The 144,179-nt window shown below is 41.0% G+C and overlaps 2 protein-coding genes across 4 annotated transcripts; one reads left to right on the top strand and one right to left on the bottom strand.

Annotated features, from left to right (window-relative positions):
* Positions 1–1,987: 1,987 nt before the first annotated feature.
* On the top strand, positions 1,988–14,429 carry OTULIN (OTU deubiquitinase with linear linkage specificity). 3 transcript variants are annotated; one of them, XM_027451627.3, is made up of 8 exons: positions 1,988–2,093; positions 2,787–3,110; positions 5,718–5,794; positions 6,621–6,715; positions 7,908–8,051; positions 9,787–9,912; positions 11,218–11,487; positions 12,774–14,429. In XM_027451627.3, exons 2-8 carry the CDS (start codon positions 2,809–2,811, stop codon positions 12,966–12,968), a joined length of 1,209 nt encoding a protein of 402 aa, XP_027307428.1. In that variant the 5' UTR covers positions 1,988–2,093; positions 2,787–2,808; the 3' UTR covers positions 12,969–14,429. The 3 variants fall into 3 exon arrangements, with proteins under 3 accessions (XP_027307428.1, XP_038031576.2, XP_038031577.1); XM_038175648.2 differs by lacking the exon at positions 1,988–2,093 and adding an exon at positions 2,243–2,458; XM_038175649.2 differs by lacking the exon at positions 1,988–2,093 and adding an exon at positions 2,248–2,458 and having other exon boundaries at positions 2,791–3,110.
* Positions 14,430–29,738: 15,309 nt separating this feature from the next.
* Positions 29,739–129,258, bottom strand: ANKH (ANKH inorganic pyrophosphate transport regulator). Its single transcript, XM_027451625.3, has 12 exons — positions 128,624–129,258; positions 70,282–70,498; positions 62,701–62,819; positions 61,533–61,616; positions 58,906–59,076; positions 58,106–58,240; positions 55,384–55,476; positions 51,482–51,577; positions 33,387–33,516; positions 32,413–32,536; positions 31,683–31,782; positions 29,739–30,383 (listed from the first exon to the last, which is right to left on the bottom strand). The coding sequence occupies exons 1-12, from the start codon at positions 128,717–128,719 to the stop codon at positions 30,267–30,269; spliced, it is 1,482 nt and encodes a 493-aa protein (XP_027307426.1). The 5' UTR covers positions 128,720–129,258; the 3' UTR covers positions 29,739–30,266.
* Between the last annotated feature and the right edge of the window lie 14,921 nt (positions 129,259–144,179).

Below are 144,179 nucleotides of genomic sequence, written 5' to 3'. Positions count from 1 at the left end.
CAATAATGGATACTGAGTTTTCACCAAGTTAAAAAATAAATATACAATGTTAGAAAGTGTTTAGAGGATGCCTGCTTGGGCAGGCTGACAGAAATGATGGTGCCTGCAATGTAGAGGCTCTGCATCCTGAAAAAACAACAACAAAAAACACCACACACACACACAAAAGGGTCTCACATGGAAGAAAACTTCAGGACTTTGCACTCAAGCCCTTTTGGTGTTGAACTTGGTGGTACTTGTTTAAAAAAAAAAAGTGTGTTGCTGTGTTTAATATACTGTATTCTAGGCATATGCTATAGAAATTCCTACTGCAGGTTCATTATACCTGTTTTTATTTCCTTCAACTTTAAATGATTTTGTATTGTTCCACCCTCTTCAGCTGCCAATGTATTCAGCCCCTGAGAAAGGGGGGCTTTATGCAAGACAAAATTATTCTTTGAATCTCTAGATCTTGGAAACCAATGACTAATACACAGCTCTTTTGCCACATGTTTGTGAAATGTCATGGAAATTCCTGTTATTTCCAGATACTGTCTACCTATGATAAACCTAAAAATACCTTTGCTAAGACAACAAATTTTACTTATGCTTGTCATACGTTGTTGACAAGAGGCAGAAACCTTATGCTTAGTATTTTACATAAAGGCTGAATTGACAAATATTCTTTTGAATTACCTTTATCAATTAAACTACAGAACGTATCTAGTTTGAAGATTATTAACTTTTTCCAGTTGTTTTTGTGTTTTCCATTAGGTGGAGAGAGTGGACTTTTCTATTGAATTTATTTATTCAGCCAGTGATTACATTTGGATTATTTTTTTTTTCACCTAATGCAAACACGAAGTTTTATCAGGAACATGACTACTCTGGGGATTTAATTTTTGTCTTTTTGTGATGAAAAGAAAAGAAAAAGTTATGTGATTGACATAAACCACATCTGTAAGCAGATAAATACTAAATGCAAAATAAATTCAAGACATATAAGACAGCCAACTGTAATGACTCTTAAATGCTACTCAATATAGATTATTTTAATTAAAGGAACACAGGAAATGAGTACATTTCAAGTGGACTAGCTTTTGGAAGAGGAGTAATTCTCAAATGCCCAATGTGAAACAAGAATGCATTATGAGTCAAAGCAGTAGGTCAAACAGTTGTTCAAAGAAAAACATTTTTCAAAGGAGATACCATTGTCAAGAGCAATCCAGCACAGATTTAATCTGGGAAAAAAAGAGCAGTGATTCAAAAAAAAAAGGTAATGCTTTTTTTTTTCTCCTCTCAAACATTCATGATAGTTCTTTGTGTCTCAATAATAAAAGAAGCAGGATTATTTATTTATTTATTTACAGAAATGTCCATCAGTTTTACGTGACTTAAAAGTGCTTAACATTGCAAATTGCTTATTGTCATTTTGTCTTTCTATAGGTCTTAATTACTACCTAACCTCCTGTCAGAATGCTTGTGGTTATTTTTCCCCAGTCTTGGCATAGCTTAGCATTACACAGAGAATGCATATTCATGCAAGGAAAAATGAATTGCTGAAAGAAACGAACGAATGAATAAATAAATAAATATTTTTTTCCCTTGGCATTTCTGGTCCTCATTTCAAGGTGGAGTCCCTCCAAAATGCTCACTTAAATAGACTTTTTTCTACCAAAGGCGGTCCTTTTGGGACCCAGGAGTTGGACTCGATGATCCTTTCAGTTTCTTTCCAACTTGGGATATTCTATGAATCTATGATTTTTCTACCTTTTTATTGTTCTGAATATTTCTTGTTTTTAATAGTATTGGGTATACTTAACCGAGTAACAGGTATTGTAACTTTGATTGCCCCGCAGTGTGCTAAGGCCAAGGATTTCTGATACTGTACGGCTTTGTTTGAGATAGGGTCATTAAAAACACACCCTGACACCAAGGTTTAGGCTTGAATCAATGTTTATTTATTTATTTATTTATGCTCTGGAGGAGGTGCTTCCTGCCTCTGACAGACTCCACATGACGGCTGTTATCTGTGCACCACCTTTACAGTGCTGGCATTTCACAGGGGGCATCTGACAACTTGGAACGCAGCCCCCCCAGTGTATTTAAAAGCTGTAAGGGAAGGTTCACGCAAATCCTTTCACTTCGCGTGACAGCAAGCCTTTATTTGGCGCTTTTTTGGGAGGGGAGGAAGCCCTACTCGGCCCGTGAGGGACGGAATCCCAGCATGGCCCCCCTCCTCCCTCACGGGGCCGCGGCCATCTTGGCGGCCGGGCGCCCCGCATGACGCCGCTCCAGCGGCGCCGGCCCCGAAGATGGCGGCGGCCGGGGCGGGAGCGGCGGCGGAGGGGGGCAGGAGCCGGGGCAGGCGGCGGCGGCCGCTGTAGGCGGGCGGTGGGGTCGCGGCCGGCCCCGCGGCCATGAGCGGCGGGCGGGGGGCCGCCTCCGGCCCTCCGCGGGGCTCCGGGGCGCCGGGAAGGTGAGGGGGGGGCGGCCGATGGCGGCGGGGAGGGAGGGGCGTGAGGGCGCGGGGAAGGGGAGGCGGTGTGGGGGCTGCGAGCTGGGCGCGGAAGGAGTTAAATAAAGTATTTTATTTAAGGATAAAGGGCTTTTAAGTGAAGAGGGGAATTTGGAAATAGCTCGGGTGCTGTTACCAAGTTATTCTGGATTTTGTTCCCCTTTTGAGATAATATAAGCAATCTCTGAATGCTCAGAGCGTAAGTTAACTATTCAAATATCGCAACTTTCTTAAAACGCGTGTTTTTGTTCCACGGTGAGAAATTGACGTGTGTCTGCGTTCCCCAAAGCCAGGATAGCTCCCAGGGGTGGATGGCAGCGCCCCGCAGCCGTGCAGCCGGGGCGGAGCAGCCGCAGGTGGCCGGGCGCGGCGGGGGAGCTGCGGGGAGAGCCCTGGAGCCGCCTGGAGAGCCCGGCCCGGCAAACGCGGCTGCTGGGCAGAAAGGGCGGTCTGCGGGGGAAAGGAGAAGAGAGTCTGCACGCAGAGGCACCGGGGGACCTGAGGAGATAAGTAGGACTGCATCGCTTGCAACAGAGGAGGATGCTTCAAGAAATTGTGAAATGTATTTACCTGCCTATTGTCATCCTGCAGCAATGGAGATATCTCTGGACAGGTGAGGATTTTTTAATATGGAATCTTTTTCCCATAAAAAAAAAAAAAAAGGGAATTATGAAATTCTGCTAAGAAATGCACTTTCACGCATTCCAATGAGTTGGTGTAATCAGTCTAAATGTCAAATCTTGACATGGCTTTTTTAATCCTATTTCTTTAACTACTGCTTGTTTTCTGTAATAGCAAAGACTGTATCTTGGCCCTGTTGTTTCACTTAATATGTTTATAGCTTTATTCAGAAGTCAAACTGTTTTTCCAAGTCTCTTGCCTTACAAGAAATAAGGCTGAAGTCAAAGATGTATGTTTATTCCAAACTTATTTCATTCTAATTTTTTCATTTTTTTTTTCATTCAATAGTTCTTTTCCATCTGTTATTTTCACTATTGTCAAATATTGTGATGATTAATGGGAAAGGGTTTAGTTCCTGTGTTCTTGGTTCCACAGGTTTGCTTACCTGAATAATCACTAGGCTAGAACGATGCAAAGATGCGCGCCCTTCTCTGAAATGAAAGTGTCTGTGCAGATGGATTGCACCTCTTAGCTACCTTGATTTCACAACAGCTCAGATAAATTGCAGTGCTTTGTTTATGCTGGGTGTTAGCTGTCAAGTAAACTGCTAATGTTATTATGTTATCAACTCCCAGAAAGAAAACACTAACATCTGCAGGAGGAAATATCACACTGCTAATTTTACATCAAACTTCTTTGACCTCAGTTGACCGAGATGACCACTATTTTCTTTTAGTAATCTAAATTTCTATTCAAGACTGTATCCCAAAGCAATGCTCCCCCCAGTCCCATTGGATCCCTTCTAGAAGCAGGCTTGTGCTCAGAAGATGAGGCTGCTGTGTTATATTTTAAATATTTCATACTGCATTTAGCCTGTGTATAAGCTAGGCTAGGGATCACTCTTGTTGCTGGGTAACAAGTTCTTATTTTTTAATTTGTATTTACAAGGTTTATCAAATGTTCGTGAAACTCTTCACAAGCATTGTTGGCCCTGAATTTCTGGTTGGAAATGAGATCTGGTGTAGAAATTAAGGTTTGTCCAATACCACACTATTACAAGGATAAGGACTTTGGATATGCATCTCTGAGACTTCTCAGCAGATAGTGGTCTCTAATGGGGGACTACATCTATTGTTTCTGTTTTTAAGTTATAGTTTTTTAGTATTGTTACACATCAGATTTCAAGCAGCTATTTGAGCGTCCAGGAGACCCAGCTTGAAAGTTGAAGGTTGGAAATTTGAGTAAAAACTAAACTGCACCTTCACAGGACTGCACTGTAGGTGACAGTTTCCTGGTATCAACCTGTATTTGTCTTTATGTTGAACATTTGTCTTGTTCTCAAGGGAAATATATGCAAATGGGATAGGAATATTACTTTTTTTTTTCCCTTCATAAGAAAGCTAATTTGGAAATAAAGAAAATGAAATGCAGAGCCATGATTTACCAATGTATTATTTAAAATTTAATGAGAGTAACTTATCACCTGGCTACACACAGCCTGTCCTTGTGGTTTTCCTAACTGCTTGCCCTCCTTCCGTTGTGTAAAATGAGGCAGGGTCACTGCCTTTATTTCTTTTTTGTCTTTTGCAGGCAAACTGGGGTTTTGAGTAACATGTTAGAAATCACCAGTAGTAGTGGGCATCGAATAATAATCTTACACTTTTTTTGTACATGTACTTTCTCCAAAATACAAGCTTTCAATATAACCTTCTCCTGTTAGTGGTAAGTCTAAATGAATTAGTAATATGTTTGGTGATATACTTTTTTCCAAGTATTTTAGCTGTGAAGAAACTTATTTTCAAAAGCTTATTAGGTGTTATTATTATCCAATCAAGTTTAGAGGAGTGTGTGACTTACTGTCTTTTTTTCTTGAATGCTGCATGAGCCTCCATTCCTTACAGTGATGGTCACACCTCAGATTTGAGATCTCTTCTTGATAACACTGGATTGTGCACAGAAACCATGTGCTTTCAGGCCATCTTTTCCTCCTTTGTGGTTGTAACTTGAGTTCTGAATGTGTGCATATAGGTTCACATGGAGACTCTTAACTCTTAAGACAGCATACTTCGACCAAAAAGCAAAAGCTCATATTATGGCAGAAATGTTTGTCTGGTTGTGAATTTTGTTTCAAGTTGGCACCATTCAAACCAGCTGAAGATAGCCGGCTGCTGTTTATCGTGATGTTCTGATGCCTAATAACGAGCAGAATATGCAAGTTGTTCAGCCCCTGTGGAATAGAGATATAAAGCTCTTGTGGGTAATATGTTTTTAGTTGCATGCACAGGTTGCAGTATTTGTGTATACAGATTAATAGAGCATTTTGGCTTTTATTGTTTGCTAACTTATAAAAAGTACAATTATAAAGGGGCTTTAGCATTCTTGTTGTCTCCATAGAACCAGCAGAAGAGGAATTCCAATAGTTTCATTACTACTATTGGTGTCATAAATAAGAGTCTTATGCAAATGTGTAAGAAGGAAATCAAATGAAATTGATATAGTACTTGGAGAAAGACATAAGTGTTTGCCTGTGCTGATAAAAAGGGGTAAGTTACTACAAGATTTGTGCTGTTACGTGATGTATGTGTCAATTTTATTGTAGTGAGGAGGACATGTATCGCGATGCAGAAGAAATAGAGAGAGAGAAAATACTACTTGGTTGCAAGACAAGTTCTTCAGGTATGTTTGAACTTTGTGTGGTGTTTCAATTACAGCATTACAATTAACTAGCACTAATTTGTAACGATTCAAGACCTTCATTTCCAATGATTTTTGTGCATGAATGTCTCTGCAATAGAAGTTACTTATTGTGACTGATTACATTGTACACTTTTAATTCACAAAAATATCACTTTTACGCAAATCTAGTTGTTCTTTGCATATTTTTTCTTTGTTTCTATTGTTACTTTACGAGAGAATGTGAATCCATTGGAAAGTGCTGATACAGCCTATGTTATGACTGTTGTGTTTAAGAACTACTGATTTATAGACATTATAGAAGCATCTGTTGCTGGGCACCCCTGATAACCTTACTCCTATTTGTTTCGGAGCAAAGGCTGTTGGGATTCCAAGAAAACCATATTTTTTTCTTCCCAGTATGTTCAGAAAGACCTGTTGTCTTTCTGCCTTATAGCTTGGCTTCTGAAAGAAGAGAAACTTCGGCTGAACGTTTTTTCTCTGATTTCTCTGCAAAGATAATGAAGAGTACCTTATTAATTTATCTCTTTGTCAGTTAATATTTTTGGAAGACAGGAGCAGAGTGTTCTCTGTGTTGTTGAACTAAGTCCTTATTTTTGTTCACTTGTCATTCTCGGAGCAAATGGCTTTTCTGGCTACAATACTAATAGCTACATAGTAGTTATATGTTAGGCTGCCAGTCTCTTTGTGCACCAAGGTGACTTTAAGGGGATAGCATGTATTTAGAAGTGTAAGTCATATTGCTTTTTCTATGTTGTTCTGTTTCACAGATCTCCTCAGTGTAATCTTGCATATTCTATATTGACAGAATATAAACCAAGTGTTGCACCCGAAATGGATATCATGGAGTATTGCAGAAAAGAATGGAGAGGAAATACACCAGTAGCGAAAAGGATGAGAAAAGTATAAGTTATACGTTCTTATTTTTATTGGGCTTATTGTTTGTATTTCTATGTTCCATAGATTGTTTCCTCTCCGAAAGACATTTAAAACAGAAAATGCAATAGCAATATTTTTCAATGTCTAGTCATAGAAGTGGCTAACAACTGGAAGATGGTTCATACTTGTTCAAAATGTATTTTTGGCAAGGATACTCATGGTAATATTAAAATAAAAATCCTAGACTGTTCTCCATTACGGTTTTCAACTTAAATTTGGTTTATTGACATGAAATGGTAATCACAAGGACTATTGAGATGGCAGAGCAGCTGGCCAATTTTTTTTTTCAGAAGGAAAGTAACTGAAGTAGGTGAATGACTTCGTTTTTAAGATGGGGAGCTGATGAGGATCAGGCTTTTTCTTTTAATTTTTCCTTAATCTTTTTTTCTGTAAGTTTTGGACACCTGTAAATTTGAGCTAGGATGTTATAAAATAAAGAAGACCGGTTTCAGTGTTCTTTGCTTTGTTTGAAAGGGTGTTGGGTGAGGAACTTAGTGGTATGTATGAATTTACCTGAAATACTTTATGTAAATCAAAATATCCATGTGTCATCTTCAAGAGGTTAGTAAGAATAGAGATGTAGAGCTCTGGATCTTAAATGAGCTGTAGAGACACATTGAGCTTCAGAATTTGCATTTCAGTGTTGCGCCCTGTTACACATGTATGTCTGGGAACAGCAGGGAGGGGACAAATGTGCTGAGACACGTCAAGGTATTTCAGTATAAACACACATTTTCCCTAAGGCTAGAGCAAGCTACGTGTGACATGCATTGGGTAAAACGGCGTAAACTACTGCTGAAACGTCTTGTAAGCATGCTGTGTTTTTAGGTTTACATTCTCATGTGGATTTTATTTGAAACCTAAGTAGGCTAGCTGCCCACATCTCAAAGATGCTTCTGCAGTGTAGTCAAAGAAATGCCACAACCAATTATCTATTTCAGTTTCATTGGTTTCTTGTTTGTTATTCAGCAGAACTATGAAAGTATTTTTTCAAAGCATAGTTTGATATACAAGCATATGAACTTTCAAAGCATATCGTTTTCATTTGGATGTTACTACTCTAATACATTTTATGATACCAGTGCCTTGAAATATCCTGGTACCTTGAAATGTTTTATTGATGCTTTCATGTTATTTGGATTTTGTGTTTTCATAGGGATATGAAGCAGTTGCTCAGAAATTTGCGTCAATAAGGAGAGTACGTGGTGATAATTATTGTGCTCTCAGAGCAACTCTGTTCCAGGCACTAAGTCAAGCTACTCAGCTACCAACCTGGCTGCAGAGTGAGGATTTTACTAAGGTATGTGTCAAACAGATCAGACGGTAGGGATTGTTTGGTTTAGCCTGTTGGATAAATTTAACGTTTTATTTCCCTGTTACATGCTCACTCCTTAATATTGCTTAAACTAACAAGTGGTAGTGTTCAGTTGTGTTGTAGATTTATAGCAATAGCTTCAACCTGGAATTGAGTCCAGGTCAACGTAGTTTCCAAGGTATAATGAATGAATGTTATTATGCTGACTGTAATGTAACTTGTCTGTCTTTATTTTGATTTCTTCTTAGTGCATATAATATGGCAGTGAAAGGTTTCCCCTAAAACACCTGGCAATAAAAAAATTACAGAGAACTTATTCTAAGCACATCTGGAAAAACATCTTTTTAAAATTGCCATCTATTTTTGTATGCTGTAGATGTTTTCTCTAGAAATTGGATTAACAAATTGGATACTGCAGGCTTTTCAGAATGTGTGCAACCTGTGTCTTAAATGTTAGTTAATGTACGTATGTGAGCAACTCCAATCTGACATGAAGAATAGTCCTTCTGGAGCACTGATGGGTAAACACAGTGTGTTTTGTTAAGACTAGAAGAAAAATATTATAAAAATTGTCTTGTGTCAACAAAGTCTGTTGGTGCTAATTGAATATGGAAGAAATATGTAAGAAACTGCCTATATGAAAGCGGCCTGCTTCAGGGGAGTAAGTTGCCAGTTACCAGGTTGCTGCTAGAAATACAAATGATGAACCTCTGGCACACTCGGTTGTAGGCCAGTGTTCAAGATCAAATGGTAATATTCTTATCACCTTTCTGTATAACTCTGTGCCATTTTAAAATTTCTTACTCTGATCATTATCTTTACAAAAACGTCTGATGTTTAATTACTGACAAAAATATTTCTGTGAAATGTTTCATACTGCAGCAGTACATCGTAAAAAGTTTTCCACAGCCAGTGTATCCTTCAAGAGGAGCGTAAAAGCTCTTAGGTGAGCCGGTGTAGTATGTGAGCAGTACAAAAAATTGTTCTGAGGCTAAAGTATGATTTTATTCATCAACTAATCATAGAATATCTGAGTTGGAAGGGACCTACAAGGATCCTTAAGTCCAACTCCTGGGTCCCCAAAGGACCACCAAAAATAAATAAATAAATAAAAATCAGACCATGTGTTCAAGAGTGTTGTCCAAAAGCTTCTTGAACTCTGACAAGCTCAGTGCTGTGACCACGTCCCCGGGGAGCCATCTTCAGGTTGTTCTCTTCCTTACAAGAAACTTTGTGTTCTAATTATGTTCCCTGAAAAAAACAAAACAAAACACAGCTCTCATGTTCTGGACTACGTAGTTCACACTTCACAAAGAATTCTGGTTTATCTGGTGGATGTTACCATCTCTTTAACCTCTTCTGCTGTTGGTTCAGGGAAACTTTCAGACACAGTCACTGTTTTTTTGCAGTTGGAATTTAAAAACCAACAAACCTTGAGTAACTTCAGGTGATAGATTTTTTTTTCTGTTGCTTATGTATTGGTTAGATGAGGGAACAGTAAGCAGTTGACCAGTATTGTGACCATTAGCCAGCAAGTATTATCCAGCCAGTTGTGTTCAGTTGTGGTAATAGCATCACATCTATTCAGGAAAACATAAAACCGATCATTTTAAGCTGAAAAATATCTTCTATCATATCTACACCTATATATTCATGTGTAAGGTGGTATTTCTTTCAAGATTTTTTGACTTAAACTGCCTTTTCTTTTGTCTACTTCCAGCTTCCTGAGAACTTGTTGAGCAAATATGACTGGATCAAGCAGTGGCAGCTAAAACAGAAACTAGGCAGGAAGATGGGAGAAATAAGTGATGAAATAAAAGAATATTTAATGCTACTAAGGAAAAAGGTTGGAAAAGTATTTGTTTGTGGTCACTTGCAAATAAGAAAAATGATTGTGTTGATAGTAGTATATTACTTACCCACAGTTTGCCCCTTTCCCTGGCCTTCTGAAACTCTGGAATCTATGTAAAACTCTTCAGTTATTCATATTTGAGTGTTTATGCATATTCTCATTTTCAAATACTTTTAAAGAATATTTTGTAGGCTACATCCAAGCAGGTTGGAATTAAATGCAGTTTCGGATTAACAAGCACAGGTAGCCAAGAAATATACAGCCTCTCTCAGAACAGGGAGGAAAATATGATAAACCTTGTGGATTGAGATAAGAACAAGGAGATCTCTCGTCAGCTGCTGTCATGGGCAAAACAGACTCAGCATGGGGAAAATTAACTTCTTGCAATTAACAATTAAAAATGGACTAGAGCAATGAGAACTAAAACCACCTTATTCCTATCCACCTCTTCAACCTTCCAACCTGAGTGGCACAGGGGGAACAGGGAATGGGGGCTGTGGTCAGTCCCTGATGCTTTGTCACCTCCACAGTCCCTCCCTGCCCCTGCTCCCCGTGGGGTTCCTCCCATGGGATGCCGTCCTTCCACAACTGAGCCTGCAGGGGCTGCCCACAGGCAGCAGCTCTTCAAGCACTGCTCCCACACGGCTCCGTACCACGGGGTGTCCCTCCTGCACAGACCTAGAGATCTGCATGGCTTTTTCTCACTCTCTTCCAGCTGCTGTTGCCCAGCAGGATTTTTTCTTTTTTCAACCTGCGCTCCCAGAGGCCCACCCAGCATCGCTCAGTGGCTCAGTTCTGGTGAGCAGCAGGTCCCTTTTGGAGCTGGCTCTGATTTGACCTGGGGCAGCTGCTGGGCTCTGCCCACAGAGGCCACCCCTGTAGCTCCCCACGGCCAAAACCTTGCCACATAAACCCAACACGAAAATATGCATTCTGAATAACTGAAATGTAAAGAGTATGAAAAACTGTAGGATTTATGACAGGAAACAAAGACCCTGTTGCCTTTCTCTTTTGAAAATGTATTTTGCCACCTTGTAACAATTTCCAACCTCCCCATGTTTTGCTCTTGTGAAGGACTAACACAAAAACAGACTAACCCAGCTTGACCTTGACAGAGCTACACCTGTGGGAATACTCTAGGATGTTTTTTAAAAAGATACAGAGCCTTTTTCAAATTAAATTCTGAGTGCGTATGCTCAATATCTGACGATTCACAAGTGGCTTTTTGCAGCTCCTGCACAGTGATGGCTATTGATACATGTTGTGTTTGTGTGTTTGTTTGTTTGTTTGTTTTTACAGTGGAAGTATATAAGCGAAATCAAGGGTCCTATTGAGAAACAAGAAGCATGTGATAAATTGTTTAAAAATGAAGAGGAGGAGTACAGTCTGTATGAAGCTCTGAAATTTTTGATGCTTAACACAGCCATTGAGTTATACAATGATGATAAAAATGGAAGGAGAGTTCCTGTTTTCTCATGGTTACTGTTTGCACGGGATACATCCAGCAACCCTTGTCAGTTAATGCATAATCACTTGAACCAAATAGGTCACAGCGGAGGCCTCGAGCAAGTAAGGAGAGATTGTTTTTACAGTGTTATTTTTCTGCTTGGAATTTTCAGTGGTTTAAGAAATTGTCCAGCTTTTGTTAGTCTGATCTTTCATTAGAGAAAAAGTATAGTAGAACTTTTTGCTTGTACAAAAAGTCTGTAAAGGTCTTTTAAATGCTGATTCTTTTGTGCCCAATGATGCTTGGGTAACATCATTCTTTGGAAGTATGATATTCTATTCATAGTAGCAATTGTCTTAGTCTCTTAATTGTTAATTTAGCTTTTTAAAAATATGATAAAAGCTAATGCTCAAGTGATGAAGACTGTGTGCAGTACATAGACATGCTGGTTCTGATGAACTAATGGCACTAATGCCTCGTATGTTGCAGAAGTGATATGCATATCACAAAAGCACCCCAGAACAAAACCTAGCAGTTAATGAGATGAATAGTCTTTAAGACTGTAGAAACATCCATTTTAAAAATCTACGTGATACAGCAATTAAACTCAGTAGCTTAAAAACACTAAGAGCATGGGAGCATTATGTTTGGTTTATGTTTATTGGCTTAAAACTCTGGTAACCCTGTCATAGATGAGACAGGTTGCTACTACTGTTGAATTAGCTGATGACTTGCAAAGATGAAACTGCGGTGACTTTTTCAGCAGTGATGTTTTTGCTGTCCAGTTTGGTCTGTAAGTAATGTTGTGGAATTCCATGCTGACTAAGCTTAGATATTTTGGTAATATTTTTTGTTGTAAATTGTTATTTAGGACAGGGTATGCTTGTCACTGTAGTAGAGAAGATAGAGGAAGAAGCTGGAAAAGTCTTCTGAACTCCTCTTGATATCTACAGGCTTTGTAAGGACTTTCCATCTGCTGTTTATTGGCTAGAAATTCAGAGTACCCACAGAGAGGGAAAGGGTTGTTGCCTGAAGCCGGTCCTTGTCTGCTTTAGTGACTTAATGGGATGCGTATGCCTATGAGAGACTGTCTTTCCTTCCTGCTCACGGCAGCAGGGAAATGGGATTCTCTGTATAAACCAGTGTTTCCTAAGGATTTGTATCTTACTGTGACAATTTTGCATCTGAAGAGCTCTATGTTAAAGGCACTGTCATAGAGCTATCTATGCAGCAAGTTATGAATGGCTTTAACGATCAAGATACTGAACTCGAGGTGCTCACATACAGGCATTCACGTTTCTCATATTTTAAAATGATACCCAATCAGTATTAGTATTTTTTTATAAGGAATATCTTGTAAATCCATGTTTGGTTTGACACGCTGTGTTTCTGCTTTTTTCCAATGTAGGTGGAAATGTTTCTCCTCGCCTATGCTCTGCAGTACACCATCCAAGTGTATCGGCTGTATAAGTATGGTACGGATGAGTTCATCACACTTTATCCCAATGACCCAGAGGAGGACTGGCCTGTGGTGACTCTCATAACTGAAGATGACAGACACTATAATATTCCAGTCAGAATGTGCCAAGAAACTAAGTTATAAGGAAGAGATTTTTAGCAGACACACCTGTGCTTATTGAGGTTTCTAGTGCTGTTTTGAAACAGGATGGTGATGAAATCTGTGTTGTTAAATCTGCAACAACTTGAAACCCTTGTTTTAGAAGTTTACATCTGAACTAAAATATCAAACAGATTCCATTCTAAGAATAAATGAGTAAAAATTTTGGAAGCATGGCTTGCTACCAAAAAAAAAAAAGTAAAAATATGGAAACTTCAGCAATCTGTTTTTTTTTTTTTTTATTATATTTTTATTTTATTTTGAAGGGCTTACTCTGAATAGAAATGCAAAAGCTATAGACTTCTTTCTTTTAAGAAGATGCGTGAGGCTTTGTAGTAGGCGATGAGCTGACTTCTGCTCTCTGAAGTAATGAGGAACTTTTCTAGACGCTTAAATTCATCAATAAGCTGACAGTGTCCTGACTGATTTTTGTGGTGCTGCGCAGAAGCAATTTGTGTAAAACTTGGGTCTCAGGAAGCAGTGTAATTCTTTTGCAGTTTGAATTTTACATCTACCATGGTTTTCATGCCATAAGAGAGATGCTTATTTGAAGTTTCCTAATGCTTTGGAGTTTTTTCCAGATATGAATATTGCATTTAGAAGCCAGACATTTGTTGCACTGAAAATGAAGGGCTCTTCTGTTTTAGCCCCTAGAGAGGATCGTGGCAGTGGGACTTGATGATAAAGCAGTATAGACCCTGTTTGTTAACAGGTGATGAATTCAAAATCGACACAGAATTCTGTCCTCGGTTACAATAGCTGACAGGAGGTGACCACCACGTGCCCACTAACTTCCGTGTCTGTTAATGTTACTGTTTCTGTAATGTTAAGCTTTACTGGTAACTGCTGTGGAGGACATAAAGGTTTTAATTCACAAAGGCAGTGCTGTATGTGGAAGTAAATTTATGGTGTGACCTCTGCTTGCTGGAGGAGCAGGTAGGAGGTTCTGTGTTTCTGCTTTCTGTTCAGAATTCTTTCAGCTGAAAGAATACAGAATGTGTCGTGTGCTGCCGTACCTAAAAGTAAATAAATACAACTTTCGCCTTAAACTGGAAATATGCCCTACAGATGATTCTCGTACTACAAGCGTGAGGTTGATGAAATGCCAGTCGTACACAGATCACCTGGCTTCTTTTGGAAGGTCTTATATAAAAGGGATAAGTTTACAAAAGCTGCTTTTTATTCAACTATTCTGGAGGAACCGATATGCAAAACTTCAAAATCTTCTGGTTCTACTGAAAATTGATGTATTAATTTTTATTTATTGTGAAAGATAATGAGAATGTGTATTCACTGCATTCTCAAGTGTTATTTAGGTGCATCTTAATGTGGTCTGTCATGTACTTGGTGTTGGTTGTACTTCGCATTGCAAAGCAACTAGCCTGGTCTGTTCCAGAAAAGTTTCTGGGAGCTACAAGAAAAGCAAAATAAATTCATCTGGCAGTATCTTGCTTGTTTCTTTCATGCCCTGTTTTTGTCCTTAGCTTTTTATCTTTGAGTTTTTAATTTTGAAGTCCTCTTTCTGATTATTTACATTTTGAAAGCTGTAGAACGTAGTGATACATGTAATTACAAGCAATTATTGGCTTGCTGCTTGCTTATGGATAGACGAGGAAAAAAAACCCACAACCTGTTATCCAAGTAACACTGAAGGGGGAAATTAAAGTAGCTTTTCTAACTTAATAAACTGGTAAGATAGTTACATTTCTGATTTAAATAACGGAAATAATCTAAGTCTTGGTGTCTTTTAATTGTCACATTTTTAACATCAAAATTAATCAACTGCACCATTCTCTGCAAACACATCCTTGTCATACAGCTGGATCAGTATGATGCGCAAGGCTTTTTAAGAGCTGGATTTGCAGATGTTATGTACGTAAACAATTCACATAGCTGGCCTGAACATTGACCCAAGAACTGCAGGAGCGAGCACAAGGTATGTGTACACTGTATCTTATGCCGCTACTGCGGAAATTAGATAACAAACACTAGAAAAGCAGTTGCTTTATATTTTCCATGCATATTTTAGGAATAAATAATACATTTGTACCACAGTGCTATCAGCGTGCCACAGGAAGCAGTCCAGATGATCTTGAGGTTTGCTCTGCTTTGCGTTGTACCCGTGGGGACCCCTGGCTGTGGACAGAGCTGTACCGAAATGGAGCTGCAGTGTGCAGGACAGCGCAGCGGAGGCTTGGTGCAGCTCTGAGGAGCTGGTGCTGAAACCAGCCTGATGGTGCCCTGCAGGAGCTCACCCCAGAAGCTGGCTGCCTGGGGAGGTGCAGGCGTGCTTGGTTCAGGACTGTAGCTTCGTGCATGTTGCTGAGTCAGAACTGACAAAATCCTGGCCAGGACAGCAACAGCCCTACCACCAGGTGCTAGTGAAGGAGAGGGAGAGGAAGGGGTCGCTTGTCTCTTACCGGCATGGCAAATGTGATTAAATAACCCTTTGTAAGTGTTAAAGCAAGCAGGGAGAGGGAGCTCTTGCACTGTGTATGAAGCGCATAGCTCTCTGTTCGTGCTCCGCTGTCCCTAATAGTTGTGTCAGTTGTGCATGCTCTGCATTTTGTTGTCTCCTGTCCGCGATTGACATTTGTTCCCCCAGTGTGCCAGTTGGCAGGACGGGACTGAAAATGTTTTAAGATGACCAAATGTGCTTTATGAATGCTCCCTTTTTTGGTAGTGGTGGAAGTCCACAGGGAACACGTGTTGGAAGCTTGCCCCTAGATGAATAATTGTGCCATGACATCGAATAACAGGCTTTAAGTCAGACAGATGCAAAGAGCATTTCCATTTATAAATTTGTTGAGGAGGAGAATCAAGATAAGCGAAAAGAAAATGTTTTTAACCACAGAGCTAAAAGTGACATGGGGAATGTTTAGCATAGTAGAGGCCTCTTGGAGGAAGCTGATTGTCTAGCCTCTTTTCCCCATGTCCACATCAGTGCTGAAGACTTACCCTTATTTCTGTTCCTGACTTCTGTTCAAGCCAACAGGATGCTAAAAAAGCAACGAACCACGTAATGCTTTGAGCCACTGAGGATATAGGCAGTACTGCCTAAAAGCTGTTTTATCAGCGCAATCGAGTGAGTGTTGCAGCGTACTGACGGGGAGTGGAACATCGAATGTCACTGCCAGTCATCTCCTCCAGAGGATTGTTTCCCCAGCTTTGCAGCCTTTTTGGAAATTCCTTTTTTTTTTTTTTTTTCTTCTGTTTTCACACACCTGCCAAGGAGGTCTCTGAAGCAATGTATTTCATTCAGGCTGTTGTAGCGGGCAACAGCTGCAGTGGCTGCCTCTATCAGGCTATGCCAGGTAGCCCCTGCACACTCTCTTCAGCACCAAGCTTTTATTCTGACACCCTAGACCAGTATGCCCAACGCTCGGATGAAAATATGATACCTCATTTCACACAGAGGATGCTTTCACACAGGCTGTGCATGGTAGGTACTATTGTGTGTTTTTATGATCTCACCTTTCTAGAATTTGATGGTTCTGGAAGATTTTGTGACTTTCTGGGATGGGACAGAATTCAGGCATTTTCTTTGCTAGATACATTGTGAACCAACCTACCTTTTACTTAAAAAATAAAAAAGGAAAAGCTGCTCTAATAGTAACAAAACTAGCATCATCTCTCTCAATTTCCACAGTCTTTGTTTCACAGACCAGTCACCAAAAATACTCACTTTTTGGTCTACAGCTGACACTTGGGACTTATTTCTCTGTATATATGTGCCAGGCAGAAAGAAATATGATAACACTCTTCTATTATTACCTGCAGTGTCGTTCCTGAATTGCAGATACAAAAAAAAAAATCTAGCTGACAGTAGTAAATATAAAACACTGCTTTAGACTTAGGGTTGTAACTATACACGGCTATACCTTCAGAGGTGAAGCACTTGCCATCATAAGATTTATTTATTTATTTTAGCATGAAAGGTTACAAGAAATTATAAATTACATAGAGCAAGGAGGGTGTACAATCTGCAGACTTATGGGCCACGAGAGAACTGTGGTAGTTTCACTCAAGCTCTTGCTAAAAGCCCCTTCTTTGAGTGGATTTTTGTTGTTGTTGTTGTTATTTTTAAATAAAGTTTGAGTAACATTTTGGCTGTTGTTTTACTGCAAAAGGTCTGGGTGTTTTATTCAAGGAGCAGTGTACAGAGCTTAAAGAAAGCCTTTGGGTGAGAGCCTGCTTCTTGCCACTTCTGCAGCATGCTCACTTCACAAGCTTTTCTGCTTCTTGTCAAAGTTGAGTTGTGTTCAAAGTTGTGTTGGGGTGTAATTAACTGCATCAGGAGAGCACTTGTATTTTGGAGGAGCATGTTCCTTTCAGTAAGTTGGCAAGCGGGAGTTAACAGCAATTTCTGCTCTCCCACCTGAGCATGTCTTTTGAATTTAAATTGCTGAGGGAAAAGGGGGGCAGAAGGCACAATAAAAACATTGCTCATCTAAAGCCATTGCCGACCTGCTTAAACTAACAGGGCTGGTAGGAAAGTGGAAAAGAAATAACTAAAACAACAAGGAAAAAAATATCTGGGGGATTTAACAGTTAATTTCCCTTGCACAGTGACAGGCTGTACTCATACTGTCTCTTGCTGTGTGTCTAAGATTCACATTTTCCATCCAGCCCAGAAAACACCCAGGTGGAACATCACTTGGCCTCCTGCATATCCCAAGGTATTGCCACAGGACGCTGGCACATGGTGCCTGCATATTTGCTTTTAGTAGCTGGCTCATTTCTTTTAGACCGTCAAGTGCTTCCATGGTGTTTGCTTGATTTACTCCCTCAGTCAGGCATGCTGAGTTTTGTTTCATCAAATCATGCTGAAATGAAAAATCCTCTTCTAATTAACCCAAATGACTGAGTGCATTTTTAAAGGTACTAGGTAGCTAAAAACCTAATTTTGCAAAGGAAGGGCCGGTTAAGTTGGAGCATTGCTTAAGGCTGTTTTAAGCAAAACTCTGATGGCTTCTGAAATCATCTGATGATAAGACACCCAAATGAAAGGTCCAGGTGTTGCTACATCTCCCCATCCCATACGTGCCTTATTCCAGTGCATCTGCCTTTGCAAGGGGAAGATGGAGAATGGCAACAGCGGTCTATGTTCATGGGACATTCAAAGGGAAATTTTCTGTGAGGAGCCAGGATAAAAGGCATTAAGAGCAGTTGCTGTGAAGGTGGTTTTCTTTTACAGAAGGGACTGCATTGCTATTGGTGGAGCTTGGCACTGAAATTCATGGTTCTCCAAAGAAATGCTACTGTGGTTGATGTGTGAATAATAGTGGTAGGTGGGCTTGGCACAGAAGCATCTGTTTTGATTGTAGGCTTGTGATCACTGGTTCCAGCTGCTGGGAAAATGTTCTTCTGTGATAAGATATGGGAAGATGTCACCTCTTTTAAGTGACAGAGGAAGAAGGTTCACTTTTTCACAGCTACAGTACAGCCTATTTGGAGTTAATGACTGCCTGACTTTCTCCTAGGTACTACCTTCCTCTGTAGCCATTTCTAGGCTTTGCATTCCCTTCCTGCTGGTACCTCTGCCATGTCACAGGGACCAGGAGAGTGTTTGCCTTGGTTGTGTAGTACATCACTCAGCAGTTCTGTTTCATACAAACCCAGCCAAAAGATGACTGCAGTTGTTCTCTTTGTGTCAAACCTCTGTTCATTTCTGGGACTTTTTTGTCTGTGATAATGAGCCCTTTCCCATTCCTCTGTGCACAGCAGATCCTCTTTCAGCAGCACTTACATTACAGACCTTCTGCAGAGAAGCCTTCTCCTGACCTGTCTGCCCTCCTTTTATTATTGAGTATGAGACACAGAAGCAAATGCTGTATGGTACGGACTGTGACATGGAAGGGTTTTGGAGAGATGAATGCTTCGCCAGCCCCCAGCATGCTACCACTGCACTGCCAGGGGGTTGGTGGTGTTGCAGGGGGGTGCAGCAAGGCATGAGGAAGCTAAAGGGATGCAGCAAGAAGGTGGAAAATGGTCAGAGTCCATATTGCACCTGCCCATGGTTGAGGACCCTTGTCTGAGGTCTGTTTGTGCCCTTTGGGGAAATAACCTGGGTTAACCCTGGGTACAATTACCACACTGAGGGAACAGCAAATTGTCCTCATTATCAGTGCAGAAACAGTCAGGGAGCAGTGAGGGCAGAGACCAGCTCTCAGAAGGCAGAGAGGATGATCTACTGATAGGAGAGGAGATTTCCAAGACAGCAAGCAACGAAGGTGACTTAGTTACGCTGTTTGACACCATACTGTACATTTTACTTTTCACATGCTTACAGCCTGACCCTTTCTTGCTTAGAGAGAGAGAAATAAAGCCTAATTGTCTCGAAAACAGAAAGCTTAGCTGGAAAAAGTCAGACTCGCGGCATGTGACTGCCTGTTGCTTCACTTTTTGCTGAAACCTGAATCTCCAGAGCAAGCAGGGTGGCAGCGCCCCTGTACCTGTTTTGCAGCTAAGCCCTGTCCCTGCAAGCTGTGGGGTGCTGCCCTGGCCAGGAGGGCAGGCCGGTGCCGGTGGTGCGCCAGGGCCTGGAAGTGCTGTGGCCCTGCCTGAGGGTCCTCCGCCTTCTTTCTCCTCTCCTTAATTTTAATGTTTTGCTCCCCTCTTTAATTAATTACTGAATTAATTAATTTCTAGCACGGCCTCCTGCCAGGCCAGCCCTCTCTGCAGGGAGAGCCAGGCAAGGTCAGGCCATGCCCTCTGCAAGAGGCCATGGGAAGGCAGTGGTGGGTGCCAGCAGCTAATGAGTGCCTCAGGGAGTTATCTTTTGTTGATTTAGATGCCCTAATTATATTCTTGGCCCTGCTTAGCGTTCTTGGCCGTGGGCAGGAATGTGAACAGATACAAGCAGATCCTTCCTTCAGCCAGGGTGTCACCAGCCAGCTGCAGGAGAGCAGGAAGGGGCAGCCACGTTGTCCCCAGCCCATGCAGGGGCCTCTGAGGGCTCCCTGGACCACCTCACACTGAAGACCAGGTGAAACACAGCTGCTGCTCCCAACCGCACCGTGGATGAGACAGTGTACGCCCCACAGAGAGCTGCTGCCCAGAGCAGCCTAAAGTTGAAAACAAAACATAACTTGGGCGTTTTGTGGCCCAGCACGAGGACAACAGAGGCAGCAGAGTCCTTGGTGCTCAGCCACAGGTGTGAGCAAAGCCCCACCACCATGCCTGACTATGAAAATTCCATATTAGCAAGTCATGGAGGCTTTGTAGAAATAAAGAGCTTGTCCCGCATTGTTTTATGGATACCCTTGGATTTCATTAACTTCAAGTTAAAGCCTTACAGTTGGCAGCATCACACTCGTGATTCAAAAACATCTTGTGTGTTGAATTAATTTCTCACCAGGAGGTGTATTTTGCTTGTTCCACATGCGAAGAGTATTTTAGACCATGTTAGATTGCAAGAATTAATAACACAGAAGCAATCAGAATCATATGCAAACTGTTAGAACTTTACTTAAAGTAATTAGAATATGAAAGCTATTGGACAGTATTGGAGCACAGATCTCTCTCCCCCCGCCCCCCTCCAAAAAGAAAGCATAGGACATTCTTTTTAACAATGCAAAAACATACATCTCTGTTAAATACATAAACAGCACTCATTTTTAATGCAACACGTATTTTTATACCGTTGACCATAGCAGTCATTTAAAAATGTACAAAGTTTTTGCCTTCATTGGTTTCTTTAGAGTTTACAGAAAACCCACATGTTTAAAGCAAAGCAAAATGTTCGTTAAAAAAACAAACTGGTAGCTTTAGTAGGTGTACAACTTACAGAAAACAATGCTTATTTTGAAAGAAATCAGTTGGAATTCTGTAAGCATGACAGAAAATGATGCATGAGGTAACATTTCTTTTAAAATCTAGGATCCCTGTACTATAGTTCCAAATAGTGCTCTGACTTGACACATACAGTCCTTGGAAAATTGACTTGTTTAAATAGTCAAGGATTGCTATTAGGAACGCTGCTTTGTATACAGACTGCTTTATCCTGAAAGACACTGAAAGAATCTGAATCTGATGGTGAAAGATATTCAGAAAGAAATGAAAAGCAAGTGATACCTCTAAGGTGGAATATCCATCTGCCTAGTTCTCAGATTTACCTTCAAATTATAAAAACAAACTGAAAAAGAAAAAAAAGAGAGAGAGAGAGAGAGAGAGAAAAGAAAGAAGGAGAAAGAAAAAAAATAAAAAGAGAAAAAAGAAAAAGAAGATGAGAAAAAAAAAAGGAAAAGAAAAAGAAAAAAGAAAAAAAAAAAAGAAAGGAAAAGGTTTTGCTTTATGCAAAGTTGGCCTTAATCCCAGTGCAAACACAGCATTCCCTAAATGTGGCCAGCTAGTGCTCTTGCCTCTTTCTGCATTGCAAACCTGCCGAGAACAGAACAAAACTTTGTCCTGCAGAATAGGGGTCTAGGGTCTGGTGGGGAAAACACGAGGCCCCCAGACATCCTCCCCTTCTTTCCCAAGCAAAGATCTTCAGATGTTGTGCTGCCCTTTTTTAGGATGCTGCTTCAAGACACTGCTCCCCACTCCCAATTTCTGAAGTATTTCCATGAAACCAAAAACAAGTCAATTTTAGAGAACCCAAAGGCACAATTAGAACATGCAAGTATCAGTTTAATAGGCATTTATGTGGCTCTGTTCCCTGCAGTATCCAAGCATTTTTTCACAAGCATCAATAAATCCTATCCTTAGAGCATCTCTTGGAGATCGGAGAACCTGCTATCCTTGTTATTATTACTTTACAACTGATGCAGTCTTCAACCTCACACGATGTGGTCAAAGCCATCTTGAGCCTCTGTTCTGAAACTGCATCTCCTTTGAGATACTTTCTAGGGGGTACTTGTATTCAATCTGGCTCTCCTCCAAGATGATTCCCTGTTGTGAAGACAAAATAGTTCTCATCTTCTGCTCTGCCCTGTAGGTTTTGCTCAGCTTTAGAGTTTCTTTCTGGAGTGACCTTGTGGCTGGCCCTGCTCAAATACGTGACGATGAGGAGAGTAGGATGCATGAAGCTTTCTTCTTCCTCCACTGCAAAAGGTGTGACAAAGTCTTTTGTGTTCCTAGCACTATGAAGTTCAGTTCTATCTAGTGCCAGCAATGCTGCCTGGGAACCTTAAAGGTGAGTGAACTTTTCACTGAAGATGACAAATGAAGGAGTCACAGTTCTGGCTGCCCACTAGTATGGTCCTTGCAGGATAATGCCAAGTGTGTGATGCTTCAAAAAGACATCTCAGTCATTTGTTAGCAGCCATCTCTCCCCACTTACACAGGCTCTGTCACTCATTCCTCCATACTCACTCACTCACTAATGCTCCTCCTTGGGCACTTCCAGAAACTTCTTGTCCAATATAGATTCCGAAACAAGAGTTTCTCAAAGCTTGGGAGGCTGCTAGGCTGTGCTGCCCAAGCACTGTTAAAATGCATTTCCATCTATCCCACCAAACCGAATAAAGCCCTTGGTCCCCAGCGTGGATTTCTCCTGCTTGTAGTGTTAAGACGTGCTGCCAGTGTCACAGCACAAATAAAAGCAGCACTGGGGGATCAGACACTGGCTTCAGTCCCAGCTCCATGTCCGTCAGCAACAGGCAAGGTCTATTTTTTCCCCCTTGGAAGAGCCAGCTCTAGGGAGGATCGTTGCTGCCAGCTCACTGGTACTGGTGGAACGACAACCCATCCGACAGCATCTTTCTAAAGGAGCTTTGTGCCTCCTGCCTCGGGTCACCCTCACACTTGGCAGGCAAGCTCTGAGGTCCTCCAGCCATGCCTGTGCCTCCTACCAAAAACCCGCTGTAGGCTCTCGGCTTCAAGAAAAAAGGCAGAGGCAGCAACACCAAAACCTGATCTAAAACATTAGAGCAGTGAGGCCAATGCTCTGAATGACCAAACCTTGACACGGTCTAAGCTTGACCGCCTTTACGGTGGCGGTGGGAGATGCTGTTCGGTTTAAAAGCACAGGCTGAGCCCCCCCCTTGTGCGTTTGCTTTGTAATAGTATACAGAGTTATGCACGTAGATTTTTATTAAACCTAAAGTAGGTGAAGCTTGCTTCGAACTGTGTTATTTTAATAGTGATTAGGTTTATTTAGAAAAGCTTGTTCATGTCACCTACAAAAATGCATATGCACCTTCAGCTTTTTGGAGCTTTTGCGATTTTGAGGCATTTGCAAGATTTGTGAATAAAATCAGCTAATCTAAGTAATCAGCAAATTTATTGCCTCTAGCATACTAATTGTTTCATTACAACTTACAAAGGACTTTTCATTTATTGTAATAGGGCATAAAAGCAGAGTTACATTAGTGCTGTCTTGGAGAGCAAACTAAAAAGTTCATGCTCTGTTTTCTGTATGCATACACATACTCTGCTTTCCACCCAGGCAGTATACTCTTTAAAAGCTAATGCTTTTTTTTTTTTTTTTTCAATTTTTGTTTTGTTTTTCTCCTGTGTTCTTGCTGAATTATGAATAAAGCTGTTGCTTCAATTTTAAAATACATCCTTTCTTCAAAGGGGATTTATGTGCTCTCATTTGTAGATAGGCCAAGCTGTTTTATTACATAAATTTATGTATTTACTCTGCATTACCTTGATTGCAAAGGGGAGTTATTAGAAGGGATAGCTTTTTTTATTGTGCTGAATGATGCACATGAAAAGAGGGATAGGAGGAAACGTGATGTATGCAGCTGCTTGCTGGTTTCAGGCTTTTGTATTTAGAGAGTTAATTGTAAAAGTGCAGTGCAGTACTCAAATATTTTGTCTGCATATACAATAGCTTATTTTTGCTCTGCCCTCACTGTGGGCTCCCACAGGGTAGGAGGGTACTTTAAAGCTGGCTCTACAATACGAAGGTTTTGTCATCTGCAGAAGAATCTGTGAAGCTCAGATTTTGGCTTAGCTATCTGCATTGTAGAGCCCTGGTGGGCACAGTTTCTCAGCCCTGAACCGAAACCCTAAAATAAACAAGAAAAGTCTCAAGTCCCTTAAGATGAAGGGACCTTACTAGTTTCTATCTAACCCCAAGGCAGGGTCATTTTAGACATCAACCTGTTGCTCAAGTCCAGCTGAATTTTAAACTTAATAGAGCGTCTCTGTTAATTGGTCTCTCCAACGCATCAGGCTATATTTTTAGGTTTGAAATACATTAAGTCTTACACTTGTCATTGCTTCAAACTATCGCAGGCTGCAGTGCTAGTTTTGCTGTAAGAGTTGGGATTCTGGTGCTATGAAATCATTAGAAAGATGAAAAGTGGCCCAAGTTAAGTAGTGAGCTTGAATTAATTCTGTTAATTCTTGATTTTAAATAAAAACCACCCCCCGATTCCTTCTGTTTCTTGACTCTCCTTTTCAGCTTAGCAAATGAAAAATAAAAACAGTTCATCAACAAAGTTTTGTTTTAAGCTACTTTTTAATCACTGCATTACTTGACATTCAGCATGAAGATTACAATTTTCTTCTCAAAACGCCAATAGACAAAATAAACCTAGCAGGAGCCTTCAGAAGGAAATAAAGGAAAAGTCCAAAGATGCTGAACTAGGAATGAGAGAAAAAAATGATGAGCTAAAACTAACAAGTTGGTATGAGCAGTGACAAGGTTTGGTAATGCCAAGGAAAATTTTCCTCTCACGGTTGCAAAGACAAAAAAGCACCTAAAAATACACCAGTCTTTTTGTTCTACTGACTGAGCTCACACCTTGGTTATGGCATATTGAGATGTAAGATCCCTCTTTAACCATAGAGTTAACTTGCACAAGCAGCAGAAAACATGCCCTTCTGCTTGCGTACGTGATCCCAGCTGAGGTTAAAGCTCAGCTCTCTGCCCCTGTATTTTGTCTTTGGCCTTTTTGTTCAGAATGTGCAAATCATCGAGAACTCTGGCAATTGTTTTGCTGACGAGTGTATCCGCGCACTGAAACGTGAACTTGCATCTCTGAAGTAAACCCACACAAACTGCCCCCAGATTACCCGAGCCCCAGCTCCCTAGGCAGCCCGCATCCTCTCTCTGCTCTGTCACACTCTTGTAGGTCAAGCCCACGCTTGGCCTGAGCTTGTTCCTGAGCTAACTAACGTATGTGCCTCGTATCATGAGGCTGCAGCAGCAGGCAGTCCCACAAAGTGTGCTGCTGCACATTTGCAGAGCAAGCGTGGAGGCCGCCCTCCTGCGAGCACCCAGCAGGAGGCCGAAAACTGCCTGCCTGCCCCGGTGCTGCTTGGGGGACCTTGCCCTGGCTTGCAAATACCACATTCTGCACATGCACATAGTTAGGCTGGAATTTGGGAAATACCGAATACCAAAACTGTGATGATTTCCTCTTTGTTTAACCAATGTTTGGGTGACATCTGCCCAGTTGCCCAGTTCCTGCCAGTTACTCAGATCCAGTAAGAAGTGTAAAGCCTCCTCTTTGCATGTCATAAAACCTGCATATTGGTTTATTTCTGCTGGAATAATCTTCAAAGACGTTTTCATACTCCACTGAGGACTCCTCCACTCTCAGAAACCAAAATACTTAAAAGCTGTGTCTTATTTACATGTTACTTCTCACCCTTCGGTTCCTCTCTAGAGCAGTTATATGTCAGTAGTCACTGCTCTGCTGCTTTCTGCTGATTAATCGTGCTCCACACCACGCTGTTGGCTTTAGGCTGGATATGCCACATCCATAAGCTTTTCCAAGTTTTCCCCTTCTTTCCCATTTTAGCTTACTGACTGAAATCCTGGTTTATCTTATTGTGCCCGTTGAAAGGTTGTTGAAATTACTCTTTCATGTAGCTTGAAACTGCAATTTTTCACACAGCCTAGTATTAGTCCCTCATTAAGATGTTTATGCTTGAATCTTTGTTCCAACAAACTATATACAGCCAGTAATAAAAATATGTGCATAAAACTCTCATACACACACACACATATACATACGCTTATATATGTAAGATATATATACATATATATATGCATGGCTTTCTAAGACACTAATGGCTACTGAAACTATGCTCAGGTAACACCCAGCTGCACTCAAATCCCTGCCAACTGCACCACATCCACACAACCCCAGTGGGAGACGGAGTCAATGATGCTGCCTTTCCAGTCCCCACCCTGCCCTGCATTTTGCCGAGGACCCGTTTGTGGGCAGTGGGGTGCAGGACGCCCCCTGACACCCCGCAGAATCGCACCTCGCAGCCCAGCGCACGGCCGTGCCCGCTCCAAGCGCCTCGGCCTGAAAGCGTCCTTTCACCCTTCTTTTTAAGCACAAGGCGCCAGCCCACAAAAAAAGGAGCTCTCCCCTTCAAAAGACTCCTGTCTGTGCGCCATGGCCTGTCCTGAATGCGCTGCATTCAGCAGCTCACCCTCTGTCTCCAGCTGCTGTCTGTCTGTCTGCCGCGATTCGGCAAAAACCGAGCAAGAGCCAGGTATAAATCTCTCCCGGTCAAGGGAAATATTTAGCAGCAAAAATGAGTAGGAAACAAAAGACTTCTGTTACTCACCCAATCCTCTCGCCCAGTGTAGCTCTAGCTAAGGAGCAGGCAACTTAGCGCTCACACCCCGGGCGGCCGTGCAAGAGGGACGGGGAGGCCTGGGAGCAGCTGATGTGCCCGCGCGGCCTCAAGCAGTGCCCAGGACATGCAGAGCCTGTTTCAAGTCCATCGCTTGGTAAGTGTGAGAGGGGAGGATAAAAGAAAATAGCTTTCTCAACAGCTAAGTCTGCAAAAGGAAAGCTCGGACAAGTTAACACAATTTTAGGTGTGCATTAAGGGTTTAGGAACATCAACCCACAACTTATCAGTGCCCCTTTTACTTCCTGCTGTGTGGCATGTTCTCCCACAGTCTAAAATTTAAAATGTGGGATGCAAATCAACTTTGTTCCTCTTTTTATCGTCACTTTGTTTCTATAGTTCAGAAATTCTCAATAAAGTCTGGATAGGCTAAGCCGCCACATGAACTCACTGAGGTGACCACGCTCTGGCTCTCCGCAGCAGGAACTTATCAGGTGTCTGTAATTTCATCATCCATCACACAGCAATTTTAGGAGCAGTCCCGCAGAGGAGCCAGCTAAGCCATTTTACAGTAATTGAGGACATCCCTTTGGGCAGGAAGGGGACAGCATGTTCACAGCCTGGCGGTGACACTCGCATGGGCAAGGCTCCAGCACACTGGGTGGTGGGTTCAGCTGAGCCAGGCGAGGCGGCACGTGCCCTGCATTGGCCCCCCAGAGCTCCCAGCCTGCCAGCCAGCTGAACCCACCCCTGGAGAGGTCACCAAAGCCCTTGAAGATGTTACCCACAGGGAGCACCAGCTGATGCTGGGGTGCACGGAGTTGCGTGTGAACGCGCCTTCAGGCTGAGGCTGCCACCTGCAGCGGAGTGAGCATCGCTCGGGCACTGAGTTCCCACATGGAGCTGCTCGTTGCCGAAACATCAGCCTATTTGGCAAACCCAAAAGAGCAATGTAAAGAAATACACAACACACAGGAAGCAGAAGTAAATGTTATACAAGCATCCTCATGTAGCTGCCTGAATACCTGCCCAAATCCTACCACTCCTGTACTCATTTGTTATTTTGCAAAATACAGGAATATTAAATATTACCCATAAAATTGAAAAATTGAATTTTACTATTCCATTAGTTCAGTACTCTATGACGAAAAATTTACTTTTTGATGTTCAGTTTTCTATCTAAAACAAGTTTCAGTGTTTCACCTAATTTGTTTTCAAATTCTTACTTTTGGGTACAATAATTACCTTGAAACCTATGGTAATGAAACCGTAATGCTTGGAATTCTTCAAAAATACTGCTGTTTAAATTTCAGTAACCTATCAAAAGAAATATTACACAAATATAGTTTCTTGCTTTATCTCTGTACTTCCTGAAAATCTGTGTGTTGTGGATTTGGATACAAATGTGCTGGAGGAATCAAAACAATATGAATAGAGAAGACATTAAATGGCCACCGTGATCTGTAAGAGTCTACATACATGTTATATACACATGACTGTTTGAGAGTCTGTATTCATGAATGTTTGTGTGTACAGTCTGCATACTGCAAAAGTTCATTTGTCTGAGGGTTTTTTTGCCTTTTTTATTATTTTTTTTGGTTGGTTGGTTTGTTTAATCTACTGTGAGAAACAATGAGAACAACCTTGTGGTGGCACAGAAGATGTGAGGCTACTAGGTTTAGTCTTGCCTCTTAGTGCCACTGCTAATTAACCACAAACTGATTTTTCAAGTCTGCCATTCAATGTCATCACTTCTAAGTCATTTGTGCATGTAAAAAATCGGTACAAATGTTTAAAATAAAGCTCATTGATACAATGCCTTTCATTATAGCCATACCTGGTTACTATCCAACTCTGTAGTGTTTTAGAGACGTTTTTAGCTGAACTTGGAAAAATAGGAAATGTATTCTAGCTTAAAATAAATATACATAATATACAATATATATATTTATACACATGTGTATGTATATATACACATATATTGATACAACATTGAAAGTAATGCCTAGTTCCGATCAGTTCTCTGAGTGCTGGGAGTACCTGGCAAATAATCCAGAAACTGAAGTTGTCCACAATTAAATAATCATTCCCACAACTTAGAAAAATATATTTTTACTTAATAAAGTTTAAATTAACTGACTTGCAGATATAGTATGTAGGATAACGGTATCCAAACTCAGGCATGGTTACAGCTGAAAGAACCCAAGCTACTACAAACTGGTAACAGGAATGCTGCCCCGCAGCCAGACACAAACCAGCAGAGGAGTACAAACTGCTCCTGCAGCCACCACTGGTGGCACCCAAACCATCTCTGGTTCAGTGACCTCTTACACAGGCTTCACTTCCACCTGACACAGATTGACCATCCAACCTCATGCTCTCCTATTTAAGGCCCAATTAAACCGCACAGTGCCTGCCTTGTTTGCAAAGTGCAGTGCTTGCTGGTTTGAGCAGCTTTCTGCTTCCATGACACTGCTGTATTGAGAGCTAACAAGCGATCATGGTCCCTAATTAAGGACTTGGAGGATCATCAGTACTTGAGCTTCGCCATACTGATTTTGATCTACTGCATAGGTAAATACATCATAGCAAAACATACACAGAAGTGTGTGTGTATATATATACTTATATATATATACATGTACGTGTGAGCATGTGTACATCACCAAATAAAGACCTTCATGGAACTAAGTGTAGTAACGCAATATACCATGGTATCCTGCAGAAGTTATCTGTTGTTTGTTTTTAAATATATAGGCACCAGAAATAAGTCTAGAGTAAATCATCCTTTAAAAATTAAAGTTAAATCAGTGGACAAGAACTTTGGTAAAGCTTGTCAATTTTTATTATTTTTTTTTATTTAAATACAGTCAAATTCTATCATTTGCTATTACCCTCTTCACAAGAGGAAAGTGCATGTTTTTTTTTTCCCTAAAGAGACCTATATAACACGGTGCTTAACTATTCAAGAAGACTCTGAATTATAAATTTACATTTTTCAACAGATTTCTATCTTTCAGACGGAATGAAAGGTAAATAGAGTTCTTGTCCTGTGTGTATTTTATTTATTGTATGCATATATATATAAATATATATATGTATGTCTCTGTTTATGTATCTGTGTGTGTATATACACAATCACACACTTTTAACAGGAGAGAGGAGCCTGTTTTTCTCCACTTTCCATGCGGAGACTTACACGTTCCTCCCTGTGTTGTACCCTGTGCAGTATAAGCTCTAGTGACGAGGCCAAACAAAAGATATAGTTCACCATAGTATATTAGTTTATGTAGCAAAGTCATTTTCAAGCAAGTAAAATAAAGCTCTGTATTCCAAACTTCTTTTCCTTAACATTTCTCATGAAGAAAAGGAAGGAAAAAGAAAGGGGAGGGAGTAGGATTATGGCAGTAGCACTGAGCCAGTGGCACTCGTGTGCGTGCACACACGCGCACGCATACACACACAGCAGGGCTTTGGTTGACAAATGCAGATTGTCCAGAGAAGGTGGATGCATAAGTAAGGAAGACTCTACAGCGATGCAATTGTATCTTTTATGTCTGCATGGAGTGAGAAAACAAATTCAATTGAAAAAGAAAAAGCAAAGACCTCTTTTTAGGTCCCTCATCAGTGTGAGCATACTCAGTATGCTAGAGAATTTATCTGAAACCTTTTAAATCAAGGCCTCTTTATTACAAAAATAAAAACAAACAAACAAAAAAGTATGAGAGACGACAAGATGCTGAAGTATCACTCCAATCGTCCCTGTAGAGAACAATTGCATCCCCTTTATTATTCATTCTCTTCTCTCATTTCTACGATGTCTGTCATTTCCTCCGTGTGAGGCATGTCGGTCATAGCAGAGTCTTCGCCTTCTGCAGCTGTTTCATTCTCATTCCGCTTCTTTTTCTAGATTGAAACAACCATGCATAAACATACAAATATGCTGTTTGTGAACACAGGCTTACAAACTTTGGGCACCAGGAGAAGCAAGATAGGAGTCATGTATTTTTTAGAGTAGACTACAAACAGCTAGAACACTTGTGTCATGTTCCTGGTTTGTCACTAACAAGTTGTCTTAACTTAGAAGGTTTCCATAACCTTTCTGGGGCTCAGCTTTCTCTTTTCTAACATGAATGCAATGATGGAGGCACTTCTTATGCTAAGTGACATCCAAGACAGGCTTCAGTGTGACTGGAGGGAAGAAAGCATCTGGAATCTTTTACATCACAGACTTTTTATTATAAAAAAAGAAAAGCAAACAAAATATCAGAGAAGATAAGTTGCTTTAGGGGGAAAGAGAGAGGTGGCATCTTAATTTTTCAAATGTGAAACTTCAGGAATTTTTCAAGATGTGAGCATTCTGGCCTTTCTTGCTACTGCTGGATCCACTGTGAGCCCCCACCTCACCAAAGCCTAGTAATATTAGAATATTTTTGGATAGCAGGAATGGGAGGGCATTCAAGAGTCCTATGATTCATCCAGGATGTCCTGGATTAGTAAAGCTAAGAGGTATTTAGTCCCGCTACAAAACAAATTGAAGCATCTGTTCCTTATTATACATTCTTCAGCAGGCTGACTAGTCTTACAGAAAACACTTGTAAAACTGACAAAATAAACCCCACAGGTATTACTGATTCAGCAGAGTTGCGCATATCAGAATTACAAAGTTTCAGAGGTGTCTACACAACACTTGGTTTACAGCTCTCAAATGCTGCCCATTTATTGCCACTTTAGGTGAAAACAAGTTGAGCCGTACAGCTACTAATTGGCTTTGCCACTGTCACATTGGCTGTTGAGATGATGGTGTCAGTTACATACTAATTCCAGTAAGGAAATAAATTAGGTTGGCAGAGCAATTACTAGTACTGCCTGCAAAAAATTAAGCACAATGTCCCTTGCCAGAAACACTCTTTGAGCTACCGCTGTAACAAACAATCAGAAGGTCAGTCTGAACAAATATATGGTGTGAAACCACAGGCCAAGAATAGCTTTTTCAAAGTGTTCAGGCTCTTTGGTGCTCAAGAAAAATGTAACAGACTAATCATGACAGAGATCAAGGTCTTCTATTTTCTTATGCACCTTGTGCAGGGTGGTCAGTAAAAAAGTGGGGATGCTGGGGAGTTACATTTTGAAAATGTACTTTTAGTCTGAAATAAAGTCCACCATCAACTGCTTTCACCAGATCCTGCAGAGCCTACTTCTTACCTGTTTCCGATAGACATAACAGGCTGCTATTGCAACCATGGTGGATTCTCCCACAAAACCTGCTAGAAGGGATCCTACTCCAAGAGTGGCTCCATGAACTCTGTCGGTAGCACAAAAAAAAAAAATAAAAATTAGTCATGATTGTGTGACAACACCTGATTCAAAATTGTATTTCCAGTGGTATATGGAATTAATCTGTTGTTAGAAGTATTCCCTTCAAAGACATAATGTACTGGCAAAGAGAGTGACAAGTATTTTAAAGGACTTATTTTGTTTCTTAACGTGCTTCACTATTTAGTAAAAGAAACATATCCTGAATCAAATTTTGGAGTAAGAAAAGCTGAACACAGAATTTAAAGTCTGTGTACAGAGTGCACAGAATGCTACAGAATGGATCCTTTAACATTATAAACAAGATATTCTTCCATTAGATTTCTTAACAGTGCATTTAAGAGAATGGAAATAAATTCTCATAGGACAGATTTTTGCCTCACTGACATTTGTGCATTTTTTCAGAAGGGGCATCGATATCTTGACTGCCTACAGCGAAGTATCATTTGTAAATTTGTAGATGTTTCTTTTCCAGATATTGCCACTGTTTAGGCTTTATATTATACTTAGTATTTGGGGAAAATGCTCTGAGTTGGACAAATTCAGCTACAAAGTGATAGGAAACAGGAACGAAGAGAAGAGCAATTCCATCATCTCTACGGAGAGGGGAGAGATTTACCCCAAGTAAGGCAGAACAATGAGACTAGTGATGAGGACGATGATCCGCAGCACTGAGCTGGGTGCCAGCACAAACGTCTTCTTTAGAGTCATCAGCCAACCAGTCAAGTGTGCTCTGACTGTCACTGTTCATGAACAGAGGAAGGGGAAAAAGGGACACAAGAGTAACAATTGTCAGTCATCTCATGTGAAAGTTTTTTCGTACAGAGAGTACTGTTCAGAAATACACGTCGTGAAACTAAACTTGTTTCTGGTAACTCTGCACACTGGGAAACCCTACTAGAAATAAAGAAGATTTCATACCCAAGCTGCTTAAACTTACTGATTTTTGAAAAAAGCCAGTTATAGACAGCAACCCTTCATGGGAGCCATTCACTTAGAAACAATTTATTAGGCAGTCCATTTTGATCTATGCTACACTACATCAAGTAGCATTTGTTTACAACAGTTAGAAATTTTTTGAGGGGATACATTTTGAACACTGCTGCCAAGCTCGTCTCTCTCCTGAATAGGGGCATTTACTTTTATTCTGTTTATGCTGTGATGATATCTGGAAGTGTCACTCAGACTGGCAGCTGAAGGGGAGACTGCTGGAGGCAATGCTCTTGTGCAGTTAGTCCTTGATGCCATATTGAAGTTACAGCCTCAGTAGCGGAACCACGGGTGCTCGTATGTGCTATAGCACCGTGCTGTTGATGTGTGTGTTCTTGGTCAACCCCAATAGGCAGAATTCAGGTTTTACTTTGGTCAGTCAAAAGTCTGCCTAAGACAGACTGCTCTTACTGCAATCTTTGTAGCCTGACTACTGATGGAAATAGTCTTGGTCTATACCGACTTTGATGAAAATAGTTCTTATTATGTATGCTGGGTATGCACTTAGCCACTCTTACAGGTACAGCCGAGTCAGACCCTATAACCACACCTCAAAGTTGCATTTGCTTGGAGGTTACAGAGTTTTTGTTTTCTTGTTTTTACCTGGAACTGGAAAGAAGGAGAAGATGCGCAAAGGAACGACGCACAGCTCTGCAAAAGCGAAGTCTACTCCGATTATGTCAACTAAAATCTTCTCTGACACGTTTGGTGTCCAAAACATCACAAAACAGAGCTAGGAAGGAGAGCCAGAAGAACAAAATTAAGAAAGGTTTACATTTCAGAACAGAAGCACAATAAAAGACAGGATCTTCTCATCTAAAACATTTCTTTACTCTACTGATGAATCATTTTTGGTATTAAATGAAGGAAGAAGGTGGATACAAAGTAAAAATAATAATAAAAAAAATTAAGTTTACCTTTCTACTGTAGCATGAAAGGATTAAGGTTTTCACCATCACTAAATCAGGCATATTTTATCATTAACTTTTAATCACCCTCTTCAACTGTTATCCAGGGCTTTTGCCTCTTTGCACAAAGACCAATGAAAGAAAATAAAACTTACATGTTAAGCAACAGTCCTGACTCAACAGGTTATGAAGCAGACACAGTAAAAAATAACACACATATGCAAGCCTAACAGAATATTGGTTTGCTGTGCTTGGATTCTAATGATTCAGATGTTATGGTTCAGTCTGACTGTAACCAATAAGCAATTGGACGTAGGGTTTTAGAAGACTCTTCAGAGAGCCACCTGAACCACCACCAATTCCCGACTTCAGCTTAAATCGAGGGTGCTGAACCCTACAAAACTTACAACCAACTTTATTGTTCTCAACAAAGAGTGGAAAACAGATTCTTACTTATCGCAGATCAATCAAAAATAGTGGAAAATAAACAATAGCATACAAAGCTCATAAACAGAATGAATTTGTGTTAAGAAATGTATTCAAAGCAATGTTTTTGCAACAATTTAAACAAGTTTTCAATTATTTAAATTTAGTAAGACTCTAATGTACACACAGTGTATGTATGTTCAGTTTGCATTCAAAGACACAGACCACGTCAGTGTACATAAGAACCATGTTCATTTCAGAAGCATTTCATGCTCTTCGGGTTCCTCCCATATGCATATATAAATTTTTTTTATGGTGCCTGCAAATAGTTGCACTTGAATGGTCTTACAAAAACAGGAACGAGCTTGATTTTTACAGGACTTGCGCTGGTTGAGATACCCATACTCCTGAACAGATTATCAAATGTTTTTGTAACTAGACATTTTAGCTACTCCGACGTGCAGAGATTTGACCTAAATCTAAGATTAGGAGGTTAAACACAGTGCTGATACTAGTACCATTAGTGTGTAATACACATAGCCATGCAGACATGGTGCCCTCAAGGCCAGAAATCCACCAGATCCTGTCATTTGGAGTGTGCTGTTTAATCTATACACGAAAGAAAGCCTGCATAAAAAGCATGCAAGAAGTAATACAGCTGTAGTACATGCCATTTAATCTTTGGGTCAATCCTAGGTCCATGCTTCAGTCCAGACTGAGGGACCTCTTGGCAGCTGGTGGTTTCAGCTTTGGTTTGAGGCCCTCACCAAAGACCAGTACCAACAGCCCTTGCAGGACTTTCTTCTGTAAGAAGGGGTGCCAGAGTTCAAGTATAAATCCCTACTCTTTGATATTTAATGTGTTTTGCCAATTAAAAAGCGATTTATTCCTGTTATTTTCCCAGTAAAACAGATGTTAATGAAGCAAGTTGAGTGAAGAGGGCAAAACTCAGACTGATAAATGCTCTATTATTCCTCTGTCACATTATAAGCCAGTGTGCCAGGTAAATTACGCACATCAGCACTCTTATTTTTAATCCTATAAACTAATATCATACTATCTAGCTCTTTTCTTACTGTCCAGGTGTTACAACCATACACGTTCAGATGGCTTTTAAAGCTGGTCTTTGAAATCCTACCACCTCCACGACAGCTGGTATTTCACTCCTGTTCTTTGGTCGTATGCCAGAGATTGTCCTCTCTATTTAGCCTAAAAGTATCCAGGCCACAGAAGTTTCTCAAGGTCTGTCACGGAGCAACCTGTGGGAGGTCTCCCAATCTGCCAGCCAATGCAGTGAACAAAACACTTCATGTTCCTGCCAAAACAGTATTTAGCTTTCTTCCCTGTTTCTTAGGGTAAGAAACAATTCTTATTCTCATTTTACTTTATTACTTTGAAGCTATCTTGCAGTGTACTTCCCTCGCCTAGCCAGAGAACAGTATGTGGAAGAAGGTAAGAGTAGAAGGCAAATGAGCTGAGCAAATTTTTTTTTCTTCAGTCAGCATTTCTCTCCCCCTGCCAAACTACTGGTATAGGGCACAACTGAAGTGCAGGGGACACTCTGGAGCAGAGAAGGTTGTATGGTTGAGGATCCAATTATTAAAAAGTAACTGTATAGGGCAGAGCAAATTCTTTCACTGCCACAGACATCATTAGGCAGATTGCAGTCATTTACACAAGCTACCATAGAGGGAATATTTCGTCAAATCTATTTACAAAGTCCAATTAAAAAAGAAAATAAATAAATAAATACGTCCACTCTTCAACTGCAATTTGCTGTTTTCATGAAAACGAAGACCTTTATGCTGCTTGTACTACCCTATGCCACTAGCAACCCACCAAGCAGTGTGGTTACCCCCACTGCAAGACTCCATACATTTATGCTAAATAGCTAAGTTTGTTCACTGCTAGCAAACAGCAAATACAGCAGTCCTTCCTTCTTTGAACAGGTATTTGAAACAGCATGTGTGGTTAGGCCAGCAAACAAGTGACCAAAAGCATTACTCTCCATCCTGTTTTCTTTGAAGTTAAAGCTTGTTTCTGGCCCCTGCAGGAACAGACTCAGTCTGCAGCCAACTCAGACAGAAGGAATGCCAGTTTGCCAATCAGGGGTAATGACTTACACCCAGCTGGTATGCAGGCATCCCTCCTCAGCTGTTGCAAACTACAGTCCCACCCCCATCAGCAGAGCCAGTGCTGGTAAATGGCCTCAAAGAGCACTTCTAACACAGCAGTTGGTGGGTAAGGATCGTAGTGGTTGCTACCCTCATGAACAAGCAGTTTCAGGAGGTGAGCTAAGGTAGCAGGAGGGCAGCCTATCTATTTCTCAGCATGCTTCTATTTTTTTTGTTTGTTTTTAATGTTGATGGCTAATTTCACTTTGCTAAGAGATTCCTCTATGTCATCTTATGAGCAGATGATTTCCTCATTACCAACAGTGAACTAAGCTTCAAGAAAATAAATTAATGCTGTGTATTATGGAAAACCTCTGCAATTTTTTTTTCTAGAACACTTGAAGTCTGGGAAGTTTCTGTATTATATCAAAGACATTCAAAATGTAGTGCAAGAAATTAAACCCTGCTTCAGGTAAACAGTAACACTCTGCATACAGAGTAGGCAAGGTATTTTGTCTACAGACAAGATATGTTAAAGTAGGATGGAGTCATAGCTTTTTGTGATGCTGAGAGTTGTGATTATGTTGGTAAAGAGTAAATAATTCTCAGAAAGCAAAGTGGAGAAGAGAGACATATAATAAATGATGCAAGTAGTCAGTGAAACAGCGTGGTCCATCCATCTGGGGATGGGATCTACTGGAGGAAGCAGTTACAACTCCTTGGGGCTCAGATCAGGAAATGCTTTAGGGAACAGATTTACAACCTGTATTTCTCCCATCCTTCTCTTAGGTAAGCATTCCGGTTAACTCCTTCCCCCCACCCCCCCTTATGCCTCTCTGTGTATGTCTGCAAAGTTAAAAATAGAATAAACAGGCTTGGGTAAGGTTACATTTATAGCTTAATTTAATCTAATCAAGAGGCGAAGATGAAACATTAAGAGCTTTGGCACAGACTAGCAACGTGCATATTTACACCCTGCAGCTTCAGGCTGTGACGGCAGTTGACTACAATGCCTGTGTACAGTAATGAATGTCGTACTTAGGAACTTACCAGCTGAACATCTTAATGCTTTGCAAGTAAGGATTTTTCTTGTGGAATTCTAGCAATGGAAATGACTTCATTTTTTTTTTTTTTTTTTCTCTTATGGTATGAGCAAAGGATGATATTAAAGCTTTTTATCATTTAAATGGACCTTCAACTAAGAAGTGACAAACACTTCAAAAGTATAGGAAAGAGATACAGGCAGGAGCACAGAACACTAAAGAATATGCAGGTCTGAGTACATGTGGTAGCATTTATTATGGTATTATCTCTGTATGAACATTAGTCTGAAAATTTCTGAAAATGTTTTAATCACTTCAACCAATCTGAATGGTTGTGCTATTGGGTAATGTGTCTTTAACTGGTCTAGGGCGGTGAAATTTGAAAGACTTGATTAAAAATGTCAACTTAGAGCTGCCTGAGAGTCAGTACAGCTGTTCTAGATGAGATCAAAGCTCCAGCTAGATTAGTGTTGTCCTCCGGGCTAAATGTTGCTGGGGATTGCCTGAGGAAAGGGCACAGAGAGTGGGGAAAGAGCAGAATACATGTAGGAGATGTCCGTCCCCCAAAGTATGGTCTGAGCTGCTGGCAGCTACAGCTTTAGGTATTCCTTACTTAGGCACGGTATTTCCAGAAGTACATTTGACAGCAGTGATGTACCTTTATCCCATGCAGCATTATGTTGTGTATACAAAATACCTAATATTGGTGTTTGTTTTTTTTTTTTTTTTCAATTTAATTGTGCATTTTTTAAAAAAAAAAAAAGGACAAGCAAAACAAAAATCAAGCCCTTTCAGTAATGACTTGGACCCTCTCGTTAGGTACCTGTGCTTACTTCCATGTGGAACCTTGCTCTTCTCAGCTAGCAAAATCACTGTCCAGGCGTACTGGAAGATGATACATCGTGGCACATCAAAATTTCTGCTGTCAACAAGCCTGACAGAATGCATGGAATTTTTATTGCAGCAGGGGGAGTACAATGCTGCTAGTGCCCAAACTTACCTTTAACCTCTTCTTAAGCATGCTACATGTATTTGACTTGCATAAATGACTGACAAAAGACTGTTTATGATACTCTGTCAGATGCTGCGTGCACAAGTTCTCTTGTTTTCAAGAGCTACCAGCATTTGGCCTTTTCAGAGGTCTTATGTCTCCTGGAAGCTATTTCCGTTCATTCCTGTTGCTGACAGGGACTACTAAACCTCAGAGACCCACTGCATAATGCATGATAATATGTTATGTTAATACATGCTATTGCCATGTGTGTAGTAATCTGCAGGCTGCTAGATTAATTTGCTTTTAGGCGTTTGTGGAGAGCTGTGTGTCTTTTGGGACATTCACTGATAAATATAAGGATAAGAGTATTCTAGTGAGCTATGAACAGTATAGTACAGCTAGGCTTCAGTGCAACCTTTAGTTGGAAAAAACAACGCTTGATGACACAGACATGATAAGACTCTTTCTCAGAAAGAGGCTATGAAACCTAAAATAAGTATTTTTTTAAAAAATGGATTATATATACACCAGCCTGGAATGAGAAAGGAAACATCTGCTCAGTGTTGTTTTGAAGCAGAAAAATGAATTGTGTTTCATCACGGAAGTATGTTTTGCGGGTTAACTATTCCATCCCCGGTTAAATATGTTATCCCTATCACTTCTTGAACTTGATATGTTTGCAGAAGTGGGGCTGTCTGAGGAAGGTGTTTAACTGTCCAAATATTGTTCTATGTATATTTTGAAGATTGCATCTTAAGGAATTTAACCCAAACCTTGTTCATGACCTCTTGTGACCTCTTATGGTACGAGACACCCAGTGAGGGCTGAATAAATGTACTTTACAACTTATTATGCATTTCAGCTTTGAATTGTATCTTTGATTTTTTTTGGAACAATATTAGTTAAATTTATCAATTTTATTAATATGGAAGAATGCCACATGTTTTTTGACTTTTGAAGTGTGCTATAAACAGATCTAAAAGGTACCCAGAGTCTTACATAGTCCGATCTCCTGAACTACTAAACATCTCCATGGCCTCTGCCTTTCTCATACAAACAGAGCTTCTATAATTGTATCTCATTAAAGAGCCTGTATCACTCTTAAGGGATGAGCTGTTCTTGTAGATATGTTTGCAGTCAAAAGAATGTCCTGTTCCAACTCGAATCTGCGTGGATAAACTGGAGTTGACTCCTCTGATCAACATTTAATTTGCAAGATTTTGGGGGGTAAAAAAAAAACACCACCCAATTTTGAGCTTAGTGCTGTTCTTCTGGCCATTATAAATCTATACCTTCACTGACCTTGAAACTTTAGTCCCCTAAATGTCTGTGTACCAGGACTTGTTTCAAAAATTAACTCTAGCATCTTAACATTACAGAAAATAGCACTCTTCTTCTGTATGTTTATCATGGACAGTAAAAAAAATAATTAACTACTAGTACTGAAGCAATGGCAATAGTTACTGTAAATTAGTTACACCCATCTTCCAAGCTCTAGTTGGAATGTGTTTTCATGTTGAATGTAGCTATGCAACAGAACACAATTTCCTAATACCTCCTGAAGCACTCATTCTACCATGCAGTTTCTCAAGTAGTTGAACATGAAAAATATTCAATGGGATTCTTATAAAGAAAAAAGAAACCCAACCACTTATCAATTTACAAATAAAGGTTTATAAAGGTTTTCATGTTTTACTGTGGTCAAAAATATATATATATATTTCATCATAAAGACATTATTCCCTGTTGACAGGAAATCATGAATGAGTTTAAGATGAAAATAATGAAGTGGTAAAAGCCTCCTGTCTTTACAGGCTTGTTTTTCAAGCATACAGCTACAAGCTATCATCAAATTCTTTGGAAGTTGTGCAGAAATTTCTGTGCATGGTACAAGATCAGAGGCCAACGTCACTGGCTTGCTATGGAAGCTTGTTGCATACCAAACCTGGGCTCCTAACAGAACAGGCCTGCAGAATCCTATCCCATGTGGGCTGCACATCATGTTAGAAAGCAGTTTTCACCCAGCCCCTGCAGTTTCGAGGGGTTCTCTGATGCCTTTTAGGAAAAAGAAAGTGTGATCAGTCCAAAGGGAGGTGATTAAGCTTCTCCTTATACAACAAGCTGTTGGGATATAACATGGTGATATGCTCGTTTGTCTTTTAATTCTGAAGTGGACTGGAGGGTTGGTCCTTTTCTTCAGTATAGTTTTCAAGCCCTGATTGGGTAAAGCTCGAAGGAAGATCTGCCCTGACCTCACAGCTGACCTGCTTTGAGCCAGAGGCTGGGCCGGATGAACTCCTGAGGGCTTTCCAACATGACTAATCCCGTGATCCTATGAAGCAAAAAGCCTTAGATCTGTGTGCAGCAAAAATGTCAGACCACAGACATATCTGAAAGCTGTTTATCAGAATGGTAATGACTTGAATCACAAAGACATTCCCTTATAGCAATTACCCCTCAGGTACCTGCAGGTCAGTATAGTTTTCTGTGAACTTTGTTTTCTGTGAAGGGTGTTGTAAAGCAGAAATCAGCTGTCATAAAATTTGCCAAGCAGCAGGGGGAGCACAAGAAACCAGACCCTGCCTGCAGGAAAACTGTAACTTCACATCTAACCCTGGAAATAATTGATTTCTGCAGATTTAAGTCTTCCCCTGCCTCCCCCAACTTTTCTTATAATTCAGAGTGATGAAGCACATCGTTCTTCAGAAATAAAGCTAGGTCCAGCAGCTGCACAATACCCTGATCCTCTGACAGCATTAAGATGATGGCACATGTACCTCCCCACCAACTGCTGCTGAAAATACCTGGGTAGTATTTTTCAGGCAGGGTTGGGTCACTGCAGCATTTAAGATAGTCATTGTATTGGCCTGTTGAATCCTGCTGTAGTTTTTACAGAATGCAGAATGATTTACCAGGCATAGCGACGCCTTAAGAAAGCTTGAACAAACCAAAGCTGGCAGATTCCTAGACTCTGAATACTTTTGACACAACTTAGCCATTTTCTTCTGTCCTAAATTTTCTGCAGCACTTGCTGCTTCCTATCATGGTTACAATGCTTGAGCAGAAACATGCTGCAGGGACAATTTTTGACCCTTTTCTGCTTGCTCCAGCCATTCATGCAGAATAGACTCTTTGTGTGAAACCTGAACAATGATGAAGAAGACATCAGTCTCCACTTCACTGAACCAAACAGAAATCCTTTGTTCCAGAACAAAAGCTCAGTGCGGTACCACGGATGGGACAAGGCCCTTGGCTTGCTCGTGAGGATTTTATAAAGTCAGCTTCTGGTGGTCCAACATCTTCCTGAGTAGGCAGGAATGCTTCTGTTCATGTTGTGTGAAATGATCTTTACTGAAGCAGGAACTAAACCTGACTGAAAAGGTAAAAACCTTCTTGAGTGACTGTCAGCCAATATGTCATTTCCAAATTGTTATATTTGTGCCAGCAGCCTGAAGATAAAAAAGCATCTGGGAGTTCAAAGATCAAAATTAAAAGCAGTGAAAACAAACTCATTCGCTGGATGGATGGCATTATTCTGAAAGCTGTCCTTGGCATGCATATAATGGTTGATAGTAAAGTAAAAAGAATGTGGATTATGTCTTAAAATTTGTTGGTTTTTTTTTTGTTTTTTTTTTAGTGTAAAGATCCTAGATAGGATATGTGATGTCTCCTCAATATAATGAGGCTGTAATTAAGCCATTGATGAAATAAGGCAGGGGAGTGTGGGGGAAATCTGTTCCTTTTTTTTTTATTGCCTTTTTTTGTATACTCATTAGAGATAATGACGATGAACCCAGTCACCCAGAGAATTTCAGATACTGGCACTGTCAGCAGCTGGGGTTGTGTCCTCCGAGGGGGACCTGGTTCTTACTGTGACATTTCTTCCTGCAGATTTTACTGCCTCAGCTCTATTAGCCCATGACTCGTAGTAAAGCCCGGTTGCAACCGTTGATAAAGAAGCAATGCAGAGACGTAAGATGAAGGCCACCAATAAAAGATAGGAAAAAATGAATGAACCTTGAACAAAGTGGCCTCTACAATGGCTTAAACATTTGGCTGCTTTTTATCACACTGCAAGTTGCAGGTATATACGGTGGCAGCAAAATGTGATTCTGACGTACATTTCCCTTCATTCATCTTTAAACTTGGGATCAATAACTAAGTGGAAAGTTGAGTAACACTGCACAGTACTTTGATTCTACAGAAAATGTAATGTTTCTTCAAGCCACTCACTAACCATGACTAAGTCCTGGTTTGTTATAAGAAGGTACTCCTGAAAGCAAGCAATAAAACATGGGAACAACTATCCAGAATGGAGAAAAACACTGCAGTGGATCTTTAGCAGTATGAAGTGGCAATTAATTATTCTCCCAAGCAGAGAAGAAGATATCTGGGGAAAATCTGTTAAGGAGAGTTGTAAGCATAACCTTGGACAGCGGAGGATGAACCACTGCTTTAATCTGGACAAACCAGACAATGTACTATGAAGTGCAATTACTATACATTTTGTGCAAGAGGAATGGGGATAAGAAATATTAAACTATGATTTGATAGTGTGATGCACTGAAAAAAAATCAATTATTTTTCAAGCTATCTAGTCAGCTTCTACAGAGTAATTTGTGCTGTGTAATGTTATAATTTGGGTCAAGCATAGCGGACACTGATAATCTCACAGATTTTACTGCCTGCATGAAAGAAATCAACGTAAGTGACTCCTGTCTTCCATGGTGCAGCCAACCTGTTTCTTCTAGTAAGACAGAAACTACAGAGTAGTCAAACCCTAATAATAGGAGAGATTAATATGGTTTGTAAATGAGTGTCTCATTCCATTCCATTTTTTCAGGAAGAATGTAGAGAATCTAAAAGGCCAAGGAAGTTTAACTACCGTATTTTCTTTTCAGACTCTGGTACTACTCCCTCAATCATGACTCATAAACTCATGAAAAAATGAGGCTTCGTCAACTTCGGTCAAGTTGAAAGTACTTGTTCAGCTGCTGGGCTCTCTTGCACCTTCACTGCAGAAGGACTACATCCTTGTCTTTCTCTTTAGCATTAAATATCTTCATATCTTCCTTCCCTCCACTTTTCTCAATTCCTCACTTGGCCCTAGTGGGCCATCTTCTGAATGTCTCACATCAGTCAGCTACACAAGAGTGGAGATGGGCTAGTGAGAAGGTTTCAACACTGCATACAGGTTAGGAGTAAAGCACTAAAAAGGAGGAATGCCTAAAATAAGGACCTCAGCAACCACGGCTTTGTTCTGAAAATGCTTTGTTCAGCTTGTGAACTGAAAAAACAGCATTAGGAGCCTGGAATATATGTAACTATTAAAATGATAGAAGTTGCAACCACTGAGCAATTTTCTCTGGTAGTAACCCTCTGCCAAACAGAGGAAAACTGTTGGCATGAGCCTCAGGGAAATAGAAACAGTAGCCCTTGTATTCCTTTACAGCACCTGAATCATTTGAAACCATGCCAATGAGGCATCAGATATTTGCCTGAATGACTTTTGTGTGAGAAGGATGAAGGAATAATGGAATAAGAGCCCTGACAGTCTCTTGCATTGGTCAGAATTTGCAAATCACTTTGCTCTACTCCAGACTGATCTTTACCAAACTTAATCAATTGTGTATATGGAAACTTCCTCACTCTGCTAAAATGCACAAAGGTGAGGGCATAAATTCCAGCATTTCTGTTTCTTTTTGGTACCTGACAGTCTAATAGTGATTTCACAAAAATGGTGGTAACTGACCTTATTTTCTTTAGGAAAGGGAAAAAAAAAAACCAACACATTTTTGGTGAAAGTATGTGCCATATACACTGCTTGTAGCAAATACTATTTTAAAATACTTCTTTGCACACCCTCTGGCTACAGTGATGATGCCTGAGGCAGCTAAAAATTAAAGCTAATCTCCTGCGAGGTCCTGAATGCAATTTACTGTCTCTCAGCCTTGAAATAAGACCTTTGAGGTATTTGGTCTTCAAAGATGGAAAGAAAGCAAAGTTCACAATGCTTTTGTGGGTATCGTGACTCATTAAATGCATTCACAGTGGCTAAATGTCAGTCTTTGTGTGATTCCAGACATCAAGCACCAAGAGATGCACACTGCAGGGAACTGCAGTGCAGTTGTATTGAACTATGGACACTCCCCTTCTGCCTCCACGAGGTTTCATGAGTGAAACTTTTACATGTTCCTTGGTGTTTCTTGATACACAACCTTAAGTCACGTTACCAGTCACACAAGCTAAGGATGCCTAGTAAGACATCAGTCAGTCTCACTGCAGAGACACAAACGGCTTTAACTCCTGTCCTTTACCAACAAGTGCTTTATGTTTCACAGTTCAGCAGGAAAACATAGCTGGAAACATCAAATACACTAGTTTCTTACATATACAAGAGCTGTATACTCTGTATACTTCGTAATGTGGAAAATAAAAGGTAAAAGCAGAAAACTATATGAAATGGTGTATTTATTAAACTACAGATTGAAAATTTGAGAAAACTGAAAACCAGGTAGTTCTCGGTGCACCTCACAGGAAAAGATCAGCTGCAGGACTGATGCCTGGGAATCCAACTGGATATTAAACATCTATTAATAAAAAAAATCTGGTATATGCAAATAATCAGAGTGGGACCTGGTCAATAAAGCAATACTACTGCAGTGATATACTGAGTTGGTATGAGTTGATATGAGCCCACTGAGTTCACCCACGTGGGCTCCAATTTTATCTGTCAGTGCCTACGTTTTAGTGGCTGGTGAAGCCTTGCTGATCAAGGACAGTGGAGTCAGCAGATGGCATCTACTTGGCACTCCACAGTTCCTAGATGGGCAAAACCAAATCCAAAGAAGAGGACAAAAAGTTGGGCATCGGGAGTTTCCTTTTAGACAAGGCTTCTCAGCCTGAATGAAACATGGCTGCTTCTCTTCCACAGCAATTGGTTCCAAATCTTTCAGAACTAAGAGAGAAGCAGAAAGCAGCAACTACAGAGTCCTGTATTCTGTACTTTCATTCTTTTATGTAGGGATTTTTTTGTTGTCACGCTACCTGCCTTATTCTTGATTAGGGTTTTCTTCTTGTCTCCTAGGTGCTTGTTGCTTAATTATGATAACAAAGAACATGATGACTGGAGATTAGTCAAATGATGGGACGGTCTACAATAAACTGTCATCAAATGGCACAGAGAATTTCTTTCTCCCCTCTTCAGAGCTGAAACTACATTATCCCATCACAGGGACCCAGCAAAAGAAATCCTGTGGAGCCCCTTCTGCCGTTTTAAGGGGTCTTTCTATTGGATCTTGCAGTTAAAGACCCTGTGGTCCCCAGAGGTCTGTCCCATTTCTCTGTTCATGGGCAGGGTGGAAATAAGAGATGCACAGGCAAATATGTTAAATGTTGCATTTTAAAACCTCTGATGGCTATGTCATAATATCATAATATTTATACTTATAATTGTATATAACTACAATTCTACATATAATTATATTGTATAATTGTATATAACATATAATTATATACACAAAATACATATTTATAATTATATGCACTGTATGTTACATTACATAAAAAGTGAAGAGAAGTACCAGCTGATGGCAGTTTATGCTGCTATGCTACCAGTTGTGAGCACTAGAGACCTGACACAATGCTTGCTTGTTGCTCTTCCTAAGGGGCTCCTAACTTCCAGCAAATCAAAGAAACAGACAGTTGCCAATAGCAGCTCCTTAAATTATAGATGCTGATCAGCAAGAGCCCTTAGAGTTCATTAAGCATTTTTCCCTGTCAAAAGACTAATCTCAGATATGAATCTAAATGTTATGTTTTTTACAAAATTAATGGAATATTTTATTCTAGAATACAAAAAAGGTGGCCTAGTGTATGATGTAGAATGTAATACTGAAAGTATTACATTTTAAAGCTATTATTAGACTCCTCAAGTATGAACAAACCTGGCTGTTCAAACAAAAGGTGACATCCTGATATATATTGATACACACATCTTCAGCTCTCAGGCCCAAGCATATGAGCCAATAACCCAGCTGTTTGCTCCTAAGTATACTAAATTTAAACTTCCATCACAATTTAAATCTAATGCAGGTTACCTATCATTTGAATTTGGTTGTCATGACTCAACTGCTGCATATCAATTTGTACAGCTTAAGTGCCTGAGCCTTCATGTTAATTGAAACTTCATGGCAATTTTTTCCAAAATAAAAAATAGATTTAATAGTTTTGTTAGTCTGTGACTTATAGCACGTAAATCTGAAATGTGTAAGCTTTGCATAAAACACAATACATATATGTGTGTAAATCCGAAAACTTTCTCCCTCTATCTTTTAGCCTCCTAGAACAAAATGGAATGAAGAACCAAAGGTCAAGCTTAAACATCGGAATTGTGTTTCTTAAGTGGTGCCTGCTAATTAAACATACTACGGAGTTTTTATGCAATTAGCTTCTCCCCTTACTCACCCTTGTTATTCACATAATCTACTGTTTTCCCTGTTTGTCCCTATCTGCGTCCGCATAAAAAAATTTGAAGCAGCACCGACATCATTTTTATAATAGCACTGGTGCTATTATACTTAAAGCTGTAAAGAGCTTTGAGCTGTTCCTAATAAAACAAACGTTAAAACTGATACTGCTCAGCTCTCCTGCTGTGCATTAATTTGGTGACAGACAGATGAACGTGGCATGGTGTGCACAGCATGCCACCCTTGGCACCTTAAGCCTGTAATATTGGTAAGGAAAAAAATGAGGTAAAAAACCCATAAAGTGCTCAAGAATGTAAAGATGCAACTGGCAGTATGTCTTAGTTAATGGGAACCATGCAGCTGCCATATAGGAACCATACTGTTGCTATTCTGAGAAAAACCCTTGCTGAAGACTAGTCCATTTGCTGTTACTACTGCTGTGTAAGTCAGGGTTGCTTTAAATAGCTCACTTGTCACATAGCCCCCTCTACACACATCTCACAAGAGAATGCTCTCTCTGACAGAGCAAAGCTTTACTGCAGTGGAGAAGTGCAATAATTTACCACTTGGAAAAAATATCTGGGGATTTCTGACTGTACTGAGGCTGACACATCCTACAACTGAAGGATGTGTGGTACAAGTGCACCAGTGTTCATTATCAGGGGTCCGTGTCTTCACTTAGTTTACAATTCTACAATGACCTCAGAGCTGATGCCTAGGGTCATCTAAATAGGTCAATCACTGAATCAAAATGTTCAGCTCTTCAACAGCCTTATCTAGCAATGGCAGTAAGACTGGTATTTGGAGCAATAGCTCAAATACAGAAAGAGGCATTTTTGCCTGAAGTGTCTTATGACAATGAAATAATAAATAATGGCACGTGGTGAGTAAATTATGAAGCATATTTTATCTTCTAAAATAAGAACCAACCACTTAACTGTATGAGCAAAATTCTTCAGCTGAGTCCCTCCCATCTGCTATATAAATTTTACATTCAATGTCATAGCTGCACAAAATATGACTATTGGAAGGAGTCACTGCGTGCTTACAACCAAAACCACATCAATATGACTAATCATATCAGCTCTCTTACATATTGGAAGTCCAATTACTTCTATTTCCAGCCTTTAAATAAAATGGCTTATCTAGAATTTTTTCACTAAGCAATACAGCTATTTTCCATTTTTTTGAAAAAGCACTTTTAATACCAGCCTGACACTTCGAAATCACAAGACAGTACATATGATCACACTCAGCAGAACACATTTGCACACTGCCCAGTCAGCTTGGCTAGGCTCAAGTGTAGCCTTTCATATCCTATGAAGATTTAATAAAAACAAACAAACAAACAACAAAGTTATGTTTCTTAACAGAACTATGCATATTTTCTTCTTTCTGGACAAATATTGTCACCATCAAGGGTCAAATAATGCATCTGCTGTAGTAGGTTTGGAGTCTACAAAATAGCAGGTCTCCAATGACTGGGAGGTTTCCCAGGGTTTTACACTGCATGACTGCTGCTCACATTAAAAGTTTGATTACTATCCTTTTATCTATTCATCTTCTGGAATCCTTCTATAGATCATCCACTGAAGAATGGATTCATATGACAAGTCAAAGTATCACTCTTGTTTTCATCTCTTGGCCAGTCTGGATGACTGTTTCCCACTTTCCCTCTCATCCTGACCAACAGGATGTTATTAACAGTGATGCCACTAGTCTGACTGCTGTCCATTGCAATAGAGCCTCTTCAGGAAAACAAAGTAATCACTGATGGTCATGGGAGCTCAGCTATGGTGGTCATCTGATCCAGTTGTAACAGAAAGAAATTTGAAGTCCAGTTCCTCACAACCTACAGCACATAACTTGAGTCGTACCAACTTCCACAGAGGTTGTGCAATGAAGCATTTCTATGATTCTATGATGCAAGTCCCGGCTCCTGAACCAAAGTGTTTAGAGCTCCTGTGTCTACTTTTCCCCTCTGTCCACTGACAAGTAATCCTATGAATCTGTCACTACTATGCAAAAATAGACAGGACAGAAAAATCTTGGGACCTCAACAGCACTTCTGGAATTTCAGTGCAGATGAATCTCTCAGGATAAGCTTAAGAAAGAACCACCCTTGAGAGTAATACGGAGAGCTTTTGAAAAAATATCCTGTGAAGTCATACAAAAACCTAACAGTTGTGATTAAAAATTATTCTGCACAGAGAGGTGCTGGTAACGTGAGAAGCTCATGACCTACCAGAAGTCAAGTATGTTAAGTGCCCATAAGGGTTAAGAAACCCATCAGTTCAGAGAAGGCTTTGAGATTGAAGTAGCATTCTCAGAAAAAAAAAAAATATATAGAGGAAAGCTTTCCCCTTTGTGATCTCTGGAAATACTAACTGATTTCCAGGGAGGCTCCAGCTGTAGAGAACACAACTTTGGCCACCAACAAGAGAAAACCTCAAGGTGTGTGATGGGAGATGACACAATAGCTCCAGGAAATCTTCAGACAATGCCCAGTTCAGTGGAGAAATATGCCTTTGTCCATTACATGCTGTAGGAAATGCAAGTTAGAGCCAGAGCTATTGCTTTCTAAGCTAGGTGAAAAAAGAGTCAAGCTTAACTCTAGGAAATGGACAAAGATGCCATATTGGCTCATGCCATCCTGTGTTTGATGGGGGCCAGCTGTAGCTGGCTGGGGAAGCTTATAGGAAATAAAGGACAGAAGAAATCTCTGAATTCAGCTACTGATGGATTGAGTTACTTAATTTCAACTATGAAATGGGCACTGCCCACCAGCCCCATCTGAACCTGCCAAGGCCCAGGCTCCCACAGCAGCCCCAGGGCCACCTGCCCCAGTGAGGCCGCAGCAGGGTCGGGATGCAACTCTCCACAGCCCTGTCCTGCCCGGCCATGGCCCCTGCCCAGCTGGGCCCATGCCTGTGCCTATGGGCCTGGCCTCAGCCTGGTCCCAGCCCCATGGAGGTGCCCCATGCCCAAGGCTGCAGCTGTCCCAGTGCCCCCAATGCCCTCGTTCTGGTTGGGCACTGGGCTACCCAGGGAGACCCTGATGCCCCTGACAGCCTAGATCCATGGTGCCCTGACAGGAAGCAGATCAGGACTTCCTAGGACACCATGCACAGATCTGAAATCTCTGTCATGGACAGAGGTACACAAGTCCAAGCAAAGAGGGAAGGTGATGGCTTTACTAGGTCCCAGTACTAATGTAAATCTATCCTTGCATTACTATGCTATCATCTGCTCCATTATTTGCTGTTATACTCACTCACACACCCTGTGTGGTTTTTCTTCCACAACTACCCATTTGTTACTAGACTTGTGCAGAAACAGTTTTCTTAAAGATGTACTATGTGACTATGCACAAGCTGATCATTTGGAAATGCTGCAGATTCATCAAAATGTCATCCTGAGGCCTAAACACAACCCAGGCTTGTGGTCTGCACATATTTGTATCTGCATTACTTCTCATTTAACATGGAAAAAACATCACTCTGATCCTCCTTCAGAGCAAAACTCAATAGTCATCTCATGTGATTTTCCTTCCTCTCGAATTCCACAGCAATCTCCAACAAACTGGCAGCAGGCGCTGATTTCAGCTGGCACTCTCAGAGCATATGCAGCAGTTCAGCATTCTGCTGTACCTGTGCCCAACTACAGACTTCACAGATGAATTAAACAAAAACAAAACAAAACAAAAAAAAGCCTCTGATTTCCTACCTCTAATTCTGCACATACATGGTACATAGCACCTGACAGACCCTATTCATAGGATACCACAGTTTAATTTGTATGACCCAAATTGGATAGATTAAAACAAAACAACAAAACAAAAACTGTGATAATTACTGTAGTAATTTTAAAATGTTTGGTTATTTTCAACTTGCTTGTTATAAAGCAATGAAAATTGAATGGAAGTTTTAAAGGAGGACTAAAACGAAAAGGATTATAAATATTCCCCATAGTATTCAGGCCTTGAGTTATGGTTACAGAATCAATTTCCCTTTACACTTTTTTTTAATGTTAGAGTAGGTACTTCTAACTGAAATATCAGAATTGATCTCTCTGGATGGAGTATAATCACCCACACAAACCTAGCAGACTACAGAACTCAGACATCAGTTCTTGCAATTCTGCCCAGCTTAGATATGACTTTAGATCCTTTTGACAGAGTCAGCACCATCTCTGAGATTGCCCTTGTTAGCTCATTTTGAGAGTAAACAAAACCAGCTTGCATGAAAGCAGCCCTAGCGTGGAAGACTAGTGCCCTGTGAGACAGCAGGGAATGGCTACAGTAGTTTCAACATATGCTGCCCTTCCCATTATTCACAGCCAATTACGGATGCCAGGGGACAGGCTTTCATGCCATTTCTCAAGAGACAAATGCATTTTTTCATTTTCCTGATGAGCCATTTATCAGAAGTTTTGTTCAATAGAGAAAAGCAAAAAGAAAAGCAGATCTCTAGTATCTCTTTGCATATGGAGGCTGACGTGAAATGAAAAATAGTGAGAGGAATTAAACAAAATATCTCTAGCCCATAAGATACCTACTCTGAGTTAATGACAAATGATTTTCTTAGTACTTGAGTATTATGATCACATACCCTTCCCCAGATAAAAGCAACAGACTTCATCAGAAAACTCACCTTTCTTGAACTGCTAGTGCTTTTATCATTAGATATAGGAGATAATTTCCTGGTTTATATGAAAGACAGACAGTTGGAACAAAGGTTTCTTACCGTTAAGGACAAAGCCATGCAAACAAAAGTGAACTTCTTGATATGTGTCGCTGTGACAGTGCTGTTGGTGTTCACCAGTTTATTGCTGGGGTTATTCTACGGTGAGAGAAAGAGATAACAAGCATTAGTGTGGCTCCAGACTACTGGGAAGCTGACAGCACCAGGGTCATTCTGTTGTATCTGACTGTCTGTGTGTATACACGTCTTTCTTTGCTTGTTTGCTTTTTCATCCAGAGCTTTCTGAGTAAATATTTTCTGCTTAAACTGATGGTAACTCCTCCTATGGTCACTGATGGCTGAGTAATCTCCCTAGTTTTCTAAGGAGTAAGTCCTATTTAACAAATTCAGCTTTGGAAAAGAACTGTAACTCTTTCTAAGGAAACACCATGTGATTTTTTTAACCTTAAAGTCTGTAGCATGTTTTCACAGGAAAAATAGGATTTCATTCTCTTTTACCACAGAGTGGTACCAAATCCATATACACATGTAAACACCCTTACTGATCCAATTAGCCAAGCAGGTAATATAAACAAAGCTTCTGGAACAGCTGGCTCTGTTAATGTAGTTTAATGAACAGAACATAATTAGGACTATTAGATGTTCCACCTTGAACATGAGCCCTGTACTCATGGCAGCGAAGTTTTACTTAAAACAACAAAGACCCTTCTCCAAATGTCTAATGTACCAAATGAAGCTGAAGATTTAAAATTACCCTCAGAGAACACACTAACACAAACCAGATGGTCTGTGAAAGAAAAGGAAAGGATATCAAAAGCAGGGCACCATTAGGAGCCCTATAGCAATAGGGTGTTGGGTCATGTACCTGCATTTATCCCAGGGATGTTTGAGACACACCTGGCCGTGACCAAACTGGTAAGAATGGTACTATGAGATGTAGTACCACATTTATTCATCCTTAATGTAGCTCAAGTAGAACAGCAGTACCTGACACATGGTCATCTTACATTACTAAAGTTAATTGTAAGAGAAATAGGAACTTGCACAAACACATCTTGGGAATGGACAAAATGAACATAAGCTCTGTGAATGGTACACCATTTCATACACATCTGAGTAGTTGATGGAACTTCAAAACGTAAAGCTATTTAGTGATCAGTGCACTGATGGCACATGACAGCTTTACCATCTCAACTAAAAACCTGCTTGGAAGCTTCGGTGCATGAAAATGCTTGACCTTTGCATAGAGGCAAGCCAACTTAGAAGGAAGCTACTTCCAAGTCTTCCCTTTTTGGGAACAAGTTAATAAAACTTTCTGTAAACATTTTTTTTATTACTATATGATTATTTCTTGTGTTTTTGAAGAAATACTGTTTTACTGTTAGCTTTATGTAAATGAGGATGGGCCTTGCTTACTTCATGCATCAAGGTTTAAACAAACTGCTGCATAGCTCAACTTTCTCATAAGGCTAAAATGACAGGAAAAAAAGGCACATCTCAATCCAAGCATGTAAAAAGGCTGTGATGAAGGAGAAAGAGCTCTCATTCGTTTCTATCTTGCTGCTTCTAACACTGTCCTTGTTTGGCTCTGCCCTTCACCCTAACTCTTAACCACATACTCTTTATTCCCATCTCTTGCACGCTGCTTAGTTATTGAAACAAAACACCATGCAGATTATAGAGTAAAGAATTCCCATCTATTCATCAGTTCAATAGCGTTCACAAGTCCTCTCATAGTCAGTCAACTGTTCGCTCTGAAACAAGTGGCACAGTCCTTTAAGAATAATGGCATTATCACTACATAAAATAGCAAACAGAGTGCAGAACTAGAGCATTCCTGTTTCGTTTAGCAAATCAGGAGTACCCTTAAACTGAGGGCCACTACCAGGCCGTGAGGTTGCCCTGGACAGAGAGTTGCATAAAACACTGAAGCATGACTCAGAATCTCTTGTACAAATGTGATGTCTTACAAATGTGAATTTAAAAGTGAATTTCCCTTTGAAGACAAGAATCTCACTTGTCCAGTATAGGCATTGAAGAAGGGCATACTTTCTGGATCCCAAATCCCATCGGTCTGTTAAGGCAATTCAGTGTGCCTCTGATGGCCATCTGCATTACCAGTTTTCTGAGTGACTGACAAAAGAAAATGTTCACACACATGCAAACTGTTTCAACATCTGAGAATCAAAACAGGTTTTATGAAGGCTGAAAATAAAAGGAGGTTCTATCTCTGAGCAAAGCTTAGCTTAAGGAAACAAAGCTTGTGAAAGGCCTAGCGACACGTGAATGATGTGTGACCAGGTGTGAAACGCTTCTCACAGCAATCTAGAAAAAGCACTGTTTCTGGTCTGGTATTTATTGTCTGAAAGGCACAAGTGACTGCCAGAAAGAGATACCCTTTATACAGTTGCTACTGCAGTTAGCACATTTTAAGCCAAGTTATTCTTGAAACATGCAACTAAAATCACTATTCCATACATTTTTGGCAATTAGATCACTGGCACCTATCTGTGCCTTATCCTAACCTTTTCTTCCTCACATTTATTCCTCCAGAGCAGACAAATAACGGTCTAATCCTGTCACCATCTAAGTCAGTAGTGCATTCTCACAGGTAAGTGAGACCTGGATTTAAGTCTCTTAATTACTGTTAATTTCACAAGGCCGTAGTTTGAAAGAGATATGCACTTGATTGTAGCTCTTAACACATGTGGTTAGCAGCTGTGTTTCCTGTTCCAACCCATTTTTACCTTGCAGTCTATTAATTCAGCATTCTGCAGTTTCTTTTCAGCAGCATGACCTCTGAGAAGGTCTCTGTGTTGTCTTGTATCTGAGATGTCAATTCAGCTGTATACAGGCAAGTTAGGAAGTTATGACTGATGCGACTTTTTTATTTTATTTTAAATTTTCCTTGGAAGTACTGTGGATCAAATCAAAACGGTCTTGCTTCAGCTAAGTATATTCCTGAGCAAGCGAACATTATTTTTTCATTAATATTTGGAACCAGAAAGTTCGGTTGACATAACTAATTGGTAAATAAAGAGAAGGAGGGAAGATAGCATTTGACATTTGAACTAGACTATCATAGGACATCACTGTTCTTCAGACAACATATGGGCTAGTGAGTACCAATTTGAAAACTGAGCAAAACAGAGTCTAAACAAAATTAACTTTGGTTATATTTTTACTCGGCACACAATTCCAGAAGCAGTCCTTGCATTCTTATGTAATTACATGATTTGGCAACAAAAATCTTCATAGACTTGGTCAGCTAAGTAAATACTTCTAAAATTAGACATTATCTGTGTTTACTGTTATTGGAAGAAATAACCTTTTGTTAAATATTAATATAAGCAAAAGAACCCAAACCCATGTCACAGATAATGCAGAATCTGAATAACAGGCTGTCTCCGGAGCAAAGACACAAGCTCTTTCATTTTGTACTCTTTGTGAGACCTCATTTCATTAGCTATGAAGCTATGTCACAGTAAGTGAGGATTTTTTTTAAATCCTTAAAACAATAGCAACTGTCTATTCAAAAGGTAGCTTAATACCTTGCAACACAGAGTTAAAGTTAAAATCATAAATTAGACAACAGCTTGAAGCCACTGAAAAAATAATTCATTTAAACTAGGATTTTAAGAAAACCTTATCAATGGGACAAGGAACAATAGGTATCAAAGACAAAAGTAGAGAGAAACAAAACTATAGATGACCATTAGTACAGCCCTATTTAATCTTTGGTTGTTCTATTTTTTTTTTAAAGAAGCTATTACACATATTTACAGAGACATGAACTATCTTTCTTCATATTTGTTTGGCAGAAATTCCTCTGATATCACTGAAGCTTCCCTCAGATTGAAATGTTGTAACAGAGAGAAAGAGGAGGATCATGGATGTGAAATCACACTAGTGGTATTTACTACACTCCTAACATGGGCACTCACCTTGTCAAAAGCTGGGTATACTGCTCTAATTTCTGTCAGCCAGCCGTACGGCATGTGTCCCACAGGATAGGTAGCTGTCAGAATTGCCACTGCCTATGAAAAATTACAAGGAAACACAAACTTCAAATCTTTGAACAGAACAGTTAAACTAACGCAGTATGCCATTTTCCATGAATACTGCCACATGGACCTTGATGCAATGAGAAACGATGCAGGAAACTGGAAGCTCTTTGCTTCAGGACCACTGTCAGAGCAGCCATCATTCTGCTAGGCACTTGAAGCTTAGGAAATATATCATGCAATAGAGCTGTATTACTCAGCTTTGCCATTTCACTGTCATGCTGATACTCTGGGATGATAGCTACCTTCAGTTGGTGTGCGCCCCTCGTTCTGCTGAACACCTCCCTCCCACATTTCTCCCAGGTTATTTTATCTAGAGACACCTGAGCAGCAGAATGCGTTATGGCTCATATTCTAAGAGCCCTTCATCATATTTCATAAACTTAGATACATTTCACTTGGTTATTTGTATGTAAAATGCTTTAAGTATGACTGATTCTAAAGCAGTAGGTCTCTGTGGCTGACTGATGATGGGTTTCAAACTGACTGCTGTGGGGTTGGAGGCACTTATAAGAAAAACAAAAACACTCTCCCAACTTTGGTGCTAATCAATTAAAAGCAAAAAACAGACAAAATCAAATCCAGATGACCATTTTGATCATGAGAAACAACTCACTATCTGCAAGTTAAACTAGGTCCCTTTTGCATTTTCACAAGTACAGACAAGAGATACATCAGACATTAAAAAGTCCATATATTCATGCAACAAGTTAATTTGCACCCTGTGTTGTTTAAAAAAAACAGCATGGGAAAAAAACAGTCAAATCTACAGAGTGAACCGGAATAGAGGGGGAAAGATATTCTCTGCTAACCTTCTACTGTAAATGATGTTTAATGAAACTTGAAAGAGTAATTGGTTCAAAGAAAATAAATTGGAATTTTAAAACTGTACCCTTTTAAAATGCAATTTCCCCTCCTTATTGCTCTATTTTCATCAGAATTTCTATCTATATGAAAGCTAATGAGATTAAAATGAGGAATAAATAAAAGAAGAATATGAAAGATACTGAAGTTTCATTTATTTACATGGTGAAGTCCAATAAGACTGTGTAGATGCAGTAACCATTAAAGAAAACAATAATTCACCATCTAATTTGGTATGCTAAATTCCACTTGGATTAAGTTACTGAGTTTTTAACACTGATCATTCTTCTTGTAATTTTCACTGATTGATGGAATCCCAAACTACATCCACAAAAGTTTTTCTAAATGTCTAGAACAGAAGTATTTGACACGGGGAAGAAAACTCCCCATGAAAATCAACACCAAAAAAAATCACCATAATTGTGCTGGCAGTCTGAACAGGACCTGTGGGAGTAGGTCAATGCAAGTGGACTTGCTGTCCTCATGAAGATGCTACAGCCCAGCTCTTCAAAGGCACATCCTGGACACACTGAAATTTGCTGACAGCATTGAACAGGAGAACTATAAAACTCCTGTCTATAGTGATGTTCCAGACACTGATGTTATCTGTGTTGCCAGCACCTCCTTTTTCAGAGGCAATTAGTTTATAAATCAGGGAAAGCTGAAATGTGGCAATTAGTGTATAAAGACCAGCAAATCACCAACATGTATCTGACATGTTGGTGATACATGACATGTATCTGGAGACAGCCTAATAGCAACAAAGTGCAACAGGCTAGTCATGAAACATGATGCATCTAAAGTCAGATATCAACAAGAAATGCACAATTAATCTCTGCTAACCTGCTCTGCCTCCCCTTGTACCAAGACTGCTACTTAACACATAGACTAATCCCTGATTTACACATGTCGAAGTGCTAGGTTTCCTAAATTTTCCCTCCACAGTTGCTGTAGTCACTGGTAACTTTTGAGTGAGTGAAATATGTGGTATCATATATAACAAATTATTAGCATTGCTGAGAAAATATTTGTTAGGCATCAGCAATTTCAATTTTCCTTTTCATTTAGTATCTTATGGCTTTGTTTTTCGTAGAGAAAAGGTGAGAGATTTGCTAATGGCTATGTGGATCTACACCTCATCCCACTAAAACTGGCAGCAAGGGTCCCTCAGACTTCTTAAGAGAATAGGTCAGCTCCTGATGAGCATTTGGTGAAGGCTTTGCATTACAAACAGAAGTCCTGCTACCATCAGCTGTAGGAGACCACATGTTACAGCTGAATATCCTCCAGAGAAACAAGGTACACTGCATATCCCAGTCAAGAGACAGATGTTCTTTATGTGCTTCCTCATGTTTTCTGCCCTATTCTGTGTAATGCACTGGATTCTAACAGCAGTATTGTTTCACATCTATTTGCATAGCCGTAAATCTTTTTCGGCTTCTGGGAACAGTTCTCTGGGATTTGAATGCTCCAGCACATACCCATATGTAGAGCTTGAAATCATGGGATGCCAGAACTGTTCAGTGAAAAAAATCTACCGGTCTTGTTAAGGGTGAGATGCCTGGTAGAAATGCCCATGTTAAGACTCTGAACAATCTTCTTCTAAGGATAAAGAAATAACTAAAAAGCAATTTATTTAGGACATTTTTTTTCTTGCCAGTATGGCTGAGAAGAGAAACACAGAGGCAACTCCATGTAAATGATCATTTTCAGAAATGGGGAGCACTGACTTTCTCACCTCTGTGGCCGAAGAACTGCCACCTAGGTCCCGGGAGACAAAAAGGTTGACAATGGGCCTACTTATTCGCTGAGTTGCCAAAATTAATGCCAAAGGCCACCAGAAGCTCAGCATCTTCCTTATTGTAGCCTCTCCCTGCAACACGAGAAAACAAACAAACAAACAAAAATAAATAAATAAATAAATGGCTTCAGAAAGAAATAAGTTGAACTGAATCAAAAGCACATGGAAAGCATTTCTCCTTTTCCCACCCACCATCAGTTTGGTACATTCATTTCAATATGCTTCAATAGCAGAAGGCTAAAATATTTCCTCCTTTTCACCTATAGAAATATTGATTCAAAATATATTTTGAAAAGTATATTTCATCTACAGTAAGACTGATTCAAAAAACTGTGTCATGGATCTCAATAAATAATGCATAAGGTATCTGCATAACTTGTTCTGGCTACTAGACAAAGGAACGTGAAAGCCAATGTAACATTCAGAGAAAATGAGGAGTTTTGAGACATTCTTCCCTGTGAAATAAAGCGTCCACTTAGTTCATTCTGTGCTGCCTCACAGCACCGAAAGGAGAGAGCTCAGCACTGAGATGCTAAGTAGACAGCGCATCAATAGCACCTAAAGCACTGCCTCATGTGCTCCGTAGCTGTAATGGTTTCCATCACGCCTGTTTAAATGATGTTTTTTCCTTGCAGGATGGAGAAAGCAGGCCCTTCATTCACAGTGGTTTAATAGAGCCTTATAACACAAGAAGCAAGTTTATTTAATCAAAAAAATCACCACGTATTAAGCCATACCCCCATTTCAGGCCCACTTCTGTCAGGAATGACATCATGTATGTTCCTGTAGTATCCCAGGCATAGTGTGGTACACCGGACAAGTGCTCCCATGTAGAGTGACAAGATTGGGATCAAGAGAGGCTCCCTGCACTCCAAGTGACTGTGAAGCAAAATGGCTACAAAAACAACCTGCAAAACAAACAAATAAAAGATTAGTAGTTTGTTTGTCTGTTTCTTCAGGGCCAATGTGTCCCCTGGCTGACTCCATGCTAGTGCATTTGAGCCAACAACCACGCATGACTACAGTATCTGACTTGTAGCATTTAGAAACTTCAGTTCTCCCCTGCATTCAGTCATACAAATGAGAAGAACAAGAGTTAATATTATACAGAAGTTATATAAAAAGTACTTGAAGGTATGTGCAGGTGTCAGACTAGGGGCCATAAATAGGAGGCTGGCATGCAAGCCTGGCAAAGTCTGGCAGCAAGCACATGGTTGAGTGTCACCCTTCCCAGGAGAATGTGGTATGCTGATACAGACTGAGGCTGGAGACTTCCTTCTAGGTTCAGCTTCCAAGCCCTGCTTTCTGTTTTGGGGGCGGAGCAGGAATTAAAAAGCCAGATGTCTTAAAAGTATTCACTTCAGCATTTAGAAGCAGTCTGAATTTATCCTGATTTTGTACTTTTTTGAGTGCAATTTCAGTATTTCTTCATTCTTTCTTGAGCTAAGTGCCATATTGATGTAACCAAAAAGGACTTTTTGGCTCATGAACAGTTTATAATTCAAACATTTAAAATTAAATGCTCAGTCCAGAAAATGAAAGGAATTGATTAATACAATATAATTCTTTTTCATTAAGTAAAGAGCTGACAGTATGTCTGTTAAATTCCAAGTGTCTCTGGATGATGGGCACAACTGGGAAACTAACTGTGTACGGTTTTGTGAACAGCAGCATCAGGAATAACCCTGCCAGGACAAGCCAGCATTCAAGTGAGTTCCAAGAAATACATTGTTCAGGGGCAGGTTCCCTCTTTCATTGCTAGAGCTTAAGAAATACTTAAATCACACTGTGAAAATGTTTATTAGGGAGGCCACGCTGTTTGATAGATTTGCAAAACAGCTCATTTGAACTCCACAAAAGAATCCTTCTTCATTAAACAAAAGTAAAGTCAGCCACAAAATGTGTACATGAAGCTATCCATGGAGAATTATCTACTGCCTGTGCACCTAATGCCTATGTAGGGAGTACATGTAGGTGTAGGCAGCTCTGGGCTATGGAGAACCACAAATTTTTGTCTTCTGGTTTTACGCTTGCTCTGTTCAATATTTTATTACAGGCTGGAGACAAGATGACAGGTGTCTTATTCTTCACAAGTTTGGCACCCCACTCACCAGCCACCATGAAAAGGGCATGCGTACCATGGCCAAAATAGGAATTCCAGCTTCTGTATTTAGGTGTAAATGACCTGACATGCATCTAAGGTCAGCAAACTTTGTAGGTCACATCAGAACAAGAGCAGAGCCTGGGTGTTAAAGTCATTTAAAGTAATTGGTATTATCTTCAGGGATTTAATGCAGTATTGTAAAGGGACAGACATGCCAAACATAGAATAGCAGCTGACTGAATGGTTTAACCCGGTTTATAGTTTGCTCCTACTTTGTGTGAGGGAAATGCTACAGAATATTGAACTAAGTGCTGTTGACTTATTTCTTTTGATGTTGTCCTATTATTATAGTCTTTCTTGCCCAGTTATTACCTCAGCTGATAATGGGGCAGTACTATAACTGCTCTGCAGGCTCTGGGATCTTCCATTCATAACATGGTCATAAATACTTCAAAAAGAGGACTCTGTGTTGGTTCTCAAATGGTACAATACCGGCCATCAGCAATGCATATGAATATTGTTTTACAAGCATGTCCCGTGCAAAGCAACAGGACATTTAACACCTCCCTCACAAACGTAAATTCAACATTGGGTCTTCCCTCTGTCACCCAGAGAGTATCACCACAGATATAGCTTCTGCTTCAGATCCAAGTCTTCAGCTTTTGGTCCAGTAACAAGAACAGTGCTATACCGGCATTCAGAAGATGGTTTACACCCCTGCATTTCAGCAGATTAGACATCATGTGCAAAACTGACAACTGGGCTGGAGAATCAAGCCTTAGCTTCCCTGCCTACACTCCCCACTCAGGATTTCACTGTAACTGTGTGAAGTGTGGGGGAGAATGTACACAGGGGAGAAAGGTCTCTATCAAAGTACTGCCTCAATTGGTGGCAGTCATCAATCCTTCTGGCTGACTTCTCTTTCCCCCAGGTGTACATGTGTATATATAGCTTGATTCTCAGCCATTGTAGCACAGTGTCTGGAAGTGCCAGAAGATACGTCCCTAACCCAAACAGTCCTGGCTCCTTCTCCTGTCATTGCTTCATGACTGACTTGATCCAGTCAAGTGAGACCAGCCTAAATCACAAGTATCAGCAAAGAGTGGGGAAACTACCAGAGAACAGTGCACAAGATTGTTTTCTCTGGTGTGCTGTCCATGGCAGAGAGAGAAGGCAGTCTCTGTGCAAAAGCATTACTGTTCAGGAAAGCATGAAGTCCATAACACAATTGAAAGAGTGACTGCCAAGAGGAGGCATTACCTGAGCTATGACATCTGAGATGGAGGCACATCCCACCAGGAAACTGTACTTGTGTTTCAGCAGAATCCCAGCATGGGTCCATGCCTGAAAAAAAAAGGCAGAACAGAATGTGTGATTATGGTATTTGTTAAGGATTTCAGGTCCCAGAATGATGTTTTTTATACAAAAAACTTACAAAGCTTTTTTACACCAGCAGCACCTGGTGTGAACCTGGGCAAATGTTAAGCAAGTAGGGCAGAGAAAGCACTACTGCATTTAGTTCCTCTTTGCCAGGGCTGGCAGGAAGAATGGGAATAATTTTACAGATTGCATAGAAATTTCTGAGCAGGATAGCCAATAAGAAAGTGTTCCTTCTAAACAGATGCTGCACAGGTTATCATACTAAATATTCTAAGGGAAAAATGTTTCCTGTCATTCACCAGTTGAATGCACCTCAGAAGTGTATTCATAGGCTATACTGAGCCCTGTCTTAAAAAGAAAGCGATCCAACTTCTTTTTACTGTCAGCTACTGTGTTAAGTGGAAAAAGCAGTGGAGGCATGCAATGAGAAGGTTATCCTTTCTGACTTTTACATAGAACTACTGGAATTAAAGAGAGCTGCCATGTCTTTGTTTACATTGTGCAGGCCACATGCAGTCAGCCTGGTGATCTGGAGAGCAGCAGCCCACCTACACATGTGGCTCTCTTCCCCATGCATTTGAGATACACTGGACTAAGCTGCACTTGCAAAAAATGATGGTAACAAATATCTTTTCAATAAATCTGCTTTGAGAAAGTATTGATCTATGAGCTCTGCAAGTGACTTGGGAATGCGCAGCAAATTGAAATTGTCCGATACAAATTGTATTGAGAGGACACATACAGACAATCTGTGCAGCCCATCACAAGATGACCAGTGCTTTCTAGCATGCATATACAGTAACTCTGCTAAGGCAGCCAAGGATTTTTACATTTGTCATGATCTCTGGATGTTCAACTCCACCCAGATGCTTTTTCCAGGTAGCAGAAGATGATGTGTTCATGTACATCCAGAGCTATTGCTTGCAAAGGACATGCCTTCCTTCTGCAGACCTTCAGCCTCCCATCAGGTAACAGACTTTGCAAACTACGGTCACCAAAGAAAAAAATAACATTGATATTAAAATTCAGTTCTGAATCATGCACTCACCATGGCATCCATAAAAGGGAAGGCAGCAAGATAAAGGAAGGCCCTCCGAGTTTTACTTCCCACTGATTCATCCACATGGTGTAGCTTATTAATAATGTAATACCCCAAATCGCTATATGCTGTAGAGATACAAGAATAGGAATGAATAATAAAGGTTACGTTATGGATTCTGCATAAGATGCTCAGAAGTACCCGAAAGAGTAGGATGCCTACAAGCTGTGAGATATACCCACTCAGCAAACAGCTGCAGGGGCTGCAGGATGTCACAGCCTCACCAGCTGCTATTTATTACTAAGGAGTGCTCTCGCAGCCCTTTTTCAAGTAACCTTTGGCAGAGGAGTGATAACAAATGGCCGGGTTGGGAAATGGGTATAGTAAGTGGCACATCTGTTTCCTAAATGAACACACTGGTACTCCAGAAAATCTACTGCTCTTTCATTAACTCAGGGCTCTTTGTTAGAGAAGCTGTTTTCACCAGACACTGTGTATTTCATGGGAAATAGTGCCGTATAAATTCTGAAACCACCTATTGCCACTGCATTCTCATGACATTACCTGTAAACCTGCCCAGAGCTGTAAAAGGAGCACTAGGATTTGCGAAGACATGCAATAAATCACACTCATTATGCTCCAGTGAGTGCCTCTCCCTTGCTCTGCCTAATGACCACCTCTGCTGGGACCTGTCAGGGCACAGCACAGCTCACTGCGTGTTTGCTGGGCAGCCTCTAACACCTCTTACTCTCCTTCCTCATTTACAGCTGGCATCTCAGGAGCCACAAGTCTGAAAAGGGTGCTTTGCACTGATGGAAATCAGGAGGTTGCCGCTTCCAGTCACCAGTGTATTTGCTGTCCAGTTTCAACCTCCGATGAGGAGAGTTTTTGAGAGTTTTTGTGTGAGCCTCAATCCAGACAGCCATGACTGCCCCAGATATGTTAAAATGGTAAAAACTCCCCATTTCCCTGTGCTGGTCCCTATCTACTACTGCTAGGCTCAGTCTCTCACTTCACCTGGTGATCCCCAAGCTGGGTAGCTATCCTTCTGAGCCACTCCCAGATAATTTCAGTTGTGTCCTTCCAAAGGGAGAGAACTTTACAACTGGACTCTAGCCTTTTCTGCATTCAGGGAGGCCAGCTTAACTCCTTAAGTACTCATTTAATTGCTGCTAAGTTCAGTCACACATCAGCCACAGCCTCTTCTTATTTTTGTATGAATATTCATACACCAATTTTCACTCATTATTTTGAAACCACTCTGTTACATATGGATTTCTGCGTGGTTACTCCTTGTAAAAAGCTGCTTTTGTGGCAGGCCAGTATGCCGATTTATCTGAATTTACTTATTTGAAGAAACAAGAACAAGTTTGGAAGGCATGTGAGGCAAGTTGCCTCTGAGGGCCAGATTTATTGAGTTCTCTTTTAGGTCCCATTGACGTTGCTTTAAACTTCTCCTACATAAAAGATTTAAAACTTTTGCAGGAAACACACCGGTCTTTTCCCCATATGGGGAGTAACAGAATCCAAGTCTATGTGCTGAGGAACCTCCTCTTGGGGAGTGATCTCCATCAGCAGTGAAATAGGGGGGAAGACACCATGCTGCAGAATTCATCTGTGCCCTCTGTGCACTCTGCCCTCTGGTCTTCTCCTGCTTTAAAGGAGATTTTTAAAGTGCTTAGAAAATAGTAAGTAATGAAAAACTTTTTTGTTTGGCTCTTAAAGCCATTATTATGTTTAACTTTTTTTTTTTCCCTTGAAGTTTAAATAAACAGAAAAATTCACAGAATTAGAGAGGTCAGAGACTGCATTACTTTCACTTCTAGGAACAGCCACTTCACCATAATTCAGTTCAATGGCAGGGCACTCTCAACGGACTTACACTACCACAGCCCACAGCACCAAATTTTTAAGATTTCTAGGGATATCAGCACTGTGCTTCTGTAAGCTTTAAGATTTGTCTTCCTCTTCTCCATCCACAAGAAGTTTAACCGCAGTTTTTAATGTGGCTTTTATTTTAAAATAATAGTGGCTAAGCTTAAAAACTAGTTTTAAAATTCTCAACTATTTTCTTCAACATGTCAGTGACAGCACACAATCACTGTTACTGATGTCAATGAACGTTTCCATCCTCAGAAAAGAAGGACTCAGCAAGCTGAGATTTACTGACAATTATACAGGCATGTGTCTCTGAGCTGTGAATAAAGCAATTGCTGATGCAATTAGAACTTAACCTTGGCAAACCTTACATACTTATTATGAAGCACAGAACAAAATTAATAACAGACAACAGAGCTGAAGAGTATTACATGAATCTAAAGCAGATGGCTATTCCCATTCCTTGCATCATTTCAACCAAAACAGAGGAGTCCAACTCCAAGACAAGCTGCCTGTTTACTCTCCTGGAATAACTCACTTATTTTGATATCTATGGATCAGTTTTGCTTCTGATACACCAGCATTTAAGCAGGAATTCTTGCTTCTGCCTTTTCTAGTTGAGTCGTAAGACCTGGGTGCATATGAAATGACAATGAAATACTGTGCACCTAACTGGATCTACTCTCTTCTACACTGATTTCTCTAATGAGCTGATTATAACCACATACATTTCAGACATCCTTGAAATAACTGAACACACGCTTAATGATGCAAGCAGTCTCAAAGAAACAGCCACACTGTAGTAATTTTGGGGCTATCTACTATCTAGTATGTAATATATACATCATAAAGAAAACAAAAAGAAACCCTCACAGGAAGTGATATCACTTACTTCTAGGTACAGAGCTGCATATGTCAATATTCACTTTACTGGAGTAAAAAATCAATAACAAAACAAACAAACAAACAAAAACATCAATAATTTTTTGGGGGTTAAGTATGTGGGTTTTTTTAGAAGCATTCCATATTTATTCTTTGGTGCCAGTTTTAAAAATTAACTCACTTGAGAAGTAAACATCTATCCTGCTGCTAGTCAGAAAGATACCTCACAGGGCCAAAACCAGCTAAGTGATTTAGGCAGATAAGAAAAGGCCAACTTGCTAAAAATACAAAATTATAATGGCAAGTCTGCAATTGGAGATGGCACAGGTTACATAGATTTTGTGATGTCTTTGATTAGCCTGACATAAAACAGGAACAAAAGCCTGGGTTCCCCATGCAAAAATTCAGATGATCAGGGTGTCTTGGGTATTGCATTTCTTTTTTTTTTTTTTTTTTTCTCACAGCAATGAATGAATAATAAAACCAGCTTATGAACATCTCAGTGAAGACTGATAATTGCAGTTAGCATCTTCTGTGATCAGCTGTAGTTGCGAAATTCAATTAGTTAATTTTTCCAAATTACCAATGTCCAATGGTCTCTTTGGGTAGGCCAACATCTCATAAGTCTCAAAATTTGCCTGTTTTAATTAAATAAAATATATCCTAAAATCAGCTGTGGTCGTAGGCTTTCTTCCTTCTTCCTTTGTCCTGAACAACTTGCTGAAAAGGAACTGCCCTTGTTGTGGAAGAAGAGCTGGAGCAGCTGGGGAAGCAAGTTACTGCTTTAACAACAGTCACTTGAAGATGCTGAGGCAGGACATGTTTTTAATAAAAAACATCATCTCTTAGTAGACAAAAATAAAAAGTAAGCTTGGATTATATTCCAATTTGTGTTCCTGTGCTTTCATCTTTTTCCAGGGCAAAAAGTTTAGTACAAACCAGTATAGTGGCCATGTCAGAACAGGATTGACTGGAAAAAAATAGCTTGGTTTGGCATAAGCTCTACTATGATTCCTAGTCATGGAAAAAATCCAGTAGTGTTACACTGGAAGCAGTTGGATTACACATATACCTCACTTCTTCTGCAGATCATTAATGTATATGCAGTGACCATACAAGCAGGTTCAAAAAAATTACTAGCAACTGCTGACATTTTCACCTGTGCAGGGAGGGGCCCTTGCCCACTAGGAGATCAGTAATAAACTGGCACAAACAAACAATAGGGTCACTCATACTTATTGGCCATCCAGTCTGCTATGTTTGCCTTGCTACTAAAGTTGCAACCTTTTTTTCTTGGTGATGCCAAATGATCCACCATGGAATTTTGGTCAGGTGCAGGGGGCACCATTGAAAGGTGTCTACTTAAGCAAAGAGGCTGCTTCCTCTTTGGAAATAAACTTTTGCAGTATAGTATTTCTCAGCAAAGTAGTGAAAGGCTGAACAATGCTGTTTTCTTGCCAAAGAAGATGTGCATATCCTTCATGACACCAGTGTTAAAAGGACTCGCACAGTATTGAGGACTTACCAGCAGCACCTATTAATGCATTATGTTAGCATACTGCTCTATAAATTAGTGCTCTATTCTCTTCTCTGTCAAGCTGGTAGTTTATGAAAATGTCAAAAGTATGCACAGACAGGTTTATCATCTTGAATTCCTTCTCTTATAGCCCAATATTCCCACTCAAAAGCCTATCTCTGAAATAACTAGATGCTTTAGACTCCTTCCTACAAGAAAACTCTCATGGCAGTAGCTGCTCCCAGAATAGCACAAGAGAAGGAAGGCAGCCTACTATCTTCTATTTCCAGATCAAAAGTGAGACAGCAAAAGCAGGAATAACATACTGACCAAGGCTTACAGCAGCACTTTAAGCAAGAGAAGAATAAAGTTTCAGTTGCCTTTCATCAAGTCGTTTCTTGGTTCTTACTGCTACCTGCACAGGAGAATGATAGGAACTATTGGTGAAGATACTGTGGATGTTCATGGGAATGTGGTATAGTGATGACTTAAGGACTGCATGCTGTGAGTTTGAGTGGTTTGGCTCAGCCAGTCACTCCCACAGAGGACTGTGTTAGCCCCTATGGAGGAACAGTAGTGGGGAGCTGATGCTGAAGAAATGAAGGCAGTTGAGTGAAATTGTTTGTTTTGATATTTCAAACAAGTAGAGGCTGCTGTCTGTGAGGCGCTGGGTGTACAGACTGCAAAGAGTCTCTATCACAGTTGGAAATGTGGTGATTCATTGTGGTCACTGTGTTTCTACCAGCACTTGTTTTCTTCCTTCTGACCTTCTGTACTCCTTATTTCTTTGGCTTTTTTCTTTGTTCCTTCTCCTGGGCTTCGACATCCACAGCAAGCAGTCATGCCATCTTCCTTAGCCCCATACATACGGCATGCAAAAGAAATTCAGTCCCTTAAGTGGTGTTTGTCTCAGTTTTTCATCTGTCAAGTATCAGTAACCTGAATTTCTCTCTCCTGTAGATGGACTGTAACAAGCTCGTGGCTGTTGGGGAGTAGCTGCAGATCCTCAGAAGTTGCCTGTCTGCCACTGGACTCCTTCTCCTCCTTCTGCTAGGAAGACTGTGCATCTGTGGGTCAGAAAAGAATAATCAGGATTTGAAACATGTTCAAAGTAAATTTGAAACACAAAACTTGGCAACATCACCCAGGCAATTGGTGCTAGAATCTGACTAACTCCATTCTCTCGGGCGCTCTGCCAGTCTCTGCTGTGGCCTTTGCATATTTTCAGGCATAGACAAGTTAAAATACTAAAAAATATTTTGCAGTCTGCCACCATAAGCAGCTGAAAGATTGTGCAAAGCCCTTTAACCAATGGCTTTAAGGCATGGAAAGTACAGCCTTCATATTTTATTTATTTTTTAATATCTGCAGAGAGGGCATTTCAGAGGTTCTGAACTCAGCAGGGCTCTATTTCCAGGCAAAACCAAAAGACTTATCTGGCATGTTTTCAAATGGCTGCCCAAACAACTCTCCTCAATAAAAAGTCTCACATGGAAAATTCAGCTGCCTTTCACCTGGATATTTGATAGTTATACTTGTTCTCAAATGTTCCCAAAATCTATAATAGCTTAAAATGAAATTTTGAGTGACTAGAAAATACTTCTTTTATCCAGTTGGCTAAGACAAAAACTTTGACCAGGACTGGTAGGGAAACAAGTGTGCAACTAGAATAGCAGCTCTGGGGGCTGAAGAAACATTCAAACAAGCAAAGAAACTGGAAAGCCAAACTTACAAATGGCCCAAAGCCTGTAACACCAGTGCAGTGAAACAGCCTCAACTGTAAGCACATCGAGGAAGTGACCAGTTGATACTGGTGAAATAAATTAACTTCAGCACGGATTTTTATCGTGAATTCAGCTTACAAAATTAGCAACTGCTTAACCCTGCCACAGACTTGCCATGGCTAGTGAGCCATTACTGCAAGCATTTATTATGACTGTAACATAGAGAAAAAGTAAACAGTATGGGGCTGCTGTATCAGTGGAGGAATAAGAGACACCATGGTGAAACAAACTGGAGTGCTTGGGAGGCACGTAGGGCCATTAAACACAGCTGGCAGCCTGTTAAAGGGTAAGAGCAGTGGGCTTCATATCTGCCCGCTCTACTCAGACAGTAACAGTATGCTGAGCAAGTGCTGTTCTTCAGACATGTTAGTGTCTGATAATGAATGGTGCCCCACTTCCAGGCCACTCCATAATTTCACAGCAATTCGGGAAATTGCCATCACACTCGCTTTTCCCATTCAGCTGTCACAGAATGACTCCCTACTGCTGGTCAACCAGCTCCATCCTACTGCCTATCAACCAACATGTACCTCCACAGGCTGTTGTGTTACCTCCCTCCACCCCCTTCTCAGAGCTCCCAGCTATTCGGATTGTACCTGTACAAAGAAATGCACTTCTCTGCTTCTTCCTCCAGCGTCCTTTATTCCTCATTGCCGAGCTACAGAGGTTTCAGCTCCGTGGAATGAGCCACAACATGCAGAAAATGTGGTGCAGTTCTTGGAGAGGATGAAGTTGCAGCCTTCCAGGTCATGTGGCTTTTTATTGTTGTGGTGTTGGTCGATGCTTGGGTTGATAAGACATTTCTCCAGGCTATCAGGAATTGGCAAATCCTGCGGTTGCCTTATTTGTCATGTTCAGTTCAGAACTGCTTGTGTATTTCCCTTGTTTCAGAGTACACTGAGAGAGCTGACCTCAGTTTGACATAAAGTGCTGTTTGGAACTGCTTCTTCTTTCACAAGTTAATTACTCAACAGAAGTGAATGATGACTAGCACTAGTAGAGAGTAATACCTGATATTTCAATGATGTTGCTGACCTACTGACTTAAGAGACTTGTACTGCATGGTAAGTAGCAAAGGAACTGGTACAGAGGGAGTAACTAACAACGCCACCAAGATCTGGCAAAGAGCTCTGCCTTCAACATCTTGAAGGCTGGCTACAAAGTGATGTGCCAAAACCATTTGGGCAGATATTGCTAGGTGTTACCTAACAGTAACACTGAGCTATCTGCTTCATGCAACCTGCCAACCTTACCAGAGTTTTGCTCACACACCTGACTAAAAAAGATTAGCAGCATGTTGAGCAGCCAGGCAGGTGAGCCCTGGAGGTGGAATATACCACTTAACAACCTGTTTTAACAGTATTAAAAATTGCATGGCTTGGGCATGCTACCAACACAAGAGAGTTCATCGCTTCTGCATTTCCCCTTGTACTAACAAATGAAATCTTAAACCTACAAATTAATATGTTTGAAGACTAGCTGAGGGAAGCAAAATAAAAGATGTGTTAATTAGATATGAAGTAACCTTACCTATTAAGGTATGAAATACAGCAGCTACAGCGCCAGCCACAACCATGCACAAAACTGCTTTGGTCCTGTCTCTCTTGCTGTTCACAAACACCAGACCTACGTTTTTGAAGTCACTCATTGGACCTGTGAAGAACTTCATCAGGGAGTACGCCAGCCCATAGCTGGCCAGCATTTCCACAGCATCTTCCTTAACTGCAGCGATGCCCCTATTCAAGGCCTGTTGAAACACAAAAAGACAGAGAAAATACTGCAGCAAATGTGAAAGCATAGCAAAACAATCTTCTCCAGATGGTGTCTGAAAGAACAAGTTCAGCTCTCACTGTTTACACCCTGAGTTGACTTTTGTTTCTCTGGGTTCAGCAGCAGTAAGTGATGTGACATAAGCAACTTCATAATTTCATACAGCCTGTAAGTTCAAGTCATATAGATTTGGAGATAAACTGTGTTTTAGGAACTAAGGTAGATATCTACTTCTAAAGTATATCATGCAATTCCTGCTATACCAGAAGTTAGTTTTTCTCCTTTTTAGAGTAATTGTATGACCTGCTAATATACATAGATGATACAAGACCCTTTAAATGCCACTTTGAGGCCTTAGGTCTGAATTAAACAATGGACAGTCCTTGTAGGCCTCTGCACAGGTAAAAAGCAAAACAAAACAAAAAAACTCTAACGTTATTAAATGCTGAAATTTCAGGAGCTCAAAGGTTTTTTTTCCTGTGTAATGAGATTTTCACTATATCCTATGGATTTGTTTTGAATAACGGTACTGTGCCATGATGTGTATTATTATAAAACTAGGGCAAATATGCACATGACTAAACATATCTGTTCTGCTTTCATGTATTTTGAATTTAGGTTTAGATTGGATATTAGGAAGAATTTCTTCACAGAGAGGGTGGTCAAGCATTGGAATGGGCTTCTCAGGGTAGTAGTGGAGCCCCCATCCCTGGAGGTATTTAAAAGAAATGTGGACGTTACACTAAGAGGCATGGTTTAGTCATCTGACTTTGTAGGTGAGGTTAATGTTTGGACTTGATGATCTTGAATATCCTATATTTATTTATGACTCTTTCTAACAAATTTAAAAAGAAATGCAGCATATGTATTTCAAGGCATATTTAGGTTCAGATAACCTCACAAGTCATTCCAGGTCTGTATTTAGGAAATGTTCAACAATGAATTGCTGAGAATTAAATGGATTATTTTTATTGCTATGGTAAACCACAGCAAAAAATGTGTAACATTGCTTCAGATTCCAGCTTGTAACAAAATGCTTCTAAAATTTCAAATACAAATGACAGAATGATAAGATTTATTTGCAGTGTGACAACATCAATCATCTCATATATTCAGAAAACTTAAAACAGGATTAGATTCAAAAAGCATGAAGGATGAAACATGACTTGTTTTCACAAGTATTTAGTTCCTATGGGTTACATACAGTTGGTGTGTGTTGACAGGGCTGCGCCACTTTGGCCAACCAGGAATATCTCTCCAAACCATGCTACAAATCTCAGTCTATCCACTTCCACAGTACTTCCAATACTGCTTTTTTTTTTTCTTTTCTTTCTTTCTTTTTTTTTTTTTTTCTGAATGAACGAACCACAGACAGCGTATCATCAGGTAACTGTGGTGAAGTCCATAATTCGAAGTTCCATTTCAAATCTAAGCATGGACTTTCTGTTGCAGTCTTTTGCTATTTTATTTTCTTTTTCTTTCTTTCCTTTTTTTTTTCAAAGACCCTATAAGCAAGCAATTTCCATTGACTTCAAAAATCCCACATCCGAATAGCAGAAATTAGCATTTTACCTACCATTCTTATCACTCTTTCTGTAAGATGTGCTTAATTTTTGAAGCTAAAGCTGCACCACCAGCATAGTAAAAAGCTGTAGAAAATGCCAACGTCTCAATCCCTGATATCTGCCAAATCTCTCTTGCAATGTGTGCTGCCCTGAACACTTACAGTTCCAATGTTTTCATTTGTCTTGCTCCATTTTATCCCCTCCTGAAAATAACCTGTGATAGGTACTGAGTATCTGCAGCTGCTATACACAACCTTTTCTGCAGTACAGATACTTCCATCTGTTGCACTGATAAGAGTACAAACTATATTAAAATCACAGAATCATAAAATATCCTGAGTTGGAAGGGACCCACAAGGACCATTGAGTCCAGCTCCTGGGTCCACACAGGAACACCCAAAAATCAGGCCATATGTCTGAGAGCATTGTCCAAATGCTTCTTGAATTCCGGTGGGCTTGGTGCTGTCCTGGGGAGCATGTTTCAGTGAGTGATTATTAAATCTGCAGATGGCAAATACAGTAGTGGGTGCATAAAACTGTACTTGGGCAATCTGTGGAAAAGACTGTGGCCTGTGAAATAAATAGTTAAGTTTATCTGCCTTTTATGATGATGGTAGTAATGATGTTGCTTTTCATATCAAGACGTACAGTTACAAACTGTTCGTTTAAACATTTGTAATATTACTGTTGCCAGTAATAGGGAAATACACGTAACCTTAGATTATGCCATGCAAAGGGTTCCTTCGTTATGGCTTTTTCCTCTCTTTTCTTTTGCCCACTCTGAAATATTTCTAGCAGCTTCAATTTAAAGAGAAGCCGTTACCCAATTTCAGGTGATCTGATTTAAAAGCTTCCTGTCACTTGCAAACAGCTCAGTATCTTTTCAGCACAGCTTCAAAAGCCCAAGTGCTTCCTTACCAATTTGGACAACTATGGACTATCAGAGTCTGTGGAGGAAGACAACCTGACAAGGTCCCTGGGATAAGTGTGGCTTTACGAAATTACACAGTCAAGTGGCACGGCATTATGATCCCTCCCTAGAGACACAAACCTCTGTAGAGCACAGTCCTCAAGCCAGTGACACTAGCTCTGTGTGACTGTGGCCCCTGGGTACCTAAGTTTTCCACCCAAGTAGGACAGACAGGAAGCCTTAAGTGCTCCAATTTCTCTTCCTCTCTGGTTTTACAGGCTGAACTCTGACCTCTTTTGTACCAACAAATGACAGCCAAGTAGATACTTCTGAGTAATTTTCCCCAGACAGACACTGTGTACCAGGTAATCTAAGCTGGCAAAATCCAAAAGGGACTTTGTAAGAGGTTTGTTGCCGTTGGTTGATAGTCCTGTGGAACAGTTGGCTGACATGATGAAATACTCTAGAGGCCACCCCTGAAAAAGCAATGCTTCTAAATGTTTCTTTGGAAAGATCCTGAAGAAATGAACAGTCAGTGGAGCAGTATACAGTTGGTTTAACTTCTGTAACTTTCTTTTTCCATTTCCACTTTCAGATGACAGTGCAAAAAGTTCTTCATCCTCAGCTTCCAAACACTCTACAAGAACAAACCTCTTTGTGCCACTGAAACCGTAATGACATATTTGATATCCTTAAATCCACAAGAAATCCCAGATATTTGGTAAGGCCAGTTTGGGGTGCTATATGAAAAATACAGGTAGTTGATAATCTCCCAGTCTAATTTCCTGTTAGATTTTCAATTAAATCTTTCACAAAGGAAGAAAAATATAAACCAGGGCAAGGTCTAAATTTTTTTTATCTGATTGCATTTTATACACTATGTGCAAAAAAAAAAGTAATAAAAATTGATCAGTAGCATGTGTCCCATTCGTTTCACATAGAACACAGCCTATCTCTGTAAAGCTTTATGTGGCTTGTCAACAAAATCACACTGAACTAGGTAGTAATAATAATGACAGTGCTTATACAAGAAGTTAGCTTGATCATACATATTGAAGATGTCATTCTACTTTCAACAGGCTTATCACACCTAACTTGAAGAGAGAACTATGAAATCCACATGCTAGAAGAAAGGCTATTGGGGATGGAACATCCTCCTGAATTTTAATGAACGGCTAACCTTGTGTGTCAGTTCATGAAAACACCACAATAAATTGCTTTTCTTCAAATGATTACAACAAAACCACTCACTGTCTTGCTCACTCTTCTTTCAGAAATACAAAAAAAAAGCATAGAATACTTCCAGGCTGATCACTACCTAGTAAGAACGTGAACCAGCCAGTCAAAATAAGTCATATTTCTAAAACACTTCTCAAAAAAAGCAGGCATCCAGATTTACAGTTAGTTTTACGCAATGTCTTGTATAACACATTATGTTATTACTAGAAAGATGAGATCTTTGCTAGAGGACATGGAAACAACACCTTGAGCCCTTTTTAATGAAAAAATGTGTGCTGCCTCTGATGTTTGCTAAAATCAGAGAGGGCTAGCATTTTAAAATTCCCATCCGAAATATTCAAGTCAGAAAAATATTAATACGCTTAATGACATTTCAAGCCAGTAACCACATCTTCAAAATTGGGTACTGTTGCTGGCTTTATCTTCTTACAAGAAACATACGTGACCTTTATCAAATTTCTAGGAAATACATAAAGGATGAATTCAACAATCTTTTGCTTGGAAAGGCAGTGATTTAAAAAAACAACTGTGAGAAAAATGTCAAAGGTCTAGCTTGTCCTATTTTGCATGGGTTTTCCGCATTATTCACTAATATTGGCAGAAAAAGTTTGGTTCCTATCAACAGCTCCACATTTCTGTTGCCAAAAATTCGAAGTTGTGTCTTAGGTTGGTTCTAAAGTGTTTGATTACTTCTCACGATCCTCCTATGAAATAGCTCAACAATCATTTGTAGGATGTTTCCCCTCCCATTGTCTTTCTTCCAACCTCTCCTCTCCTAAGACAGAGGAAGAGAGCCAAAGTATTCAAAGACCAAGCTAACACAGGGAACAGTCCTTCTCTGGTGTCCAGTAATTCCTGTTTTGATAACTGTTGGCTGAGTTTTCATTTAGTAAATCCTGTCACACTGGTTTTCAGTGTCAAGTTTACCAGTTGGCTCTGGCTGTTCGGCTTTGCCCTGTCACACCTGCATGAACGGCGCTGCCAGAATGGCATGTGACAGACCCAGTACGTATCAGCATGAAATGACCAGACTACTGTATAAGTGCTGAGCACTGTCCTATCCATAGCTTTGTGTCTTATAAAGGCAGGAGTCAATGGTAAGTAATTAGAGGGAAATATCTAGTGCCCCGTGGTTAAGAATTCCACATACATGGAAGTGGGAGAAAATGGAGTGAAATGGCTCTCAGGCATTTTTTCTGTCTCAAGAAGGTTGTGCAAACATTGTGTATGAAGAGAGAGCCCTGAGGGGGTAGGAGTCTGTGTAGTTAGAAAATGACGCCTGATGAGTGTTCATCGTAATGTGCTGTTTCGTTACTGTTGTTCTTCTTTTGCAATGCTTTTATCCTAATTCAGCCTCTCTAGTTTTGGGCTGGCATCTGCTGTTGATCATGCCTCAGGTGACTGAAAGGCCACCTGAGGTCAGCTCCTATTAGCCCTCTGCCGAAACACTTCCTCCCTCCTCTCCTACAGCCGCTGTCAGTCCCCACCACTGCCAGGCCTTGCCCTGTCCACACCGCCGGAAGTGCTGAAATCGGAGGCTGCAGCCCCAGCCCCCAGGGAGAAAGATGAAGAGACACCCACTCGGGGAGAGGGACACCTGTCTCTGGATGACTATCAGGGCTGTCCCAAAAAGGAGAGCTACATTTTTTCTGCCTCTTGCCGCCTCCTATTTCGAAAGAAACTGGAAATGCAGGGCATGTATCAGGGCTTTATCTTAAAAAAGAAGTTGGCGTTCTAAAATTTCAACCGAATTTACTCTGCTTACCTAAGTAAGGAGAACATGGCCTAGAAATGAAAAACAAGAACAAGCATTTCTGCAAGACTCTTACTCTAATCTTAAATGCCCCCTATTCTGTGACCATCACAAGGCTCTCAGCTTTACTTGTTGACACTATCCACTCGCTTCCCAACGTCAAAGCTGTATGAAAGTATGCCCTGGGAGAAGTTTAAATGAAGACTCTAAATCCAAAATAACATAATTTCAGAGCACTCAGCTTTCACTTGACCCAAGATGCACCAGGGAACGGTACTTTTTAACAGGCAGTCAGGAGGCATATGAATAATTAGGACAGCAGTGGCAACAATGAACTCAGTGAAAAAGGGAAATCATTCCCATTTCAAGAACTAATGCAGAGGACACACTGGAGAGCTGGGAGACTAGCTATGGCACACTACCCTTGGGCACTTAGTGCCTGTATTCATGAACAACAACCAGCATAATAAGGAAGAGACTAATACAAACGCAACAAACAAAGCCAATAGGAGACTGCTGGACCACAGGAAAAAAAAAAAAAAAAAAAAAAAAAAACAGACTCAGAGAAGCCAAAATGCTCCTCACTTAAAACATTTGACAAAGTGCCAGAATATTGACAACAGGGAGCAACCTTGGAGGGGTGAGCCGGCTGCTGCGGATGGGCACTATCCCAGGGAGGTGGAGAACGTGGATCCTGAAACCATGAGAGCTATGGAGCATGACAGCGGGAAGCTCTTCAGGATGCATTCCCCAGCAAGTGCCCATTGAACGGTTGTCACTCACACCTGTATGAAGGAGATCTAAACCAGTGCTGTTTCCATGACTGCTGAGGAGGAAGACATTCCCTAAGGTGGGACCACAGCCATTACCTTTATTTTACCAAATTCTATTTTGATTACTTTTAATTGGAAGAAAGCACGGAGGAGGTACAAACTAATATCACATGTATATGCACACAAAGAACATTTGGCTTAATCACAAGTGACACAGTATCTGCAGCACTGCTCCTCCTTTTGTTTTTCACTTCTCACAGAAACAGCTGTGGCTACTGCTTCTCTTCCTGCGTTACATCCCCAAAGTAAAAAGCAAGCTGATTTACTATCACCACGTATTTCATAAAATTTTATCTTCTCATGTTTATAAATTAAATCTCTGCAAAGACTGTTATAACACTTGTTTGTATGCACACAGCAAATTTAATCTATATAGGTCCCATGCCTGTCAGTCTGGCAGTTCTGTCATACTGCCTTTTTATTAGCATTCTCTCCATCTATGCTGAAGCATTCCTCACAGATCTTTCCTGAAATGGATATTGCCACTTTTTCCCTGATCACATCTTCTCACTAGGCTCCAAAGCGTAGTCAGCTTCAGTCAGGAAGGGACTTTTGGGGGCCGGCATAAAGCAGGTTGCCCAGGGTTGCAACGGGGCAAATACTGAGCACTTTGGAGGAGATGTTGTAGAGAAGACTCCACAGCTTCTCTGGACATCCCATTCCAGTGGTCGCAAAGCCACCCCCACCTGAATCTTAGCATGCAACAGGAACTGGATCAGAAGATCCATGGCCATCTCTCCTGCACATCAGGGCCCACAATCCCAGCTTGAGTCAAAATTTCAATCCTCCCAGATTTCACCTTCCTTTTCAACAGCCTCTTTTGTATCATCGCTTTGTACTACCTCTCCTTGGTGCTGTCTTTCACTGAAGATCTCCTCAATAATTCATCTATATTTTCACCTCACTGCAAGAAATTATTTAGCTCTGCTTGCCTTTCAATTTTCACTCTTCCCTTTCTGCTGTTATTAGCTTTAGCACAGCTATAATTCACCATACAATGGAATAGTATTTTTCAGTTATTTGTTTCTTTTGTGTTTCTAAGTTCATACATTGCATATGAAAAGCTGGGCTACTCCTCTCTCATTTTTTCATTTATTAAGAGGTATTTTTTCACATAATGTTACCTCCCATTCCCAATTACAAAACCCTGTATTTCATCTAAGTCCACTTTTTTTTTTTTTTCCTTAAAAAATTCAGTCTAGGCAAAGCACCAAATTGAAAAAAAAAAAATAATCCAAACAAATATTTTAATGTATCTGCAAAAATACTTTTGCCAATTGCAAGAATAAGGAAAATTAATGAGTTTTGTTGATTTTTAAACAATTTTTCTTGAACTTCTCATGCCAAAAAAAATATCTTAATATATGTGGAATTTGGTGAAAGCTTCAGAAATTTGGCAGAGTCTATCTATCCATCAAAAGTGCCTTTCAAACAGACCAAAGTTTGGCCAATCATCTGCCACCGACCAGTTGCACTGGTTCAGCAGAACCTGTTAGACTTCTTCAACTGCACACAAATCTTGCCTATATTCCAGCTGTATTGAGTATGCTCCTGGGTATTAGGCTTGGAGCACTTAAGGTCAAGCAGCACATAGCAGAGACTAGGTAGGTTCATGTCCTCAAGGAGAACAAGGAAACACTACCTCTATCATTAGCTCGAAGAAAGAAGAAAGCATTTCTCTTTCCATGGGTTGAAAAAGCAGTACCCTATGAGATTTCTTTCTGTATGAAACAATGAGGTGATTTATTCTCCTATCTCAGCTCTTGTGGAAAGTATACGGAAGGCCAGATCCATAAAATTTACTGCTTTAGCTCTCTTAGTTCTGTACACTCCCCATTCTTTGTTGGTGATTAAGAGCCCACATCCTCCTACTTGGAAGACAAATAATTGGCATTTCCTCTCAATTCCCTTTTCACATGAAATTAAGGGATGAAATAATTATATACAGCAAATTGTGACAGCCAACAATTGAATTCTGGGCTGTCAATACAGAAGCAAGATATTACAGTATCATCACAGGTATTACCCTACCACTTCATGGCTACTGTAGAGATTAACCTACTGCTATTTTTGTTTAGATTTACTAATTTTGCCACTGCCAGAACTGGCAATCAGTTCAGAAGGGTGAGTAACTTAGCTGGAGAATGGCCATGCAAACAGATGCTTTGGTGTCTGGTGCAACTCCTAAGTGGAAGCCTCCTTAAATGGATCTCATGCTAGGGGAACCTTCTGCAGAAATAAACCTTTGAGACACTTAAGTTTAAGTGGTAGGTGCCCAGGATGCTTACATTGCAGAAGACAGTGAAGTTCAGCCCCTGTGATAATGTGCAGGATGGGACCAAAATGGTTTAGGATTATGGATCTGTAAGGGTGGAAACTTATTGTGCAGAAATAGATTTTTGCCTTAAAACCACTTTCGGATGTACTAAAGTGAAAGATAATTACTCAGAAGTTGATAATGTCAGAACTGTGAGATGCCCGCCTTTAGCTGTCTGCCCCTCTCTTCTTCCCACAAAGTAGTTCAAATTCATTAACAGCTAGCATCAACCTGGAGTAAACAAACTCCAATCCTTCCATTGTCAGTGGAGATTCCCTAGTCATTCACAGCTCCCTGTAAGCTTTGTCACATTTGTGTGCTAGTCAAAATATGTAAAGTGATTGAGCCTCTGCAATTTAATGAACATTACTTGTATATGTTGAAAGGTTAAAGCAAACTGAAGCAAGTGTCTGCCGACTTTGTTCTTTGTTCATTCAGCTTTGGTAAATGTACTCTCTTTCTCCCACTGGAGACAGAAAAGGTAAGGAGCCTGCTGAGCAAGTGTACAACATTCTTGGCTTGTCATATGGGTAGACTTCGAAAGAAAGGCAAATAATTGCAGGTCTTTCATTGTCCTCGTTACTGCATTATGTCAGAAAGAAAAATAAAGAAAAACAAAACAAAACAATCTATAAAGTACATGTCAAAGCTACTACGATTACAAAAAATGCATATAACCATCAAATAAGGCTTCCGTCTCTGACTCAATAGGTGGGAGCCTGTCCAGCTGTCCCTGAGCACACAGTACAGCAGTACCTTTAGGTGTACTCGGTGCCCTATGCAATTATCTGCTCTCTTTTAACTCACTCTTAAAGCATTTATCTCCCCGTGTGGCCCAGCATGAAGTGGTTACTTATGTGCCAAGGCTCTGCCCAACTTCAGCTGAGCAGAACCTGTCTGAGGTCTGTGATTTTCATCAGCTGCTGTGTCAGGAGCGGGGAGCAGGGCTGGTTAAGGTCCGTCACGAAGCAGCTGTTCCCTCCAGCACGCTGCCAGCTGCACAAAGCACAGTTTGTTAGGTGTGAGTGTGGAGCCGCAGAGAGCTGCCAGATTAGCTCATGTCTTAATTGCTTAGAAGAGAGAAACAGAGGGCACCCCGATGACCAGCCGAAATACAAACTTGGTGTTTCCGCTGTTGGAAACATCTGCTGTAAACCAAGTCTATAACATCAGTAAGAAAAACTTTCATTTCTATCTGTTTTTCTTTCCTTTTCATTCTTATTCTTCGTACTAGTTATTTACTCGGATGAGATTAAAGTTACTCAGTTGAATTGGAAACAAACTCTGGATGGTGACAATGATTTCGTTTCTCTAGGACTGGTGAATTTATTACAAAACAGGCTTTGAAGCACTTCCAGTTATTACAGCACTTTCCGATACTCCAGTACCTGCAGAAAGCAATGGTCTCACTACACCAGTAATTCTGCCTCCAGACTTTGACCTAATGTACCTGTTTAAAATAAATGGGAAGAGTGGAAAGGATGTGAGAGTGGAGAAAGGCAGAAAGGTAAACTGGAAGAGTTTCCGCAAAGTAATTTTTTTCTTTTAGAAAATCCAATCTTCTACGCCCCCAGCCTAAGTTTTGAGAACCTTGAAATTCTCTGCCGGTTCTTGCAGGTGGTGTTTACAGGATTGGCTAACATTTCCTTTTAAAAATAGCTTGACTATTTCTCCCGGTATCCAATGACATGAAGTCAACAAGTTAACTCACAATGAAATTATTGCACACGTTTTTTTTGCAGGCAGTGTGTGTGTGGCACAAATAACTAAAAAGCTTCTCTTGAAATCAGGTACCCTTTTTCAAAAGCCCTATCTTTCACATGAGGAAGCACGGGAGTATTTCCATGTGAACAAGGCTGAAAATACCCTCTCTGACAAAGGAGAGCAGGAGGCCATGGGAGAACGTGACTGCTGTTTCTTATGTGATTTTATGGCAGCTGGGAGCTCAATTGCTGCTGTTATAATAAATGACCTTCCACGATAATGGAAGTAGAGGTAATATGCCAATTAAACTGAAATGCAATCAGGCTAGATATGCTCGGTCCTTACTGTATTCAATAATAAAGAGGAAAAATGAAAAATACATCAATATTTCAATCTTTTCCTCTGCACCTCTTGGGAACACATATGTTACAGAGAGACAAAAAAAGCTTTCCTTCTGAATATACAGGGACATATTCTAGTGCCAGGGGTTTTCTGGTGTAACATCTAAATACCTGGCAAAATCCTCTTACATCTTCAGCAAAGCCTTGGCTAATGCTTCTACAAAGAATTCCTTCTGTGGTACCCAGGCAGTCTTATTCTCAGGGAAGATGAGACTTAGAAACACCCTGGGAGTTGTAGCAAGGCTTGTAACTTTTATTTCTCTGTGTCTGGCAGGGATGGATTTTAGCAAGTGCAATCACAAGCTACTTTGTGAGTATTGCTGATTATGCCAAGTATGTGATATAATTTGATATCTAATTTCAGAGGTGTCTACCCATGGGTTCAGAAAATGCAAATTTAAAAACACACGTATCTTCAAATCCCTTCCAGCTCAAGTGGTGATCAGACGCATAGTGGGTGGGTTCCTCCACTGACTGAAGAACTGTCAACGCTGCTGTAGTAATTCTCAAACAGGTTCTGTTGTCTAACAGCATCTCTACAGATACCTTCAGCAGTGGAGCACCACCTGTCAGGAGACATTTTATGCATAAGCTGAATGATCCGCCAGCCCTGTGCCTACACCAAATTTAGCTCAAAGTATAGAACTATCTATCTTTACTGACCCCTTTTCTCACATTCATTTTGACCTCATGCTATCATCCCTTATTAATAAAAGTCACCATTTCAACAGTAGTAATAAAATTTTCCTACTAACCCTCTCCCTCACACTTCTCTACTTGAACCGGACAGTTAACCTTATAGCTCATTTGCATTTATCTTACACAAGCACAAGACCTTGACTTGCTACGTTCAGTAAAAACACTGACAGATTTCCAGAAGCTTAAGTAGAGATAACACTGAAACACTGAAGGACAGCAGATAATTTTGTCTAGCACGTTCTCTGAGTGGCTGATTTTAAATCATGCATTTCCTCCTGGATTTCAAAAGTGGCAACAAATGCACTGAAGTCAGACTACCTACCATGCTTTCATGAGTACTCTACATTGTGCAGAGGCCTGACCCGGAGAGCAGTCTCCTGCCACAGTCCCCCCACTCCCAGACCATTTCTGTTCTGCTTTCTGAGTCATTTAACACCCTGTTTCCACAAAATCAGAGGAAATGCAATCTCTTTTCCATCTTGTCCTCTCGCTGATGTGCAGGGAAGTAAGTGCACAGGATGTAAAGCATTAATTTAGCACAGCTAAAATTCATCTCTGAGCTGCTTTAATATGAAATGCAAAATTGGCTTTGGGTGGGCATCCTGCCAAGATGCTTACCGAGGGGAAAAGAGTTGAGTCTGACACAACTGCAGTTGCAGGGATTGGAAAATTGAGCTGGCTCGCTTTGATAGTGTAGTATAGACTATTAGCTAGTTTTAATCAGTGAATTCTTCAAGACACTGCTCTGTCTGCAAGAACAATGGATTAGAACTTATCCTTTGCTGAAATCTTCAAAGCCAGAGGATAAAGTACAACATAAGGTACAAGGCTGAAAGAAAAAAAGACTCTCATTTGCAAAGCCCTGGATGCACGGATAATAAGGGGGCTGATGTTACTATGGGCAAGTCGACAGTCTCTGTAACTAGGTGTATTTTGCCTTATCAAAACCTGAAAACTGTGGGGTGGGGTTGGTGCCCACAAACCCCAAAGCGGCTTATTTCTATGATAATCTACCCAAATCGCCTGCGTTCTGTCTGGCTATATTGACAACTCAGACAGGGCAATAAAGCAGAAAACAAAGAGTGGGTTTCGTTTCAGCTTTGGTTTCTGAAACTGTGCATGTAAACAGCTTATATTGTGTGCGCAGGTCTTCAGAAAAGCGTAGCAGAAGAAACTTTAATGACTTCATTGGGGTTAAACCCACTGGGGTTAAACCTTGGGGTTTAACAACAGTTTTATTACCCTTCTGTCCGCACAGCTTGCACACATATTCTATCCTCATTCATCTGTTTACTTAGAAGCACTGTTTGTCTACCTAGAACAATACCCGCAGTGGATACATACTTTTTAAAGCATGATGAGAAAAGACTGATAAAAAGCAGCAGGTGCTATGCTCGTCACCATGTTTCTACTGACTCCAGCTTCTCTGCTGGTGAAATCCTAGCCTGTTTTGCTAGGCTGCTGGGCTTTCTTTGTCCAGTCTTGCACAGCACTGGGGCAAAATCATGAATGCTCCCAAAACAGCTGCCCAGGTGTCATAACACTAAGAGAAACAGCTTGGACTACAGTGGGCATACCAACTGGGGGTAAACATAATGAAAGTCTTGTAGGGGTGAGGTATAATAATAAAATACAAACACTGCAGAAGCAAGCATGAAGCCAACAGTACACAGTGATCCTGGCAGGACTCTCTTTTTTGACTTATGCGGAAATGAGGATAACCACAGTGGCTGTGGAACACTTCTGGGAAGAAAGGAAGAGCCAGAAAGGCACAAAGGGTGTTGAGTCTCAAGGTGGAGGTCAGGAACAAATTAGTCTGTGCTGGTTTGGACAAATAAATTCTTTTGGTCTTTAGGAAAATGAGGTTCTGGAACAGACCTTGTAGGGTGGTAGGGCGAGCAAACATCTGAAATACTCTGAAGTAGCCAGTGCTGGTTTACGTCTTGCAAAAAAAAAAGCTGGAAAATATGCTTGCAAAGAAAATTTAAGATAACCCCACTTGTTGGTTTTAATCACTACTCCCTCTGGTCATGTTCCTGCTGTTAATCTGTTTGTTTTGAGCAAGAGAGAACAAGAGACTTGTTCGCACTAGTCACAGGTCTCAAAGGACAATTTTTAACTGGAGCTAACACTTGCTTGTATTCTGCTGGAATGCGAGATGCACTCTAGCCGAGGAGCTACAGTCTAAGAGCTGCAGGAGTATTGTGGGACGGTCCTCCGAAGCACTGTCATTTCGAAGTGGTGATCCTAAAGGGAGGTTTTCAAAACCAGATTACCGGAAGTGTAAAAGCATAGTTCTCTGCTCCAGGTGTTTAAACACTTCAGTGATGCTGCACAGCTCATATCATTTCTGATCTCTCTGTTTGAACTCTTTGCCCCAAAGAGTCAAAAACATGGCTGTGGTAAGTGCAAAGTGAAAGCAGGTGTCATGACACCTCTCTTTTCAACAGTGAATCTTGGACAAAGGTGTTCTTAACAATTGCCTGAACCTAGGTGAGCGTTCCTGCTACTTCCATAAAATTTAGGTTAATTAGGCTTGAGACAGCAAAGCAGCTGGATATGAAGAAACAGCGCATTTAAGAGTTTGGTGCACCAAGGAAGTTATCTCTTCTTATACCAAAAGCGTTTTACTGTCTTCACAGTACCTGGTACCAATTCTCACACACCGTGTAAAAGCAGGCAAGTGCTGCTACTGGCACTGAATTAAATAGCCAAGGAGGACTCCTGAATTCCCTCAGTGTGACTGAAAGTCACCAGTGCCTAGGAGCGGTCTGGGCCCTCCTGTAACCCTGTGTGCAATGACGGGGAGGTCTGCACTGTGAAACCATTCATTAGTGGCTTCTGAAACAGGGAGAAAGGTTCCCAGGGAGAGCAGAGGGAAAATAATGTGTTCTTCAGCAAGAGTGAGGTTAATTTGAAACCATCTTGACAAAGCTTACCAGCTCCTCTTGTAATTTAGGGGAAAGACAGCTCTTTGATGGGGCTCTGAATCTGAAATAATCTCTTTTTCTTTCAGGTTAAATGATCCAAAAAGAGCCTTTTCCCTCAGATCATCCTACATTTACTGTAAACAGTGAATTTCCTGAAATTGGTTAGTGTGCCTTGACAGTGTACAGTAGAGATCTTAGCCCTCACTGAGCACCGGAGTCCAATCCCCAGGAAAACTTCTCCCTAACACTGCTGCTAGTGGGTAGCATACAAATCCCAGTGGGTTTCTCGCTTGTGGGTTGACCTAACTGATTCAGCTTTCTTTAGGTCACCATGCACTCTACCAAAGGGCAGTAAATCGTGTCATAGAAAACAGCTACTCACAGCTTCCCACACTCAGATGCTCTGGACCTTCTTCATGCTTCCCTTCCCTTACCCTTTCCCTCCTCCACTGCTTTCCCCTGCAGCTCTCGCTCAGGAACGGAGCAGCTGCTGGCATACCCTGCCTGCCCTTTGCAGCTTCCAGCCACCCGTGAGTCTTGGACCTCACCTCAGACAGCTGAATTAGCTTTATAAGCACTGCAAATTACCTCCTGCCTTGCTGTTAGGTAAGACCAAAGTGCTTTAAACATAACAAAAGGATGGCACTTTCATAAACGCAGAAGCAGAAGAAATCATTTCAGTGGAACTTCTCCTTTGTGCTTTTATCGACCCATACAAACTTCCTTATCTATAAGGCAACTCCCTTACCACTTGTGTTCTCTTTTTGGAAGAGACTTTATGCTTAGAAGAGACTTTATGCTTCAACCTAATTTTAGTGTACAATATTGGGGGAAAATCTTCGGTGATGTTAAAGTGGAGGAGAACTGCCATCACTTCAAGCTGCCAGTGTCACTTACTTGTCAACACCACACTACAGTGCCAAAATCTCATTCTATAACAGGAATTGAGCTGCAATAATTCTGTGACTCGGTTAACAACTCAATTGTATTCTCAGTTAAACAAATACATTTAAAATCTGGGTGAAGAATTTTTTTTTCTTACATGACTTACTTCACTCCAAACAAAAGACAGGGCCGCTCAAATACATACTCAGCTATTGCAAATTCTTCATTGCAGACAGCAACAGATCTGCTGATGTTGATCAAAAGGCTTTAAGGAAAATAAGGCATTTCTTTTTATTACAGATCTTTTGTGATGTCTCTCCCTCAGGAGGCTATCTTGACTCGTTTTAATAAAGATGCCTTTGAGGAAGCAGATGCTTGTCACAGTGGTATCTAGTGGATTAAGCCTTTTTTCCCTGAAAGTTGGGGGCTTTGTAACTGAAAAGCCTTGAATTATAGGCATTGTAAAATTAAAAGGCAATTCCACTCTGAAGCTCTATTGTGTGCTTATCTTGTAACCCGAGCAGTACAGGACAAAGAGGAATAGTTCTAACCTTTTTCAGTCGTGGCATTTATTTGGGGATCAAATTCTGAGTGCCAGTTTGGGCTAGCACGACTGTGTTCCCTGTCTGCTCTTACACCTTTGGAGAAAGATCCATGGTGCTAATGAAGCTACTGTCAATGATGGTGAAGCATGAAGTTTTCTGCTAAACGTCAGATGGCTGTGGCAGGGTGAATTGGCACTGTCTTCAGGCTTCATGCTTTTGTAATAAGACTCGCAATGCAAACATTCAGTCTAGACTGCCTCCCAGCCCTGGCAAGGACCATCCTTGCTGCCTGTGGTGGGAAAACACTCACCCTTGCAGCAAGCCTAAGGGCAGGTGCTAACTGGTGGACAAAAAGCGTCCCAGTGGAGTTCATGAAGCAACATTAAATATCAAGCCATGTTGTCAGAAGCATACCTGGGAAAGAAATAAATGCTGTAAGGAAAGTAAAGGGAGGAAATATTAAAGGCCTTTTGAAAAAGCCATTTTATGTTTTATTAAAACTTTGTAATAGCCACAAGGACTTAGGGAATCACAGAATCACCAAATGGTTTGGGCTGGGAGGGACACTTAAGGATCACCTAGTTCCAACCCCCTGCCATGAGCAGGGACACCTCCCACCAGACCAGGTTGCCCAAAGCCCCATCCAGCCTGGCCTTGAGCACCTCCAGGGATGGGGCATCCACAGCTTCTCTGGGCAGCCGGTGCCAGTGCCTCACCACCTTCTGAGTGAAGAATGTCCTCCTAACATTTAATCTAAATCTACCTTATTTTACTTTAAAACCTTTACCCCTTGTCCTGTCACTGCAGGCCCTAGTAAAAAGTCTCTCTCCAACTTTCTTATAAGCCCCCTTTAGATGTTGAAAGGCTGCAATAAGGTCCCAGACTTTCTGAGATTAGGCTCAGACTGGTATCAAAATAGTAATAACTGGAAATGCAAGCTTCTTTTTCATGGTCACATTTCATGAATGAAAAGTAAATGTATACAAAACACTACTTTATGCATGTGGTAGGACCTCATCTTGTAGCCCCTGAACTCAATGCAAAGCAAAAAGTACCTTTTCTTTGCAGAAGAACTTTTCTTGAGTCCTTTTGTTTCCCCAGGTTTCCTACCAGAAGATATGGAAGACTGCATCGAGTTCTGTGACCTCCCCCTCTGATCTTGTCCAGCCTCACAAACTCAAGCAGGTGAAACGATATCAGGAAGTGGAAGCAGGAAATGGCACGGTTCTACATCAAGTGGTACTGCTAAGCTTGGCTTTGTTGAATATCGTTTTATTAAGAACATATTTGTCTTACAGCTGTCTAGCTAAACATTCCTGAAGTTGCAGTTAAAAATCAGTCTTTGTTTTCCGTCCTAAATTCTCATGTTAGATATCTGAAAGCTGTTCATAAAGGTGCCGTAATCTTCCAGGCAAGTTTACATTGCACAGCAATGTTTATCTATCTGGAGTGTATCAGTCGAAGTAGTTCTATGATGAAAGAGTTGTGTAAGTGGTATTTATTTATTTATTTCATCTGAAATGCCGGTTCAGATTAGGATTACAGTTCTGCTCCGGAGATTTGAAGAACTAAAGTGGCTTAAAGCATGCATGAACTTAGCAGGCTTTGTACTGCATTACTGTATGCCGTGTAAAGCAAGCCCAGGTGCCACGGCTGCGCAGGGTGAACGTGCAGGAGCTTTGATTCAGAAAGCCTTTGCCAAGCCCTTGCCAAGCAGCTTTTGAACTTTCTGATTCCAAACTGGGAGCTCTCCCTGCTCGTTGTTTGCCCAGAGCAAGTGAATAAACTACAAAACAAGAATACTGTGGAACTGCACAAAATACTGTATCAGTCAAAGAGGGCATTTCAATAATTTGCCTTTAACCAGAAGCCTTCTTTTTTCCTGCTCCTAGAGAATCTGATATTAACAACATTACATCTTTGCTATTTATTTCTTTGACAGCATTATGTTGCATCCCAGAAGATTATGATTTCCCTTCAGGACAAGGTAGTTTGAAATAAACAAATTTTCAAGGAGGAAAGAGAAATCCAGTTACTGCAAGAACACTCATTCCATTTTGAACCTGCACGCAGAGCCTAAGTCTCAGTGCTTCATGCCATTGAAAGTGTATTTTGGCCTGAGCATTTTTTTAGTTGGTAGCACGTCAGTCAGCTCTTCAGACTACCCGGATATATGAATTCAGCATGCTTACCGAGCTCACCGGCTTATCAGGAGCTCACTGGCTCACCCCCAAGGCAGTAGGTCACAGTTTGTTGCTAACTGGAAGGCAGTAAAACATACAGAAACATATGTGAGGTCATACCTGGGGTGGTAGATGTGAAACAGAAGGATAGTACAGCTTTGGAAGATGCTGTGAGAAAAGGATCATTGGGCTTACATAGGAAGAGACATCAGGACTTCAAAACAAAAATTGTTTGCAAGGCATGGCTTTGGCAGAGAGTCATCATCTCCCCCTTTCCGCTGCAGCAGCGATAGCTCTGTATCTCTGCCAGCAGCAGCAACGACAGTGGTGACCATGAAGGCAACCAGGGAAACAGAGTTGCATGCATATTGCAAGCATCCTCTGGACGAGCCTACTTGGTTGTGCACGCACATCTTATTTTCTGGGCAGCTGCGGATCTTGCGGCGGAATGCCACCGAGTCAGTGGGAAGAAGGACAGCAGATTTCAGCTCATAAAGCCCCCCAGTCCACTGTAGATGCCTTTGGACGGCTCTGTGGGAGTGTTCCTGGAACTGTTACTCCCTTGCACTCCAGCCATGTTGCATACTTTGCCCACATGAAGTAAACAACCAAGCTTGCCTATTAGAACAGTGAAAACAACAACAACAACAACAAAAAAAAAAAAAGGGAGAAAATCTTCAAGTGGTGACTGCATGGGAGAAAAAGCCACGATGAACTCTTCAGGATGGCCACCGAAGCAGAATATTCTTCCCCTTTAATTATTACTTGAAATGTTGCAAACGGTAACAAACATAAATCCAAAATTAAAAGAATCCTTCACCACTGTATTTTTCGTCAAATACAGCAATGTTGAACAAAAGAAAAGCTGAGAACAGAATCTATACGCTGTAAGCTTAATGCAGGGCCCAGACAACAACAGCTACACAGTCTACATTTCAAACCTTTGAAAGAACCAGTGCATGCAATTGCAGGGGGGTTAATTAATTTGTCACACTGGTGTTTGTACAATCTGATTAGGTAACAGCATCTGATACGGTATCACATAGGAGAGGATTCAACAAACTGAATAATTACATGGATCAGAAGCAGACTTCTGAAATGCTTACGGGGCTAGCTCAAAGAGAAATGCAATCAGCAATGTCAAATGGGGATGTACTGGGCTCAAAGGAATTTAGTGATGGGACTCCTTAAGACCAGGCTGATAAGCTTTAGTATTTTCATTAATTTTCATTCACCCCATCACAAAGAGTATGAATATGCATTTACATATGTTAAGGATGCAAATCTATTAAGCACCACCAGTACAGATGACTTTGAAACTTGTGTAATAAAAATGGGATGAAAACAAAGTATGAAATGCCAAACCAAATACTGGGGACTAATAACAAAAATTTCTGCCACAAGCCAGGAGCTCGTCAGACTGGGTGTATGTGTTGCCAGATGACTGACTGGCAATGTGATGCAGCCATGGAAAAAGGCAAATGCAATTGGAGGATGGGTCTGGTGAGGCATTTCTGGTAGAAAATGAGAAATATTGTTGCCATTGCAAGGCTTCACAGCAGGAATAACTGCACCAGATCAAGGACGTTTTCCGAGCATCCCAAGTGCAGTGGAAGGTTACTGAGCTGATCCAGGGGTACAGAGAAACCTGATCAAGTGAGAGGAAACTAGAAGAGCTTGTTTTCCACAGCAAAGAGAAGGCTGTGAGGCTGCTCTGTTTCAACATAACCATGATGGAAAAAACAGGGAAGAAGAGCCATTTCATTTAGAAGATGGTGCTGGCATTAGAACAAATGGGTATAAACAGGACATGGATACATTTTGGCTGTAGTTTAGAAGAAGGCTCTCTTACCAATGAAACAGAAAACTGCTTTTCCTCCACAGGTACTAAAGGCAAAAGGATTGGCACAATCCCTCTCAGCAATACATAATTTGTGCGCCTGAAGGCACACAAAAACCATGAACTGGATGACCAGGGGAGTGCCTCCACCTTATTTGTGACTTATTTCCACTGGTACAAATGTCCTGCAGATCTCTCACCCCCTTCTCAACTTATCTCCATGTAACACATAAAACGAGGACCAGAAAACACCCACAGAAGTCAGTTTTCAACCAAGGAGACCTTCCTCCATTTGCAGAGGATGGCATTGGGGACAACTTCAGCAGCAGGTTCCAGTTTAGATGATCTAGTTCCTATACCAGACACGTTTTCCCCTCTTTCTCCAGCTGTTTTCTAACACAAAAAAAGCAAGGCCAGCCTCTCAGGCAGCATGTTGTGGTGCTGCTGAGAGTCATGTATGTTACGTGGGGAGGTTGTTTGTGGTTGTGGGTATTTTTGAAAACCCTGCTTTTTTTCTGCCCACCACACCACAGCACAGCTACAGCTTCCTCTTTCATTGCTTTCCTGTTTCTTTTTTCTCTTCTTCAAGCAACAGGGCAAATTGAGTCTTTTGAAAGAAGCTTGTGAGAGACGGATGGTGACAACCACATTGCCCCTCTTTCCTGTGCCCTCACCTACCACTGCGCCTGGCTCTCCTTTCTCTACACACTGCACTCACGCTGCACCAGCCTGCCAGCAGCATTCACTACTGTGTACTTACAGGTATCGCTTTCTTTCTTTAATCATGTTGGCTGCAGTTTTTATTAGCTTTGCCCCAAGCTATCTCCTTCAGCATCAGTAAAGCCAATATTTTATCAGTGTTGCTGTTTTCACCTGAGTGCACGTACAAACAGAACAGATGAATATATATTAAATGATATAATGGAGATAACTATATGTGCACTGCAAGCCCAGACAATGAGGAATCTGATTAAGGAGTTTATGTGGTGTTTCTTAGAAGTGAAATATCATATGAGGGTTCTGCGTTCAATATGGTGCTCAGGCTTGGAAGGGTGCAGGCTCTGAAGCATATTTTCATAGAAGAGTCACAGGATCTGTGTCCTACCCCTGTTTAAATCTTAGAAAGACTTTAAGTGCATACAAAACAGGGTAAGGCGTGAAGACACCTGCTGTTACTCCGTGCCTATTATCTAAATTTGCAGAAGGGGAAATAATTTATAAAACTAGGAAGCCTCAATCTTTTCCAATTTGTGGCATGCCTGCCTTTCTTCATCCATAATGGCCTGCAAGCTGTCTGGCATCCATTGTGGAAGGGCCGTCATCAAGAGGTTTAGATACAAATGACATGGAAAAGAAAGCAGAGCACAAGTATAGAGAGGTGAGTGAGAAAAGCTTGAGACAGAATATTGTAATTTATAGCCTTCCTTGTCAGTGTGTTTTCCTTACAAAGAAATGGCTTGGGGTCAGATCAGAAAGCATGCAGGTGGAAGTCAGGCAAGTACCACAGGGATGAGGTCTCTTGTGAAATGCACCATGTTATGGTCCTAGGCAAGGAACTGGAAAGGCCCTGGTTAGTTTGGTACCTCTGTCCACTAGAAATAAATATTTTTCCTAAAACCTTCCCGCCTTTTTCTCTTTTTCATGATTTGGTTTTGCTTGACTTTCTTTTGTTTACATTAAACTTTTTGATCTTTGAGGGCTACAGAGCCTGGCCACCTGAAAACACAGTCCTTCTCAGTATTTCTAGCTGCTCTAAAGCAGTACTTTAAGAAAATGTATATGCGTTTAAGAAAATGTATAAAACTTAGCGAAAGGACTGATTTTAAGAGTGGCTCTGTTTGTTTTCTGGAGCAGCTGCACAGGCTTCAGGGGTGAATTCCAAGTGTCCTCTGTGACTCCAGAAATCCCTTTGAACAAAGTTCTGCATGAAGAACTCAGTATTACGAAGTTTCAAGGACAATTCTTCACTGCTTTCTACTTTCTATAGGTATTTTCATCTGGATAAACTGCAAAGAAGGAAGGTTTCCTCATGCGGTTATAAGATGGAGGAGAACTGAAATGGAAAATGAAATAAATCACTCTGTTTTGACTTGTGAGTAATAACTGCTGAAGCCAACCTTTCCACACAAAATGCTCCACTGGTTTATGTGGCCAGGATGTTTTGCCACCAAAATCTAGGTGGAGTCAATTGAAATCTGTCCTGTGGGTTTTGCGGTACGTTAATATGTTTTCTAAATTTAATATACTCCCGGGCAGAAAGCTTGAATTCCTGAAGATAGCAACTCCTGTGTTTTTTTCCTTTCTCTCTCTTTTTTTTTTTTTTTCTTTTCCAAATAGACCTACATGGAAAGGTCTCTTACAGGTTTCACTGTTTCCTACCACAGGTTAGTCAATGAACCTAAATTTAATCACTTTGTCCTTTAGTGAGTGGCATCCTTCTGTGTGTCTGAAAGAGTGAATGATCACTAATGTTAGGATAAAAATCCTGAAAATGAGTGGATGAAGGAGGAGCAATCTTGGACATCTTTTGGATGTAAATAAAGACCAAGTGTTGTCATCTTCTGGTGTCAATCCTTTCAAGAAATATGACTGGTGAGTAGCTCACCGGGGAATCATGAACTTTATTTCACTTCATGCATTGCTGAAAAACTCAACGGCACATGAATAGTTCAAAGAATCGTACCAAAAAGTGACAACAGGAAAGGCAGAACGATGATTTGTCTGGCAGCAAACTTCCTGATGACTAAGTTTTCACAGCACACGAGTGGAAAAATCTGATACTTCACTTGAACGCCAGAGGCCATAGTCCAAAAAAACAATCTCCTGTAACACGGAAAAGGTCATTGAGACTAAGATTTCATTTAGCCTATGAAAGTGTCTTTAGTTTTTCATGGGCACGAGGACAGGCATGACTTCAAATGCCAGACATGAAACTTTGATAGAGCAAATTTGGCGAAGGATGAATGAGAACTTACTCTTCTATTCCCCAGAGAAGTAAAGCCTAAATAGCTTTAAAAGATATCTGACACAGAGAAGAGAGTATTCACTTCTAAGTGAAGATGATATAAAGATCTTTGTAGTCACATGGGTTCTACAAAAAGAAATTGCTTCTGCCTTTAGTTCGAGCAGTTCAGTATTACATTTCATCTATTCTCAGTCATTGTAACATACTAATAGCCAAGTGTAAAAGAGACAAAAGTACGACATTAATTTTAAAAAATCCATATGTAAGTAAAAAGTCACAAATAATTATATTATGGATTGAACAACGAAAGTTTCAAAGTGTTTATCTGGGAGTCAAACCAAACAGTGGGGCTTAAACCACTGCTCCGAAGTTCTGTTTAACTAAGGCCAAAACTCAACTGAACAATCTGAGCCACTGCTGAACTTTTAAGGAGATCTGAAATTGAAAATGGAATGGTTTGCCTTGCTCCCTGGTAAACACTCATACCTTTACAGACCTTTCTGTTAGAGGTTAACCTCTCAATCCTCTCTCCATTATTTGTCAAAGACTGGTAAGGATATGAGCAATTCTCTAGAAAGCCAGTAAGTCTTTTAAGGATGATAAAAAGAAAATAATGCACACACACCATTTAACTCTAAGGAACTGGAGGCCAGACCACAGCCTTATTTTTAGATACTGCAGTGTTTTCTCCTAACCTACTTGTTCCTCAAGGATGATACCTGTAAGGATAGGGAACACCTCCTCTACATTTAACACTGTGTTCCAAATACTGCTTAGCACCACAGCACATACTTGTATTTAATAAAGACATCAGGATAACAGAATATACTGTTCTTATGACGGAAAGGGTAGAAAGTAAACTATAGGATGACTTGCACTGACTGAAATTTGGATTTGTGAAGCTGATGATTCTGTAACCAGAGATGTATGTGAATAGTTTCACCTGCACAATAAGTCCTTTTCAACTGCTTTATTTAAGGTGTTTGTAGGTTCAACACCTATCATGACTTTTTCATCATTGAGTATTTCCCTCACCTCAAAATAGGAATGAAAAGTGCCTAGATAAAAACAAAACCTGGGACACCATAGCTTTCAAAGGTAATTCCACCTGTTTTTTTTTCAAAAATGCTTATCTGTCACTTATCTACTATCCTATTCTACAGTGAATTGTAACAGATAACCCGTCAGTTTCTTAAGACAGCAATGAACAACTGAGTTCATTTTAATTCTCCAGTACTGCACTGTTAAAATAAGGCACAAACAGTTGCTATGTTTGAAGAGCAACACACTGTGATGAAGCAAATATGAAGTCCTTCCATGCAAAGAGCACTTGAGCCATAATTGAAATACAGGGCATTCTGTGCCCAGTGAAAAAGACAAGGTACTTGCCAATGAAACTACCATTATAATTCACTCAACATTGTTTTCCTGTGCAGCTCTGGTAAGACCAAAGCTGGAGACAGAGAAAGGGGAAATGAGTTTCTTTTTTTTACTTATAAGCTCAGCCATGCATGGAGGAAATGGTTTTGCCAAGTTTTCTTTCATTTTCTCTTTCTAATCTAGTAACATTCTTCTAGCAGCATTATCTTAAAATAACCCATACCTGAGGTAAAGAAAAAAAACAAAACCAGGCCTAATGCTCTATAAGCCCTGAAACACTAAGAAAAAAGATCTACAACTCATATAAAAATATCCGTCAATTAACTTAAAAAATTAAAGCTTTTTTAACCCTCTTAAGTGAGTTTTTTCATTCTTCGAAACTGGAGTGCTGTCAACTTTGCAAAACTGAGTCGCTGGTAAAATCTGAAAGTCAAGAATTAGAATTTTAGGAGCTACCAAATATAACTAAATTTGATTTCTGTGAATGCCCAAACAATTTTTACATTCTTGATTTTGTTGCCAACAAAGCACATGTATGACATATCCCTGTATTTTTAATCAAATTACTTCACTGTTTTCCTTCCCTGAAAGGCTAAACTCTAGTGCTAGAATAACTTTATACCACCCTACTGTGCAAAGACTTATCACTTCTGTATCTGTATTTAAGTGAATTGGCTTATTTGTCCCATACCAAGACCTCTCTTTCAATCTGCACATCACATGAAAAAGAAATCGGGTACTCTGGTGCTGTTACATCAGCTGGACATCAGGTCTGGAAAGGCACTTTCCTTCTGCTTCAGATGCCTTCTTATCTTGGTTCCAGCCACTTAATTGGTTTCAAAGGTATCTAGCAGTCCTTAGGAAATCTAACTTAGTGTGTTTTAAGCTGACTCTTTTGATGTGCTTCTTAGCAATGTGCTCAGCTGGGATTTCTTTTTTTTTTTTTTTTTTTTTTTTTTCCCCTGGTTATAGCTTAGGTGCTTGTTAGAGTCAGCTCACTAATAAAGAACTCGGCAATATCATTACTTTCTGCCACTGGTTCACTAGGTGATTTACCTTACCACAAGAAGACAAACCAAAGGATATAATTACTTGACATTAATTCCCTTCAGTGAAACAGGCAAAATACAGAGGTTGAAGGGATGCAGATTTGGGAAGTGGCAGCCATCCAAGTGGCTACCACTGCTGTCATTTCCAGATTTCTTTAAAACTACTGCCTTGGTAAAAAGCAATGCCTCGAGCAAAGCCATTGTACGCACTCTGTTAGGTATTGTGTATCAGATGTCTGCCTGGTGGATATAAATTTTCCTCCTGAAAGGAATAAATCTTCCACAAATAAAGGAAAGAGGAGATATGGTTTCTAAATGAATGATTCATTGTTGGAGGGCGCCGCTGTGATTTGCTGGAGTTGCTATGATACCTCAGTAGCAATGCCAACTTGCAATAGTCCCCAACACTTTCTGGAAGCTCAACAAGCTGAAAAGGCACTGCTGAGGGGCATTATTTCTTTATTTTTTAAACAGGACGTGTGCATTTACCATGAAACTACTTTTCATCTCCCACCTTTCTCCATCAGCTGGCTTGAAATTAGTTATAGCCTTGTTTTCCTCTGGAGGGGACTCTGGAGAACTAAAGGTTATAAACAGGAAGGCAGCGTATGCTGAGAAAGATGGCAGGATGCCCCAAAACAGTAATTGAAAAAACTCTCTCACTGTGCCTGCCAAAACTTGGGTTTGGGCCTTTTTTTGATAAAAAAGAAAAATATTGTCAACAACTTTCCATTGCATTGGAAGAATATGTGGCTTTGCTGATTCATGTTTATCCAGAAAGAGAATGAGGGCATACGGTGTATATTCTTTGTGAAAAAGCATAGCAACTCTGTATGAGAATGAAGTTGAAATTTCTTTTGAGAATTCTCACCTTTAAAGCTATAGCTGTAGTAAAATCTGTCTTTGAGCAGCATGAAAACTGCATCTTGCACAAGCTGTCACCTTAATAGGGCTGGCCCTAAGTAAAAAATGGAGCACCTTGCTAAGTAACAAAAATTGATAGCAGAGATGGCAGTGAGGGAGAAAGAAATTAACTACCAGCATACAAATTTGTGACACACTGAACTGTGGGGAAAATTCTGAACTTAATTACTATTGTTGCTGAAAGAAATTTGGCTTCTGTTCTAAAAGATTCTGTGAGTGTCCTAAGAAGAGGAACGACTGATGTCACATCCTTCTCACAGATTTCAGACTTTCAGAGAAATTGAAATAACTGAATTAATTTAATAAATAAGTAATGCCAGAGAATCATTTCACAAGGATCACTGATGATAAGAAGTTAACAGTCACTAGATAAAGACTACCTCAGTATACACCTCTCCTGTGTTGCAAAGCTAACTTGATTTTCTACAAAGAGCTGTGGCACATGCTGCCTTCTTTCTTTTGAAGTTCTCATTAGTCCTTTTAAATCCAGAAGACAGATAATGCTATGAAAGTGGGAAGTCAGAGGGGACTGCTACTAAAATGTCTTTCTCTCCTGCCAAGTCACAAAGTGCAAATAAAGAAAGTGGGATGGAAAAATCAGAGTAGGAAAATTGCTTACAGAGAATAGCTTAGATAACAGGGGGATGGATACCCAGCCTCTGCTACTGACAGGCATAGAAGTAATTTTTAGTTAGTCTTAGTTTTATTTATTTATTTATTTATTAGTTAGAAGAGTTAAAGTTTTTAGTTTAGTTTTAAAGAAAGGACAGATTCCTTTCTGAACTGGTGATGGATCTGGCATGAGAGCCACCTTTCTGTGATTCTTCAAAAAGCCAAGTCGCTTCTTGCTTGAACTCAAATTTAGTTAAATAGTGTACTTTTAAATAGGTTGCACTTTTAGACTGACAGCCATGTCACTTTTCACTTTTAGTGCCTCCAGAGAAATGACCAAGATTGATGAGATACCACCTGACCTGTTTTTGTAGAGAAGAGCTCCATTGTAATATTATTTTTTAAAATATTTATTTTAAGTTGCCAGTAGGTCTTCTTTGTATCACAACTAAAAAGTCTGACTAAGTTACAGTAGTGGGTTCAGAAGTACGTTCATGAACTTATTTATATAAATGACTTCTAAAGAAGTAATTCACAGTGTCTGCCTCCTTTCTGCCTGTTTTGTAAGCTCATCTGTGCAGACTACCTTTAAGAGATTTAAACTGATGACCAGGACTGGCTTATTACGTAGAAGTATCTATGAAGTTAATACTGTTACTACTGAAATTCATACAGTGTTCTCGTCTTTAATTCCATGGGTCATTCCTGAGCCCTAACATTACTGTATTTTGTTCAAAATAAGAGACTTTTCTCCCTTTACTGCTGTTTCCTACCAGTAACTGACTGTTAACTATCTAATTAAAGCCATACAAAATGACCCTGGCATTACATGATAAGAACAGATAGGCTTCAAAAGATACAGCTTGAATCTATATATATGAAAACTGTTGATGAGTTGGTTTGTCATTTTAGAGTCTGCTTCTGAAGCTGAAAAAGCAGATGTTTCATCCTTGGGCTACAGGCTATTCTTTATGTTTTCAAGTCATATTCTTCTTAGTGTTTCCTCTTGGTATTGCAATTTCTGAAGAAATTGGAAAAGAGAGAGGTTAAAAAATAAATAATAATACTTAGGAGAACATAGAAGGGAGTACCAGCAGTCAGGAGGAAAGTATGCTTTCTGAATGAACGCAGTACTTCCCTACATCATTTTTAGCCTTTGGCTAGGCCCAGCCCCATGGATGGAGATGCTTCAAAGAATCCTAAGGGCTAGACAGAAAAAGGCATGAACTGATGAGAGTCTTCCCAGATCATCTTTATCTTTTCCTTCTGAGGAGCAAAAATTGCTGTATACAACACTAACAATAGAGATGGAGCTACATTTATTATGGTGGCTATTCTGTTGTATTTGTGTTGCCATCACAGGGACTGAGTTGCATAAAAGAAAGCCATAACATTAAAGAGGGGTCATTCCTCAGAAGTCATTCTTTGAAGAGTGTGTGAAAGGAAGAAGGCAGCTCTCAGGTAAAGCTATACCTGTTGTTGCTATACTTTTTCTAATGCAGATGGGGGAAAAACTGCACAAATAATGTGAGTGGGAGACCTGCAAGACTGAACTAGGAGAAAAAGAGATCTTCCTTCCTTTGCTGATAGTATTGAGAAAGAGCACCTTGCATTTTTCCCCCTAGTTGGTAATTGTTATTGCTCTCCTCTGGGAAAGGAAAGGAAAGGAAAGGAAAGGAAAGGAAAGGAAAGGAAAGGAAAGGAAAGGAAAGGAAAGGAAAGGAAAGGAAAGGAAAGGAAAGGAAAGGAAAGGAAAGGAAAGGAAAGGAAAGGAAAGGAAAGGAAAGGAAAGGAAAGGAAAGGAAAGGAAAGGAAAGGAAAGGAAAGGAAAGGAAAGGAAAGGAAAGGAAAGGAAAGGAAAGGATTGATTTGCCTGCACCAGCTGCTGAAATACAAGTTACAATGGAAAAAAACAACAGCACGTTCAATGCAAGCTGCTTGAACTGTAGAGTTTATACATAAAGGTAGCTCAGTCTAGGAATAGCTACTGCTGGAATTTATTACATTATATCTAGCTTAACAGGAACATCCTCTGACAAGAACGGAGATAAGAATCATTTTTTCACTGGGGATATGACAAAGGAGAGGCAATAAATGACGATAGCCATGATACCAGCTGTACTAGAGGAAAGAGCTGTTGCAGCAGCAGCCACCTTGGCAGGAACCTGTGCCCATGCCATATCTGCCAAGGTGGCTTTCGGTGACCATGCGACCGCCTGCGTCCGCTGGGGCAGGATGCAGGCCGTGGCCTCCTGCCACTGCCACCGCCTCTCCCTCCTCAAGTCCGCGCCGCCAGCCCTCACAGCCTGGTTACGGAGAATATCTCGTCAGGTCACCATGCTTGCAGTTGGTACCTTTCAGCCAGGTGTCTTAGATCCCGCCTGCACACATCGCAACAACTTTAAGCATGATGCTGTAAGAAAGGCACGGAGTGAGACCCCAGCTGTGGCTGACACAGGCTAACGCAATGTGCCCCTGGGTTCCTGATCTAAACACCGCCTAGCACAATGGCATGTTCATATACACCGAACCAGGCACCACGTGAAAAGAGGAGCTCTGTATCCAAGGGCTGTTCTCTGTCTGAAAGTGACACCTGATGCTCTTAAATGTAATTTAAATAATATTTTAAAAGGTAAAGGACTCTGTAGCTCTTTCACTGCTGAGAGAAACAAAGCCCCAAATACAGGCCCAGAGTTAATACAGGTGCAGCACACAGAGACGTGCCTGTTTGTATGAACACATATACCAAGTCTGCAGTGGGATGAAGCAAAGGCTATGTTAAAAAGAAAGGTCAGCAAGTGACAGCATCGTGCCAAAGGCTGAGGTGTTTAACAGAGAGAAACGGGACCTGGAGATCTTACGGATGTGTGAACTGAGGTGTAGAAACTGGGTCCCCGGTCTTGTCCAGCCCTGGACTACTGTGACCTTGATTATAATAGTGTCTTTGCAACGTGTGTTGGGAATTTAAGTATACAGAAGGCACATAGTGGAGAATAAAATACTACATAAATACAGAACACCCTATGCTGACCTTCACTGTGTGGATTAGGATACCCCATTTTTATACAGAAAAAAAATTGTGATTTTCAGAGAGTGTAATATACAAACCTAAAAAGGTTGTGTAAGCCTCTGCAAAATACAAGCTTAATGAAACTGAAGGTCATCAGACTTAGATCTGAATCCTAAAAATCTTTTTTTTTGTTTTAACAGAATAAAAGGAAACTGATACTTATCGGTTCCATTAAAGCCAGAGCTCTTACACAAATACAATGATTTTGTGTGTTTTTAGAGAAAAGTCATATGCACAAAGTACATGCCTAAGTTTATGGGAAGTAATCTGACTTCTGTGCAGTTTAGGTATTTAAAAGACAACTTGCATATGGAATGCTGGTTTGCTTAAAAACAGCAACAAGAAGTGTAACAAGCCCAGGCCATTCAGCATTTGCAGGGTTAAATATTTTTGTAAAAACAACACTGTCATGCTCTTACATCTGTAAACCATCAGCTGGTTTCCAAGACCCACTTCTGAGATGACCAACCAAATAATTTCTATGATATGCATATAGGAATTAACAACTGACATCAAACAAATCGCACTAATTGATCTCCTTTTTTTAATATACGCTCAAACCGACATTCCAGTTGGTGGTTTTCCCTCGTGCAATTAGGAAAAAGAGTTGTTTTTTTCTAAAACCTCTCCAGACAATTAGGCACCCAGCTGCTACTGAGTCTCAGCAGCCGCAGGCAGCCTAAATCCCTCAGCTGATGCTAGGCCAGGTATTGATTACCTTCCCAAGCTCCGCATTATCACCCCTCAGTTAAACTGTGAAATTTCACGGTGAAATAATTGTTGCGTGTCTTGTTGAACACTTTTTTTGGCAAATGGCAATATAGTGTATGAACAACCATTGCTCTTCTCTTTAAAACACAGATTAAGAACACCAATGGTCACTGAGAAGTGTCCATTGGAAGGTGTCCTCACTGGCAGCCGGCTCACGGGGCCTCAGCTGTGTTGTTCCCACTGGCACTCCTCTGACAACCCAAACTCCATTTAATCAATGGAAACATTTCTTTTCTGTAAACTGGTACTGGACCAGGTTCTATACCACTAAGAAAAATTGTTTTCTTCTGCAGCAGCTTCTGCGGTTGCTTACACCTGAAAAAGTGATCACAGTAAGCCTAGGCTGAGGTGGAAAAATAAAGGCATGCACAGCTTTTCCCTTCTGTCAGGGAACAGTCCACAGCAAGCTGCCACTGCTGGCAACACCAGCATGAAATGGTTGAGGGACACAAGCCCTGAGCACCTCTCAGGCCGGTGCAAGAGAAGGCCAAGCACAACAAACCCAGTGTATGCGGAGGAGGGAAGGAAGTGGTCTGAGCGGAAACATCTCCATGTGTACAGCGTAATCAGTTTTGGTCCAAACTAAGCCATGTGTACAGAGGTAAAAGAGCAAGACTAGAAAAACACATTGCAGAATTATGCTATGAAGATTTTGCACTAAATCAATCCTAATGCACTCCTTAAAAATAGCAGCTCCAAGAGGACTGCATTTGGCTTAAGACACTTACAGAAATACTTACGTTTCTGAATGAAGAAGTGACAAATACTCTGAAAGGCATCCTAACAAGCACTCTTTTCTCTAAATCTGCTTATCTTTTCCTAAATTGAGTGGACATGCAGTTAACCTATTAACATGGTTGCATACTCCCACAGTATTTCATTAAGATGTTTACTTTATCTTTTTGAAGTATTTTCATTAACAGACATGCAAGAATGTTTCATGTCCTCCAGGGGGAATTTATGACTTGTTATTATGCAGCTTTAATAATTTAAATGCCAATGTAACAATCCAGGGATGGAAACTGAATGTTCCAGGAATGTTTCAGTGAATTAGTAATTGTGATTGGCTTGTAATTGCTGATTATCCCAATGAGTTTTACCCAGACTAGTTAGGTGAATGGCATTCACTGAAGAAAAGAAATTTGGGACTAGTATTAACTTAATGAAATTCAAATGAACGGTGGACTGAACTTTCCAAGAGGCTTCTGAATCTCTTTAGCAATTGTATAAATAATTGCAGAGGTTCAGCACATGGAGCAAGAGACCTTACTTCCAGAGCAGTGCAAGGGCAAGAGCAATGTACTGCTGTACATGTAAATATGGGATTCTGTTACCAGGCACTTACATTACAATGTCAACACAAATACTGTAGCTAGGGAAAGGAGAAAAGCAAGCAGGGTTACACAGAAAGTAAGCTGGAAAGAAGGCAAGGTAGCAGAGTGATATATCCTGGGCAGTTTTTGTATATACTAAAAGATTTGAATGTCATATGGGACATGCTGCAAAGTAATATATTAATTTGGTTGTGATTTTCCTACTGATTGTCCCACCCTGCCTTTTCTCTTTCTATAACAATTGTTTCAAGGACAGAATTTGTGATTGGTAGGAAGTAATAAATACAGAATCAGTGTAGATTTGAATGAGCAGATGCTGGGTTTCTTGTATAGCAGGCTGAGAGGTCAGATGCAATCATCAAATAGTACCAGTAAGAAAGCCTGTGAAAAGAGGTACAATGACACAGGAAAATATAAAAAGAAGAGGCCAAGATAACAGATGGTTAAAACAGAAGATCAATAAACAAAACCGGGAAAGACACCTAACAAAGGAAAATATATGTAATAAAGAGTGATGAACTGTAATGCAGACTAAAGGAAAGATAAAAGGTAAAAGGAAAGCAGAAAGGTAGGAGGAAAGCAAAGGCCCTAAGTCTTTGCCAGGGAGTAGTCACTGTAGATGTTGAATTAATTTCACTGAAATGAAACGAATGCCTGTAGTGAATTCAAGAGATGATTCATGAGCTAAAGACATTAGATAGGTCAGCTCTTGCAGATGAGCAGGTCGGAGCACTGTCAGGCCAGGAGCTGGAAAACAGTGTTTTACACAGGGAAATCAGAGAGAGGTAGCTGAAGGTGTTGAAGGAAGGTGAATGGCAGCACACATGAGTAGGAAGTATTTGGGAAAGGCTGAATAGAAAAATAAAAGATCACCTTAGTAAAACTCACTACAGATCATGTCAGACAAAACATGCATTTTGGCATCCCAAGCTGTGACACAAGAAGACCTACACTTGGGACAGAATCCATAAAGCACGCTCAGTGACTTTTTCTATTCTACCTCTGAGCCAGATTCAACCACACTTGACTGGCACTGAGTGTCTTCATGCCTGACCATGAAATAATCTCTTGAGGCACGCACAAACCTGCTTTGAAGTCAGTGGAGCACTAGAGGCATCTGCTCATATGCACCAAAATGTGCAGGACCACATGTGAATACAAGGCTCATTCTTCTTGTGGAATTATGAATCTTGTTTTTCTATTTTCTTCCACGCAAAAAAATGTTAATACTACTGGAGCAAGAGTGAAGCTATTCACACACCCTTCTTAACTGCTATGGAAGTGAAAAAGTTAGCTTTAAAATACCCGTGCTTAGACTTGATGAATTCTGTATGTCTATGTCACTTTGCTGTCATTCAGAATCAGTTCAGCAATCACACAAGCAAAAGATCTTCGTCTTTTCCTTGCTCTGTTATGCAACTTATCATTTTTGCCTAATCCACCATTCAAATCAGTGTAGAGGTACAACATATTTGGTAAGACTAGGAAGCCACTTTTATTCCAGTGCACACTTCTAAGTGCAGCGATCACTTAACCATTTCTACACATATTTCTCCTGAAATACCAATAGTGAGAATTTGGTGTCCTCTAGAAAGCATAATACTGTCCGGCTCATTGCAGAACTGAAGAGAGGCAAGGTCATATTTTTCTTTATCACTTTTCCAGTCAGAGAAGCCTCGGAGGTAGATATGGGGAGGTAGCATGACAGCAAGGTCTACAAAATTAGCTGCTATGAAATAGAAAATGAAATGGTAGCATGGAAGAGAGAGCTGCTTCGAAGCTGGAATATCCATGAGTGCTTCTGAAGGGAAGGATTAGGTCAAGAAATAGGTGAGGCCACAGGAAGTTGTCCAAGAGAAAGGCAGGAAAAATCACTCCAGGAATAGACATGGGAAAGGATGGACTTGGTGTCTGGCAGTTAAGGGGAGAAATGACATATCATTTATCAGGTTAGACTTGGTGGGCAATATTAGGAGGTTCTATCTGAATACTGCTATACTTCTGCTATTGCAAGTGGTTTTCCTCATTTGTATGGAGATGATCAAAGGTATCAAATCTACTGGTTGCTTTGAGGCAGGAATTAAAGTGGTTCACAAAAAAGAGTGCTTCTATGTTCTTGGAGCTGAAACTTTTAAGTTTATACTGAATGACCAAGTTTTCAGAGTCCTAAGATAAAAAGGAAAATTGCAGAACCTTGCCTGGCAGACTCTAATTCTGCTGCAGCCTGTCCAAAGAGTCAAAGACAATGGAATGGGAATTAAGGTAAGGTAAGTTGGAAGAAATAGTGTGGATAATATCCCTGTCTCCTAAAAACAAATTTCACAAGAGGGAGGAGAGGAGATCATCTTTAAATGATGTTAACACCATGTAAGTCATTCCATGCTAATCATTGGTTTGTTAATTGTTGAGGATGATTTGTTATTTGAACATGCAGGTTTACACATTAACAAATACTAAGCTAAAACTGAAGTATCAGTAATCACTGCTAACAGAATGGAAAAGAAACAACACATGAAAAACTGGCTATCACATTTGGATCTGCTTGTTGTCATCCCACAGCTCCCGAGTGCCCAGCCAACTTTAACGTTTTTTTTTTTTTTTTTTTTTTTTAACTACATTATGACAGAGAACATTTCCAGAGTCCTATGCTTGACAGAAAACTGCTTGGATAGGGACCTGCATATTCTTATTTTCCATTGGCCTAGGGTACCTCCACAGCTGAACCTTTCTCACCATTCTGGTAACCCCAAGACACGCTTCTCTCACACAAATTCACTCTGTTAGCATATAACAAAGTAGAACTTCATGGTCTAAGTGTACAGTTGGAGCTATTCCTCGCCCTGTCCAACCCTGAGTGCTTGCCTTTACATACACACATGTGCACAACCCTTCACGTTTGTTTAAGCAATTGACTTTCCATTTTCTTTGCATTTGCTGGTTGGTGGTTTGAAAGTGCAGGAGCAGATAATGCTTGTGATATAGCACAGAGATTTTGCAAAAGTTTCCTTTACAGTTGCACAAGAAATAAATTGAATTAAACAAAATAAAAATTTCTGTTTGCATTTTCCAGTTTTAGAAATGTTCCTTTTGATCATTGTTTGCTAGGGAATTTGGGGCTTTTGGAGTATTCAGGGACCTTCACTGATAAAGCTTTGCCTCCTGAATCTCTTTTTTTTTAAATGGCTGGCAAGATAAGCTCTCCCTGATAACAAAGGGTCACTGAGGTTTAGTGACCTTCCGCAGACACCCTTGCGACATCACTGCTTGGAACTGCATCCAAATCTGGACTGTGGATATAGTTAAGATAGCAGAAGGAGGGACAAGGATTACAAACACAACTGAGCTTACTGTATAATAAAGGTGTTTACATGGAGTTCATAACCTCCAAAACGGAGCTCACAAATTGCATTTGCCCCAAACAGCCACAAGTGAGAAGTTCTTTCTCCAGTCTGCAGCAGTCAATATCCATGTTCGTAACAGGGAAAGAACAGACACAGCAGTGATGTTTCACCACATTTGTCTGCCACAGTCAGATGCAATGCCAACACCAACCTTTCTTTCTTTTTGGCATTGTGGATGGAGGGGGGGGAGGAGGCTTTTTACCTCACATATCACTTGGTAAGCTTTCTCTTTAGCCTGGATGAGCCCCTCAACAGCAACACAAACACATCTTCTGAGGATCACCGGCGCACCACCAGGCCCGCAAATCTGGGGTGCAGAGGCACTACAGCCCTGCCTCTGCCCACTACAGGTTGGCCAGGACAAAGCGCCTGTTCTTTGACCATAGTATCTGCAGAAGGATATCTGCTTTCAAGGTGGCACATTTTCTTAATTCACTTTGGTTCAAAGGCACGGACCTGAATTTTAGCAAAGGGCAGTTCTCACTACATCAGTGAAAAGCAGGAAACTGGCTGTGAAAAATCATGAAGAGAAACTTAAGGGGAAAAAAAAAAAAAAAAGAAATGACACATCTCCCAGTGCATGTTTAAAATATCTTATTTATATTCTGCCTCACTTCTGTTGTCAGATACAGCCTCATTCTACTAGCAGCAGCCAGACACCCAAAATGGCCTGGAGTTCAAAGCAGGAAAAATCAATACACAGATTTCATTTTATTTCACGTGTACAATGATAGGCTAAATTTGCTTCTCTGTACCAGCCTGCAGCTCAAGTGCACTATTTACATCCTAAGTGTCATTTATTTTCAAATACTTTCAGACTGGGGAGGAAGAAATTGAGCAGAGTGGCAAAGGACTTGCATCACACAGTACAGTTCCAGGTACTAGACAGAGCAGATGAAGCGGTGACAGTAAATTACTAACAAGGAAGAGAAACCTGAAAACTGAGTTTTTAATCATTGCAAGCTTTCAGAAACAAATTAGAATTATCATTCTGTCTGCTGAAAGTACTCCTGTCTCTGACTTTTAAGTCCTCAGCCAGCTCAACTCATTAGGCAAGAATTAGTGTTAACACTAACGAGCTTATTCTAACAGGAAGTACCTGGAGGGGACTCTGCCATCACCAAGTCCTCCTCCGTTTGTCCTTGCACCCCAGTTCACAGCTGTACTATGGTTTGCTGCACACTTACGGTCAACTTGCCAAAAACAGGTTTGGGACGTAGGTGAGAGCAAGTGTCAGCAAAGTGAACATCCCTCAGCGGCCCCCAGCTGAGGAAGGAAAGGAGAGAAAGCCGGGTGCAGTTTGAATAAGAAGTCCTCAGATTTGGCAGGGCTGAGGTGTTTCTTGTGGAAAAGACAGAATTTCCTCAGGACTGTGAGGTTCTCTGAGACATGCATTTTATTCACATTCATCTTAAACGATATTGACCACACGACTATAAATTACTGGAGTGCTGACACCTACCCTGAGACTGCAGCAGCACTCCAGCTTGTAGCAATCAGCACTACCCAACTACGGGAGGCAGTGAATAGGTGGCAGTTCAGTGGAATATCAGGTCAGCCTGATATTTAGAGAATTCATTACATATTTCCAAAAGAAGCATGACTCAGATACATGTGATCAAGAGCATCTGCACAGAAATTGGAGACTGATGTTTGCTAGCAGGCAAAGCACGAGCTGTAGAAGCAATGAACTCAGCTGAAAAGGTGGCTCTTCAGATAAATGGAGGAGACAATCTTTTCATCTTTCTGACTATGGCTGTAACCATAAATAAGGGATTACAGTTCCAGTGTCAAAATCTAAAGAAGAAAAAAAAAAGAAAGAAAAAAAAAAGAAGAAAACAACTTGTACTTTCTACAGTTCTTTTTAAACAGAAGATGCTAGGTTCTCAGATACTAAGACACTACAGTCTATATGATCTAGAATGAAACTTGGCATTAACATTCAGAATACTGTCACTGATCTGCATCAACACTTATTTAAACACAGAAACTGCACTGTCTTCAAAGTCTAAATTCTCTGCATACAGACACAGTGAGCTGGCCAAGATATCATAATGAAACAATCCTTTCCTCTGCACAAGAGCACGTAATAATTTTTATGTTAAGCTTTGTTTTAGTATCTATAAATCTGCATGTTCACTACTTAACAGGTACTATAATTCTATAGTAAAAGAAAAGGCTGAAATACACACTCCCTAGATGTGGATGAATCAAGATCACTAGAATTGTATAGTGGAATTATTTTATTTTTTAGTAGGACTGCATTTACTCAGGGTTATATCTTTTCATCATCAGCAACTTTTTCTTTAATCTTTTTTTTTTTTTCTGAAACATAGTACTACAGCTGATCCTGTTTGCTCTCTATAGCTCTCATATAGCCTTTCTGACTTTGAGCTGTCTGAGGTTTGTTCATGACTTGTTAGTAAATTTGGCTGGACTAATCCTGTTTTCTGTTCCTGTGATTAGTTTTATAAATATAACTGAGGCAATAAAATACTGAGACAGAGTTTCTTTACTCATCCTCAAGAAAGAGGAGGGGCAAAATGCTTTCTATAGATTCAGTGCATGGCCCTCATTTGTCCTCTTTTATTTAACATTGTTAGGAATGGGTATAGTTGGTAGTATATTTTCTTGCTCTTCTGTAAGTAATTTTTATTTGTAACATTTGTTTGCACAGAAAATTGTGGAAAGGAGAACTACTCATGTAGACTTGTTCTCAAAATAGAATTTCAAATAGAAACTCACCTGACTCACTGGCTTAAGTTTTATTTTCCTGAAACTAGCATTACAAAGGATTTGCTTTATCTGAGCTTCATTCCTAGCCAGCATCTCACACTTGGGCATACTGAGAAGTAGCCTTTTTGTTGTTCAGCAGGTCTGAGCCTGTTCTTCCCAGCTGCCTCCACCCAGTTCCACCAGTGGGCAAAAATGACTTCTGCTGAAGGAGGCACTGCAACAACACGCCGTGGAGACCCAGTGACGGCAGAGCCATCATTTTCTGAGAGCTCTGCATCTTACTATAAGGATAATAATGATTTCTCCCCAGAAGTAAATTTCAGTAACAAAGAAAGGCCAGGCTGTTAGACCAGTAAAAACAAAGGACATCCTTTGCCTTATTTGTCACATTCATTAAAATCTGTGAGATTTTGCAACTGTTTTCTATAATTGACATCCTGCAACCTCATTAGGATGATCTGCTAACAGTTCATTAGTAAAAATGCCTTTTCACACATTGCTCCTGTCTCTTTTTCTGCCAGTGGTGAGTGCTGGCTACCTTCTTTTTCATTACTGAGTTCTTGGACTACGGCAAAAAAAATCCTGGTGACAGAGTTAGTACCAAGACAGAGGCATTTCCAAAGCAGCATTTCAGCTACTGTGGGAAAGGAATTTGCAGGTGGCTTCGCGCTGTTTCACACGTCCCTGGATTAGAGATAATGAGGAAACAAGCGGTAGAAACAAAAACCTGAGCAAGGTTGAGATAAGAAAATTGGCTGCAGTGTTAAAGATGAGCTTTGGGGCAGTGGGCAATTGCTGGCTGGCTCCAGGTGCGTGTCTGAGGGTCTCTAACCGATTGTATGACAGATTTGGGCGCGTGGACAGCATGTGGGGCTACGGGGAAAGCACATGTAGTAGTGAAAAAGGGCAATAAACGTCTCCTGTTCAAGAGCCATCAGGAGTCTGTGTCTTGCATCCCTTCAAACTACCATCTTCTTTATTCTTTCCTCTTCTTCTCTTCTGAAACACCATTAATATGCAATAAACACTTGGTAGTCATTTCAACTCTACACAATTGGAAGTAAATGAAGCTGAACCATATTATATGAAGAAATACAACCCCCTCACTCTCACTACAACACAAGCTTCTGAAAGATGGTGCAGAGCTGTTGGAGCCAGTGGCTTTGATTGTACAGGAGAAAATGTAAGGGAACAGATGGTGTTACTCCCTGCAGGTGAAAAATGGTGGACCTTCATCCTCAGTCCACATTCATCTGACTAGTTAACAGACAGCTGTTTGAAGCCTTGTATTTGTTCCTCTCGCCTGATCTTTTCTTTTTTTTTTTTTTTTTTTGAGAGAGACATTTGCTTATTGGCATATCCAAGATATTTGAGTTTTATTTTGCTTTTTACATAATAAGTTCTTTGTCCTGAAAGCAAAGAAATGTGATGACTATAGCTTTTGTTCCAAGATCTGGGCTGAGTTTTGGGCCATTAAGACTCTTTCCAATTGTAAGATCTCATTCCCTCAGGCTTTCTATGTAATGGGTGATAAAGGAGTTGGAAAGCAAATTTATTGCCTCTTTTTCTTAAAGGCCTTCCTTTTCATCCTCGACAGTGGTAACGGGACCTTTACGCTGATGCTATTGGGTTTCTCCTGAGTGTCTTATTCTTCAGTGTCATTAACAAGATAAGTTATCCCTTCTAAAATCTCCTCCTCCTGTTCACTTTCAAGGTCATGTTTTTGCATAGCTTCAGTGCAGAAAGTTCCCACTGAGCATATGGAAACTCTACAGACTCTTTTGGAGTAGGACTGCATTTATTTGTCATGGATCTTCAGGTATTTTTTCTGTGGGTATCAGACATTACAGACAGTGAAAAATTTCCAGTGAGCCTAAAAGAACTCGGCCGCTTTTATGTCATGTGATATTCCCCTTCTTCCTTTTTCCCACATTTCTGCTTCTCTGTCTGCAGTTTGGAAGCCCATTTACATGGCATTCATGTTTCTAGTGAGAATTATTTCTGATGATTTCATAGTTTCAATAAGGACTTTGAGCAACGGCTGAAATCTCTTTGCACAGGCTGCAGCAATTTCTATTTGTAGACAGTCTTTGCTCTGCCTAGTTAACAATGATACAGCAAATTCCTAATTCGCTGCCAATAGTGAATGAAAAAGATCAGTCTTTTTAGAAGACTTGAAAAAATCTTTCTTTTTTTTTTCACATTCTAAGGACTTTGCTATCAACCTATGGCTTTCAAGAGCATAGTGCCTCTTCAAGGAGGGGATGTATTCAGGGAAATGCCAAAACTGCACCCATTTTCCCATGCATGTAGTCTAGCAATGAAGAGTGATCGATCATTAGAGGTGAAAAGGGCGCACAACTACACTGCAGAAAGATTTCAATCTTCCCGAGTCTAGGATGTAAGCATACAGTAAACAGATTTCCCACTTTATTTGTGGAATAATAAACTCTGCTCCGATTAAGAAAAATATAAAAGCCAAAAGTCTTCATATCTCCTGAGGGAGGACGCAAGCTCAATGCAGCTGTATCCAGGTATTTCCCCCCTGGGAGAGTATCTGCCCAACAGAGTGCACTGTGGGGATTCCTGCTTTCTTCTGAGGCATCCACAGCTGGGGATGGCTGGAGAAAAAGGCAACTGCTTTGCAAAAACCTCTGAAGTGCCAATGCTAATTAATCCCAATGTGTTCTGGGGACAGGAATCCTCTCTTCGTGGTACACATCCAGTCCCCTTGCACACAGGCCAGGGCCTACAGCCAGTCCTGCAATACAAACGTCCCTCCACAATCATAAAAGCATGGGATTGCAAAACAGTCCTTGAGAACAAGAGTGGCAGGAGGATTCACCTCTGTACTCGTATGGCAGCAGGCAGCCCCAGCTATTGCCTTACCCTCTCCCTGGCCATTTCTCCTTGGCAGTGTTGAACAAGGAGAAGGGGCAGAGCACCCAGCAGGTCGAAGCAGGCACCGCGCACCTGATGCTCTGGCTGCTTGCTTCCCTCTGCAGTAAGAAGAGTGGTTACACTGTGCTCAGTCAGCACTCTGACACTCGCATATACATGGTGTAACTAAAAAGAATACAGAAATGCCCTAGCACAACACAATTCCTTTTCCCTCAACCATGATTTAGCCAGATGAGAATGCTAAATCTCTGAGACACAGAAGTAAGCCTCTAATGCTTCATCATTTGCTCTTCTCACGGGATGCATTGTCCTATTCACATCATAAAAATTTAAAATCACGTTTTTAATTAACTAGAGCAACACAAGTATGACTTCTTGGTCACTGCATTTATGCAGAAGCCAACATATTAAATCCGCTTGCTTCTAAAATACTAAATTTCTGAAGGTACTGCATGTTACAGGACTTGTGATAGATAGATTTTCTTTTAATATATTATTACTGTGATAGCGGTTGCTTTGCCTTCAGAAGGACCAAAGCAGCATAATTCAAATGGATGGAAATACACAGACTGATTTTCAAAGTGGCCTAAGGGACTAAACATTTGTCTCTCCGTATAGGCTGGACGCTTTCCCCTCCAATGTTCTTTTGGCAGTTCTGTACTTCACTAAGAATATGCTATCGCAGCGATGTTTAAAAGGATTTTCAAATCAGAAAGCTAGCCTGCAATTGGGATTGCTGGGGGAACACATAAGCAAAGAGAAAATGGGAAAGTATTTCATGTTTTGAGATTGTCCTAAATCAGGCTCGATGGCAATGACAAAGCAAACACTGAAGCTTGGCTTTGGTTTATCATTAGCATGCAAAACAGAAGAAATGAACAGATAAGCTACCCTGTGAGCAGTGATAAAAGGGCATTGCCAAACCCTTGTAAATGTTGTTTAACGTGTTATCTTTGAAAATAGTTCTTTATGAACTTGAATCTACATTGTCTTCTCTCATTACATTTTTCCTCATTTGACTGAGCAGCCTCCATCCTTGAGCTCATCCCTCTTCTGTCACCCCCCACCCCCACGCTCATTCTGCTGGAGCATGAAATGAACAGAGCTTCATTTGTTCACCCGCGCCGGCACCAGCAGTCATGTCAGCGCAGCAGAAGCAGCAGCCCTGCCTCCACAGCGCTGGGTGAGGGGACATCTTGCGTTTCCGCGAATCAGGCATCCTAATTAACCGCTGCTCTTCCGAGAGAGCAGCTACTGCTTCTAGGGAGGTCTCAAGTAAGCAGGGATTTTATTTTATTTTTTAAAGGAAGAGGCACTGAAAACAGTATTTTAGAACTGCTGCATATTCAGAGAGATTTAAAAGATGGGCTATGAGAAAAGAAAAGCGTTCAAATTAGGGCTTAAACTGCACTGGCACGTTCTCTTACGTAATCGCTGGTACAGCCTAAGCTCAAGCCAGAGCATCTGCTTTCTCGAAGCTCCACCCATGGACTCCCATTCCTTTGTATCTACATACACGTGGATTACATATTGTATATATTTATTATATATAAAAAATAATAGGTGTCTGTGCCAAGTTCTGCTTTCTCTCTTGCTATTATGCAACTTACAAGAGCATAGGCTTCAGTCCTCTGCTGTGCTCCAGGCACGCATGCAAGAGAATGGCTTTTATGAGCTCAGTAGTTCAGCTGAACCATGCAGTTCAGCTTGCCTGCCCCTGATCTTTGCAGATCCTCATTTTTCTGGTAGCCTGAAGCCTTCTTCATTTCCAGCTTAAAAGTATTCACTGTTTACACCCAAATGTCACTACCCAGTTTGCTCTTGTTTGTGGGTGGACAAACACCTTTCCTTACCTACTTAAAGAGAGGAACCTTATTCATGCTCTATTCTTCTTTCCTCAGATACAGAAATCAAGCTCTTTCAGCTTCTCCTTCCCAGATAATAAGAAACAGAGAAACCAACAGTTGGATGTTTTTTTTTGCCTAGTGTTTTCCACAAGCTTGAATTGACCTGCCTTGAGTATGCCTAGCCAGAACCGTGCAAAGTATCACAGGTGAAATCTCAGTTGAGGCATGTATTAATATTTTCTTATCTCTGCTGGGAGGCAGGCCATCAGATAAATCCTCCAAGACCTCCAGTTTTCTCTCCTTTATGTCATCCTCATGTATTTCATATCCTTCTCTTTTTTTTCCCCCAGAGAACAGTAGCCCTTTGTGGTAATATTTCAAGCAGCTTGCAGTGCCTAGGTAGAGAAACACCCATTCGTATTCATGAGGAGATGAACCTGCCTTGGTAAACATAGAAATCTGCAATCTGAACTCTTGAGAGCGCTACGTAAGCCAAATCTATCTGCTTCTGAAGCTGTTATTTCACTAACTTTTTTATTTGGAGTACTTTCTCCTAGTTGAATGTTCTGATTGTTGCCAGTACAGTCGTCAGCCTGGTGCTTCCTTACTCTCCTCCCCTCTTCTGCTTTACTTTTTCTTCATTGTAAACCTCTGTAGAAAGGCTATCATCAGTTTCTGTAAGGTGGAGAGATTTTCACAGAGTCTTAAGATCAATGTCAGGATTAAACCTGTTGTCAGAACAGGTTTAATTTAGAACAGGTAATGGGTCTGACTCACACCACGCTATTCATGTAATTCATCCCTGATTTGGAACAAGCTTACTCGTTTACTTATGACCTGAAAATGTCTGAAGCCAAATTATATATATAGCATTTTAAAAATATTTATAATGTTAAGAGTGGTTATAAACATCTCCAATGTCCCTTGAGATTTAATTGTGATGCACACATTCACAATGATACATTTCTGCCTGAAACCTGTACTGAACACCTACTTCACAACACCTACAGTGCTGCACGCAATGCTTTCATGCACGTGTTCAAATGGCTGACTGTGGCATGCTTCTCCCAGGTTTTCAGAAAGGATTGCTTCTAAAAGAATACACCAAAGAACAGAACTACTCTGTGACCCAGAAGAGGCTTTGGTGAGATTAGATTCCTTCAGAACTTCAACATCTTTATCTCTGACCTTGCAGGTAAGAAAACATCAGTGGTCAGCTTCAGCAATGAGACCTATATGGCAGGATGAGCCGGCATGTGAGGAATGCGCGCAATGTTATTCTCGTCTGTGATCCAGAAATTGGCTTTAAGACTTAGTGAGAGAATAATCGCCCTGACCTTCGTTTGCAACATCTTAAAAAAACAGTCAGGATAGCAGGTGTCTACCACGTGCTGTCAGACACCAGCATGCAAGGAGAAAAATTTCACTGCTTCCCCTACACAGCACTGTGCTGAGCAGGGATTCAAAACAAGGAACCAGGGAGAGACCAAGAGGGAGCCACACGTCACTGGCAGTGGCAGAGCAGTCATAGCATGTCCTGCCAGCACTGCAACATGCCTGCTAGGAGGGAGGAAACCTATCTCAACCACAACGACCCGGAGCTGGCTCTGGCACGGTGGGATGTGAAAGGAGGAATGAAGGTAGCTGGACAGCAGGTTTCCTGGTACCACAACTGCATGTTTGGGGAAGCAAGAAGAGGCAAGCATGGATCATTTGCTAGATAAAGTCTTGCAGCTCTGCAAAGCACACATTCCTAACTAGAAGCCTGTCTGTCTCATACGAGACAAATACCAGGGCATGGCTTAGCTTAGACCTAAAATCAAAGCATGCAAACATAGAAAAGATGGCAAGTTAAGTGTTTCTCTTGCAGAGCTGGGCCTCTCACTTACGAGGGGGTGAGCAATGGAAACCTTGCTGTTGTCACTGCGGTGGACAGCGCGCCTGCAAGCACGGGCTCCAGAGGAAGCCCCTGCAACAGGCAGAGAAAAGGAAAATGACATTGAGGAGAGAAGAGCAGGTCAGCAGATAGCTGACGATTACAGACTGCCCTGGAGAACAGGACAGCAAGACGGTGATGCTACAGGAGAGGCGCGGCAGCAGAGGAGCGGCTGCGCTGAAGCGCTCAGGAGCTGTCCAGTGCCGTCACCGCCCGGCCCCGCGCCGGCGTGCTCAGCCTGCAGCCGAAGCCAAGCGATGCAAGGCAAACCACCACTTTTAAATAAACATCTATGAGCAAATAAAAAGCCAAAAACGGGCGGTAGAGGATGAGACTGAGGATGCTTGATCCTTTTGGGTTCAGCTTGGCAGGCTGCAGATGCCAGGCTGTTAGGTTCAGTAGAAGGGAAAAAAGGACTGAACGATGCGCAGGGCTCCCTACTTTTCTATTCTATTTCTCTTTCTCAATGGGATGCTTGCTTTCTTTCACAAAGGAATTGCAAAGCAAAGGGACAGATACAGAAGACTTGGGCATTATAGAATCCCATCGAGTCAAAACAGAAAGTGCAGAGGTGTTTGATGCTGTACGTCATGAAACAGAGGCACTACTCCTCATGAAGAGCAAATGAGAGATGCTCAGGCTAGAAGCTGACTTTGAAACCAACTCCCAGAAGTTGCAATAATAACCTCTTGCGACATGGCTACTAATCCTTTTTTTGTAATCATTCCAAGCTATTTAGGCATCACTCCCCCCTACGCTGTGTCAACAGCAAAGTGACACAGTGTTTAGGGTCCGTAATGCTATAAGCCTGTAAAGAGTAAAAAAAAAAGTCACACCCTTTATTCTTCTGTAGAAATACATGGGCAACTTGCTTATTTCTTGCCTCAGTGCTCCATACTCAGAGTTCTCAAGAGATAAGGTGAACTCTTCTAGATATCACCATATTGGTAATATGTGTATTGGTTTCTTTTGAGGTGCAGCTACTATTATTATCAGTACGTGAAAAAAGGTCAAGGATATTGGTGCGTCATCATTTTTCCTCCATGTATTTCTACAGTTCAGTGCAGATTATCCTTTATCGCCAGTTGGACTTGTATTGCTTAACATTTTTCTTGGTACCGGTCATAGAGAACCTGATGGCCTTGTTAAGCTAAATTTATATTGGCAAGACTCCTTTGTCTACTTCTGACTTCCAGCAGGATGAGGGAAGAAAAAATGTCTAGTTTGTTATTTAGCAAGATACAAGCTATGAAAGTATGGCCCTGCGGCCACTTGGTATGTAAGCATCTCAGTGTTTTTTTTAGGGGGGTGAAAAGCTTTCTCAAGACAGGTATTTTCTGGACACTGGTACCTCTGAACCAAAAGTTGCCAGGCTTTTTCCTTTCCTGCAGCTTCCCCCTTAATCTAAACGGTTCTTTCTTGCCACTCCCTCATCCTGTTTCCCCTTTTAAACCAGTGGATATACACCAAATACAACAGGCTCCACATCTGCATGCCACTGCAAGCCGGACTGAATCCTCAGAGCTCAAGTCACAAATATGCAGCTTAACATGAGGTTTCCTGACTCGGTCCTCTAGCAACGGTTGTGCCTTTGCTAGCTATTTTCTCTTTAGTGAAACAACTGCCCACAATGTGGTAGGATCTTGCAGGTGACAAAAAAGGCCAGCCATGATCTGGAAAAGCTAGCCCACAACTCTACATGCCTTTTCCGAACAGCGATTCAAAGCTCACCAATAGGTCAACCCTAAAACAAGAAAGTGTTAAGCAGGCTACCTGCACTGTTTTCTCATAAACTTATTACAGACAGAAACATTGGCCTCTGCACAGTATCAGCAGAAAACAAAACAAAACAACAACAAAAAGAACAAACTTTACTTATACCAAATCCAGAAGGCACTGCTGAAGAAAGCTCCTCTAAAGATGATTACAATGCTGGAGCATGTCCTAACCAGCAGACCGTTGACTGCATCTCAGAAAGCTCATATAAGAACAAGACGGTGCATGCTGAAAGGTCGTCATGCTTTCATGCTTAGAAATAAAAAGCTCTGAAGCAAAATGACTGCTCACAAGTATATAAAGAACACTGGTGCAGTGATGAGGAATGCTCTCAAGGTCACATTCTGAAAAGGTGAGATCCATGTAGAAAACCATTTATTCAAAAATAAAGCTGCATTTGCACATGCAACCACCACAATAGCAATGCAACCAGAGGTGTCTCAAATGGTAAGGGGCGTGCCACACACACGTGAAATCACCTAAATAGCTCCATGCACAGCTCTCACCCTTTCTGTAACCACCTTGCCTTGCATATAAGCCAGTAAGTAATCAGGACAGTACTTAGCACTACTTTTTTTTAAAAATTTACTAATTTTTCTATAAATGCGCTTTCATGCTCACAAATAAGACGCTATGTACATTTATATATGTATGTATCTTTTGTGTTAGAGAAGCAATTGAGAAATTTATTGACCTGTGGCAAACAGAAAGCTTGCTGTGTATGACTATCTTCACTGTCTTAAGGATCTGAGAAATGTTTTGTGGCTTGGACTTCCTTTCTCATCTAAAGCAAATGCTTAGAACTGTGAAATTGTCATGACTCAACATAAACACAGGGGAAATTGATAGTGCTGTCTCATGGAATTTGGGGCGCCGTGGTATCAGTTGTCTTTTGCTACTAAAATGCAGAAAAATATGGCCAGAGATGTCTCTGTGACTGTTACAGGACTGGGGTTATCTTAATGGGCTTCAAAAAAGTATGAGCAAGAGGTGGCAAAAATTAAAATTTGACAGAGAGGGTGATCCAAACACTCAGATTGGAAGATTTATTCCCCACCACCTGTGAGGCAGCCCACTGACTGTGCACTAGTGCTAGTAAAAAGGGAAAACCAACCATCCTCTCTAGCACATCCCGTGGTATGTTTGGCTCTGCCAGATATCATTGGTAGCAGGTTTTAACTCCCCTCCTTAAGCAGTCTCTTGGGTTATGGTCAGTGGATTGTAAATAATCCTAGTGTTCCAAGCCATTTCCAAGATGACAGAGTGGGTGAGGAAGTGGGATGGATTGATGCAGTAAGTTACAAAAGCTAATAACAACACGAGGCCCAAATGTGCTGACTGACTGAGGCAATTGTGCTGTCAGCCCTCAGGGAAGCCAAGAGTTTGAAGGGGAGGAAAACCAGGAGAGAAGTGCTTGCCCACACATCCTTTCCAGAGGCTGAGACTGGAACCAGGGCTCTGAGCCGTGCCATTCTTCTATTACCAGCAAATTAACTGGGAAATCTACAGGCACAGGGCTTCTTTATGATGCCCCTGCCTGCCCGAGTCACGCAGGGGTTTATAGCTACCTGTAAAGAGCTGTACTGCAGGTTTCAATCTGGCCACGAAGCCACGCTGACGCCCATGTAACTGAACTGCTTCAGTATTTAAGAAACAACCCGGCAAGGCAGATGACCCACAGGACTGAACTGAAAAGACTATTGTCTTTCAGGAAAACAGCACATGTGTTTCATGTCATCACAGGACCTGAAAATTGCTTTGTGTTTGCTGAGCGTCTTCTCATGGCAGCTATGCCTTTAAGGTCTTTGAAACACTCAGCAAGCCTCCACTGCAAAAGGAGAGGTAAGATCTCTCTTACTTCCACACTGAGGGAATCCCAACACTCCGCATCTTCGCACTGGAGAGCTTCTTGGATTTTGCTAAGCTCAAACCGTTTGCATTTTTCTCCCCAGTTCTGTCAGCAAGACCCCAGAGTCGCATATTGCTTACCCAGGTAGCAAAGGACATGCTGTTCCCATTACATGCTTCTAAAATGAACATGACAGGGATCTCACGGTAAATACTTTAATTAAGTACGTAACTCTGATTTCTCTCCCTAGCAAGACACCTCTGTACATTGAACTTGGAGTTGTATGAAATGAAAAATGTTATCATATAAGAAAACTGTGTCATAATCACAAAATCCAAAGTAGCTGAAATTAATACCAGAAGTCCTGAAGCTCTGAGTTGCAGCTTTTCCATACTCTACTTTGGTATGTGTAAGATCCTAGGAAGAGGCCAAGTTATCAGTCCATAACTGCATTGCCCTTCTAGATTGTACTGAATGTCTTTGAGGAGAGTTTGCCAAGTTGCTTGTCTCCCTCACCAGAAGATGTGGTCTTTAGGCTTGACCTATCACATGCAGTATGTTACTTTGATCGTAACAGTCTTTGCTTTCAGTGATTCAGTGAATTTGGAACTATGTAAAATGTCACCACCATCTAAAGCCCAGCACTCTTCATGCCAACATATTTTTGAACGAAGTGTTGTATGAGATGGAATGACTCTTGCTTTTTACTTGGAAAAATTATCTCAAAGCCTTTTCAGTCCAAATTGTGTTTAATTGCCTCAATCCCTCTCATTGCTCTGAGCCACATTCTTCTCCACAACACCAACCTAGCTAATGCTGTTTCCTCTCCTCCACGATCACACTGCAGTTCATGTAACTGTAGACGGCTATCAAACTTCTTTTTTTGTCCAAGCTACACATGCTTCATATCTATAATATTTCCTCTTATGTAACTGACATTTTATTCCAGGTTTGCAGAACTGAAAATGTGAAGTGTCTTCCTGCCCTGTCATGTTGCTAACTATTCATTTTCTCTTCAAATGTGCTAAACACTTTTTTATTGGTGACAGTGGGAATGGTAACGATGGACTTGTGCAACAACCTGTCTTTCATCTGCAGAGCTACAGGTTCCAGATCAAAGGATCCTAACTTCTTGGCACACACTGGAATGCCACACCAGTGAAAATCTTCATAACGAGCAGAGAGCTGCCTGAGGCCTACTCAACTCAACTCAACTCGACTCAACTCAACTCAACTCACCTTACTTGGCCACGGCTACAGAAACAGCAACTGCTGCTCACTGACAGAGAGGTTATGAAAATAAGACACTGGTTACTGAGCCACAGCAGAATGAAAGAGCAGCAAACACGGTCTGGGTAGGAAGCAAACAGGGAAAAACAGCCTAACAAAATATAAATATAAATCCTATATTTTCGGGGAAGTAAATGTCAAATACTGCCACAAAAAACAAACAAATAAACAAAAAACAACAAGAATAAAAAAGCGCAGGACAAGAACAGTGGATGCAGTGAGGTCCTGCCCCTGGTACCTACACATGCTACCCATCTGAACCTGTTCAGGAAAAATTCAGTCCCAGTTGAGATACATCAACTCCTCCCTAGGCCTATGCAGGTCAAAGCAGTGCAGCTATACAAACTTAAGGCCAGCACAATAAAGTTCAAATACTATCTTCATCTCACTTTAGTCACTGATTGAAGTACGAAACACAGATGAGAAGACAGAGCACCTCCCGGCCAAAAGCCTTTCAAATGTATCTGTCAGCAAACACACAAACCTGCTCTGGTGTAGTGAGCTTTTAACAGATAGCCAACAGTAGCCTGGACTGCACCAACAGAGGTGAGGCCAGCGGCTCAAGGGAGGGAGGCAAGTGTCCCCCTCTGCTCTGCTCTCATGAGGCCTCACTTGGAGTGCTGCAGCCAGGTCTGGGGCCCCTGGCACAAGAAGGACATGGACCCGCTGGAGTGAGTCCAGAGGAGGGCCACAAAGATCAATAGAGGGCTGGAGCTCCTCTTCTCTGAAGACAGGCTGAGGGAGTTGGGGTTGTTCAGCCTGGAGAAGAGAAGGCTTTGGGGAGACCTCGTGGCCTTTCAGTACTTTCAGGTTGCTTATAAAAAAAGATGTAGAGTAACTTTTTACACAAGCTGGTAGTGACAGGAGAAGGGGGGATGGTTTTAAACTAAGAAAAGGGAGATTTAGATTAGATGTCAGGAGGAAATTCTTTACTCAGAAGGTGGTGAGGCACTGGAACAGGTTGTCCAGAGAAGCTGTGGATGCCCCATCCCTGGAAGTGTTCAACAGTGGTAACAGGGATCACTCTTTCTCCAGCAGTAACACTCCTGCCAAATAAGAATCAGTGAATTATTTGCATCATCTTGGGGAAAATAATTAACTATGGTTTCATACCATTGTAACACTTCACTTTATTTTTAGCTAACTGCTGTTTACTCTCCAATACTTCTCCTTTGTCCTTTCCTAGCATGCTCTTGAAATGGGTACAGAAATCAATAGCATTCACAAATAGCAATGCTGTGCTTCACCACACTTCGGAACTTGAATATTCTTAGTTAACATTTCTTGCAGGCATTTTTATTTAGTAGTATATCGGAAAAGAACTAGTCAATAAAAACTGCATATGCAGACAAATTTAAAGTACAGTAACAAAGTTCTGTGGAAAACCTTCCACGGGAGTGATACCATGGAGCAGAGAGAAGATGGAGAACTGCAGAGCTTTGCTGTTTCAGACACTGAAGTTCATGGGTCATTCAGATCTCCTGTTCTTATGGCCATACTTTTTTTAATTCTCAGGCTAAAGCTTATCTGAAAAGGCAGTAGCAGAGTCTAAAACCATAGCTACAGGAGCATCATGTCGGAGAAAATCAGGCAAGCAGAAGGAAGCATAATCTGACGTTCTAGCTGCATACTAACACTCGTGCTTTCCCCTCTTCAGAATCCACAGATTGCCAAGTACAGAAAGGATGAGGTACCAATACCTACTTAGATGAGCTCATTAAAATCTGAGGTCATTACAAATCTGCTGTATTTTTCTTTTCACAAACACATGTTCTGACATGCCATTTAAACTGGAATCGAGCTTTGCAGTAATACATGTTATTTAAGAACATCACAGATTTCTGAAAGTAGCTACAAAGCAAAATCTGTTTGGAATTGCTCAGTTTTGTGCACCAAGGTTTCTGCATGAGTTGGCAGTTATATTTACATTTTCTATTTATACAGCAACTTACATCCATGTTTTATAAACATGAAGGAATAAACTTTGTAACTGCCTTGTGAAACACATCACAATTTTAGAAGTGACAAAACTGACACAAAGAAAGGGATAAATGCCTGGATAAATGCCTTGTCTAGGATCAAGATAGCAAGTCAATTAATAGCAGGCATTTATACTTTTAGAGATGAAGCCTTGCATCTGTGCCTTCTTTGCATATAAAAACAACCATTTATCTTCAGTCATAAGATTGGCTGTGTCATACAAGCTTTTATATAGCACCAACTTATCCATGCAGCAACAAAAAGAGCAAAGATGAAAAAGAAATCAGTTCAGGACAAACCAAATGCAATCAGAAATCGGCTTTCTTGTTTTTGTAAGAAGGCAACCAAAATAAATGAACAGAAATCCCAAAACAAATCAAACGGTCAGTTTAACTCCAGACCCAGAAGCTTTACTTTTGGGATACAGTGGCTCAAACCCCTTTCAACATCTCAGTTTTGTAACTTATGTTTCAAAATTAGGCTTAGGGCATTTCCATCCTTCCTTACTGAGGCTGTGCCCTATCTCCCAAACAAGCAGCTGAAGTGCTTGGCTACAGCATGTCCCTTTTCCAGTGAGGGACCAGAACATCTCCAGAGAGAGCCCTCTGCCCTAGGGACTGGGACTCAGGACTGCTAGGCAAAGTACCCCTGGTCTCCCACCACGTCAGCTGATTTTCTGGTAGGGAGGGTTGTTTCCACCCCACAGACTAAAAGTTTTACTTTACAACAAACTATTGGGCAAATGCCATCTGCATTCATACTTCTGAGATGAACTAAACTTCCACGGAAACATACCTGCCTGGCAGGTGATGAGTGAGATTGTTTCCCCCTCCCTCCTTCAACTCCTTCCTGGAAATAGGTTACCTCTCCAGCTACACAGCTAGCCAACTACTTCAAACATGCCTAACAGGCATCATCAAGTACACAACCTGCCCGTTCTTAACAGTGAAGTTTTAAGAAAGCCCAGAGAAACCATTATAACTGTGCTAACACAGCCATGTGGGAAGCAACAGGGGTGGGAAGCAGGGAACTGATGGATTTTGTGAAGGAAGAAGAGGGTAGGATAAAAAAAAAAAGTTACTGGCAAATGAGGTGTATCACCGATCCTCACTTTGGGTTATATATTCTGCAATATGGTAGTGTGGAGGACTGCAGGGGACCAGCTTCTCATCCCGAGGTTCATTCTCACAATTTCTAGTACTGTCTGAAACCTCCAACAGCCCCACTGCTCTTCATTACCTGCTTATTTGTATCTTATGTGCTACAGAATATGAGAGTATGTGCCCTTGTTACCTTTAAGCACATTAATACATTGCTGAGATTGGGCTTTTATCTGCTAATGGTTTATTAGATCTCTGACTTCTTCCCAGATATCACCGTGTGCTGCTTGCAGTGAAACTCCAGCAAGTACTCTGTCTGGCATCTAACGCCCATCACAACTCACGTACACATAAAGCATAACTAATCACTCAGGAATTGTCCATGTGGTCTGCAGACCACTTAGCACTGGCTTAAAACCCCCTCCAGTGTTTAGCAGAAGACTGTTAAGGAGCTAGGGCTACAGGGCTCAGGCTGGCATGTACAATGAAGTAAAGGTGCTTTGCTTAGAAAGAGAAAGAATTTGGAGTCAGCTAAGGATGAAATACTGAAAATTACTAATTTGTGTGTGTGTAGTTCAGGTTTTGATTCTATATGGTACCTTCAGATAAGGCCTTACTTGCATTTTCTCACTTTGAACAGAGAAGACAGACGTATCTCACTAATCATTCTTAGGAGATTCCCTATTTGACTTGTGAATTCTGTAGGAGAAATTAATTCCTTCAAAGTATTATCACTGAAACTTAAAGTTAAAAAAACAAACAAACAAACAAGTATCTGTTGATGATATACTCTGGAGATGTGTACTTCTGCAACACAATTTGATCTAAATTAAATGTTAAGAAGATTAAGCATCACGTAGTTCACATTGATTTATAACAAATCAGGCATTTCCATCAGTGTACCATACTAATACTGTGGTTGTGTTAATAACATGCAGTCACTGTCTACGTCAATTAGTAAGACCTTGCTGGGTTCCTTGTTTATATGGTACTAAAGTCCTACGCGATCTAAATGGGTCACTGACCTCTTACAGCAGCAGTAACAGGCATACTTTGCACTCGCACGGCTCCTTTCATCTCAGGGCACTTCTGAAACACGAATTCTCGTTACGTCCCCGTGACACACAGGTAGGCAGGTGTTCCTGCACACTTCAAAGCCAGGTGGACTGTGTGCAGCTCAACGAGGTTATGTAACTTGGCCCAAATTCCCTGGGAACAGCTGGGAATACGAGCTCTCCAGTTGCTTGTTCTGAATGTCCAGACAATAACACTTACCCAAAAAATGAGCTTCATAAAGCATTAATCAAAATGTTTAACCCCCTGCCAGGTTTGGAAATGGCATGGACAGAAGATAAGCTCACTAATTCTTTTTGATACATTATTCATGACTTGTTCTGCTTTTCTGGCAACCCCCCCCCCCCCCTTTTTTTTTTAAGGAAAACAAACAAAAGAAATCCATTCAAATACAATAAGGTTTGTTTTTCAAGCACTTATTGAAAAAAAAAATCTAAAATGTGTAGCACCTCCCTTATGGCTTGACTGTTTGAACCCAGCTACTGAACTGTGCGCAACATACAGCAGCTTCTCTGCGGGACGAGAACACGCCGTGATCTCAGCAGAAAGCAGTAGTCAGACTCCGCTTGGTTAGGTTCGGTTTCCAAGCAGCTGCATGCCACTGAACATTATGTCTGCATACCTAATAGTTTTGTTTGTAAATAAAATTGCCCAACCAATTGCTAGTGACATCGGTTGAAACGAATGGTTCAGGGCCTGGTGATACTATTCTGTGATTGTAGCTAGAAAGGAAAAAACTTACCGTTTCAGTGGATAACTACGGGACAACTGCAGATAGGCCTGCACTGAGGGTTCAGACTATTTTCAAAATACTGCTATTTGTCTGTCCTTTGCCATTCTGTGAGCAGCAGTTATCAGCCACACTTGCAAATAGCCTTTCATCCTGCTTAAGGCTGACTGTGCACTTGTGAGAAAGTTCTTTAACTAATTTGCACCTTATTTTCTCCCCTTTATAATAACAATAATGCAAATGTACACACAAATTACAAATTAGGCCATCATAATCTACGTGAGCAGCTTTGACACTGTTTTAAAAAGAAAATCCACGGAAGGGGTAACAAATTTTTGAGCTCACAGGGTAACAGCAGTGTTATTTGCTGGGTAAGTTGTTTGAGGTTGTGCTCCACTCCACCGCATGGGAGCAGTTAATCTATTTACTTCCAAGCAAGTACGTCTAACAAAATTTTCCATGGGAGCCAGGATTTTTAATGAAAACTCTGATCTACAGCAACCAATTATAGTGAATCTGGGAATAAGATGTTGAGAGCTGAATGCTCTCACTAGCCGAATGAAGGGGAAAATCTCTCTTCTGGTGGCGTTAAGCTCTCTGGATGAAAAACTCTGTTGTGTGTATTTGTCTGTATGTGTGTGTATACATGGAGATAAATACATATCTGCATGTGCATGCCTACATGCACACATTTGTGCAGAAAAGGAGAACTGAACCAAAATATTTGGGATAATTTTCCTGAAGGCCTTACTCTCAGCAGAAAACTTCCGAAAAGCTTTGCTGTACTGTACATAAATTGTAAGGGAAACAGTGGATTAGAAATGGTTTACTTCACTAGACTTTTTAGTGATTTACCTGGTCATACATCAGGAGTGCTTTTTCTGGTAGGAAAAAAAAAAACAACAGGTATTTGTCTAAGAAGGTTTTACGAGGTGAACAGATGAGGTTAGATGACTAGACTGGAAAAACTCTGTCATATAGCCTTGGCCTAAAGCGTTATTGGATTAGGGTCCGAGGGTCACCAGGAGACATTTCACTGCCTATAGTGGTGCTGGAACAGACTGCAAGAGATGAGCGTATCAGTTTTCATGAGCACTGCTCCAGCATTTTTTACTTTCCACAAACTAAACAAAATTGTCATGGGAGATGTATCGTATAGGGCAAGGATGACAATCACAAACTATGTTCTGCAAATATTCTATATCCTTCCTGTAAATCTCCCACAAAGAAGCAAGACATCTAGAGACAGCAGCATACCAAGGATCTGGCAGCTTCCTACTGATGCTGGCTGTTGAACAAAACTGTTCAACACCTAGAAAAGCCTCCCAGGTAAAAAAACTGAAATTCTCTGTTTCTCATTTTTCAATCCCAGGCTACTATTACTAGGTTTTGTTAAGAAGGCTCTGCTTTGAACACTGCTTCCAAGTACTCTTCCCCTTTGAGAGAGCAATGTACGAATTCAACTTCTTAAAAGGGTTAATGAGTTAGGGCATTTTTAAAGACCTCTTCCTCCCTTTGCAAGTAAAGCATGTTCTCTGCCCAATTTTCTACAGTCACCTCTTACTTCCGACCTATAGTTCCTGTCTCTTTCACAGCACTGTCCAGAGGGGGTAACTTCACTTCATGTTAATTTGGCTGCCATGATCATTCCTAGAAATCTTTTTTATCTGAAGCATACATTCACAGAAGGATGTACCGTAGCCTTTTCGGAGCTATCTGTTGGCACACCCATTCTTTTATGTTGCTTACATTCAGGCCTGTTATTAAAATTATTACAGTTTTGGAGAGCAGAAACGTGACTGGCTCAGCAAGTCAATGTATTTTCAGCAATATAAGTCCAACAGTAATGTCCTATAGGTGTAAAAAATAACTCCCTGTATTACATACAGGAAAATAAAATTACTTTGCTTGTTGTCTGTAAGGGGATCTCTTCAGATGTGGAGTAACTTGTCCCTGCCTCAGTTTCCAGATTTCCTTGGAGGTAAGTCTCCCATCAGGCTGGTATGAAAACCATCTTTCCAGTTTCCATTCCCGACTAAAGGTTTTCTGCAGGAGTCTCCCTGCTGTTTTTTTTTTTTTCTTCCTTTTTAATTAAGCACCTACCCACCCAGTAATCTGAGACAGCAGATACCCCAACTCCCCCAGAGGGGCCAATCCCAACCTATGACATGGCTATCAAACAAAAACCAATTTCTGAGACATTTTCTCCATGATGCTGTAAAAGTTAGATAAGATAGGTAAATAACATCCACATGTTAACATCCCTGCCATGTAACTCGTTCCAGATCAGACTGAAGGGCCCTCGTTTATAAAATTGCAATCTTTTACTTGCTAATTTTTCAAATTCTACTCTAGAGCATTCTGAAGTTGATGGGATGTTTTTAAGAGCTTGACAAGGATTTTGAACTAAGCTGACCTTGTATGAAGTAAACTGCATACATGCACCTGTCATACCACATTTGCTAAATAAACTGCTTTCCATTTAGCTTCTGTTATGTTTTTAATATGACATAGTTACCAGCATTTAAGCCCCGTTTTCCTTGCTGTCTCTACCTTTTGTTTCCCTTGTTTTCCCCCAGCTGTGATTTATAGAAGACTGGCTTACTAGGAAAGTACGTAGTTGTTAGACAAAGATGGAATTGCATTTTTTTTAATATCATGGTTTACTCAAATTTAAAGGGAGAAAAATTATATTAGGACAGCCATGATAAACACATGGTTGATGTTTACTGCTTTTCCTACCGCAACATCTGTCCTTCGATTTTCCTCTTTACAAATCGGTGAAAGTACGCGCTCGTTTTCTGGTGTCTTTGCTTACAGAGCAAGGGAGCATGTGCCTATTCTGGTTAGAAAGCAAGAGCTGCTCAGCAAAACTGAGTGATTTAGGACAAGGCAGAAAGTGACACGAGATGCAATACTTACTGTGGCTGCCCATCTTAACGCTTGTGCAGGAGCCTCAGTGCATTGTGCGCTATTATAAAGGGAGCCCCTATACATGTGTATGCCTGCCTGACACAGGACCGGGCCCTTACCTGTCATAAGCACCCGAGGGAGCGCCCAGCGAGCTCTCCGCATCGCGATGCTACGCCAAGCAAGCATCCCTACGGAAAACCTCGGGCCGAGGGGGCGAGGGCATCAATCCCAAACCTAATTCGTGCTTCCCCCCGTGCTCTCCCTCACGGCGGGGGCCCTGTGCGCCAGGGGGGAGGCAGGGAGAGGCTTCACCTGCGGCCCCGGGGGGATGCGGAGCTGCCCCCCCCCCCCGGCTGAAGAGGGGACCCCGCCGCTGCGGCACCGCCGCGCCGGGGCTGCGGTGGGCACGGGGAGGGGAAAAATAGTAATAATAATAACAATAATAATAAATAATAATAATAAAATTATAAATAAAGCAAGACCCGGCCGAACACATTATGTAATTTATTATATAATCTTGGGGAGAAAAAAAAATATATATTTAGGTAGAAGTCGCCCTCCCTGCAGCCAGCCCCAGCCCCCGGGCTGCGCGCAGGGGGGAGCCGGGGGAGGGCGGCGGGGCCCGGCCCGGCCCGGCTGGGCTCGGCTCGGCTGCCTTACCTGCTCCCCGAAGTCGATGGCGATGTTGGTGATGCCCAGCGGGACGAGGAAGCGGATGAGGGGCCAGTAGTTAGTGAGCGCTGGAAATTTCACCATAGTCCCAGCTGCGCGGGGGCCCCAAGCGCATCTGCCGCGGCGGGAGACGGGCGAGGGGGGACGGCGGCGAGGAAGGATGAAAGGGCGCAGGAGGAGGAGGAGGAGGAGGAGGAGGAAGAGGAGGAGGAGGAGGAGGAGGAGGAGGAGGGTGGCTGCGTGTCGGTGCGGCGAGAGCAGCGCCGAGCCCCCCGGCACGGTCCCTCCCTGCCCGGCGCTGCGCGGCGCGGCGCGGCCCTGCCGGGTGCTGTCTGTGCCGGCTCAGCAGCACGCCCGGCAGATCAAGTCCATCCCCGCTGCCCTCCTCCCACACGACAGCGAGCCGCCGCCGCCGGAAAAAAAAAGAGGAGGGACACCGCCGGCCGCTCCTGCGGGCAGCGCTGCCATCCTCGGGGCGAGGGGGCAAGGGGAAGGGCGCGGAGCAAGCCCCCCCCCTCCGCCTGACGCTCGCCGGCGGCAGGGCGACGGCTGCAGCGCCGCGCAGGGAAACGCCGCCCTCCTCTTCCTCCTCCTCCTCCTCCTCCTCCTTCTCCTCCTCCTCCTCCTCCTCCTCCTCCCCGCCGCCCCGGGGGGCCCGGTGCGGGGCGGTGGTGGCGGCGCCGCTGTCCCGAGGCACGTGTCTGTGACACACGGGCTGTGCTGCCGGAGGCTCGGGGGGAGAGAGCGGCACCGAGCGGCTCCTCCTGACGAAGGAGAGCCCGGCGGGCTGCCCCGGCCCCGGCACCTGTCGGATAGAGGGGCACGGAGGGGGCTGACCCCCCAAAAACGTCGCCTTCCCAGCGGGTCTGCGGCCGCCCTACGCCCGCCCGGTGCCATTTTGAGGCGGGGGGCACAGCCCGGGTAGAAACAGAGCTGGAGGCTCCTCCAGGTCCTTCAGGCTTCATGCAGGGGCACTTGGAGAGCTACAGGAAAGCTGTGGGGCCGTAGCCAGCCATGCTCGTGGCTTTTGTCTGATAAAACACCCGAAATAAATAAATGGAGAATGTTGGCCAGCGTGATCTGTTTGCTATCCAAAGCCTCTGCCTGAGATCTGGGCAAGGGGAAAGCGTTCGTGGCCCAGCCCTGCACGCACGAGGGTCCTGGCGTGGCTTTCTGAGCCACAGCCTTGGGAAACTGAGAGGCCCTTTCAGTGCAAGGTGTGGGAGGAGGAAAACAAAGCCCTTCTGAACACTTTGCGGAAGTTTTTCAGCATTTTAAATCTTGCAGGGGGATTTGGGGGTTTCCTTGTAATTGAGTTCCTCTGTAGCGTTCAGCCTGATGATATCACCTTTCACATCTCAAGGCGACAAAGCTTAAAAAGGAGGGTTGGCAAGTATCTCAGGAAGGCCAAAGTCACGTGCAGCCTAAAATGTCCCTGCTCCTCAGGAGGGCGGTGGCCAGTGGGGGAGTGGTGGCAGCCTTCCTGACCATAAGACTTGTGCTAAAATGTTCACATGAGCGAGAGCCATTCCACATATTTTGGAGAGTCAACAGGAGGCGAGCTCTGAAGATCCTTAACAGGCAGATGGCTTGCTGTGGGGTGGGGTTGGGGCAAAGCCAGCCTCAGTTGTCGCTGGAGGTTTTATCCCTCCTACAGCTGGAGTTTGGCACACCTAGTAGTAGCCCATACACAGACATGTGGCCCAGCCTTCCTTATGGACACGCAAGATCAAACTCAAAATGTTTATGAGCCCTGTGAGGGTGCAAACCTGAATTTGTCTTGTAGATCAATTAACATGCCACAGGCATGGTGTCATGGGGATGAGGCAGTGGAGCAGTGTAAAGCAGAGGACAACAAACTGAGAAGCGTGGAGCAAGAGTTGTTTGTAATTGTGTAAGTGTGTCTTTGAATTAACAGCATGATTATCTTCGTCTTCCAGAGGAAGATCCCCCTCTTTATCCTTCGGCAAACAGTATGCCCCTGAAGCATCAACAGGAGAATAAATCCAGAGCTCAGTGCCCCAGCACAGCCTGTGGTTGCATCCATGTGAACGTTGTGTGATTATTTTTCAGGGTGGTGTTGAAAAGTGCAAACTAATTTGTTTTCCAAAGAAAGTAAACTGTAAGCTCTGTTCAAGGGAGGTATCTAATCATCTCTAGACCTTGCTGGGGATCATGAGGTTTTGAACCAGTGGTTGGTCCACAGGACAGCTTCAGATTGTGGCTGTGATGGGGAGCACTGAGTCCAAGCAACCAGGCTTATGTTAGGCTGGAGTAGAAACTCCAGTGTAGAGATAAAGGCCTTAGTGCCAGCTCCTTTGCTTCACTTGTTCGTTCGCACCAAGCTGGATTACATACCCGTCAGTTTAGACAGAGCCTGTGTGTAGGCTTATGTGCAAGGCTGCAGAAGATCCATGTAGGTGGGCCCTTTCTTTGGACAAAGTTAATAGCTTTTGAAGACAAAACTGGATATATTCCAAAGCATTAATTTTCCTGAGATTGTATTTGGTTTTAGATAACTCTATTGTCAGTAACTAATTTCTTTGTGATAGGACTGGATTTTATCGTGAGTGAGGTCATTCCTCATTGGCATGGGTCTAAGAAAAACCTGGAGCTGAAATTGTGGAACAACATTGTTCACAGCTCCATATTTTTCCATATTTTCTAGTTAAGTTTTGCTATTTTGTTTCAGTTTAGAGCAGTGTTTTTTGGTTTGGTTTGTTTTGTTTTAGGGGAAAGAAACATTTAGCGCTGTTCTTCAGCAGAGAAAATTGAAAGGGAAACCCCCAAACCATTTGTAAATATATGACTTTAACTTGCCATTTGAAATTTTCAGGTGAGCTGATGTTTGAGGACTACCTCCTTGCATTCCTGGCAAAAACAAGCCACCACAAAATTAAATCAAAACATTTGAAAACCGAGCACATGGCTTACAGTAATAATTATAAAGCATACACAGTGATCAATTATTTTGTCACAAAATTATGTTCAGACCTGGAAATACTAAGACACCTGAGTAGTTTAATGGAGTGTAACAGAAGCATATCCATTTGGGGATTTATTATGTATTTGTAAGGTAGTTGATCAGTGGGTAGTGGATCAGGCTTCTTACATCTGTAATTAATTACCATCTGATTAGGTCACATGAGAGTTCTGATTAACTTTTGGTCTTCCTACTGCTTAAAGCAATAGAATAGTTTTAAGACTAGTTTACATTTACTTCATAACCTGTACAGGAATGTACTAAGAAAATGTTAACATAACTGATGCTCTCCAAGTCCCAGATATTAAAATTATTAAACTGATTTAATAAACTATTGGACTATTTTTTAGATTTGTCTGTCTTCTCATTCATGTCTTCTGTTTATGGGATGAATGTAGTTCTTGTATGCTTCTTTTCCAGTCCAGGTCATATTTACTGTTACAGAACTTAGTCCTTCAAATTTGTTAAAGAAACAAAATTGTGTTTGGAACCAAAGAACAAGGATGGCTTCTTACATCTTGAAGTCAGTAGTTTGCTCAGCTGATGAGCTGAGGAAATAGGTCATTTTAGCTGTCTTGGGCAAAAAACAGTGATTAGTAATCATTTCCTTTCTAGCATATTTTCTGTTACACTACATTCTTACTCATATACCAAACACTGTCTGTTTGTTTAATGGAATAATAAAGACACAGAGAGAACAGCGGGAAATAATTAGACATAATCTCTCTGCTTTAGATAGAAAAGATCTAGCCCAGGGATATCTCGAAACAGGGCAGTCACTGGAGATGGAAGTCCATGTGGACCGTGTACAGTTTTGTAATATATATTGCATACCATAATTCTCTGCAGTGGATTATAGTATGAACGACGAAGCGATGAAGCATAGCAGCAGAAAGCTTCTTTGTGCCTGGTAGTGAAAGGTGCCTGTAATTTCTGCTTAAGCAACAGGGTCGAAGTCTGAAGATGTACCCCCAGCAGATTGCATGAGGCAATCATACAATTTAGCTTTACTCATGCTATCAGAAACCTAACATGCAGGTCAGCATATGAGCTTTAACATGTGTTAAAGATTCACGGTCCTTTCCTGAACTTACAGCAGGCCCCTCACCAGAGCTGCAAGATGGGTATCTTGAGAGGCCCCTGCTATGGTACTGCCTTGCTTCAGAAAGATGCCTCTATTTCGTTGTTGAGACTACTGCTAATTAGCTACCAGAGAAAATGAGTCTTGTGTTTTTTTTTAATCACTGCGCTTGGTCTTTCCATCCCCAGCTGGCTATTTAGCTGTCAACCTTGCTTTGTGGAGTTGCTGGCTCTCTTCCAAACCTTATCTTCTACCTAGGGTATTATTTTTTTTCCCCTTACAGTCTGCCAATTGAGAAACATTCAATGTATAAGAAATTCAGACTAGTGTATAACAAAATTTGTGAGCCAATTATTCCGTGTAGGATGGACAAATTGGGTTTCCCGGCCTACAGCATGGCCGATGATCCTGGTCTCTGAATGGCCTTGGGCTGGAAGAGAGCAGATGGCAACTATTTTCTACTGTCTGAGAAAGCAGAAGGACATCTCTACAGTCATGTTCTGCTTCTGTCCTCAGTTATTCTTGCAACGGTTGCTTCTTGCAGACACATCTTTTAAGTTGAAATTGAGTCTGATGCATATAACAATAATTAAACCGGGAAGTTTGTCATTTTAAAATGTTGTCAAACTATGAGTGAACGTTACTGCAGGAATGCTCAGAATATGCATTTATACTTCGTGGAAAAAGAACCATTCATATTTAATATTGAGGAATAAAACGTAAAAATCATCTGCCCACTAACTTTGTTTGGGGACTGGCCAGACCGAAAGATCGGTTTTAAGGAATTTTCACGGCCCAGCATGATGCAGCCCTTCTTCACCCAGGACCCCAGTTCTGCAGAAAGCCGGTTTCACAGGCCTCGGAAAGAAGATTGTCCTTTTTCCTGAAAGGCAAAGGAGAGTCATATACACAGCACCTTCTCATCTTAATTGTAAACTAGGCCTATGTCACTGCAATTACCGAGGGCATTGTGTTCTTGGGCTGCGTGCCTGGCTGTGACTTCTGGGCTACTGAAGTTCATAACTAGAAAGAATACAGAAATGCTTCAGGAAAAGGCTATATATTTAAATAACATTTTATTCCATGAAGGGGTAGAACTGAAATGAAAGATCAGAAAACAGGAATTAGGGTTTCCAGTCAGACAAGTGCCCGAGTAATCCAATTCAAATTTAACTACAAGCTCTGTGTGAAGAATAAAAATGATCTTTCCAATTGTCCCCTCCCTAAGGCCAGTCTGCTCTGGCCTCAGCTGGCTTGTCAAGTTAGATGATAAAGATGGGGGCCCTGCAGGAAGCCCGTGTCTTTCTTTTTTGTCTGACACAAGTGCATTGGGAGCTTCAGGCAAAGCTATTTCCCAACTCATGAAGCAGGAGAAGCTTCCTATTAATACTTAATAGACCAAGATAAGAAGAATGGCAGTTTTCAGTGGCGCAAGGAGACCTGGGTCAGTCAGCTGGCCCCTGGCTCATTTTTCAGGTAAGAATCAAAATGCTGCAGGAGATCTGCAGCAGGGGACCAGCACCAAACATGCCTCTACCACAGGGCTTCTAGGAATATTTACTCTGTACCCCTTGTCTTCACAATGGTGTTTCCTCCGCTGCTCACTCAAACCCGATGCCTAGGGTGATCCCAGCTGTGTGTATGATTTGTGGTCCTGGACTTAAAAGCCTAATTTGTCTTTTGGGCTTGTGTTCTGAGTCCAAAACTGTATCTTCTTCTGAGACAATATCAGGCACGTGACTCTGCAGCAGCTCCAAAATGAGGGAACTGGTGGGAGCAGCTGGTTTTAAGCTGTGGGCTGTCAGCAGAGATACTCAGTGATGCCCAGCTGCGGCTCCACTAAGGCGACACTGTGCCATGTCTCAGAAGATTAATCCCAATGGCTCTGTTCTCAGCGTTGGAGTTGCATAAATACAGCATTTCAGGAAGCTATCTGGACCAGGCTCTGCCTGAATTAAAGATTTCTCTCTTTCAAATGTGTGTAGCGTGGCATCTGCATTCCTTAGGGACTTCAGTGCTTATGAACCTTGTACACTACAAAGGGGATTGCATTGTCCTTACATCATGCCTGAGGCTCTGGCGTTGTTTCATGATCAGAGTGAGAGAAGGAGGAGAGAGATCTCTTTAGCTTTCTCATAATCAAAGCAAACATATACAAATGTTGCTTTTTCTCACCACATTAAACCTTTTGACAGTTTTTTTTTTTTTTTTTTTTTTTGGGGGGGGGGAGGTGTTGTGTACAGGGTTTCACTACTATAATTTATAGTTACTGGATGAAATTGGATTAGAGTTTTATTTTTAATAGTTAAAATCATTTAGATTATACATCATACATTAAAAAAAAAAAAGATTATTATCTATGCATCATAAAATCTTGAAAGAAATGTGAATAATCATTTAAAAATATTTCCCCCAAATTATTTATAGTTAATAAATTGCAATGCACTTATACACTTAACAAACTTTGATCTACCTGGAATTCAGAATCTGTTCTTATGTACATTTAGCATCTGTGATCCAAGCATTAGGGCTTTTTCAGCCTGTTTGCTTCTCTCTGAAACATCTGTATGTAATATCATTTGCTGTGCTATATATCAAATATAATGAGTACACAGCCTTACAAATACTGTAAGAATTGCAAAGGTCAATTTTTATGGCGTTATGTATCTTTAAAACATTAATTAATATTAAACCTTAGCTGTCTATGGAGGTTATGGGTTGAACAACTTTAGCTAACACATTTGAGAGGGTGTTGAATTTATGTTCCAAACATTCAAATTCTACGCCTTTTTATGCTATTGAACTCAGCAATTAGATCGACTGAGAATATGTTTAAATGTTTCAGATATATGCATTTATAAGCTTTTGATACTGCATGCTCCCCAGTTCTCTTTAGCAGAGACTGTCTGTCCTAAATATGGGTCTTGCCAAGTACAGCTTCTCTGTTACTGAAACAATTATTAAAATAGCCTTTGTATAGTATGTATAGTAAAGTTATGAGTAATTTAACATATTTGTAAATAGATTTTGTGAATATGCAACTGTAATGCAACTGTGAATATGCATATTTGTGAATATGCAACTGTAAATGCATAAGCATTATTTATTAGTGTTTGTATGACTTAAAATACTATAGTATATGCATGCTTAAAGACAGTATTCCCAGAGTACTCTAGGATTAAACATATTAGAAAGCTTTACTTTTAAAACGTACAGTACTGCTGTCTGATATCTTAGACACTGCTGGTGTCTAGCCATTTGACTATAATATTTGATAAGATGTGCCTATTTTAGGTAAACGTGATTTTGTTGCTAATTTCCTTTTACCCTCTATGAGTTTTTAATAAATATTTGCTTTTCCTTTTTGGAATGAACATTCTGAACTTTTATGATATGGATGTTATTAAACAGGATATAAGGAAGTGTTAAGATGCCAAGGTAGCCAATTTATGAAACTATACAAAACACTTTTCAGAGCTTTCATTGCTTGCCTGCCAGACCCAAAGTGCTCCACATATTTGAGGTTGTCCTCATGTGATATATGTTGCAATACCAGAAGTACCGAGACAAAAAACATAACTCTTGTATAGATAAGCAAAATAGAGGGACATGAATGACTTCTGCAGATTTGGTAAGAGGACGTATCCCAGATTTTTAATCAACCCTTTTGCATTATTTGGTTTATTCAAATTTTTCTGATGAACTTAAGGAAGAAAAAAAAAAAGTTTGCTCACAGACAGAGTCCACACTGTCCAGTTAGTTCATTAGTATTTAGAGAACAAGCAGAACTTAAAAAACAAGTATAGTCAGTTATTTGTGTGTGGATAATGTTCTTATCCAAGGTCTCAGACATTTGTTGTTCTTTTCTAGATAAAGTTGTATCATTATCTTCTACTACTACAAATACTACTACAAAAAAATAAATGAAAAAATAGAGAAGCAGCTTCATGTGAAAGCTGAAAATATTTCCTCCAAGGCCTGGATATCAGGATATTTGGGATTCTTAAAAAAAAAAAAAAAAAAAAAAAAGGAACAGAAGCCTGTGTAATTGACAAAACAATGCAAGCTGCTTTCACAGTTTAGTTAGAACCTTATATGACTTCTCAAAATACTTACCATTGAAAAATGGATTGACTCTTTATCATCTCTCTTCTGTCCTTGTGAGCTGTTTACCACATCTTTTAATAAGGGAGGGATAGATACAGGGTAATTGAAGGTTGCCTGTTCAATTTTTAGTCTCTGGTTAGACAGACAAAGTCAATATTGCCCTATCCAAACAAAGGCAATTGGTAGATAATGGTGAATAAATAAATGGTGAAAATCTAAAAGCAATTCAACTTCAGCTAATACAAAAAAATCATCTTTATCATACTATTTATAGCTACCGAACAGAGTCAGGATGGTCAGGTCCTCTTAAAAAAGGAAGCAGTGATGGAAAGATGAAAGAGAATTCACTTTACCTGACCCTACATTACTGGAATTGTCTACCAGCTGACAAATTTCAGCAGAAGATCTCTCAGTGATAAATTCTGTTATTTTGGTCAAATGCCTTCCAACAAATAAAAATGAGTTTAAGATTTAAAAAAATTCCTCTATTTCTTTGCACTTTCCCAGTGAGCTTGTTAAAACATGTAGAAATCTTATTCTATGCTGATAGAACTATGTTGAATAACATAAAGATTGGCATTTTTCCTTCATTTATCATTTTCACTGTCATTTTTTTCTCCAGTTTCAAAAGAGACAAAATTAAAGACAAAAGAGACTAGGCCCAGCACTAGCTATCATTTGGATGCAGATATAAAGCATCTTAGGTTCCCCTGAGATTCACTCAAAATTCCTCAGCTTTCCCTTCTGGAGATTTCATTAACAAGATTCACATTTTTTTCTAGGACATGGAAAACTAAACATTTCAAGTTTGGTTATCAAACTTTTCAATTGTTTGCTTATTTTTTAGGTACAATGCAATCAAACTGCCAATCCCCTCAGACTCATGATGTATATTTATTGTGTAAACTAGGTATCCTTGTATTTGGATACAGCCAAAGACACATTTCCCACATGCAGGTGAAATGAAACTCTGTTAGCTGAACCACAGAGTTCTGTGATTAACTTAAAAAAAGAGCACTATGACATAGTCATTTCTGCCTATGGGAATTCAGATTAACATGCTATTCTCTTAAAATGTGCTTGTGTGGCAGGAAACATTTGTCATATGCAATGGAATAAAACAGAATTAATCTACTCAATTACTACTCCTGTTAGAAAAGTAAAATTTGTAAGCTGAATGGTTTCCTTCCTAAAACTATCTAACATGAATATTGTCCCTACTCACGATAAAACACAAAGAGTTTGGTGTAGGCCCCAAGAGAAACACCAGACCCACCAGTATATGCAGCAGTTGGTCACTAAATCTTCCTTTCAAGAAAAGAACCTTCCAGTTGTAAATAAATATTTTGTGAAGAACTGTATTAGGTCTGGCGTCATCTTGAACAAAGATTGATTTTGTTAATGAAATTCCATAGTGATAATCAATCTCTCTCACATCCAAACTACATCATAATCTCTGCTTAAAATGTCACAATATGAGATAAACCATGTGATTCAAAGCTCCCATAAGCAGAATTCACAAGTCTGAGCTACTGGGGCCTTGTCTGGAAGAGGGGGATTCTTCTAACCCTAAACCCTAACTCTAACCCTAACCCTAACCCAAACACCAACCCCAACCATAACCCTAACCATAATGACCCTATCCCTAATGACCCTAATCCTAACCCTAGAGTCATAATTAGGTTTAGGGTAAGGGTTAGGGTTAGGGTTTTTTGGAAAGAGAGAACGCGCAGAGTCCTGTTGGGGTTCAATAAAAGCTCCCAAAGGGAGTTCAGGTCTACCCAGAGGCTTCCATTGGGAGCGCTTCTTGATGGGAGAAATCGCCCTAGTCCTGCATGTGTGAAGAAGAAGAAAGGAGGAGACATGCTGTTCCTTTTGGGTCATGTACTGCTCATGTATCAGGTCAAGCTGGCCAGCTGCATCCCACCCTGCAACACCACAGAGCTGCACAGAGAGCAGCCACACTGCTGTGGGTACACAGGAACTGGAATCTGCTCAAAGTGGTGGTGCAGAGCAACGAGGGAGTCAAAGCAAAGCCTTTGGAGGGAGCAAAGCCTTACAGTTGAAGCAGTCTTGCCTGCTGCCATTTTTTTCATTTTTTCCCCAAGTTAGCCTTTTTCCAGTAAAGTTTGATTTTCTTGCAAGGAGAAAGCTATTTGTCATTCTTGAATACCTAGAAAATAAAATTTGTTTTATCAGATGCTCTTATGATCCCCAAAAGACTATCTGCTGGTCCTGGGAAAACTTGGAAATTTTTTTGAGATTTTTACTCTGTCAAAGATTTGTTGAAGATGGTCAGATGGCTTGAAGAGTGTCAGACAAGGATAAATGGATGGACCAGCACAGAGGCAGACTGACTAATGTGTTTACGAAACACATCTTTGTGTTGAATGTGGCCTGTAACAACTGTGCCTTTTGCCTGCAAGTTTTATTGGTCTATAAAATAGAAAAAAAAAAATAGAATAAAGGTAAAGTATTTTGCCATTTTTTCAGATATTTTATATCTACTTATTAACTTATGCACAAGCCATTGGAAAATTTAAGTTAGGTTTCTATAAAGGTAGAATGGATCCCTAAATCCTATTGATGTAGATAAAAAGCATATCCCTAAGGCTTGATATTGCAGATAAAAGGCATATAGGAAAAGAAACCATGATCATTGATTGGCTTACATGAATCACTGGGAATACAGTGTTAGAATCAATGCCAATTGTCTAAAGATTAATCTCCCTGTTAAATTTAAGCACTGTTTGATTCACAGCATGCACACTGCCTAGGCAATTGCATTTAACTTAGGGCTTTGGTAGTAGAAGACATTACAAATGCAGTGAAATAACGTGCCAGCCCCAGGTTCCTGCCATGTGATCTTCCAGCTCTGGGGGTTCACATACCCCTTGGGCAAAATCATAAGGTTGTGTTACATGCATTGAACTGAAATCATGTGAATAAAGCACAGTCTTCAATGTTTCAGAGTACTGTGTTTATGTATTTTGACAAATTTAGTTGAATCTTAATTACTTATGTAGCTTCAGAATGTAAATTTATTTATTTTTGCAAAAATAATTGCTTTTGTAGCATGAGAGTGATCACATCATTGTGCTGTTTGTAAGCCTCTGTGACAAATTAGGACCAGTCACCGATAAGCTGGCAATTGCTGCTCATTTCCACTGGGGGGTATCTTAGTTTCTGTACTGACCTTACATATTTTATCATAGAAAAATCACTCATTTTATCTGCATGCAACATTTTAATTACTCCCTTAATAGTTACCATGCTACAATCACTTCTCTGTGTTTGTTAATTAAGATGAGTGGATGAAAGAAACACAGCTCTGTGTGGCTGCAGTCTGTTAAAGTCCTGCTGCTGATCAGTTCTGTGGCACCAGTGGGGGTAAGGACGAGCAGAGCGAGTGTTTCTTCTGCTGCAGGTTTGCATACATTTTCTAGGCTTTCAGCATTTCTCCTGGGCATAAAAATAAGAACTAAACTGGGCAATGGCATGTCTGCTCTATGAAAAAGCAGTTCCTTATTGTGTTTGATAACTCTAATGTGACAGAAAAGTCCCTCCAGTAGCTTTGTGCTGAACTTCTAGGTTAGTGAGAGGCAGTTATTTGCAACGTTAAATTTGGGGCTGATTACTTGCTCATAGCGTGCTGATGTTCAGAATCTATTTTAGGATTCTGGCTGTTGAGATATGATTCAGTGCAGACTAGTTTGGCTGTTGTGAGGAAAATCCATAATTATGTAGCTTTGTTATTTCTGTGTATTTAGGTAATTCTCAGACCGCCTTGCTACTTGATTGCAAAAATTGCCTTCCAAGGACGGATCATATATTTAACTTTTTAAATGATTGATCCAGAACTCCTTATGTTCACGACACATTATCACTGAGCTTATTGGAGTTATTGGTATACGAATCAGGCATCGCCGACATTTTTCAGCCACACACCAAAAAAATTTTTTTTTTTGACCACAGGGTGCTTTACTTGGCACCCGGCCTGATAGCTGCAGATGGATCCCACCTATCTCTAAGCGGAAAATGGATCCTAGCCCAGGAGCTGGCAGGGCTCATTGAGAGGGCTTTAAACTAGGTAGGAAGAGGGACAAGGATGAAATAAGGCTCATTAGAGGTGAGCCAGGGAAGCAGTCTAGGAGGTTTCTGGAGAGCATGGAAGATAGCTTCCTGATGCAGCTGGTTAGTGAGCCTACCAGGGGTGCTGCCCCACTAGACCTGTTCACAAACAGAGAAGGACTGGTGGGAGATGTGGTGGTCGGGAGCTGCCTTGGGCAGAGAGACCATGAAATGGTAGAGCTCTCTATTCTTGGTGAAGTCAGCAGGGTGACCAGTAAAACTGCTGTATTGGACTTCTGGAGAGCAGACTTTGAGCTGTTCAGGACACTGGTTGGCAGAGTCCATTGGGAGGCAGTCCTGAAGGGCAGGGGAGTCCAGGAAGATTGGGCACTCTTCAAGAAGGAAATCTTGAAGTGGTCTGAGTGGTCTGTTCCCACATGCCCCAAGATTAGGTGGCGTGGAAGAAGACTGGCAAAGAGGGTTTATGACCTTTGGAAAAGAGGGCAGGTCACTCAGAAGGATTATAAGGATGTTGTAAGGATGTGTAGGGACAAAATTAGAAAGGCCAAAGCTCATCTGGAGCTCAATCTGGCTACTGCTGTTAAAGGTAACAGAAAATGTTTTTATAAATACTTAACACGAAAAGGAGGACTGAGGAGAATCTCCATCCTTTACTGGATGTGGGGGGAAACTTAGTGACAAGAGACGATGGAAAACGCTGAGGTGTTTAATGCCTTCTTTGCCTCAGTCTTTAGCGGCAATACCTGTTGTTCTCTGGATACCCAGTACCCTGAGCTGGCGGAAGGGGACAGGGAACAGAATGTGGCCCTCACAATCCACAAGGAAATGGTTGGCAATCTGCTACGGCACTTAGATGTACACAAGTCGATAGGGCCCGATGGGATCCACCTGAGGGTACTAAGAGAACTGTCGGAGGAGCTGGCCAAGCCACTTTCCATCATTTATTGTCAGTCCTGGCTATCAGGGGAGGTCCCAGTCAACCAGCAGCTAGCAAACGTGACACCCATCTACAAGAAGGGCCAGAGGGTAGACCCAGGAAACTATAGGCCTGTTAGTTTGACTTCAGTACCAGGGAAGCTCATGGAGCAGATTATCTTGAGTGTCATCACGTGGCACTTGGTGATCAGGCCCAGTCAGCATGGGTTTATGAAAGGCAGGTCCTGCTTGATGAACCTGATCTCCTTCTACGACAAAGTGACGCGCTGGGTGGATGAGCGAAAGGCTGTGGATGTGATCTACCTTGACTTCAGCAAGGCTTTTGACACCATTTCCCACTGCACACTCCTCGAGAAACTGGCTTCTCTTGGCTTGCACTGGCATATGCTTCATTGGGTTAGAAACTGGCTGGGTAGCCGGGCCCAAAGCGTTGTGGTGAATGGAGTTAAATCCAGCTGGAGGCCAGTCACTAGTGGAGTCCCCCAGGGCTCAGTACTGGGGCCAGTTCTCTTTAATATCTTTATCAATGATCTGGATGAGGGGATCGAGTGCACTCTCAGTAAGTTTGCAGATGACACCAAGCTATGCACATGTGTCGATCTGCTCGAGGGTAGGAAAGCTCTGCAGGAGGATCTGGATAGGCTGCACCGATGGGCTGAGGTCAACTGCATGAAGTTCAACAAGGCCAAGTGCCGGGTCCTGCACCTGGGGCGCAATAACCCCAGGCAGAGCTACAGGCTGGGAGATGAGTGGTTGGAGAGCTGCCAGGCAGAGAAGGACCTGGGAGTGATGGTGGACAGTCGGCTGAATATGAGCCAGCAGTGTGCTCAGGTGGCCAAGAAGGCCAACGGCATCCTGGCTTGTATCAGAAACAGTGTGACCAGCAGGGCTAGGGAGGTGATCGTCCCCCTGTACTCGGCTCTGGTGACGCCACACCTCAAATACTGTGTTCAGTTTTGGGCCCCTCGCTACAAGAAGGACACGGAGGTGCTCGAGCATGTCCAGAAAAGGGCAATGAAGCTGATGAGGGGGCTGGAGAACAAGTCTTACGAGGAGTGGCTGAGGGAGCTGGGGTTGTTCAGCCTGGAGAAGAGGAGGCTCAGGGGCAACCTTATCGCACTCTACGGGTACCTTAAAGGAGGCTGTAGCGAGGTGGGGGTTGGTCTATTCTCCCACGCGCCTGGTGATAGGATGAGGGGGAATGGGCTAAAGTTGCGCCAGGGGAGGTTTAGGTTGTATATTAGGAAAAACTTTACCAAAAGGGTTGTTAGGCATTGGAATGGGCTGCCCAGGAAAGTTGTTGAGTCACCATCCCTGGAGGTCTTTAAAAGATGTTTAGATGTAGAGCTTAGTGATATGGTTTAGTGGAGGACTGGTTAGTGTTAGGTCAGAGGTTGGACTACGTGATCTTGGAGGTTTCTTCCAACCTAGATGATTCTGTGATTTTATATATATTTTTTTCCATAGGTCTGACAGTTCTAATCCTATCACAATTATTTGAAATCTTGATAGTTCTTCCTAATGTTTCATTATGTCTCGTGGATATTGAGACATCTCTGGAGGTCAGGAGTGAAAAAAACAAAACCCTGCATATTTGATTTTTATTATGACTTGCTTATTGAATTGAATTCCTTCTGGTACCTTTTGTATCTCAGCAATAGCACAGATTAACTGTGGTTTCTGTTCAATTGTTAAATGACAAAATAGATGATGCATAGGTGTTTTCACCTGAGGGATGCTTTTGCTTATATTAGCATTAATGTAAAGTTTGATTCTGCTGTGATCAGCAGTTATGTTGATTTTATCAGTGTTTTTGCAGCACAACCAGATAGAAAGTATTTTAAAATGAACTTCTTTTTTCACCATTAGATTAGCCTCACATCTAGAACAAAATTATTTTCTTGAATTATAAATACCTTTCTAATTCAGTTTATTAATGTAGCATCTGTGAAGTTCTGTATTAGCTGGTCTCCCACTTGACCTGATAGCAACCTTCCAGTTTTGGTTGCAGCCCTGGCTATGGGTGGAGGCTAAAGCTCTTGTGGCTTTTTGGACCAAAGATGGTAATCTTCTCAGGATATGGGTAAACACAAGGGGTGTGGTCCTTCTAGTCCCTGAAATTATCCCTTTATCCAAGAGATACCATAGGCTGTTAAAACTGCCATGAGGACATTTAACCTGGAGTTGTCCTTCAAGTCCTGAACCTATTCCAATTTTTTTCTTCAATTTAGGTGTTGTTGGCAAAACACAAGAAAGCATTGCATTTTTTGGGCATTTCTGTAGTAAAACAGGCAATACTATTTGTTTAAAGGCAGATGTGTCCGGTGGATAGGCCACAGAGATGA

Source organism: Anas platyrhynchos, chromosome 2, assembly GCF_047663525.1.
Source record: "Anas platyrhynchos isolate ZD024472 breed Pekin duck chromosome 2, IASCAAS_PekinDuck_T2T, whole genome shotgun sequence".
Classification (NCBI taxonomy): Eukaryota; Metazoa; Chordata; class Aves; order Anseriformes; family Anatidae; genus Anas; species Anas platyrhynchos.
Note: the sequence above shows the minus strand (reverse complement) of the source record. Positions and strands in the feature narration are given on the sequence as shown.

Bases quoted from the DNA above. Each gene is read 5' to 3' on its own strand.
- OTULIN (XM_038175648.2), top strand. From the start codon at position 2,400: ATGAGCGGCGGGCGGGGGGCCGCCTCCGGCCCTCCGCGGGGCTCCGGG. The intron at 5,795-6,620 runs GTATGTTTGAAC...CTATATTGACAG, and splicing joins TTGCAAGACAAGTTCTTCAG to AATATAAACCAAGTGTTGCA. The intron at 8,052-9,786 runs GTATGTGTCAAA...GTCTACTTCCAG, and splicing joins AGAGTGAGGATTTTACTAAG to CTTCCTGAGAACTTGTTGAG.
- ANKH (XM_027451625.3), bottom strand. From the start codon at position 128,719: ATGGTGAAATTTCCAGCGCTCACTAACTACTGGCCCCTCATCCGCTTC. The intron at 62,820-70,281 runs GTAAGGTTACTT...GTATCTCTACAG, and splicing joins TGTATTTCATACCTTAATAG to CATATAGCGATTTGGGGTAT. The intron at 61,617-62,700 runs GTGAGTGCATGA...TTTTTTTTTCAG, and splicing joins TCCCTTTTATGGATGCCATG to GCATGGACCCATGCTGGGAT.